Source organism: Ranitomeya variabilis, chromosome 3, assembly GCF_051348905.1.
Source record: "Ranitomeya variabilis isolate aRanVar5 chromosome 3, aRanVar5.hap1, whole genome shotgun sequence".
NCBI classification, from domain to species: domain Eukaryota; kingdom Metazoa; phylum Chordata; class Amphibia; order Anura; family Dendrobatidae; genus Ranitomeya; species Ranitomeya variabilis.
Genome location: NC_135234.1, coordinates 289,554,095 through 289,698,273, shown reverse-complemented (window position 1 = coordinate 289,698,273; position 144,179 = coordinate 289,554,095).

Below are 144,179 nucleotides of genomic sequence, written 5' to 3'. Positions count from 1 at the left end.
TGCCACAGAAAACCTACTGTATAACAGTGTGCCTGATTTTTTCTTCATTCTCCCATAAAAAAAATGGGAGATTAAGATTGGCAAATCTGCATTAGTGCCAGTCCTGTGTGTGGCATCTGTCTTAGTTTTTCTGCAACAGAAAACCTACTGTATAACAGTGTGCCTGCTTTCTTCCTCATTCTCCCATAACAAAAAGCAAGTAGGAGATTAAGATTGGCAAATCTGCATTAGTGCCAGTCCTGTGTGTGGCATCTGTCTTAGTTTTTCTGCCACAGAAAACCTACTTTATAACAGTGTGCCTGATTTCTTCCTCATTCTCCCGTAAAAAAAGCATGTGGGAGATTAAGATTGGCAAATCTGCATTAGTGCCAGTCCTGTGTGTGGCATCTGTCTTTCTTTTTATGCCACAGAAAACCTACTGTATAACAGTGTGCCTGATTTCTTCCTCATTCTCCCATAAAAAAAGCATGTGGGAGATTAAGATTGGCAAATCTGCATTAGTGCCAGTCCTGTGTGTGGCATCTGTCTTTCTTTTTCTGCCACAGAAAACCTACTGTATAACAATGTGCCTGATTTCTTCCTCATTCTCCCATAAAAAAAACAAGTGGGAGATTAAGATTGGCAAATCTGCATTCATGCCAGTCCTGTGTGTGGCATCTGTCTTAGTTTTTCTGCCACAGAAAACCTACTGTATAACAGTGTGCCTGATTTCTTCCTCATTCTACCATAAAAAAAATTGGGAGATTAAGATTGGCAAATCTGCATTAGTGCCAGTCCTGTGTGTGGCATCTGTCTTAGTTTTTCTCCCACAGAAAACCTACTGTATAACAGTGTGCCTGATTTCTTCCTCATTCTACCATAAAAAAAAAAACAAGTGGGAGATTAAGATTGGCAAATCTGCATTAGTGCCAGTCCTGTGTGTGGCATCTGTCTTTCTTTTTCTGCCACATAAAACCTACTGTATAACAGTGTGCCTGCTTTCTTCCTAATTCTCCCATAAAAAAAAAATTTGGGAGATTAAGATTGGCAAATCTGCATTAGTTTCAGTCCTGTTTTTGGCATCTGTCTTTCTTATTCTGCCACAGAAAACCTACTGTATAACAGTGTGCCTGATTTTTTCTTCATTCTCCCATAAAAAAAATGGGAGATTAAGATTGGCAAATCTGCATTAGTGCCAGTCCTGTGTGTGGCATCTGTCTTAGTTTTTCTGCCACAGAAAACCTACTGTATAACAGTGTGCCTGATTTTTTCCTCATTCTCCCATTAAAAAAAAAAATTGGGAGATTAAGATTGGCAAATCTGCATTAGTGCCAGTCCTGTGTGTGGCATCTGTCTTAGTTTTTCTGCCACAGAAAACCTACTTTATAACAGTGTGCCTGATTTCTTCCTCATTCTCCCGTAAAAAAAGCATGTGGGAGATTAAGATTGGCAAATCTGCATTAGTGCCAGTCCTGTGTGTGGAATGTCTTTCTTTTTATGCCACAGAAAACCTACTGTATAACAGTGTGCCTGATTTCTTCCTCATTCTCCCATAAAAAAAGCATGTGGGAGATTAAGATTGGCAAATCTGCATTAGTGCCAGTCCTGTGTGTGGCATCTGTCTTTCTTTTTCTGCCACAGAAAACCTACTGTATAACAATGTGCCTGATTTTTTACTCATTCTCCCATAAAAAAAAAAAATTGGGAGATTAAGATTGGCAAATCTGCATTAGTGCCAGTCCTGTGTGTGGCATCTGTCTTAGTTTTTCTGCCACAGAAAACCTACTGTATAACAGTGTGCCTGATTTCTTCCTCATTCTCCCATAAAAAAAACAAGTGGGAGATTAACATTGGCAAATCTGCATTAGTGCCAGTCCTGTGTGTGGCATCTGTCTTTCCTTTTATGCCACAGAAAACCTACTGTATAACAGTGTGCCTGATTTTTTCCTCATTCTCCCGTAAAAAAAAATTAAATTGGGAGATTAAGATTGGCAAATCTGCATTAGTGTCAGTCCTGTGTGTGGCATCTGTCTTTCTTTTTCTGCCACAGAAAACCTACTGTAAAACAGTGTGCCTGCTTTCTTCCTAATTCTCCCATAAAAAAAAATAAATTGGGAGATTAAGATTGGCAAATCTGCATTAGTGTCAGTTCTGTGTGTGGCATCTGTCTTTCTTTTTCTGCCACAGAAAACCTACTGTATAACAGTGTGCCTGATTTCTTCCTCATTCTACTACAAAAAAAATAAAAATTGGGAGATTAAGGTTGGCAAATCTGCATTACTGCCAGTCCTGTGTGTGGCATCTGTCTTAGTTTTTCTGCCACAGAAAACCTACTGTATAACAGTTTGCCTGATTTCTTCCTCATTCTCCCATAAAAAAAAGCAAGTGGAAGATTAAGATTGGCAAATCTGCATTAGTGCCAGTCCTGTGTGTGGCATCTGTCTTTCTTTTTATGCCACAGAAAACCTACTGTATAACAGTGTGCCTGATTTCTTCCTCATTCTCCCATAAAGAAAAGCAAGTGTGAGATTAAGATTGGCAAATCTGCATTAGTGCCAGTCCTGTGTGTGGCATCTGTCTTTCTTTTTATGCCACAGAAAACCTACTGTATAACAGTGTGCCTGATTTTTTCTTCATTCTCCCATAAAAAAAATGGGAGATTAAGATTGGCAAATCTGCATTAGTGCCAGTCCTGTGTGTGGCATCTGTCTTAGTTTTTCTGCCACAGAAAACCTACTGTATAACAGTGTGCCTGCTTTCTTCCTCATTCTCCCATAAAAAAAAGCAAGTAGGAGATTAAGATTGGCAAATCTGCATTAGTGCCAGTCCTGTGTGTGGCATCTGTCTTTCTTTTTCTGCCACAGAAAACCTACTGTATAACAGTGTGCCTGATTTTTTCCTCATTCTCCCATTAAAAAAAAAAATTGGGAGATTAAGATTGGCAAATCTGCATTAGTGCCAGTCCTGTGTGTGGCATCTGTCTTAGTTTTTCTGCCACAGAAAACCTACTTTATAACAGTGTGCCTGATTTCTTCCTCATTCTCCCGTAAAAAAAGCATGTGGGAGATTAAGATTGGCAAATCTGCATTAGTGCCAGTCCTGTGTGTGGCATCTGTCTTTCTTTTTATGCCACAGAAAACCTACTGTATAACAGTGTGCCTGATTTCTTCCTCATTCTCCCATAAAAAAAGCATGTGGGAGATTAAGATTGGCAAATCTGCATTAGTGCCAGTCCTGTGTGTGGCATCTGTCTTTCTTTTTCTGCCACAGAAAACCTACTGTATAACAGTGTGCCTGATTTATTCCTCATTCTCCCATTAAAAAAAAAAATTGGGAGATTAAGATTGGCAAATCTGCATTAGTGCCAGTCCTGTGTGTGGCATCTGTCTTAGTTTTTCTGCCACAGAAAACCTACTTTATAACAGTGTGCCTGATTTCTTCCTCATTCTCCCGTAAAAAAAGCATGTGGGAGATTAAGATTGGCAAATCTGCATTAGTGCCAGTCCTGTGTGTGGCATCTGTCTTTCTTTTTATGCCACAGAAAACCTACTGTGTAACAGTGTGCCTGATTTCTTCCTCATTCTCCCATAAAAAAAGCATGTGGGAGATTAAGATTGGCAAATCTGCATTAGTGCCAGTCCTGTGTGTGGCATCTGTCTTTCTTTTTCTGCCACAGAAAACCTACTGTATAACAATGTGCCTGATTTTTTACTCATTCTCGCATAAAAAAAAAAATTGGGAGATTAAGATTGGCAAATCTGCATTAGTGCCAGTCCTGTGTGTGGCATCTGTCTTAGTTTTTCTGCCACAGAAAACCTACTGTATAACAGTGTGCCTGATTTTTTCTTCATTCTCCCATAAAAAAAATGGGAGATTAAGATTGGCAAATCTGCATTAGTGCCAGTCCTGTGTGTGGCATCTGTCTTAGTTTTTCTGCCACAGAAAACCTACTGTATAACAGTGTGCCTGCTTTCTTCCTCATTCTCCCATAAAAAAAAGCAAGTAGGAGATTAAGATTGGCAAATCTGCATTAGTGCCAGTCCTGTGTGTGGCATCTGTCTTTCTTTTTCTGCCACAGAAAACCTACTGTATAACAGTGTGCCTGATTTTTTCCTCATTCTCCCATTAAAAAAAAAAATTGGGAGATTAAGATTGGCAAATCTGCATTAGTGCCAGTCCTGTGTGTGGCATCTGTCTTTCTTTTTCTGCCACAGAAAACCTACTGTATAACAATGTGCCTGATTTTTTACTCATTCTCCCATAAAAAAAACAATTGGGAGATTAAGATTGGCAAATCTGCATTAGTGCCAGTCCTGTGTGTGGCATCTGTCTTAGTTTTTCTGCCACAGAAAACCTACTGTATAACAGTGTGCCTGATTTCTTCCTCATTCTCCCATAAAAAAAACAAGTGGGAGATTAAGATTGGCAAATCTGCATTAGTGCCAGTCCTGTGTGTGGCATCTGTCTTTCTTTTTATGCCACAGAAAACCTACTTTATAACAGTGTGCCTGATTTCTTCCTCATTCTCCCGTAAAAAAAGCATGTGGGAGATTAAGATTGGCAAATCTGCATTAGTGCCAGTCCTGTGTGTGGCATCTGTCTTTCTTTTTATGCCACAGAAAACCTACTGTATAACAGTGTGCCTGATTTCTTCCTCATTCTCCCATAAAAAAAGCATGTGGGAGATTAAGATTGGCAAATCTGCATTAGTGCCAGTCCTGTGTGTGGCATCTGTCTTTCTTTTTCTGCCACAGAAAACCTACTGTATAACAATGTGCCTGATTTTTTACTCATTCTCCCATAAAAAAAAAAAATTGGGAGATTAAGATTGGCAAATCTGCATTAGTGCCAGTCCTGTGTGTGGCATCTGTCTTAGTTTTTCTGCCACAGAAAACCTACTGTATAACAGTGTGCCTGATTTCTTCCTCATTCTCCCATAAAAAAACAAGTGGGAGATTAAGATTGGCAAATCTGAATTAGTGCCAGTCCTGTGTGTGGCATCTGTCTTTCCTTTTATGCCACAGAAAACCTACTGTATAACAGTGTGCCTGATTTTTTCCTCATTCTCCCGTAAAAAAAAATTAAATTGGGAGATTAAGATTGGCAAATCTGCATTAGTGTCAGTCCTCTGTGTGGCATCTGTCTTTCTTTTTCTGCCACAGAAAACCTACTGTAAAACAGTGTGCCTGCTTTCTTCCTAATTCTCCCATAAAAAAAATAAATTGGGAGATTAAGATTGGCAAATCTGCATTAGTGTCAGTTCTGTGTGTGGCATCTGTCTTTCTTTTTCTGCCACAGAAAACCTACTGTATAACAGTTTGCCTGATTTCTTCCTCATTCTCCCATAAAAAAAAGCAAGTGGAAGATTAAGATTGGCAAATCTGCATTAGTGCCAGTCCTGTGTGTGGCATCTGTCTTTCTTTTTATGCCACAGAAAACCTACTGTATAACAGTGTGCCTGATTTCTTCCTCATTCTCCCATAAAAAAAAGCAAGTGTGAGATTAAGATTGGCAAATCTGCATTAGTGCCAGTCCTGTGTGTGGCATCTGTCTTTCTTTTTATGCCACAGAAAACCTACTGTATAACAGTGTGCCTGCTTTCTTCCTAATTCTTCCATAAAATAAAAAAATTGGGAGATTAAGATTGGCAAATCTGCATTAGTGCCAGTCCTGTGTGTGGCATATGTCTTTCTTTTTCTGCCACAGAAAACCTACTGTATAACAGTGTGCGTGATTTTTTACTCATTCTCCCATAAAAAAAAAATGGGAGATTAAGATTGGCAAATCTGCATTAGTACCAGTCCTGTGTGTGGCATCTGTCTTAGTTTTTCTGCCACAGAAAACCTACTGTATAACAGTGTGCCTGATTTCTTCCTCATTCTCCCATAAAAAAAACAAGTGGGAGATTAAGATTGGCAAATCTGCATTAGTGCCAGTCCTGTGTGTGGCATCTGTCTTTCTTTTTATGCCACAGAAAACCTACTGTATAACAGTGTGCCTGATTTTTTCTTCATTCTCACATAAAAAAATGGGAGATTAAGATTGGCAAATCTGCATTAGTGCCAGTCCTGTGTGTGGCATCTGTCTTAGTTTTTCTGCCACAGAAAACCTACTGTATAACAGTGTGCCTGCTTTCTTCCTCATTCTCCCATAAGAAAAAGCAAGTAGGAGATTAAGATTGGCAAATCTGCATTAGTGCCAGTCCTGTGTGTGGCATCTGTCTTAGTTTTTCTGCCACAGAAAACCTACTTTATAACAGTGTGCCTGATTTCTTCCTCATTCTCCCGTAAAAAAAGCATGTGGGAGATTAAGATTGGCAAATCTGCATTAGTGCCAGTCCTGTGTGTGGCATCTGTCTTTCTTTTTATGCCACAGAAAACCTACTGTATAACAGTGTGCCTGATTTCTTCCTCATTCTCCCATAAAAAAAGCATGTGGGAGATTAAGATTGGCAAATCTGCATTAGTGCCAGTCCTGTGTGTGGCATCTGTCTTTCTTTTTCTGCCACAGAAAACCTACTGTATAACAATGTGCCTGATTTTTTACTCATTCTCCCATAAAAAAAAAATTGGGAGATTAAGATTGGCAAATCTGCATTAGTGCCAGTCCTGTGTGTGGCATCTGTCTTAGTTTTTCTGCCACAGAAAACCTACTGTATAACAGTGTGCCTGATTTCTTCCTCATTCTCCCATAAAAAAAACAAGTGGGAGATTAAGATTGACAAATCTGCATTAGTGCCAGTCCTGTGTGTGGCATCTGTCTTTCCTTTTATGCCACAGAAAACCTACTGTATAACAGTGTGCCTGATTTTTTCCTCATTCTCCCGTAAAAAAAAATTAAATTGGGAGATTAAGATTGGCAAATCTGCATTAGTGTCAGTCCTCTGTGTGGCATCTGTCTTTCTTTTTCTGCCACAGAAAACCTACTGTAAAACAGTGTGCCTGCTTTCTTCCTAATTCTCCCATAAAAAAAAATAAATTGGGAGATTAAGATTGGCAAATCTGTATTAGTGTCAGTTCTGTGTGTGGCATCTGTCTTTCTTTTTCTGCCACAGAAAACCTACTGTATAACAGTGTGCCTGATTTCTTCCTCATTCTACTACAAAAAAAATAAAATTTGGGAGATTAAGGTTGGCAAATCTGCATTACTGCCAGTCCTGTGTGTGGCATCTGTCTTAGTTTTTCTGCCACAGAAAACCTACTGTATAACAGTTTGCCTGATTTCTTCCTCATTCTCCCATAAAAAAAAGCAAGTGGAAGATTAAGATTGGCAAATCTGCATTAGTGCCAGTCCTGTGTGTGGCATCTGTCTTTCTTTTTATGCCACAGAAAACCTACTGTATAACAGTGTGCCTGATTTCTTCCTCATTCTCCCATAAAAAAAAGCAAGTGTGAGATTAAGATTGGCAAATCTGCATTAGTGCCAGTCCTGTGTGTGGCATCTGTCTTTCTTTTTATGCCACAGAAAACCTACTGTATAACAGTGTGCCTGCTTTCTTCCTAATTCTTCCATAAAATAAAAAAATTGGGAGATTAAGATTGGCAAATCTGCATTAGTGCCAGTCCTGTGTGTGGCATATGTCTTTCTTTTTCTGCCACAGAAAACCTACTGTATAACAGTGTGCGTGATTTTTTACTCATTCTCCCATAAAAAAAAAATGGGAGATTAAGATTGGCAAATCTGCATTAGTACCAGTCCTGTGTGAGGCATCTGTCTTAGTTTTTCTGCCACAGAAAACCTACTGTATAACAGTGTGCCTGATTTCTTCCTCATTCTCCCATAAAAAAAACAAGTGGGAGATTAAGATTGGCAAATCTGCATTCATGCCAGTCCTGTGTGTGGCATCTGTCTTAGTTTTTCTGCCACAGAAAACCTACTGTATAACAGTGTGCCTGATTTCTTCCTCATTCTCCCATAAAAAAAACAAGTGGGAGATTAAGATTGGCAAATCTGCATTTGTGCCAGTCCTGTGTGTGGCATCTGTCTTAGTTTTTCTGCCACAGAAAACCTACTGTATAACAGTGTGCCTGATTTCTTCCTCATTCTACCATAAAAAAAAATTGGGAGATTAAGATTGGCAAATCTGCATTAGTGCCAGTCCTGTGTGTGGCATCTGTCTTAGTTTTTCTCCCACAGAAAACCTACTGTATAACAGTGTGCCTGATTTCTTCCTCATTCTACCATAAAAAAAAAAAAACGTGGGAGATTAAGATTGGCAAATCTGCATTAGTGCCAGTCCTGTGTGTGGCATCTGTCTTTCTTTTTCTGCCACAGAAAACCTACTGTATAACAGTGTGCCTGATTTCTTCCTCATTCTCCCATAAAAAAAAGCAAGTGGGAGATTAAGATTGGCAAATCTGCATTAGTGCCAGTCCTGTGTGTGGCATCTCTCTTTCTTTTTCTGCCACAGAAAACCTACTGTATAACAGTGTGCCTGATTTCTTCCTCATTCTCCCATAAAAAAAACAAGTGGGAGATTAAGATTGGCAAATCTGCATTTGTGCCAGTCCTGTGTGTGGCATCTGTCTTAGTTTTTCTGCCACAGAAAACCTACTGTATAACAGTGTGCCTGATTTCTTCCTCATTCTACCATAAAAAAAAATTGGGAGATTAAGATTGGCAAATCTGCATTAGTGCCAGTCCTGTGTGTGGCATCTGTCTTTCTTTTTCTGCCACAGAAAACCTACTGTATAACAGTGTGCCTGATTTCTTCCTCATTCTCCCATAAAAAAAAGCAAGTGGGAGATTAAGATTGGCAAATCTGCATTAGTGCCAGTCCTGTGTGTGGCATCTCTCTTTCTTTTTCTGCCACAGAAAACCTACTGTATAACAGTGTGCCTGATTTTTTCCTCATTCTCCCATTAAAAAAAAAAAAAATTGGGAGATTAAGATTGGCAAATCTGCATTAGTGCCAGTCCTGTGTGTGGCATCTGTCTTAGTTTTTCTGCCACAGAAAACCTACTGTATAACAGTGTGCCTGATTTCTTCCTCATTCTCCCATAAAAAAAAAAAACAAGTGGGAGATTAAGATTGGCAAATCTGCATTAGTGCCAGTCCTGTGTGTGGCATCTGTCTTTCTTTTTATGCCACAGAAAACCTACTGTATAACAGTGTGCCTGATTTCTTCCTCATTCTCCCATAAAAAAAGCATGTGGGAGATTAAGATTGGCAAATCTGCATTAGTGCCAGTCCTGTGTGTGGCATCTGTCTTTCTTTTTCTGCCACAGAAAACCTACTGTATAAAAGTGTGCCTGATTTTTTCCTCATTCTCCCATTAAAAAAAATAAAAATTGGGAGATTAAGATTGGCAAATCTGAATTAGTGCCAGTCCTGTGTGTGGCATCTGTCTTTCTTTTTCTGCCACAGTAAACCTACTGTATAACAGTGTGCCTGCTTTCTTCCTAATTCTCCCATAAAATAAAAAAAATGGGAGATTAAGATTGGCAAATCTGCATTAGTGCCAGTCCTGTGTGTGGCATCTGTCTTTCTTTTTCTGCCACATAAAACCTACTGTATAACAGTGTGCCTGATTTTTTCCTCATTCTCCCATTAAAAAAAAAAAATTGGGAGATTAAGATTGGCAAATCTGCATTAGTGCCAGTCCTGTGTGTGGCATCTGTCTTAGTTTTTCTGCCACAGAAAACCTACTGTATAACAGTGTGCCTGATTTCTTCCTCATTCTCCCGTAAAAAAAAAACAAGTGGGAGATTAAGATTGGCAAATCTGCATTAGTGCCAGTCTTGTGTGTGGCATCTGTCTTTCTTTTTATGCCACAGAAAACCTACTGTATAACAGTGTGCCTGATTTCTTCCTCATTCTCCCATAAAAAAAGCATGTGGGAGATTAAGATTGGCAAATCTGCATTAGTGCCAGTCCTGTGTGTGGCATCTGTCTTTCTTTTTCTGCCACAGAAAACCTACTGTATAACAGTGTGCCTGATTTTTTCCTCATTCTCCCATTAAAAAAAAATAAATTGGGAGATTAAGATTGGCAAATCTGCATTAGTGCCAGTCCTGTGTGTGGCATCTGTCTTAGTTTTTCTGCCACAGAAAACCTACTGTATAACAGTGTGCCTGATTTCTTCCTCATTCTCCCATAAAAAAAACAAGTGTGAGATTAAGATTGGCAAATCTGCATTAGTGCCAGTCCTGTGTATGGCATCTGTCTTTCTTTTTATGCCACAGAAAACCTACTGTATAACAGTGTGCCTGATTTCTTCCTCATTCTCCCATAAAAAAACAAGTGGGACATTAAGATTGGCAAATCTGCATTCGTGCCAGTCCTGTGTGTGGCATCTGTCTTAGTTTTTCTGCCACAGAAAACCTACTGTATAACAGTGTGCCTGATTTCTTCCTCATTCTACCATAAAAAAAATTGGGAGATTAAGATTGGCAAATCTGCATTAGTGCCAGTCCTGTGTGTGGCATCTGTCTTAGTTTTTCTCCCACAGAAAACCTACTGTATAACAGTGTGCCTGATTTCTTCCTCATTCTACCATAAAAAAAAACAAGTGGGAGATTAAGATTGGCAAATCTGCATTAGTGCCAGTCCTGTGTGTGGCATCTGTCTTTCTTTTTCTGCCACATAAAACCTACTGTATAACAGTGTGCCTGCTTTCTTCCTAATTCTCCCATAAAAAAAAAATTTGGGAGATTAAGATTGGCAAATCTGCATTAGTTTCAGTCCTGTTTTTGGCATCTGTCTTTCTTTTTCTGCCACAGAAAACCTACTGTATAACAGTGTGCCTGATTTTTTCTTCATTCTCCCATAAAAAAAATGGGAGATTAAGATTGGCAAATCTGCATTAGTGTCAGTTCTGTGTGTGGCATCTGTCTTTCTTTTTCTGCCACAGAAAACCTACTGTATAACAGTGTGCCTGATTTCTTCCTCATTCTACTACAAAAAAAATAAAAATTGGGAGATTAAGGTTGGCAAATCTGCATTACTGCCAGTCCTGTGTGTGGCATCTGTCTTAGTTTTTCTGCCACAGAAAACCTACTGTATAACAGTTTGCCTGATTTCTTCCTCATTCTCCCATAAAAAAAAGCAAGTGGAAGATTAAGATTGGCAAATCTGCATTAGTGCCAGTCCTGTGTGTGGCATCTGTCTTTCTTTTTATGCCACAGAAAACCTACTGTATAACAGTGTGCCTGATTTCTTCCTCATTCTCCCATAAAAAAAAGCAAGTGGAAGATTAAGATTGGCAAATCTGCATTAGTGCCAGTCCTGTGTGTGGCATCTGTCTTTCTTTTTATGCCACAGAAAACCTACTGTATAACAGTGTGCCTGCTTTCTTCCTAATTCTTCCATAAAATAAAAAAATTGGGAGATTAAGATTGGCAAATCTGCATTAGTGCCAGTCCTGTGTGTGGCATATGTCTTTCTTTTTCTGCCACAGAAAACCTACTGTATAACAGTGTGCGTGATTTTTTACTCATTCTCCCATAAAAAAAAAAAATGGGAGATTAAGATTGGCAAATCTGCATTAGTACCAGTCCTGTGTGTGGCATCTGTCTTAGTTTTTCTGCCACAGAAAACCTACTGTATAACAGTGTGCCTGATTTCTTCCTCATTCTACCATAAAAAAAAAACAAGTGGGAGATTAAGATTGGCAAATCTGCATTAGTGCCAGTCCTGTGTGTGGCATCTGTCTTAGTTTTTCTCCCACAGAAAACCTACTGTATAACAGTGTGCCTGATTTCTTCCTCATTCTACCATAAAAAAAAAACAAGTGGGAGATTAAGATTGGCAAATCTGCATTAGTGCCAGTCCTGTGTGTGGCATCTGTCTTTCTTTTTCTGCCACATAAAACCTACTGTATAACAGTGTGCCTGATTTCTTCCTCATTCTCCCATAAAAAAACAAGTGTGAGATTAAGATTGGCAAATCTGCATTAGTGCCAGTCCTGTGTGTGGCATCTGTCTTTCTTTTTATGCCACAGAAAACCTACTGTATAACAGTGTGCCTGATTTCTTCCTCATTCTCCCATAAAAAAAAGCAAGTGTGAGATTAAGATTGGCAAATCTGCATTAGTGCCAGTCCTGTGTGTGGCATCTGTCTTTCTTTGTCTGCCACAGAAAACCTACTGAATAACAGTGTGCCTGCTTTCTTCTTAATTCTTCCATAAAATAAAAAAATTGGGAGATTAAGATTGGCAAATCTGCATTAGTGCCAGTCCTGTGTGTGGCATATGTCTTTCTTTTTCTGCCACAGAAAACCTACTGTATAACAGTGTGCGTGATTTTTTACTCATTCTCCCATAAAAAAAAAAAAATTGGAGATTAAGATTGGCAAATCTGCATTAGTACCAGTCCTGTGTGTGGCATCTGTCTTAGTTTTTCTGCCACAGAAAACCTACTGTATAACAATGTGCCTGATTTTTTACTCATTCTCCCATAAAAAAAAAAATTGGGAGATTAAGATTGGCAAATCTGCATTAGTGCCAGTCCTGTGTGTGGCATCTGTCTTAGTTTTTCTGCCACAGAAAACCTACTGTATAACAGTGTGCCTGATTTCTTCCTCATTCTCCCATAAAAAAAACAAGTGGGAGATTAAGATTGGCAAATCTGCATTAGTGCCAGTCCTGTGTGTGGCATCTGTCTTTCTTTTTCTGCCACAGAAAACCTACTGTAAAACAGTGTGCCTGCTTTCTTCCTAATTCTCCCATAAAAAAAATAAATTGGGAGATTAAGATTGGCAAATCTGCATTACTGCCAGTCCTGTGTGTGGCATCTGTCTTGGTTTTTCTGCCACAGAAAACCTACTGTATAACAGTTTGCCTGATTTCTTCCTCATTCTCCCATAAAAAAAAGCAAGTGGAAGATTAAGATTGGCAAATCTGCATTAGTGCCAGTCCTGTGTGTGGCATCTGTCTTTCTTTTTATGCCACAGAAAACCTACTGTATAACAGTGTGCCTGATTTCTTCCTCATTCTCCCATAAAAAAAGCAAGTGTGAGATTAAGATTGGCAAATCTGCATTAGTGCCAGTCCTGTGTGTGGCATCTGTCTTTCTTTTTATGCCACAGAAAACCTACTGTATAACAGTGTGCCTGATTTTTTCTTCATTCTCCCATAAAAAAAATGGGAGATTAAGATTGGCAAATCTGCATTAGTGCCAGTCCTGTGTGTGGCATCTGTCTTAGTTTTTCTGCCACAGAAAACCTACTGTATAACAGTGTGCCTGCTTTCTTCCTCATTCTCCCATAAAAAAAAGCAAGTAGGAGATTAAGATTGGCAAATCTGCATTAGTGCCAGTCCTGTGTGTGGCATCTGTCTTTCTTTTTCTGCCACAGAAAACCTACTGTATAACAGTGTGCCTGATTTTTTCCTCATTCTCCCATTAAAAAAAAAAATTGGGAGATTAAGATTGGCAAATCTGCATTAGTGCCAGTCCTGTGTGTGGCATCTGTCTTAGTTTTTCTGCCACAGAAAACCTACTTTATAACAGTGTGCCTGATTTCTTCCTCATTCTCCCGTAAAAAAAGCATGTGGGAGATTAAGATTGGCAAATCTGCATTAGTGCCAGTCCTGTGTGTGGCATCTGTCTTAGTTTTTCTGCCACAGAAAACCTACTGTATAACAGTGTGCCTGATTTCTTCCTCATTCTCCCATAAAAAAAACAAGTGGGAGATTAAGATTGGCAAATCTGCATTAGTGCCAGTCCTGTGTGTGGCATCTGTCTTTCTTTTTATGCCACAGAAAACCTACTGTATAACAGTGTGCCTGATTTTTTCTTCATTCTCCCATAAAAAAATGGGAGATTAAGATTGGCAAATCTGCATTAGTGCCAGTCCTGTGTGTGGCATCTGTCTTAGTTTTTCTGCCACAGAAAACCTACTGTATAACAGTGTGCCTGCTTTCTTCCTCATTCTCCCATAAAAAAAAGCAAGTAGGAGATTAAGATTGGCAAATCTGCATTAGTGTCAGTCCTCTGTGTGGCATCTGTCTTTCTTTTTCTGCCACAGAGAACCTACTGTATAACAGTGTGCCTGATTTCTTCCTCATTCTACTACAAAAAAAATAAAAATTGGGAGATTAAGGTTGGCAAATCTGCATTACTGCCAGTCCTGTGTGTGGCATCTGTCTTAGTTTTTCTGCCACAGAAAACCTACTGTATAACAGTTTGCCTGATTTCTTCCTCATTCTCCCATAAAAAAAAGCAAGTGGAAGATTAAGATTGGCAAATCTGCATTAGTGCCAGTCCTGTGTGTGGCATCTGTCTTTCTTTTTATGCCACAGAAAACCTACTGTATAACAGTGTGCCTGATTTCTTCCTCATTCTCCCATAAAAAAAAGCAAGTGTGAGATTAAGATTGGCAAATCTGCATTAGTGCCAGTCCTGTGTGTGGCATCTGTCTTTCTTTTTATGCCACAGAAAACCTACTGTATAACAGTGTGCCTGCTTTCTTCCTAATTCTTCCATAAAATAAAAAAATTGGGAGATTAAGATTGGCAAATCTGCATTAGTGCCAGTCCTGTGTGTGGCATATGTCTTTCTTTTTCTGCCACAGAAAACCTACTGTATAACAGTGTGCGTGATTTTTTACTCATTCTCCCATAAAAAAAAAAATGGGAGATTAAGATTGGCAAATCTGCATTAGTACCAGTCCTGTGTGTGGCATCTGTCTTAGTTTTTCTGCCACAGAAAACCTACTGTATAACAGTGTGCCTGATTTCTTCCTCATTCTCCCATAAAAAAAACAAGTGGGAGATTAAGATTGGCAAATCTGCATTCATGCCAGTCCTGTGTGTGGCATCTGTCTTAGTTTTTCTGCCACAGAAAACCTACTGAATAACAGTGTGCCTGATTTCTTCCTCATTCTACCATAAAAAAAAAATTGGGAGATTAAGATTGGCAAATCTGCATTAGTGCCAGTCCTGTGTGTGGCATCTGTCTTAGTTTTTCTCCCACAGAAAACCTACTGTATAACAGTGTGCCTGATTTCTTCCTCATTCTACCATAAAAAAAAAACAAGTGGGAGATTAAGATTGGCAAATCTGCATTTTTGCCAGTCCTGTGTGTGGCATCTGTCTTTCTTTTTCTGCCACATAAAACCTACTGTATAACAGTGTGCCTGATTTCTTCCTCATTCTCCCATAAAAAAAACAAGTGTGAGATTAAGATTGGCAAATCTGCATTAGTGCCAGTCCTGTGTGTGGCATCTGTCTTTCTTTTTATGCCACAGAAAACCTACTGTATAACAGTGTGCCTGATTTCTTCCTCATTCTCCCATAAAAAAAAGCAAGTGTGAGATTAAGATTGGCAAATCTGCATTAGTGCCAGTCCTGTGTGTGGCATCTGTCTTTCTTTTTATGCCACAGAAAACCTACTGTATAACAGTGTGCCTGATTTCTTCCTCATTCTCCCATAAAAAAAAGCAAGTGTGAGATTAAGATTGGCAAATCTGCATTAGTGCCAGTCCTGTGTGTGGCATCTGTCTTTCTTTGTCTGCCACAGAAAACCTACTGAATAACAGTGTGCCTGCTTTCTTCCTAATTCTTCCATAAAATAAAAAAATTGGGAGATTAAGATTGGCAAATCTGCATTAGTGCCAGTCCTGTGTGTGGCATATGTCTTTCTTTTTCTGCCACAGAAAACCTACTGTATAACAGTGTGCGTGATTTTTTACTCATTCTCCCATAAAAAAAAAAAATTGGAGATTAAGATTGGCAAATCTGCATTAGTACCAGTCCTGTGTGTGGCATCTGTCTTAGTTTTTCTGCCACAGAAAACCTACTGTATAACAATGTGCCTGATTTTTTACTCATTCTCCCATAAAAAAAAAATTGGGAGATTAAGATTGGCAAATCTGCATTAGTGCCAGTCCTGTGTGTGGCATCTGTCTTAGTTTTTCTGCCACAGAAAACCTACTGTATAACAGTGTGCCTGATTTCTTCCTCATTCTCCCATAAAAAAAACAAGTGGGAGATTAAGATTGGCAAATCTGCATTAGTGCCAGTCCTGTGTGTGGCATCTGTCTTTCTTTTTCTGCCACAGAAAACCTACTGTAAAACAGTGTGCCTGCTTTCTTCCTAATTCTCCCATAAAAAAAATAAATTGGGAGATTAAGATTGGCAAATCTGCATTACTGCCAGTCCTGTGTGTGGCATCTGTCTTGGTTTTTCTGCCACAGAAAACCTACTGTATAACAGTTTGCCTGATTTCTTCCTCATTCTCCCATAAAAAAAAGCAAGTGGAAGATTAAGATTGGCAAATCTGCATTAGTGCCAGTCCTGTGTGTGGCATCTGTCTTTCTTTTTATGCCACAGAAAACCTACTGTATAACAGTGTGCCTGATTTCTTCCTCATTCTCCCATAACAAAAAGCAAGTAGGAGATTAAGATTGGCAAATCTGCATTAGTGCCAGTCCTGTGTGTGGCATCTGTCTTTCTTTTTATGCCACAGAAAACCTACTGTATAACAGTGTGCCTGATTTTTTCTTCATTCTCCCATAAAAAAAATGGGAGATTAAGATTGGCAAATCTGCATTCGTGCCAGTCCTGTGTGTGGCATCTGTCTTAGTTTTTCTGCCACAGAAAACCTACTGTATAACAGTGTGCCTGATTTCTTCCTCATTCTCCCATAAAAAAAACAAGTGTGAGATTAAGATTGGCAAATCTGCATTAGTGCCAGTCCTGTGTATGGCATCTGTCTTTCTTTTTATGCCACAGAAAACCTACTGTATAACAGTGTGCCTGATTTCTTCCTCATTCTCCCATAAAAAAACAAGTGGGAGATTAAGATTGGCAAATCTGCATTCGTGCCAGTCCTGTGTGTGGCATCTGTCTTAGTTTTTCTGCCACAGAAAACCTACTGTATAACAGTGTGCCTGATTTCTTCCTCATTCTACCATAAAAAAAATTGGGAGATTAAGATTGGCAAATCTGCATTAGTGCCAGTCCTGTGTGTGGCATCTGTCTTAGTTTTTCTCCCACAGAAAACCTACTGTATAACAGTGTGCCTGATTTCTTCCTCATTCTACCATAAAAAAAAACAAGTGGGAGATTAAGATTGGCAAATCTGCATTAGTGCCAGTCCTGTGTGTGGCATCTGTCTTTCTTTTTCTGCCACATAAAACCTACTGTATAACAGTGTGCCTGCTTTCTTCCTAATTCTCCCATAAAAAAAAAAATTTGGGAGATTAAGATTGGCAAATCTGCATTAGTTTCAGTCCTGTTTTTGGCATCTGTCTTTCTTTTTCTGCCACAGAAAACCTACTGTATAACAGTGTGCCTGATTTTTTCTTCATTCTCCCATAAAAAAAATGGGAGATTAAGATTGGCAAATCTGCATTAGTGTCAGTTCTGTGTGTGGCATCTGTCTTTCTTTTTCTGCCACAGAAAACCTACTGTATAACAGTGTGCCTGATTTCTTCCTCATTCTACTACAAAAAAAATAAAAATTGGGAGATTAAGGTTGGCAAATCTGCATTACTGCCAGTCCTGTGTGTGGCATCTGTCTTAGTTTTTCTGCCACAGAAAACCTACTGTATAACAGTTTGCCTGATTTCTTCCTCATTCTCCCATAAAAAAAAGCAAGTGGAAGATTAAGATTGGCAAATCTGCATTAGTGCCAGTCCTGTGTGTGGCATCTGTCTTTCTTTTTATGCCACAGAAAACCTACTGTATAACAGTGTGCCTGATTTCTTCCTCATTCTCCCATAAAAAAAAGCAAGTGGAAGATTAAGATTGGCAAATCTGCATTAGTGCCAGTCCTGTGTGTGGCATCTGTCTTAGTTTTTCTGCCACAGAAAACCTACTGTATAACAGTGTGCCTGCTTTCTTCCTCATTCTCCCATAAAAAAAAGCAAGTAGGAGATTAAGATTGGCAAATCTGCATTAGTGCCAGTCCTGTGTGTGGCATCTGTCTTTCTTTTTCTGCCACAGAAAACCTACTGTATAACAGTGTGCCTGATTTTTTCCTCATTCTCCCATTAAAAAAAAAAATTGGGAGATTAAGATTGGCAAATCTGCATTAGTGCCAGTCCTGTGTGTGGCATCTGTCTTAGTTTTTCTGCCACAGAAAACCTACTTTATAACAGTGTGCCTGATTTCTTCCTCATTCTCCCGTAAAAAAAGCATGTGGGAGATTAAGATTGGCAAATCTGCATTAGTGCCAGTCCTGTGTGTGGCATCTGTCTTAGTTTTTCTGCCACAGAAAACCTACTGTATAACAGTGTGCCTGATTTCTTCCTCATTCTCCCATAAAAAAAACAAGTGGGAGATTAAGATTGGCAAATCTGCATTAGTGCCAGTCCTGTGTGTGGCATCTGTCTTTCTTTTTATGCCACAGAAAACCTACTGTATAACAGTGTGCCTGATTTTTTCTTCATTCTCCCATAAAAAAATGGGAGATTAAGATTGGCAAATCTGCATTAGTGCCAGTCCTGTGTGTGGCATCTGTCTTAGTTTTTCTGCCACAGAAAACCTACTGTATAACAGTGTGCCTGCTTTCTTCCTCATTCTCCCATAAAAAAAAGCAAGTAGGAGATTAAGATTGGCAAATCTGCATTAGTGTCAGTCCTCTGTGTGGCATCTGTCTTTCTTTTTCTGCCACAGAGAACCTACTGTATAACAGTGTGCCTGATTTCTTCCTCATTCTACTACAAAAAAAATAAAAATTGGGAGATTAAGGTTGGCAAATCTGCATTACTGCCAGTCCTGTGTGTGGCATCTGTCTTAGTTTTTCTGCCACAGAAAACCTACTGTATAACAGTTTGCCTGATTTCTTCCTCATTCTCCCATAAAAAAAAGCAAGTGGAAGATTAAGATTGGCAAATCTGCATTAGTGCCAGTCCTGTGTGTGGCATCTGTCTTTCTTTTTATGCCACAGAAAACCTACTGTATAACAGTGTGCCTGATTTCTTCCTCATTCTCCCATAAAAAAAAGCAAGTGTGAGATTAAGATTGGCAAATCTGCATTAGTGCCAGTCCTGTGTGTGGCATCTGTCTTTCTTTTTATGCCACAGAAAACCTACTGTATAACAGTGTGCCTGCTTTCTTCCTAATTCTTCCATAAAATAAAAAAATTGGGAGATTAAGATTGGCAAATCTGCATTAGTGCCAGTCCTGTGTGTGGCATATGTCTTTCTTTTTCTGCCACAGAAAACCTACTGTATAACAGTGTGCGTGATTTTTTACTCATTCTCCCATAAAAAAAAAAATGGGAGATTAAGATTGGCAAATCTGCATTAGTACCAGTCCTGTGTGTGGCATCTGTCTTAGTTTTTCTGCCACAGAAAACCTACTGTATAACAGTGTGCCTGATTTCTTCCTCATTCTCCCATAAAAAAAACAAGTGGGAGATTAAGATTGGCAAATCTGCATTCATGCCAGTCCTGTGTGTGGCATCTGTCTTAGTTTTTCTGCCACAGAAAACCTACTGAATAACAGTGTGCCTGATTTCTTCCTCATTCTACCATAAAAAAAAAATTGGGAGATTAAGATTGGCAAATCTGCATTAGTGCCAGTCCTGTGTGTGGCATCTGTCTTAGTTTTTCTCCCACAGAAAACCTACTGTATAACAGTGTGCCTGATTTCTTCCTCATTCTACCATAAAAAAAAAACAAGTGGGAGATTAAGATTGGCAAATCTGCATTTTTGCCAGTCCTGTGTGTGGCATCTGTCTTTCTTTTTCTGCCACATAAAACCTACTGTATAACAGTGTGCCTGATTTCTTCCTCATTCTCCCATAAAAAAAACAAGTGTGAGATTAAGATTGGCAAATCTGCATTAGTGCCAGTCCTGTGTGTGGCATCTGTCTTTCTTTTTATGCCACAGAAAACCTACTGTATAACAGTGTGCCTGATTTCTTCCTCATTCTCCCATAAAAAAAAGCAAGTGTGAGATTAAGATTGGCAAATCTGCATTAGTGCCAGTCCTGTGTGTGGCATCTGTCTTTCTTTTTATGCCACAGAAAACCTACTGTATAACAGTGTGCCTGATTTCTTCCTCATTCTCCCATAAAAAAAAGCAAGTGTGAGATTAAGATTGGCAAATCTGCATTAGTGCCAGTCCTGTGTGTGGCATCTGTCTTTCTTTGTCTGCCACAGAAAACCTACTGAATAACAGTGTGCCTGCTTTCTTCCTAATTCTTCCATAAAATAAAAAAATTGGGAGATTAAGATTGGCAAATTTGCATTAGTGCCAGTCCTGTGTGTGGCATATGTCTTTCTTTTTCTGCCACAGAAAACCTACTGTATAACAGTGTGCGTGATTTTTTACTCATTCTCCCATAAAAAAAAAAAATTGGAGATTAAGATTGGCAAATCTGCATTAGTACCAGTCCTGTGTGTGGCATCTGTCTTAGTTTTTCTGCCACAGAAAACCTACTGTATAACAATGTGCCTGATTTTTTACTCATTCTCCCATAAAAAAAAAATTGGGAGATTAAGATTGGCAAATCTGCATTAGTGCCAGTCCTGTGTGTGGCATCTGTCTTAGTTTTTCTGCCACAGAAAACCTACTGTATAACAGTGTGCCTGATTTCTTCCTCATTCTCCCATAAAAAAAACAAGTGGGAGATTAAGATTGGCAAATCTGCATTAGTGCCAGTCCTGTGTGTGGCATCTGTCTTTCTTTTTCTGCCACAGAAAACCTACTGTAAAACAGTGTGCCTGCTTTCTTCCTAATTCTCCCATAAAAAAAATAAATTGGGAGATTAAGATTGGCAAATCTGCATTACTGCCAGTCCTGTGTGTGGCATCTGTCTTGGTTTTTCTGCCACAGAAAACCTACTGTATAACAGTTTGCCTGATTTCTTCCTCATTCTCCCATAAAAAAAAGCAAGTGGAAGATTAAGATTGGCAAATCTGCATTAGTGCCAGTCCTGTGTGTGGCATCTGTCTTTCTTTTTATGCCACAGAAAACCTACTGTATAACAGTGTGCCTGATTTCTTCCTCATTCTCCCATAAAAAAAGCAAGTGTGAGATTAAGATTGGCAAATCTGCATTAGTGCCAGTCCTGTGTGTGGCATCTGTCTTTCTTTTTATGCCACAGAAAACCTACTGTATAACAGTGTGCCTGATTTTTTCTTCATTCTCCCATAAAAAAAATTGGAGATTAAGATTGGCAAATCTGCATTCGTGCCAGTCCTGTGTGTGGCATCTGTCTTAGTTTTTCTGCCACAGAAAACCTACTGTATAACAGTGTGCCTGATTTCTTCCTCATTCTCCCATAAAAAAAACAAGTGTGAGATTAAGATTGGCAAATCTGCATTAGTGCCAGTCCTGTGTATGGCATCTGTCTTTCTTTTTATGCCACAGAAAACCTACTGTATAACAGTGTGCCTGATTTCTTCCTCATTCTCCCATAAAAAAACAAGTGGGAGATTAAGATTGGCAAATCTGCATTCGTGCCAGTCCTGTGTGTGGCATCTGTCTTAGTTTTTCTGCCACAGAAAACCTACTGTATAACAGTGTGCCTGATTTCTTCCTCATTCTACCATAAAAAAAATTGGGAGATTAAGATTGGCAAATCTGCATTAGTGCCAGTCCTGTGTGTGGCATCTGTCTTAGTTTTTCTCCCACAGAAAACCTACTGTATAACAGTGTGCCTGATTTCTTCCTCATTCTACCATAAAAAAAAACAAGTGGGAGATTAAGATTGGCAAATCTGCATTCGTGCCAGTCCTGTGTGTGGCATCTGTCTTAGTTTTTCTGCCACAGAAAACCTACTGTATAACAGTGTGCCTGATTTCTTCCTCATTCTACCATAAAAAAAAACAAGTGGGAGATTAAGATTGGCAAATCTGCATTAGTTTCAGTCCTGTTTTTGGCATCTGTCTTTCTTTTTCTGCCACAGAAAACCTACTGTATAACAGTGTGCCTGATTTTTTCTTCATTCTCCCATAAAAAAAATGGGAGATTAAGATTGGCAAATCTGCATTAGTGTCAGTTCTGTGTGTGGCATCTGTCTTTCTTTTTCTGCCACAGAAAACCTACTGTATAACAGTGTGCCTGATTTCTTCCTCATTCTACTACAAAAAAAATAAAAATTGGGAGATTAAGGTTGGCAAATCTGCATTACTGCCAGTCCTGTGTGTGGCATCTGTCTTAGTTTTTCTGCCACAGAAAACCTACTGTATAACAGTTTGCCTGATTTCTTCCTCATTCTCCCATAAAAAAAAGCAAGTGGAAGATTAAGATTGGCAAATCTGCATTAGTGCCAGTCCTGTGTGTGGCATCTGTCTTTCTTTTTATGCCACAGAAAACCTACTGTATAACAGTGTGCCTGATTTCTTCCTCATTCTCCCATAAAAAAAAGCAAGTGGAAGATTAAGATTGGCAAATCTGCATTAGTGCCAGTCCTGTGTGTGGCATCTGTCTTTCTTTTTATGCCACAGAAAACCTACTGTATAACAGTGTGCCTGCTTTCTTCCTAATTCTTCCATAAAATAAAAAAATTGGGAGATTAAGATTGGCAAATCTGCATTAGTGCCAGTCCTGTGTGTGGCATATGTCTTTCTTTTTCTGCCACAGAAAACCTACTGTATAACAGTGTGCGTGATTTTTTACTCATTCTCCCATAAAAAAAAAAAATGGGAGATTAAGATTGGCAAATCTGCATTAGTACCAGTCCTGTGTGTGGCATCTGTCTTAGTTTTTCTGCCACAGAAAACCTACTGTATAACAGTGTGCCTGATTTCTTCCTCATTCTCCCATAAAAAAACAAGTGGGAGATTAAGATTGGCAAATCTGCATTCATGCCAGTCCTGTGTGTGGCATCTGTCTTAGTTTTTCTGCCACAGAAAACCTACTGTATAACAGTGTGCCTGATTTCTTCCTCATTCTACCATAAAAAAAAAACAAGTGGGAGATTAAGATTGGCAAATCTGCATTAGTGCCAGTCCTGTGTGTGGCATCTGTCTTAGTTTTTCTCCCACAGAAAACCTACTGTATAACAGTGTGCCTGATTTCTTCCTCATTCTACCATAAAAAAAAAACAAGTGGGAGATTAAGATTGGCAAATCTGCATTAGTGCCAGTCCTGTGTGTGGCATCTGTCTTTCTTTTTCTGCCACATAAAACCTACTGTATAACAGTGTGCCTGATTTCTTCCTCATTCTCCCATAAAAAAAACAAGTGTGAGATTAAGATTGGCAAATCTGCATTAGTGCCAGTCCTGTGTGTGGCATCTGTCTTTCTTTTTATGCCACAGAAAACCTACTGTATAACAGTGTGCCTGATTTCTTCCTCATTCTCCCATAAAAAAAAGCAAGTGTGAGATTAAGATTGGCAAATCTGCATTAGTGCCAGTCCTGTGTGTGGCATCTGTCTTTCTTTGTCTGCTACAGAAAACCTACTGAATAACAGTGTGCCTGCTTTCTTCCTAATTCTTCCATAAAATAAAAAAATTGGGAGATTAAGATTGGCAAATCTGCATTAGCGCCAGTCCTGTGTGTGGCATATGTCTTTCTTTTTCTGCCACAGAAAACCTACTGTATAACAGTGTGCGTGATTTTTTACTCATTCTCCCATAAAAAAAAAAATGGGAGATTAAGATTGGCAAATCTGCATTAGTACCAGTCCTGTGTGTGGCATCTGTCTTAGTTTTTCTGCCACAGAAAACCTACTGTATAACAGTGTGCCTGATTTCTTCCTCATTCTCCCATAAAAAAAACAAGTGTGAGATTAAGATTGGCAAATCTGCATTAGTGCCAGTCCTGTGTATGGCATCTGTCTTTCTTTTTATGCCACAGAAAACCTACTGTATAACAGTGTGCCTGATTTCTTCCTCATTCTCCCATAAAAAAACAAGTGGGAGATTAAGATTGGCAAATCTGCATTCGTGCCAGTCCTGTGTGTGGCATCTGTCTTAGTTTTTCTGCCACAGAAAACCTACTGTATAACAGTGTGCCTGATTTCTTCCTCATTCTACCATAAAAAAAATTGGGAGATTAAGATTGGCAAATCTGCATTAGTGCCAGTCCTGTGTGTGGCATCTGTCTTAGTTTTTCTCCCACAGAAAACCTACTGTATAACAGTGTGCCTGATTTCTTCCTCATTCTACCATAAAAAAAAACAAGTTGGAGATTAAGATTGGCAAATCTGCATTAGTGCCAGTCCTGTGTGTGGCATCTGTCTTTCTTTTTCTGCCACATAAAACCTACTGTATAACAGTGTGCCTGCTTTCTTCCTAATTCTCCCATAAAAAAAAAATTTGGGAGATTAAGATTGGCAAATCTGCATTAGTTTCAGTCCTGTTTTTGGCATCTGTCTTTCTTTTTCTGCCACAGAAAACCTACTGTATAACAGTGTGCCTGATTTTTTCTTCATTCTCCCATAAAAAAAATGGGAGATTAAGATTGGCAAATCTGCATTAGTGTCAGTTCTGTGTGTGGCATCTGTCTTTCTTTTTCTGCCACAGAAAACCTACTGTATAACAGTGTGCCTGATTTCTTCCTCATTCTACTACAAAAAAAATAAAAATTGGGAGATTAAGGTTGGCAAATCTGCATTACTGCCAGTCCTGTGTGTGGCATCTGTCTTAGTTTTTCTGCCACAGAAAACCTACTGTATAACAGTTTGCCTGATTTCTTCCTCATTCTCCCATAAAAAAAAGCAAGTGGAAGATTAAGATTGGCAAATCTGCATTAGTGCCAGTCCTGTGTGTGGCATCTGTCTTTCTTTTTATGCCACAGAAAACCTACTGTATAACAGTGTGCCTGATTTCTTCCTCATTCTCCCATAAAAAAAAGCAAGTGGAAGATTAAGATTGGCAAATCTGCATTAGTGCCAGTCCTGTGTGTGGCATCTGTCTTTCTTTTTATGCCACAGAAAACCTACTGTATAACAGTGTGCCTGCTTTCTTCCTAATTCTTCCATAAAATAAAAAAATTGGGAGATTAAGATTGGCAAATCTGCATTAGTGCCAGTCCTGTGTGTGGCATATGTCTTTCTTTTTCTGCCACAGAAAACCTACTGTATAACAGTGTGCGTGATTTTTTACTCATTCTCCCATAAAAAAAAAAAATGGGAGATTAAGATTGGCAAATCTGCATTAGTACCAGTCCTGTGTGTGGCATCTGTCTTAGTTTTTCTGCCACAGAAAACCTACTGTATAACAGTGTGCCTGATTTCTTCCTCATTCTCCCATAAAAAAACAAGTGGGAGATTAAGATTGGCAAATCTGCATTCATGCCAGTCCTGTGTGTGGCATCTGTCTTAGTTTTTCTGCCACAGAAAACCTACTGTATAACAGTGTGCCTGATTTCTTCCTCATTCTACCATAAAAAAAAAACAAGTGGGAGATTAAGATTGGCAAATCTGCATTAGTGCCAGTCCTGTGTGTGGCATCTGTCTTAGTTTTTCTCCCACAGAAAACCTACTGTATAACAGTGTGCCTGATTTCTTCCTCATTCTACCATAAAAAAAAAACAAGTGGGAGATTAAGATTGGCAAATCTGCATTAGTGCCAGTCCTGTGTGTGGCATCTGTCTTTCTTTTTATGCCACAGAAAACCTACTGTATAACAGTGTGCCTGATTTCTTCCTCATTCTCCCATAAAAAAAAGCAAGTGTGAGATTAAGATTGGCAAATCTGCATTAGTGCCAGTCCTGTGTGTGGCATCTGTCTTTCTTTGTCTGCCACAGAAAACCTACTGAATAACAGTGTGCCTGCTTTCTTCCTAATTCTTCCATAAAATAAAAAAATTGGGAGATTAAGATTGGCAAATCTGCATTAGTGCCAGTCCTGTGTGTGGCATATGTCTTTCTTTTTCTGCCACAGAAAACCTACTGTATAACAGTGTGCGTGATTTTTTACTCATTCTCCCATAAAAAAAAAAATTGGAGATTAAGATTGGCAAATCTGCATTAGTACCAGTCCTGTGTGTGGCATCTGTCTTAGTTTTTCTGCCACAGAAAACCTACTGTATAACAATGTGCCTGATTTTTTACTCATTCTCCCATAAAAAAAAAATTGGGAGATTAAGATTGGCAAATCTGCATTAGTGCCAGTCCTGTGTGTGGCATCTGTCTTAGTTTTTCTGCCACAGAAAACCTACTGTATAACAGTGTGCCTGATTTCTTCCTCATTCTCCCATAAAAAAAACAAGTGGGAGATTAAGATTGGCAAATCTGCATTAGTGCCAGTCCTGTGTGTGGCATCTGTCTTTCTTTTTCTGCCACAGAAAACCTACTGTAAAACAGTGTGCCTGCTTTCTTCCTAATTCTCCCATAAAAAAAATAAATTGGGAGATTAAGATTGGCAAATCTGCATTACTGCCAGTCCTGTGTGTGGCATCTGTCTTGGTTTTTCTGCCACAGAAAACCTACTGTATAACAGTTTGCCTGATTTCTTCCTCATTCTCCCATAAAAAAAAGCAAGTGGAAGATTAAGATTGGCAAATCTGCATTAATGCCAGTCCTGTGTGTGGCATCTGTCTTTCTTTTTATGCCACAGAAAACCTACTGTATAACAGTGTGCCTGATTTCTTCCTCATTCTCCCATAAAAAAAGCAAGTGTGAGATTAAGATTGGCAAATCTGCATTAGTGCCAGTCCTGTGTGTGGCATCTGTCTTTCTTTTTATGCCACAGAAAACCTACTGTATAACAGTGTGCCTGATTTTTTCTTCATTCTCCCATAAAAAAAATGGGAGATTAAGATTGGCAAATCTGCATTAGTGCCAGTCCTGTGTGTGGCATCTGTCTTAGTTTTTCTGCCACAGAAAACCTACTGTATAACAGTGTGCCTGCTTTCTTCCTCATTCTCCCATAAAAAAAAGCAAGTAGGAGATTAAGATTGGCAAATCTGCATTAGTGCCAGTCCTGTGTGTGGCATCTGTCTTTCTTTTTCTGCCACAGAAAACCTACTGTATAACAGTGTGCCTGATTTTTTCCTCATTCTCCCATTAAAAAAAAAAATTGGGAGATTAAGATTGGCAAATCTGCATTAGTGCCAGTCCTGTGTGTGGCATCTGTCTTAGTTTTTCTGCCACAGAAAACCTACTTTATAACAGTGTGCCTGATTTCTTCCTCATTCTCCCGTAAAAAAAGCATGTGGGAGATTAAGATTGGCAAATCTGCATTAGTGCCAGTCCTGTGTGTGGCATCTGTCTTTCTTTTTATGCCACAGAAAACCTACTGTATAACAGTGTGCCTGATTTCTTCCTCATTCTCCCATAAAAAAAGCATGTGGGAGATTAAGATTGGCAAATCTGCATTAGTGCCAGTCCTGTGTGTGGCATCTGTCTTTCTTTTTCTGCCACAGAAAACCTACTGTATAACAATGTGCCTGATTTTTTACTCATTCTCCCATAAAAAAAAAAATTGGGAGATTAAGATTGGCAAATCTGCATTAGTGCCAGTCCTGTGTGTGGCATCTGTCTTAGTTTTTCTGCCACAGAAAACCTACTGTATAACAGTGTGCCTGATTTCTTCCTCATTCTCCCATAAAAAAAACAAGTGGGAGATTAAGATTGGCAAATCTGCATTAGTGCCAGTCCTGTGTGTGGCATCTGTCTTTCTTTTTATGCCACAGAAAACCTACTGTATAACAGTGTGCCTGATTTTTTCTTCATTCTCCCATAAAAAAATGGGAGATTAAGATTGGCAAATCTGCATTAGTGCCAGTCCTGTGTGTGGCATCTGTCTTAGTTTTTCTGCCACAGAAAACCTACTGTATAACAGTGTGCCTGCTTTCTTCCTCATTCTCCCATAAAAAAAGCAAGTAGGAGATTAAGATTGGCAAATCTGCATTAGTGTCAGTCCTCTGTGTGGCATCTGTCTTTCTTTTTCTGCCACAGAAAACCTACTGTATAACAGTGTGCCTGATTTCTTCCTCATTCTACTACAAAAAAAATAAAAATTGGGAGATTAAGGTTGGCAAATCTGCATTACTGCCAGTCCTGTGTGTGGCATCTGTCTTAGTTTTTCTGCCACAGAAAACCTACTGTATAACAGTTTGCCTGATTTCTTCCTCATTCTCCCATAAAAAAAAGCAAGTGGAAGATTAAGATTGGCAAATCTGCATTAGTGCCAGTCCTGTGTGTGGCATCTGTCTTTCTTTTTATGCCACAGAAAACCTACTGTATAACAGTGTGCCTGATTTCTTCCTCATTCTCCCATAAAAAAAAGCAAGTGTGAGATTAAGATTGGCAAATCTGCATTAGTGCCAGTCCTGTGTGTGGCATCTGTCTTTCTTTTTATGCCACAGAAAACCTACTGTATAACAGTGTGCCTGCTTTCTTCCTAATTCTTCCATAAAATAAAAAAATTGGGAGATTAAGATTGGCAAATCTGCATTAGTGCCAGTCCTGTGTGTGGCATATGTCTTTCTTTTTCTGCCACAGAAAACCTACTGTATAACAGTGTGCGTGATTTTTTACTCATTCTCCCATAAAAAAAAAAATGGGAGATTAAGATTGGCAAATCTGCATTAGTACCAGTCCTGTGTGTGGCATCTGTCTTAGTTTTTCTGCCACAGAAAACCTACTGTATAACAGTGTGCCTGATTTCTTCCTCATTCTCCCATAAAAAAAACAAGTGGGAGATTAAGATTGGCAAATCTGCATTCATGCCAGTCCTGTGTGTGGCATCTGTCTTAGTTTTTCTGCCACAGAAAACCTACTGAATAACAGTGTGCCTGATTTCTTCCTCATTCTACCATAAAAAAAAAATTGGGAGATTAAGATTGGCAAATCTGCATTAGTGCCAGTCCTGTGTGTGGCATCTGTCTTAGTTTTTCTCCCACAGAAAACCTACTGTATAACAGTGTGCCTGATTTCTTCCTCATTCTACCATAAAAAAAAAACAAGTGGGAGATTAAGATTGGCAAATCTGCATTTTTGCCAGTCCTGTGTGTGGCATCTGTCTTTCTTTTTCTGCCACATAAAACCTACTGTATAACAGTGTGCCTGATTTCTTCCTCATTCTCCCATAAAAAAAACAAGTGTGAGATTAAGATTGGCAAATCTGCATTAGTGCCAGTCCTGTGTGTGGCATCTGTCTTTCTTTTTATGCCACAGAAAATCTACTGTATAACAGTGTGCCTGATTTCTTCCTCATTCTCCCATAAAAAAAAGCAAGTGTGAGATTAAGATTGGCAAATCTGCATTAGTGCCAGTCCTGTGTGTGGCATCTGTCTTTCTTTGTCTGCCACAGAAAACCTACTGAATAACAGTGTGCTTGCTTTCTTCCTAATTCTTCCATAAAATAAAAAAATTGGGAGATTAAGATTGGCAAATCTGCATTAGTGCCAGTCCTGTGTGTGGCATATGTCTTTCTTTTTCTGCCACAGAAAACCTACTGTATAACAGTGTGCGTGATTTTTTACTCATTCTCCCATAAAAAAAAAAAATTGGAGATTAAGATTGGCAAATCTGCATTAGTACCAGTCCTGTGTGTGGCATCTGTCTTAGTTTTTCTGCCACAGAAAACCTACTGTATAACAATGTGCCTGATTTTTTACTCATTCTCCCATAAAAAAAAAAATTGGGAGATTAAGATTGGCAAATCTGCATTAGTGCCAGTCCTGTGTGTGGCATCTGTCTTAGTTTTTCTGCCACAGAAAACCTACTGTATAACAGTGTGCCTGATTTCTTCCTCATTCTCCCATAAAAAAAACAAGTGGGAGATTAAGATTGGCAAATCTGCATTAGTGCCAGTCCTGTGTGTGGCATCTGTCTTTCTTTTTCTGCCACAGAAAACCTACTGTAAAACAGTGTGCCTGCTTTCTTCCTAATTCTCCCATAAAAAAAATAAATTGGGAGATTAAGATTGGCAAATCTGCATTACTGCCAGTCCTGTGTGTGGCATCTGTCTTGGTTTTTCTGCCACAGAAAACCTACTGTATAACAGTTTGCCTGATTTCTTCCTCATTCTCCCATAAAAAAAAGCAAGTGGAAGATTAAGATTGGCAAATCTGCATTAGTGCCAGTCCTGTGTGTGGCATCTGTCTTTCTTTTTATGCCACAGAAAACCTACTGTATAACAGTGTGCCTGATTTCTTCCTCATTCTCCCATAAAAAAAGCAAGTGTGAGATTAAGATTGGCAAATCTGCATTAGTGCCAGTCCTGTGTGTGGCATCTGTCTTTCTTTTTATGCCACAGAAAACCTACTGTATAACAGTGTGCCTGATTTTTTCTTCATTCTCCCATAAAAAAAATGGGAGATTAAGATTGGCAAATCTGCATTAGTGCCAGTCCTGTGTGTGGCATCTGTCTTAGTTTTTCTGCCACAGAAAACCTACTGTATAACAGTGTGCCTGCTTTCTTCCTCATTCTCCCATAAAAAAAAGCAAGTAGGAGATTAAGATTGGCAAATCTGCATTAGTGCCAGTCCTGTGTGTGGCATCTGTCTTTCTTTTTCTGCCACAGAAAACCTACTGTATAACAGTGTGCCTGATTTTTTCCTCATTCTCCCATTAAAAAAAAAAATTGGGAGATTAAGATTGGCAAATCTGCATTAGTGCCAGTCCTGTGTGTGGCATCTGTCTTAGTTTTTCTGCCACAGAAAACCTACTTTATAACAGTGTGCCTGATTTCTTCCTCATTCTCCCGTAAAAAAAGCATGTGGGAGATTAAGATTGGCAAATCTGCATTAGTGCCAGTCCTGTGTGTGGCATCTGTCTTTCTTTTTATGCCACAGAAAACCTACTGTATAACAGTGTGCCTGATTTCTTCCTCATTCTCCCATAAAAAAAGCATGTGGGAGATTAAGATTGGCAAATCTGCATTAGTGCCAGTCCTGTGTGTGGCATCTGTCTTTCTTTTTCTGCCACAGAAAACCTACTGTATAACAATGTGCCTGATTTTTTACTCATTCTCCCATAAAAAAAAAAATTGGGAGATTAAGATTGGCAAATCTGCATTAGTGCCAGTCCTGTGTGTGGCATCTGTCTTAGTTTTTCTGCCACAGAAAACCTACTGTATAACAGTGTGCCTGATTTCTTCCTCATTCTCCCATAAAAAAAACAAGTGGGAGATTAAGATTGGCAAATCTGCATTAGTGCCAGTCCTGTGTGTGGCATCTGTCTTTCTTTTTATGCCACAGAAAACCTACTGTATAACAGTGTGCCTGATTTTTTCTTCATTCTCCCATAAAAAAATGGGAGATTAAGATTGGCAAATCTGCATTAGTGCCAGTCCTGTGTGTGGCATCTGTCTTAGTTTTTCTGCCACAGAAAACCTACTGTATAACAGTGTGCCTGCTTTCTTCCTCATTCTCCCATAAAAAAAAGCAAGTAGGAGATTAAGATTGGCAAATCTGCATTAGTGTCAGTCCTCTGTGTGGCATCTGTCTTTCTTTTTCTGCCACAGAAAACCTACTGTATAACAGTGTGCCTGATTTCTTCCTCATTCTACTACAAAAAAAATAAAAATTGGGAGATTAAGGTTGGCAAATCTGCATTACTGCCAGTCCTGTGTGTGGCATCTGTCTTAGTTTTTCTGCCACAGAAAACCTACTGAATAACAGTTTGCCTGATTTCTTCCTCATTCTCCCATAAAAAAAAGCAAGTGGAAGATTAAGATTGGCAAATCTGCATTAGTGCCAGTCCTGTGTGTGGCATCTGTCTTTCTTTTTATGCCACAGAAAACCTACTGTATAACAGTGTGCCTGATTTCTTCCTCATTCTCCCATAAAAAAAAGCAAGTGTGAGATTAAGATTGTCAAATCTGCATTAGTGCCAGTCCTGTGTGTGGCATCTGTCTTTCTTTTTATGCCACAGAAAACCTACTGTATAACAGTGTGCCTGCTTTCTTCCTAATTCTTCCATAAAATAAAAAAATTGGGAGATTAAGATTGGCAAATCTGCATTAGTGCCAGTCCTGTGTGTGGCATATGTCTTTCTTTTTCTGCCACAGAAAACCTACTGTATAACAGTGTGCGTGATTTTTTACTCATTCTCCCATAAAAAAAAAAAATGGGAGATTAAGATTGGCAAATCTGCATTAGTACCAGTCCTGTGTGTGGCATCTGTCTTAGTTTTTCTGCCACAGAAAACCTACTGTATAACAGTGTGCCTGATTTCTTCCTCATTCTCCCATAAAAAAAACAAGTGGGAGATTAAGATTGGCAAATCTGCATTCATGCCAGTCCTGTGTGTGGCATCTGTCTTAGTTTTTCTGCCACAGAAAACCTACTGAATAACAGTGTGCCTGATTTCTTCCTCATTCTACCATAAAAAAAAATTGGGAGATTAAGATTGGCAAATCTGCATTCATGCCAGTCCTGTGTGTGGCATCTGTCTTAGTTTTTCTGCCACAGAAAACCTACTGTATAACAGTGTGCCTGATTTCTTCCTCATTCTACCATAAAAAAAAAACAAGTGGGAGATTAAGATTGGCAAATCTGCATTTTTGCCAGTCCTGTGTGTGGCATCTGTCTTTCTTTTTCTGCCACATAAAACCTACTGTATAACAGTGTGCCTGATTTCTTCCTCATTCTCCCATAAAAAAAAGCAAGTGTGAGATTAAGATTGGCAAATCTGCATTAGTGCCAGTCCTGTGTGTGGCATCTGTCTTTCTTTTTATGCCACAGAAAACCTACTGTATAACAGTGTGCCTGATTTCTTCCTCATTCTCCCATAAAAAAAACAAGTGGGAGATTAAGATTGGCAAATCTGCATTCATGCCAGTCCTGTGTGTGGCATCTGTCTTAGTTTTTCTGCCACAGAAAACCTACTGAATAACAGTGTGCCTGATTTCTTCCTCATTCTACCATAAAAAAAAATTGGGAGATTAAGATTGGCAAATCTGCATTCATGCCAGTCCTGTGTGTGGCATCTGTCTTAGTTTTTCTGCCACAGAAAACCTACTGTATAACAGTGTGCCTGATTTCTTCCTCATTCTACCATAAAAAAAAAACAAGTGGGAGATTAAGATTGGCAAATCTGCATTTTTGCCAGTCCTGTGTGTGGCATCTGTCTTTCTTTTTCTGCCACATAAAACCTACTGTATAACAGTGTGCCTGATTTCTTCCTCATTCTCCCATAAAAAAAAGCAAGTGTGAGATTAAGATTGGCAAATCTGCATTAGTGCCAGTCCTGTGTGTGGCATCTGTCTTTCTTTTTCTGCCACAGAAAACCTACTGTATAACAGTGTGCCTGTTTTCTTCCTAATTCTTCCATAAAATAAAAAAATTGGGAGATTAAGATTGGCAAATCTGCATTAGTGCCAGTCCTGTGTGTGGCATATGTCTTTCTTTTTCTGCCACAGAAAACCTACTGTATAACAGTGTGCGTGATTTTTTACTCATTCTCCCATAAAAAAAAATAAAATGGGAGATTAAGATTGGCAAATCTGCATTAGTACCAGTCCTGTGTGTGGCATCTGTCTTAGTTTTTCTGCCACAGAAAACCTACTGTATAACAGTGTGCCTGATTTCTTCCTAATTCTCCCATAAAAAAAACAAGTGGGAGATTAAGATTGGCAAATCTGCATTTGTGCCAGTCCTGTGTGTGGCATCTGTCTTAGTTTTTCTGCCACAGAAAACCTACTGTATAACAGTGTGCCTGATTTCTTCCTCATTCTACCATAAAAAAAAATTGGGAGATTAAGATTGGCAAATCTGCATTAGTGCCAGTCCTGTGTGTGGCATCTGTCTTAGTTTTTCTCCCACAGAAAACCTACTGTATAACAGTGTGCCTGATTTCTTCCTCATTCTACCATAAAAAAAAAAACAAGTGGGAGATTAAGATTGGCAAATCTGCATTAGTGCCAGTCCTGTGTGTGGTATCTGTCTTTCTTTTTATGCCACAGAAAACCTACTGTATAACAGTGTGCCTGATTTCTTCCTCATTCTCCCATAAAAAAAGCATGTGGGAGATTAAGATTGGCAAATCTGCATTAGTGCCAGTCCTGTGTGTGGCATCTGTCTTTCTTTTTCTGCCACAGAAAACCTACTGTATAACAATGTGCCTGATTTTTTACTCATTCTCCCATAAAAAAAAAAATTGGGAGATTAAGATTGGCAAATCTGCATTAGTGCCAGTCCTGTGTGTGGCATCTGTCTTAGTTTTTCTGCCACAGAAAACCTACTGTATAACAGTGTGCCTGATTTCTTCCTCATTCTCCCATAAAAAAAACAAGTGGGAGATTAAGATTGGCAAATCTGCATTAGTGCCAGTCCTGTGTGTGGCATCTGTCTTTCTTTTTATGCCACAGAAAACCTACTGTATAACAGTGTGCCTGATTTTTTCTTCATTCTCCCATAAAAAAATGGGAGATTAAGATTGGCAAATCTGCATTAGTGCCAGTCCTGTGTGTGGCATCTGTCTTAGTTTTTCTGCCACAGAAAACCTACTGTATAACAGTGTGCCTGCTTTCTTCCTCATTCTCCCATAAAAAAAAGCAAGTAGGAGATTAAGATTGGCAAATCTGCATTAGTGTCAGTCCTCTGTGTGGCATCTGTCTTTCTTTTTCTGCCACAGAAAACCTACTGTATAACAGTGTGCCTGATTTCTTCCTCATTCTACTACAAAAAAAATAAAAATTGGGAGATTAAGGTTGGCAAATCTGCATTACTGCCAGTCCTGTGTGTGGCATCTGTCTTAGTTTTTCTGCCACAGAAAACCTACTGAATAACAGTTTGCCTGATTTCTTCCTCATTCTCCCATAAAAAAAAGCAAGTGGAAGATTAAGATTGGCAAATCTGCATTAGTGCCAGTCCTGTGTGTGGCATCTGTCTTTCTTTTTATGCCACAGAAAACCTACTGTATAACAGTGTGCCTGATTTCTTCCTCATTCTCCCATAAAAAAAAGCAAGTGTGAGATTAAGATTGGCAAATCTGCATTAGTGCCAGTCCTGTGTGTGGCATCTGTCTTTCTTTTTATGCCACAGAAAACCTACTGTATAACAGTGTGCCTGCTTTCTTCCTAATTCTTCCATAAAATAAAAAAATTGGGAGATTAAGATTGGCAAATCTGCATTAGTGCCAGTCCTGTGTGTGGCATATGTCTTTCTTTTTCTGCCACAGAAAACCTACTGTATAACAGTGTGCGTGATTTTTTACTCATTCTCCCATAAAAAAAAAAATGGGAGATTAAGATTGGCAAATCTGCATTAGTACCAGTCCTGTGTGTGGCATCTGTCTTAGTTTTTCTGCCACAGAAAACCTACTGTATAACAGTGTGCCTGATTTCTTCCTCATTCTCCCATAAAAAAAACAAGTGGGAGATTAAGATTGGCAAATCTGCATTCATGCCAGTCCTGTGTGTGGCATCTGTCTTAGTTTTTCTGCCACAGAAAACCTACTGAATAACAGTGTGCCTGATTTCTTCCTCATTCTACCATAAAAAAAAATTGGGAGATTAAGATTGGCAAATCTGCATTAGTGCCAGTCCTGTGTGTGGCATCTGTCTTAGTTTTTCTCCCACAGAAAACCTACTGTATAACAGTGTGCCTGATTTCTTCCTCATTCTACCATAAAAAAAAAACAAGTGGGAGATTAAGATTGGCAAATCTGCATTTTTGCCAGTCCTGTGTGCGGCATCTGTCTTTCTTTTTCTGCCACATAAAACCTACTGTATAACAGTGTGCCTGATTTCTTCCTCATTCTCCCATAAAAAAAACAAGTGTGAGATTAAGATTGGCAAATCTGCATTAGTGCCAGTCCTGTGTGTGGCATCTGTCTTTCTTTTTATGCCACAGAAAACCTACTGTATAACAGTGTGCCTGATTTCTTCCTCATTCTCCCATAAAAAAAAGCAAGTGTGAGATTAAGATTGGCAAATCTGCATTAGTGCCAGTCCTGTGTGTGGCATCTGTCTTTCTTTTTCTGCCACAGAAAACCTACTGTATAACAGTGTGCCTGATTTCTTCCTAATTCTTCCATAAAATAAAAAAATTGGGAGATTAAGATTGGCAAATCTGCATTAGTGCCAGTCCTGTGTGTGGCATATGTCTTTCTTTTTCTGCCACAGAAAACCTACTGTATAACAGTGTGCGTGATTTTTTACTCATTCTCCCATAAAAAAAAAAAAATGGGAGATTAAGATTGGCAAATCTGCATTAGTACCAGTCCTGTGTGTGGCATCTGTCTTAGTTTTTCTGCCACAGAAAACCTACTGTATAACAGTGTGCCTGATTTCTTCCTAATTCTCCCATAAAAAAAACAAGTGGGAGATTAAGATTGGCAAATCTGCATTTGTGCCAGTCCTGTGTGTGGCATCTGTCTTAGTTTTTCTGCCACAGAAAACCTACTGTATAACAGTGTGCCTGATTTCTTCCTCATTCTACCATAAAAAAAAATTGGGAGATTAAGATTGGCAAATCTGCATTAGTGCCAGTCCTGTGTGTGGCATCTGTCTTAGTTTTTCTCCCACAGAAAACCTACTGTATAACAGTGTGCCTGATTTCTTCCTCATTCTACCATAAAAAAAAAAAAACAAGTGGGAGATTAAGATTGGCAAATCTGCATTAGTGCCAGTCCTGTGTGTGGTATCTGTCTTTCTTTTTCTGCCACAGAAAACCTACTGTATAACAGTGTGCCTGATTTCTTCCTCATTCTCCCATAAAAAAAACAAGTGGGAGATTAAGATTGGCAAATCTGCATTTGTGCCAGTCCTGTGTGTGGCATCTGTCTTAGTTTTTCTGCCACAGAAAACCTACTGTATAACAGTGTGCCTGATTTCTTCCTCATTCTACCATAAAAAAAAATTGGGAGATTAAGATTGGCAAATCTGCATTAGTGCCAGTCCTGTGTGTGGCATCTGTCTTAGTTTTTCTCCCACAGAAAACCTACTGTATAACAGTGTGCCTGATTTCTTCCTCATTCTACCATAAAAAAAAACAAGTGTGAGATTAAGATTGGCAAATCTGCATTAGTGCCAGTCCTGTGTGTGGCATCTGTCTTTCTTTTTCTGCCACAGAAAACCTACTGTATAACAGTGTGCCTGATTTCTTCCTCATTCTCCCATAAAAAAAAGCAAGTGGGAGATTAAGATTGGCAAATCTGCATTAGTGCCAGTCCTGTGTGTGGCATCTCTCTTTCTTTTTCTGCCACAGAAAACCTACTGTATAACAGTGTGCCTGATTTTTTCCTCATTCTCCCATTAAAAAAAAAAAAAAATTGGGAGATTAAGATTGGCAAATCTGCATTAGTGCCAGTCCTGTGTGTGGCATCTGTCTTTCTTTTTCTGCCACAGAAAACCTACTGTATAAAAGTGTGCCTGATTTTTTCCTTATTCTCCCATTAAAAAAAAAAAAAATTGGGAGATTAAGATTGGCAAATCTGAATTAGTGCCAGTCCTGTGTGTGGCATCTGTCTTTCTTTTTCTGCCACAGTAAACCTACTGTATAACAGTGTGCCTGCTTTCTTCCTAATTCTCCCATAAAATAAAAAAAAATGGGAGATTAAGATTGGCAAATCTGCATTAGTGCCAGTCCTGTGTGTGGCATCTGTCTTTCTTTTTCTGCCACAGAAAACCTACTGTATAACAGTGTGCCTGATTTCTTCCTCATTCTCCCATAAAAAAAAGCAAGTGTGAGATTAAGATTGGCAAATCTGCATTAGTGCCAGTCCTGTGTGTGGCATCTGTCTTTCTTTTTATGCCACAGAAAACCTACTGTATAACAGTGTGCCTGCTTTCTTCCTAATTCTTCCATAAAATAAAAAAATTGGGAGATTAAGATTGGCAAATCTGCATTAGTGCCAGTCCTGTGTGTGGCATATGTCTTTCTTTTTCTGCCACAGAAAACCTACTGTATAACAGTGTGCGTGATTTTTTACTCATTCTCCCATAAAAAAAAAAATGGGAGATTAAGATTGGCAAATCTGCATTAGTACCAGTCCTGTGTGTGGCATCTGTCTTAGTTTTTCTGCCACAGAAAACCTACTGTATAACAGTGTGCCTGATTTCTTCCTCATTCTCCCATAAAAAAAACAAGTGGGAGATTAAGATTGGCAAATCTGCATTCATGCCAGTCCTGTGTGTGGCATCTGTCTTAGTTTTTCTGCCACAGAAAACCTACTGAATAACAGTGTGCCTGATTTCTTCCTCATTCTACCATAAAAAAAAAATTGGGAGATTAAGATTGGCAAATCTGCATTAGTGCCAGTCCTGTGTGTGGCATCTGTCTTAGTTTTTCTCCCACAGAAAACCTACTGTATAACAGTGTGCCTGATTTCTTCCTCATTCTACCATAAAAAAAAAACAAGTGGGAGATTAAGATTGGCAAATCTGCATTTTTGCCAGTCCTGTGTATGGCATCTGTCTTTCTTTTTCTGCCACATAAAACCTACTGTATAACAGTGTGCCTGATTTCTTCCTCATTCTCCCATAAAAAAAACAAGTGTGAGATTAAGATTGGCAAATCTGCATTAGTGCCAGTCCTGTGTGTGGCATCTGTCTTTCTTTTTATGCCACAGAAAATCTACTGTATAACAGTGTGCCTGATTTCTTCCTCATTCTCCCATAAAAAAAAGCAAGTGTGAGATTAAGATTGGCAAATCTGCATTAGTGCCAGTCCTGTGTGTGGCATCTGTCTTTCTTTTTATGCCACAGAAAACCTACTGTATAACAGTGTGCCTGATTTCTTCCTCATTCTCCCATAAAAAAAAGCAAGTGTGAGATTAAGATTGGCAAATCTGCATTAGTGCCAGTCCTGTGTGTGGCATCTGTCTTTCTTTGTCTGCCACAGAAAACCTACTGAATAACAGTGTGCCTGCTTTCTTCCTAATTCTTCCATAAAATAAAAAAATTGGGAGATTAAGATTGGCAAATCTGCATTAGTGCCAGTCCTGTGTGTGGCATCTGTCTTGGTTTTTCTGCCACAGAAAACCTACTGTATAACAGTTTGCCTGATTTCTTCCTCATTCTCCCATAAAAAAAAGCAAGTGGAAGATTAAGATTGGCAAATCTGCATTAGTGCCAGTCCTGTGTGTGGCATCTGTCTTTCTTTTTATGCCACAGAAAACCTACTGTATAACAGTGTGCCTGATTTCTTCCTCATTCTCCCATAAAAAAAGCAAGTGTGAGATTAAGATTGGCAAATCTGCATTAGTGCCAGTCCTGTGTGTGGCATCTGTCTTTCTTTTTATGCCACAGAAAACCTACTGTATAACAGTGTGCCTGATTTTTTCTTCATTCTCCCATAAAAAAAATGGGAGATTAAGATTGGCAAATCTGCATTAGTGCCAGTCCTGTGTGTGGCATCTGTCTTAGTTTTTCTGCCACAGAAAACCTACTGTATAACAGTGTGCCTGCTTTCTTCCTCATTCTCCCATAAAAAAAAGCAAGTAGGAGATTAAGATTGGCAAATCTGCATTAGTGCCAGTCCTGTGTGTGGCATCTGTCTTTCTTTTTCTGCCACAGAAAACCTACTGTATAACAGTGTGCCTGATTTTTTCCTCATTCTCCCATTAAAAAAAAAAATTGGGAGATTAAGATTGGCAAATCTGCATTAGTGCCAGTCCTGTGTGTGGCATCTGTCTTAGTTTTTCTGCCACAGAAAACCTACTTTATAACAGTGTGCCTGATTTCTTCCTCATTCTCCCGTAAAAAAAGCATGTGGGAGATTAAGATTGGCAAATCTGCATTAGTGCCAGTCCTGTGTGTGGCATCTGTCTTTCTTTTTATGCCACAGAAAACCTACTGTATAACAGTGTGCCTGATTTCTTCCTCATTCTCCCATAAAAAAAGCATGTGGGAGATTAAGATTGGCAAATCTGCATTAGTGCCAGTCCTGTGTGTGGCATCTGTCTTTCTTTTTCTGCCACAGAAAACCTACTGTATAACAATGTGCCTGATTTTTTACTCATTCTCCCATAAAAAAAAAAATTGGGAGATTAAGATTGGCAAATCTGCATTAGTGCCAGTCCTGTGTGTGGCATCTGTCTTAGTTTTTCTGCCACAGAAAACCTACTGTATAACAGTGTGCCTGATTTCTTCCTCATTCTCCCATAAAAAAAACAAGTGGGAGATTAAGATTGGCAAATCTGCATTAGTGCCAGTCCTGTGTGTGGCATCTGTCTTTCTTTTTATGCCACAGAAAACCTACTGTATAACAGTGTGCCTGATTTTTTCTTCATTCTCCCATAAAAAAATGGGAGATTAAGATTGGCAAATCTGCATTAGTGCCAGTCCTGTGTGTGGCATCTGTCTTAGTTTTTCTGCCACAGAAAACCTACTGTATAACAGTGTGCCTGCTTTCTTCCTCATTCTCCCATAAAAAAAAGCAAGTAGGAGATTAAGATTGGCAAATCTGCATTAGTGTCAGTCCTCTGTGTGGCATCTGTCTTTCTTTTTCTGCCACAGAAAACCTACTGTATAACAGTGTGCCTGATTTCTTCCTCATTCTACTACAAAAAAAATAAAAATTGGGAGATTAAGGTTGGCAAATCTGCATTACTGCCAGTCCTGTGTGTGGCATCTGTCTTAGTTTTTCTGCCACAGAAAACCTACTGAATAACAGTTTGCCTGATTTCTTCCTCATTCTCCCATAAAAAAAAGCAAGTGGAAGATTAAGATTGGCAAATCTGCATTAGTGCCAGTCCTGTGTGTGGCATCTGTCTTTCTTTTTATGCCACAGAAAACCTACTGTATAACAGTGTGCCTGATTTCTTCCTCATTCTCCCATAAAAAAAAGCAAGTGTGAGATTAAGATTGGCAAATCTGCATTAGTGCCAGTCCTGTGTGTGGCATCTGTCTTTCTTTTTATGCCACAGAAAACCTACTGTATAACAGTGTGCCTGCTTTCTTCCTAATTCTTCCATAAAATAAAAAAATTGGGAGATTAAGATTGGCAAATCTGCATTAGTGCCAGTCCTGTGTGTGGCATATGTCTTTCTTTTTCTGCCACAGAAAACCTACTGTATAACAGTGTGCGTGATTTTTTACTCATTCTCCCATAAAAAAAACAAATGGGAGATTAAGATTGGCAAATCTGCATTAGTACCAGTCCTGTGTGTGGCATCTGTCTTAGTTTTTCTGCCACAGAAAACCTACTGTATAACAGTGTGCCTGATTTCTTCCTCATTCTCCCATAAAAAAAACAAGTGGGAGATTAAGATTGGCAAATCTGCATTCATGCCAGTCCTGTGTGTGGCATCTGTCTTAGTTTTTCTGCCACAGAAAACCTACTGAATAACAGTGTGCCTGATTTCTTCCTCATTCTACCATAAAAAAAAATTGGGAGATTAAGATTGGCAAATCTGCATTAGTGCCAGTCCTGTGTGTGGCATCTGTCTTAGTTTTTCTCCCACAGAAAACCTACTGTATAACAGTGTGCCTGATTTCTTCCTCATTCTACCATAAAAAAAAAACAAGTGGGAGATTAAGATTGGCAAATCTGCATTTTTGCCAGTCCTGTGTGTGGCATCTGTCTTTCTTTTTCTGCCACATAAAACCTACTGTATAACAGTGTGCCTGATTTCTTCCTCATTCTCCCATAAAAAAAACAAGTGTGAGATTAAGATTGGCAAATCTGCATTAGTGCCAGTCCTGTGTGTGGCATCTGTCTTTCTTTTTATGCCACAGAAAACCTACTGTATAACAGTGTGCCTGATTTCTTCCTCATTCTCCCATAAAAAAAAGCAAGTGTGAGATTAAGATTGGCAAATCTGCATTAGTGCCAGTCCTGTGTGTGGCATCTGTCTTTCTTTTTCTGCCACAGAAAACCTACTGTATAACAGTGTGCCTGATTTCTTCCTAATTCTTCCATAAAATAAAAAAATTGGGAGATTAAGATTGGCAAATCTGCATTAGTGCCAGTCCTGTGTGTGGCATATGTCTTTCTTTTTCTGCCACAGAAAACCTACTGTATAACAGTGTGCGTGATTTTTTACTCATTCTCCCATAAAAAAAAAAAAATGGGAGATTAAGATTGGCAAATCTGCATTAGTACCAGTCCTGTGTGTGGCATCTGTCTTAGTTTTTCTGCCACAGAAAACCTACTGTATAACAGTGTGCCTGATTTCTTCCTAATTCTCCCATAAAAAAAACAAGTGGGAGATTAAGATTGGCAAATCTGCATTTGTGCCAGTCCTGTGTGTGGCATCTGTCTTAGTTTTTCTGCCACAGAAAACCTACTGTATAACAGTGTGCCTGATTTCTTCCTCATTCTACCATAAAAAAAAATTGGGAGATTAAGATTGGCAAATCTGCATTAGTGCCAGTCCTGTGTGTGGCATCTGTCTTAGTTTTTCTCCCACAGAAAACCTACTGTATAACAGTGTGCCTGATTTCTTCCTCATTCTACCATAAAAAAAAAAACAAGTGGGAGATTAAGATTGGCAAATCTGCATTAGTGCCAGTCCTGTGTGTGGTATCTGTCTTTCTTTTTATGCCACAGAAAACCTACTGTATAACAGTGTGCCTGATTTCTTCCTCATTCTCCCATAAAAAAAGCATGTGGGAGATTAAGATTGGCAAATCTGCATTAGTGCCAGTCCTGTGTGTGGCATCTGTCTTTCTTTTTCTGCCACAGAAAACCTACTGTATAACAATGTGCCTGATTTTTTACTCATTCTCCCATAAAAAAAAAAATTGGGAGATTAAGATTGGCAAATCTGCATTAGTGCCAGTCCTGTGTGTGGCATCTGTCTTAGTTTTTCTGCCACAGAAAACCTACTGTATAACAGTGTGCCTGATTTCTTCCTCATTCTCCCATAAAAAAAACAAGTGGGAGATTAAGATTGGCAAATCTGCATTAGTGCCAGTCCTGTGTGTGGCATCTGTCTTTCTTTTTATGCCACAGAAAACCTACTGTATAACAGTGTGCCTGATTTTTTCTTCATTCTCCCATAAAAAAATGGGAGATTAAGATTGGCAAATCTGCATTAGTGCCAGTCCTGTGTGTGGCATCTGTCTTAGTTTTTCTGCCACAGAAAACCTACTGTATAACAGTGTGCCTGCTTTCTTCCTCATTCTCCCATAAAAAAAAGCAAGTAGGAGATTAAGATTGGCAAATCTGCATTAGTGTCAGTCCTCTGTGTGGCATCTGTCTTTCTTTTTCTGCCACAGAAAACCTACTGTATAACAGTGTGCCTGATTTCTTCCTCATTCTACTACAAAAAAAATAAAAATTGGGAGATTAAGGTTGGCAAATCTGCATTACTGCCAGTCCTGTGTGTGGCATCTGTCTTAGTTTTTCTGCCACAGAAAACCTACTGAATAACAGTTTGCCTGATTTCTTCCTCATTCTCCCATAAAAAAAAGCAAGTGGAAGATTAAGATTGGCAAATCTGCATTAGTGCCAGTCCTGTGTGTGGCATCTGTCTTTCTTTTTATGCCACAGAAAACCTACTGTATAACAGTGTGCCTGATTTCTTCCTCATTCTCCCATAAAAAAAAGCAAGTGTGAGATTAAGATTGGCAAATCTGCATTAGTGCCAGTCCTGTGTGTGGCATCTGTCTTTCTTTTTATGCCACAGAAAACCTACTGTATAACAGTGTGCCTGCTTTCTTCCTAATTCTTCCATAAAATAAAAAAATTGGGAGATTAAGATTGGCAAATCTGCATTAGTGCCAGTCCTGTGTGTGGCATATGTCTTTCTTTTTCTGCCACAGAAAACCTACTGTATAACAGTGTGCGTGATTTTTTACTCATTCTCCCATAAAAAAAAAAATGGGAGATTAAGATTGGCAAATCTGCATTAGTACCAGTCCTGTGTGTGGCATCTGTCTTAGTTTTTCTGCCACAGAAAACCTACTGTATAACAGTGTGCCTGATTTCTTCCTCATTCTCCCATAAAAAAAACAAGTGGGAGATTAAGATTGGCAAATCTGCATTCATGCCAGTCCTGTGTGTGGCATCTGTCTTAGTTTTTCTGCCACAGAAAACCTACTGAATAACAGTGTGCCTGATTTCTTCCTCATTCTACCATAAAAAAAAATTGGGAGATTAAGATTGGCAAATCTGCATTAGTGCCAGTCCTGTGTGTGGCATCTGTCTTAGTTTTTCTCCCACAGAAAACCTACTGTATAACAGTGTGCCTGATTTCTTCCTCATTCTACCATAAAAAAAAAACAAGTGGGAGATTAAGATTGGCAAATCTGCATTTTTGCCAGTCCTGTGTGCGGCATCTGTCTTTCTTTTTCTGCCACATAAAACCTACTGTATAACAGTGTGCCTGATTTCTTCCTCATTCTCCCATAAAAAAAACAAGTGTGAGATTAAGATTGGCAAATCTGCATTAGTGCCAGTCCTGTGTGTGGCATCTGTCTTTCTTTTTATGCCACAGAAAACCTACTGTATAACAGTGTGCCTGATTTCTTCCTCATTCTCCCATAAAAAAAAGCAAGTGTGAGATTAAGATTGGCAAATCTGCATTAGTGCCAGTCCTGTGTGTGGCATCTGTCTTTCTTTTTCTGCCACAGAAAACCTACTGTATAACAGTGTGCCTGATTTCTTCCTAATTCTTCCATAAAATAAAAAAATTGGGAGATTAAGATTGGCAAATCTGCATTAGTGCCAGTCCTGTGTGTGGCATATGTCTTTCTTTTTCTGCCACAGAAAACCTACTGTATAACAGTGTGCGTGATTTTTTACTCATTCTCCCATAAAAAAAAAAAAATGGGAGATTAAGATTGGCAAATCTGCATTAGTACCAGTCCTGTGTGTGGCATCTGTCTTAGTTTTTCTGCCACAGAAAACCTACTGTATAACAGTGTGCCTGATTTCTTCCTAATTCTCCCATAAAAAAAACAAGTGGGAGATTAAGATTGGCAAATCTGCATTTGTGCCAGTCCTGTGTGTGGCATCTGTCTTAGTTTTTCTGCCACAGAAAACCTACTGTATAACAGTGTGCCTGATTTCTTCCTCATTCTACCATAAAAAAAAATTGGGAGATTAAGATTGGCAAATCTGCATTAGTGCCAGTCCTGTGTGTGGCATCTGTCTTAGTTTTTCTCCCACAGAAAACCTACTGTATAACAGTGTGCCTGATTTCTTCCTCATTCTACCATAAAAAAAAAAAACAAGTGGGAGATTAAGATTGGCAAATCTGCATTAGTGCCAGTCCTGTGTGTGGTATCTGTCTTTCTTTTTCTGCCACAGAAAACCTACTGTATAACAGTGTGCCTGATTTCTTCCTCATTCTCCCATAAAAAAAACAAGTGGGAGATTAAGATTGGCAAATCTGCATTTGTGCCAGTCCTGTGTGTGGCATCTGTCTTAGTTTTTCTGCCACAGAAAACCTACTGTATAACAGTGTGCCTGATTTCTTCCTCATTCTACCATAAAAAAAAATTGGGAGATTAAGATTGGCAAATCTGCATTAGTGCCAGTCCTGTGTGTGGCATCTGTCTTAGTTTTTCTCCCACAGAAAACCTACTGTATAACAGTGTGCCTGATTTCTTCCTCATTCTACCATAAAAAAAAACAAGTGTGAGATTAAGATTGGCAAATCTGCATTAGTGCCAGTCCTGTGTGTGGCATCTGTCTTTCTTTTTCTGCCACAGAAAACCTACTGTATAACAGTGTGCCTGATTTCTTCCTCATTCTCCCATAAAAAAAAGCAAGTGGGAGATTAAGATTGGCAAATCTGCATTAGTGCCAGTCCTGTGTGTGGCATCTCTCTTTCTTTTTCTGCCACAGAAAACCTACTGTATAACAGTGTGCCTGATTTTTTCCTCATTCTCCCATTAAAAAAAAAAAAAAATTGGGAGATTAAGATTGGCAAATCTGCATTAGTGCCAGTCCTGTGTGTGGCATCTGTCTTTCTTTTTCTGCCACAGAAAACCTACTGTATAAAAGTGTGCCTGATTTTTTCCTTATTCTCCCATTAAAAAAAAAAAAAATTGGGAGATTAAGATTGGCAAATCTGAATTAGTGCCAGTCCTGTGTGTGGCATCTGTCTTTCTTTTTCTGCCACAGTAAACCTACTGTATAACAGTGTGCCTGCTTTCTTCCTAATTCTCCCATAAAATAAAAAAAAATGGGAGATTAAGATTGGCAAATCTGCATTAGTGCCAGTCCTGTGTGTGGCATCTGTCTTTCTTTTTCTGCCACAGAAAACCTACTGTATAACAGTGTGCCTGATTTCTTCCTCATTCTCCCATAAAAAAAAGCAAGTGTGAGATTAAGATTGGCAAATCTGCATTAGTGCCAGTCCTGTGTGTGGCATCTGTCTTTCTTTTTATGCCACAGAAAACCTACTGTATAACAGTGTGCCTGCTTTCTTCCTAATTCTTCCATAAAATAAAAAAATTGGGAGATTAAGATTGGCAAATCTGCATTAGTGCCAGTCCTGTGTGTGGCATATGTCTTTCTTTTTCTGCCACAGAAAACCTACTGTATAACAGTGTGCGTGATTTTTTACTCATTCTCCCATAAAAAAAAAAATGGGAGATTAAGATTGGCAAATCTGCATTAGTACCAGTCCTGTGTGTGGCATCTGTCTTAGTTTTTCTGCCACAGAAAACCTACTGTATAACAGTGTGCCTGATTTCTTCCTCATTCTCCCATAAAAAAAACAAGTGGGAGATTAAGATTGGCAAATCTGCATTCATGCCAGTCCTGTGTGTGGCATCTGTCTTAGTTTTTCTGCCACAGAAAACCTACTGAATAACAGTGTGCCTGATTTCTTCCTCATTCTACCATAAAAAAAAAATTGGGAGATTAAGATTGGCAAATCTGCATTAGTGCCAGTCCTGTGTGTGGCATCTGTCTTAGTTTTTCTCCCACAGAAAACCTACTGTATAACAGTGTGCCTGATTTCTTCCTCATTCTACCATAAAAAAAAAACAAGTGGGAGATTAAGATTGGCAAATCTGCATTTTTGCCAGTCCTGTGTATGGCATCTGTCTTTCTTTTTCTGCCACATAAAACCTACTGTATAACAGTGTGCCTGATTTCTTCCTCATTCTCCCATAAAAAAAACAAGTGTGAGATTAAGATTGGCAAATCTGCATTAGTGCCAGTCCTGTGTGTGGCATCTGTCTTTCTTTTTATGCCACAGAAAATCTACTGTATAACAGTGTGCCTGATTTCTTCCTCATTCTCCCATAAAAAAAAGCAAGTGTGAGATTAAGATTGGCAAATCTGCATTAGTGCCAGTCCTGTGTGTGGCATCTGTCTTTCTTTTTATGCCACAGAAAACCTACTGTATAACAGTGTGCCTGATTTCTTCCTCATTCTCCCATAAAAAAAAGCAAGTGTGAGATTAAGATTGGCAAATCTGCATTAGTGCCAGTCCTGTGTGTGGCATCTGTCTTTCTTTGTCTGCCACAGAAAACCTACTGAATAACAGTGTGCCTGCTTTCTTCCTAATTCTTCCATAAAATAAAAAAATTGGGAGATTAAGATTGGCAAATCTGCATTAGTGCCAGTCCTGTGTGTGGCATATGTCTTTCTTTTTCTGCCACAGAAAACCTACTGTATAACAGTGTGCGTGATTTTTTACTCATTCTCCCATAAAAAAAAAAAATTGGAGATTAAGATTGGCAAATCTGCATTAGTACCAGTCCTGTGTGTGGCATCTGTCTTAGTTTTTCTGCCACAGAAAACCTACTGTATAACAATGTGCCTGATTTTTTACTCATTCTCCCATAAAAAAAAAAATTGGGAGATTAAGATTGGCAAATCTGCATTAGTGCCAGTCCTGTGTGTGGCATCTGTCTTAGTTTTTCTGCCACAGAAAACCTACTGTATAACAGTGTGCCTGATTTCTTCCTCATTCTCCCATAAAAAAAACAAGTGGGAGATTAAGATTGGCAAATCTGCATTAGTGCCAGTCCTGTGTGTGGCATCTGTCTTTCTTTTTCTGCCACAGAAAACCTACTGTAAAACAGTGTGCCTGCTTTCTTCCTAATTCTCCCATAAAAAAAATAAATTGGGAGATTAAGATTGGCAAATCTGCATTACTGCCAGTCCTGTGTGTGGCATCTGTCTTGGTTTTTCTGCCACAGAAAACCTACTGTATAACAGTTTGCCTGATTTTTTCCTCATTCTCCCATTAAAAAAAAAAATTGGGAGATTAAGATTGGCAAATCTGCATTAGTGCCAGTCCTGTGTGTGGCATCTGTCTTAGTTTTTCTGCCACAGAAAACCTACTTTATAACAGTGTGCCTGATTTCTTCCTCATTCTCCCGTAAAAAAAGCATGTGGGAGATTAAGATTGGCAAATCTGCATTAGTGCCAGTCCTGTGTGTGGCATCTGTCTTTCTTTTTATGCCACAGAAAACCTACTGTATAACAGTGTGCCTGATTTCTTCCTCATTCTCCCATAAAAAAAGCATGTGGGAGATTAAGATTGGCAAATCTGCATTAGTGCCAGTCCTGTGTGTGGCATCTGTCTTTCTTTTTCTGCCACAGAAAACCTACTGTATAACAATGTGCCTGATTTTTTACTCATTCTCCCATAAAAAAAAAAATTGGGAGATTAAGATTGGCAAATCTGCATTAGTGCCAGTCCTGTGTGTGGCATCTGTCTTAGTTTTTCTGCCACAGATATCCTACTGTATAACAGTGTGCCTGATTTCTTCCTCATTCTCCCATAAAAAAAACAAGTGGGAGATTAAGATTGGCAAATCTGCATTAGTGCCAGTCCTGTGTGTGGCATCTGTCTTTCTTTTTATGCCACAGAAAACCTACTGTATAACAGTGTGCCTGATTTTTTCTTCATTCTCCCATAAAAAAATGGGAGATTAAGATTGGCAAATCTGCATTAGTGCCAGTCCTGTGTGTGGCATCTGTCTTAGTTTTTCTGCCACAGAAAACCTACTGTATAACAGTGTGCCTGCTTTCTTCCTCATTCTCCCATAAAAAAAAGCAAGTAGGAGATTAAGATTGGCAAATCTGCATTAGTGTCAGTCCTCTGTGTGGCATCTGTCTTTCTTTTTCTGCCACAGAAAACCTACTGTATAACAGTGTGCCTGATTTCTTCCTCATTCTACTACAAAAAAAATAAAAATTGGGAGATTAAGGTTGGCAAATCTGCATTACTGCCAGTCCTGTGTGTGGCATCTGTCTTAGTTTTTCTGCCACAGAAAACCTACTGAATAACAGTTTGCCTGATTTCTTCCTCATTCTCCCATAAAAAAAAGCAAGTGGAAGATTAAGATTGGCAAATCTGCATTAGTGCCAGTCCTGTGTGTGGCATCTGTCTTTCTTTTTATGCCACAGAAAACCTACTGTATAACAGTGTGCCTGATTTCTTCCTCATTCTCCCATAAAAAAAAGCAAGTGTGAGATTAAGATTGGCAAATCTGCATTAGTGCCAGTCCTGTGTGTGGCATCTGTCTTTCTTTTTATGCCACAGAAAACCTACTGTATAACAGTGTGCCTGCTTTCTTCCTAATTCTTCCATAAAATAAAAAAATTGGGAGATTAAGATTGGCAAATCTGCATTAGTGCCAGTCCTGTGTGTGGCATATGTCTTTCTTTTTCTGCCACAGAAAACCTACTGTATAACAGTGTGCGTGATTTTTTACTCATTCTCCCATAAAAAAAACAAATGGGAGATTAAGATTGGCAAATCTGCATTAGTACCAGTCCTGTGTGTGGCATCTGTCTTAGTTTTTCTGCCACAGAAAACCTACTGTATAACAGTGTGCCTGATTTCTTCCTCATTCTCCCATAAAAAAAACAAGTGGGAGATTAAGATTGGCAAATCTGCATTCATGCCAGTCCTGTGTGTGGCATCTGTCTTAGTTTTTCTGCCACAGAAAACCTACTGAATAACAGTGTGCCTGATTTCTTCCTCATTCTACCATAAAAAAAAATTGGGAGATTAAGATTGGCAAATCTGCATTAGTGCCAGTCCTGTGTGTGGCATCTGTCTTAGTTTTTCTCCCACAGAAAACCTACTGTATAACAGTGTGCCTGATTTCTTCCTCATTCTACCATAAAAAAAAAACAAGTGGGAGATTAAGATTGGCAAATCTGCATTTTTGCCAGTCCTGTGTGTGGCATCTGTCTTTCTTTTTCTGCCACATAAAACCTACTGTATAACAGTGTGCCTGATTTCTTCCTCATTCTCCCATAAAAAAAACAAGTGTGAGATTAAGATTGGCAAATCTGCATTAGTGCCAGTCCTGTGTGTGGCATCTGTCTTTCTTTTTATGCCACAGAAAACCTACTGTATAACAGTGTGCCTGATTTCTTCCTCATTCTCCCATAAAAAAAAGCAAGTGTGAGATTAAGATTGGCAAATCTGCATTAGTGCCAGTCCTGTGTGTGGCATCTGTCTTTCTTTTTCTGCCACAGAAAACCTACTGTATAACAGTGTGCCTGATTTCTTCCTAATTCTTCCATAAAATAAAAAAATTGGGAGATTAAGATTGGCAAATCTGCATTAGTGCCAGTCCTGTGTGTGGCATATGTCTTTCTTTTTCTGCCACAGAAAACCTACTGTATAACAGTGTGCGTGATTTTTTACTCATTCTCCCATAAAAAAAAAAAAATGGGAGATTAAGATTGGCAAATCTGCATTAGTACCAGTCCTGTGTGTGGCATCTGTCTTAGTTTTTCTGCCACAGAAAACCTACTGTATAACAGTGTGCCTGATTTCTTCCTAATTCTCCCATAAAAAAAACAAGTGGGAGATTAAGATTGGCAAATCTGCATTTGTGCCAGTCCTGTGTGTGGCATCTGTCTTAGTTTTTCTGCCACAGAAAACCTACTGTATAACAGTGTGCCTGATTTCTTCCTCATTCTACCATAAAAAAAAATTGGGAGATTAAGATTGGCAAATCTGCATTAGTGCCAGTCCTGTGTGTGGCATCTGTCTTAGTTTTTCTCCCACAGAAAACCTACTGTATAACAGTGTGCCTGATTTCTTCCTCATTCTACCATAAAATAAAAAACAAGTGGGAGATTAAGATTGGCAAATCTGCATTAGTGCCAGTCCTGTGTGTGGTATCTGTCTTTCTTTTTCTGCCACAGAAAACCTACTGTATAACAGTGTGCCTGATTTCTTCCTCATTCTCCCATAAAAAAAAGCAAGTGGGAGATTAAGATTGGCAAATCTGCATTAGTGCCAGTCCTGTGTGTGGCATCTCTCTTTCTTTTTCTGCCACAGAAAACCTACTGTATAACAGTGTGCCTGATTTCTTCCTCATTCTCCCATAAAAAAAACAAGTGGGAGATTAAGATTGGCAAATCTGCATTTGTGCCAGTCCTGTGTGTGGCATCTGTCTTAGTTTTTCTGCCACAGAAAACCTACTGTATAACAGTGTGCCTGATTTCTTCCTCATTCTACCATAAAAAAAAATTGGGAGATTAAGATTGGCAAATCTGCATTAGTGCCAGTCCTGTGTGTGGCATCTGTCTTAGTTTTTCTCCCACAGAAAACCTACTGTATAACAGTGTGCCTGATTTCTTCCTCATTCTACCATAAAAAAAAACAAGTGTGAGATTAAGATTGGCAAATCTGCATTAGTGCCAGTCCTGTGTGTGGCATCTGTCTTTCTTTTTCTGCCACAGAAAACCTACTGTATAACAGTGTGCCTGATTTCTTCCTCATTCTCCCATAAAAAAAAGCAAGTGGGAGATTAAGATTGGCAAATCTGCATTAGTGCCAGTCCTGTGTGTGGCATCTCTCTTTCTTTTTCTGCCACAGAAAACCTACTGTATAACAGTGTGCCTGATTTTTTCCTCATTCTCCCATTAAAAAAAAAAAAAATTGGGAGATTAAGATTGGCAAATCTGCATTAGTGCCAGTCCTGTGTGTGGCATCTGTCTTTCTTTTTCTGCCACAGAAAACCTACTGTATAAAAGTGTGCCTGATTTTTTCCTTATTCTCCCATTAAAAAAAATAAAAATTGGGAGATTAAGATTGGCAAATCTGAATTAGTGCCAGTCCTGTGTGTGGCATCTGTCTTTCTTTTTCTGCCACAGTAAACCTACTGTATAACAGTGTGCCTGCTTTCTTCCTAATTCTCCCATAAAATAAAAAAAAATGGGAGATTAAGATTGGCAAATCTGCATTAGTGCCAGTCCTGTGTGTGGCATCTGTCTTTCTTTTTCTGCCACAGAAAACCTACTGTATAACAGTGTGCCTGATTTCTTCCTCATTCTCCCATAAAAAAAAAACAAGTGGGTGATTAAGATTGGCAAATCTGCATTAGTGCCAGTCCTGTGTGTGGCATCTGTCTTTCTTTTTCTGCCACATAAAACCTACTGTATAACAGTGTGCCTGATTTTTTCCTCATTCTCCCATTAAAAAAAAAAAAAATTGGGAGATTAAGATTGGCAAATCTGCATTAGTGCCAGTCCTGTGTGTGGCATCTGTCTTTCTTTTTATGCCACAGAAAACCTACTGTATAACAGTGTGCCTGATTTCTTCCTCATTCTCCCATAAAAAAAGCATGTGGGAGATTAAGATTGGCAAATCTGCATTAGTGCCAGTCCTGTGTGTGGCATCTGTCTTTCTTTTTCTGCCACAGTAAACCTACTGTATAACAGTGTGCCTGCTTTCTTCCTAATTCTCCCATAAAATAAAAAAAATGGGAGATTAAGATTGGCAAATCTGCATTAGTGCCAGTCCTGTGTGTGGCATCTGTCTTTCTTTTTCTGCCACATAAAACCTACTGTATAACAGTGTGCCTGATTTTTTCCTCATTCTCCCATTAAAAAAAAAAAAATTGGGAGATTAAGATTGGCAAATCTGCATTAGTGCCAGTCCTGTGTGTGGCATCTGTCTTAGTTTTTCTGCCACAGAAAACCTACTGTATAACAGTGTGCCTGATTTCTTCCTCATTCTCCCGTAAAAAAAAAACAAGTGGGAGATTAAGATTGGCAAATCTGCATTAGTGCCAGTCTTGTGTGTGGCATCTGTCTTTCTTTTTATGCCACAGAAAACCTACTGTATAACAGTGTGCCTGATTTCTTCCTCATTCTCCCATAAAAAAAGCATGTGGGAGATTAAGATTGGCAAATCTGCATTAGTGCCAGTCCTGTGTGTGGCATCTGTCTTTCTTTTTCTGCCACAGAAAACCTACTGTATAACAGTGTGCCTGATTTTTTCCTCATTCTCCCATTAAAAAAAAATAAATTGGGAGATTAAGATTGGCAAATCTGCATTAGTGCCAGTCCTGTGTGTGGCATCTGTCTTAGTTTTTCTGCCACAGAAAACCTACTGTATAACAGTGTGCCTGATTTCTTCCTCATTCTCCCATAAAAAAAACAAGTGTGAGATTAAGATTGGCAAATCTGCATTAGTGCCAGTCCTGTGTGTGGCATCTGTCTTTCTTTTTATGCCACAGAAAACCTACTGTATAACAGTGTGCCTGATTTCTTCCTCATTCTCCCATAAAAAAACAAGTGGGAGATTAAGATTGGCAAATCTGCATTCGTGCCAGTCCTGTGTGTGGCATCTGTCTTAGTTTTTCTGCCACAGAAAACCTACTGTATAACAGTGTGCCTGATTTCTTCCTCATTCTACCATAAAAAAAATTGGGAGATTAAGATTGGCAAATCTGCATTAGTGCCAGTCCTGTGTGTGGCATCTGTCTTAGTTTTTCTCCCACAGAAAACCTACTGTATAACAGTGTGCCTGATTTCTTCCTCATTCTACCATAAAAAAAAACAAGTGGGAGATTAAGATTGGCAAATCTGCATTAGTGCCAGTCCTGTGTGTGGCATCTGTCTTTCTTTTTCTGCCACATAAAACCTACTGTATAACAGTGTGCCTGCTTTCTTCCTAATTCTCCCATAAAAAAAAAATTTGGGAGATTAAGATTGGCAAATCTGCATTAGTTTCAGTCCTGTTTTTGGCATCTGTCTTTCTTTTTCTGCCACAGAAAACCTACTGTATAACAGTGTGCCTGATTTTTTCTTCATTCTCCCATAAAAAAAATGGGAGATTAAGATTGGCAAATCTGCATTAGTGTCAGTTCTGTGTGTGGCATCTGTCTTTCTTTTTCTGCCACAGAAAACCTACTGTATAACAGTGTGCCTGATTTCTTCCTCATTCTACTACAAAAAAAATAAAAATTGGGAGATTAAGGTTGGCAAATCTGCATTACTTCCAGTCCTGTGTGTGGCATCTGTCTTAGTTTTTCTGCCACAGAAAACCTACTGTATAACAGTTTGCCTGATTTCTTCCTCATTCTCCCATAAAAAAAAGCAAGTGGAAGATTAAGATTGGCAAATCTGCATTAGTTCCAGTCCTGTGTGTGGCATCTGTCTTTCTTTTTATGCCACAGAAAACCTACTGTATAACAGTGTGCCTGATTTCTTCCTCATTCTCCCATAAAAAAAAGCAAGTGGAAGATTAAGATTGGCAAATCTGCATTAGTGCCAGTCCTGTGTGTGGCATCTGTCTTTCTTTTTATGCCACAGAAAACCTACTGTATAACAGTGTGCCTGCTTTCTTCCTAATTCTTCCATAAAATAAAAAAATTGGGAGATTAAGATTGGCAAATCTGCATTAGTGCCAGTCCTGTGTGTGGCATATGTCTTTCTTTTTCTGCCACAGAAAACCTACTGTATAACAGTGTGCGTGATTTTTTACTCATTCTCCCATAAAAAAAAAAAATGGGAGATTAAGATTGGCAAATCTGCATTAGTACCAGTCCTGTGTGTGGCATCTGTCTTAGTTTTTCTGCCACAGAAAACCTACTGTATAACAGTGTGCCTGATTTCTTCCTCATTCTCCCATAAAAAAACAAGTGGGAGATTAAGATTGGCAAATCTGCATTCATGCCAGTCCTGTGTGTGGCATCTGTCTTAGTTTTTCTGCCACAGAAAACCTACTGTATAACAGTGTGCCTGATTTCTTCCTCATTCTACCATAAAAAAAAAATTGGGAGATTAAGATTGGCAAATCTGCATTAGTGCCAGTCCTGTGTGTGGCATCTGTCTTAGTTTTTCTCCCACAGAAAACCTACTGTATAACAGTGTGCCTGATTTCTTCCTCATTCTACCATAAAAAAAAACAAGTGGGAGATTAAGATTGGCAAATCTGCATTAGTGCCAGTCCTGTGTGTGGCATCTGTCTTTCTTTTTCTGCCACATAAAACCTACTGTATAACAGTGTGCCTGATTTCTTCCTCATTCTCCCATAAAAAAAACAAGTGTGAGATTAAGATTGGCAAATCTGCATTAGTGCCAGTCCTGTGTGTGGCATCTGTCTTTCTTTTTATGCCACAGAAAACCTACTGTATAACAGTGTGCCTGATTTCTTCCTCATTCTCCCATAAAAAAAAGCAAGTGTGAGATTAAGATTGGCAAATCTGCATTAGTGCCAGTCCTGTGTGTGGCATCTGTCTTTCTTTGTCTGCCACAGAAAACCTACTGAATAACAGTGTGCCTGCTTTCTTCCTAATTCTTCCATAAAATAAAAAAATTGGGAGATTAAGATTGGCAAATCTGCATTAGTGCCAGTCCTGTGTGTGGCATATGTCTTTCTTTTTCTGCCACAGAAAACCTACTGTATAACAGTGTGCGTGATTTTTTACTCATTCTCCCATAAAAAAAAAAATTGGAGATTAAGATTGGCAAATCTGCATTAGTACCAGTCCTGTGTGTGGCATCTGTCTTAGTTTTTCTGCCACAGAAAACCTACTGTATAACAATGTGCCTGATTTTTTACTCATTCTCCCATAAAAAAAAAAATTGGGAGATTAAGATTGGCAAATCTGCATTAGTGCCAGTCCTGTGTGGCATCTGTCTTAGTTTTTCTGCCACAGAAAACCTACTGTATAACAGTGTGCCTGATTTCTTCCTCATTCTCCCATAAAAAAAACAAGTGGGAGATTAAGATTGGCAAATCTGCATTAGTGCCAGTCCTGTGTGTGGCATCTGTCTTTCTTTTTCTGCCACAGAAAACCTACTGTAAAACAGTGTGCCTGCTTTCTTCCTAATTCTCCCATAAAAAAAATAAATTGGGAGATTAAGATTGGCAAATCTGCATTACTGCCAGTCCTGTGTGTGGCATCTGTCTTGGTTTTTCTGCCACAGAAAACCTACTGTATAACAGTTTGCCTGATTTCTTCCTCATTCTCCCATAAAAAAAAGCAAGTGGAAGATTAAGATTGGCAAATCTGCATTAGTGCCAGTCCTGTGTGTGGCATCTGTCTTTCTTTTTATGCCACAGAAAACCTACTGTATAACAGTGTGCCTGATTTCTTCCTCATTCTCCCATAAAAAAAGCAAGTGTGAGATTAAGATTGGCAAATCTGCATTAGTGCCAGTCCTGTGTGTGGCATCTGTCTTTCTTTTTATGCCACAGAAAACCTACTGTATAACAGTGTGCCTGATTTTTTCTTCATTCTCCCATAAAAAAAATGGGAGATTAAGATTGGCAAATCTGCATTAGTGCCAGTCCTGTGTGTGGCATCTGTCTTAGTTTTTCTGCCACAGAAAACCTACTGTATAACAGTGTGCCTGCTTTCTTCCTCATTCTCCCATAAAAAAAAGCAAGTAGGAGATTAAGATTGGCAAATCTGCATTAGTGCCAGTCCTGTGTGTGGCATCTGTCTTTCTTTTTCTGCCACAGAAAACCTACTGTATAACAGTGTGCCTGATTTTTTCCTCATTCTCCCATTAAAAAAAAAAATTGGGAGATTAAGATTGGCAAATCTGCATTAGTGCCAGTCCTGTGTGTGGCATCTGTCTTAGTTTTTCTGCCACAGAAAACCTACTTTATAACAGTGTGCCTGATTTCTTCCTCATTCTCCCGTAAAAAAAGCATGTGGGAGATTAAGATTGGCAAATCTGCATTAGTGTTAGTCCTGTGTGTGGCATCTGTCTTTCTTTTTATGCCACAGAAAACCTACTGTATAACAGTGTGCCTGATTTCTTCCTCATTCTCCCATAAAAAAAGCATGTGGGAGATTAAGATTGGCAAATCTGCATTAGTGCCAGTCCTGTGTGTGGCATCTGTCTTTCTTTTTCTGCCACAGAACACCTACTGTATAACAATGTGCCTGATTTTTTACTCATTCTCCCATAAAAAAAAAAAATTGGGAGATTAAGATTGGCAAATCTGCATTAGTGCCAGTCCTGTGTGTGGCATCTGTCTTAGTTTTTCTGCCACAGAAAACCTACTGTATAACAGTGTGCCTGATTTCTTCCTCATTCTCCCATAAAAAAAACAAGTGGGAGATTAAGATTGGCAAATCTGCATTAGTGCCAGTCCTGTGTGTGGCATCTGTCTTTCTTTTTATGCCACAGAAAACCTACTGTATAACAGTGTGCCTGATTTTTTCTTCATTCTCCCATAAAAAAATGGGAGATTAAGATTGGCAAATCTGCATTAGTGCCAGTCCTGTGTGTGGCATCTGTCTTAGTTTTTCTGCCACAGAAAACCTACTGTATAACAGTGTGCCTGCTTTCTTCCTCATTCTCCCATAAAAAAAAGCAAGTAGGAGATTAAGATTGGCAAATCTGCATTAGTGTCAGTCCTCTGTGTGGCATCTGTCTTTCTTTTTCTGCCACAGAAAACCTACTGTATAACAGTGTGCCTGATTTCTTCCTCATTCTACTACAAAAAAAATAAAAATTGGGAGATTAAGGTTGGCAAATCTGCATTACTGCCAGTCCTGTGTGTGGCATCTGTCTTAGTTTTTCTGCCACAGAAAACCTACTGTATAACAGTTTGCCTGATTTCTTCCTCATTCTCCCATAAAAAAAAGCAAGTGGAAGATTAAGATTGGCAAATCTGCATTAGTGCCAGTCCTGTGTGTGGCATCTGTCTTTCTTTTTATGCCACAGAAAACCTACTGTATAACAGTGTGCCTGATTTCTTCCTCATTCTCCCATAAAAAAAAGCAAGTGTGAGATTAAGATTGGCAAATCTGCATTAGTGCCTGTCCTGTGTGTGGCATCTGTCTTTCTTTTTATGCCACAGAAAACCTACTGTATAACAGTGTGCCTGCTTTCTTCCTAATTCTTCCATAAAATAAAAAAATTGGGAGATTAAGATTGGCAAATCTGCATTAGTGCCAGTCCTGTGTGTGGCATATGTCTTTCTTTTTCTGCCACAGAAAACCTACTGTATAACAGTGTGCGTGATTTTTTACTCATTCTCCCATAAAAAAAAAAATGGGAGATTAAGATTGGCAAATCTGCATTAGTACCAGTCCTGTGTGTGGCATCTGTCTTAGTTTTTCTGCCACAGAAAACCTACTGTATAACAGTGTGCCTGATTTCTTCCTCATTCTCCCATAAAAAAAACAAGTGGGAGATTAAGATTGGCAAATCTGCATTCATGCCAGTCCTGTGTGTGGCATCTGTCTTAGTTTTTCTGCCACAGAAAACCTACTGAATAACAGTGTGCCTGATTTCTTCCTCATTCTACCATAAAAAAAAAAATTGGGAGATTAAGATTGGCAAATCTGCATTAGTGCCAGTCCTGTGTGTGGCATCTGTCTTAGTTTTTCTCCCACAGAAAACCTACTGTATAACAGTGTGCCTGATTTCTTCCTCATTCTACCATAAAAAAAAAAACAAGTGGGAGATTAAGATTGGCAAATCTGCATTAGTACCAGTCCTGTGTGTGGCATCTGTCTTAGTTTTTCTGCCACAGAAAACCTACTGTATAACAGTGTGCCTGATTTCTTCCTAATTCTCCCATAAAAAAACAAGTGGGAGATTAAGATTGGCAAATCTGCATTTGTGCCAGTCCTGTGTGTGGCATCTGTCTTAGTTTTTCTGCCACAGAAAACCTACTGTATAACAGTGTGCCTGATTTCTTCCTCATTCTACCATAAAAAAAAATTGGGAGATTAAGATTGGCAAATCTGCATTAGTGCCAGTCCTGTGTGTGGCATCTGTCTTAGTTTTTCTCCCACAGAAAACCTACTGTATAACAGTGTGCCTGATTTCTTCCTCATTCTACCATAAAAAAAAAAACAAGTGGGAGATTAAGATTGGCAAATCTGCATTAGTGCCAGTCCTGTGTGTGGTATCTGTCTTTCTTTTTCTGCCACAGAAAACCTACTGTATAACAGTGTGCCTGATTTCTTCCTCATTCTCCCATAAAAAAAAGCAAGTGGGAGATTAAGATTGGCAAATCTGCATTAGTGCCAGTCCTGTGTGTGGCATCTCTCTTTCTTTTTCTGCCACAGAAAACCTACTGTATAACAGTGTGCCTGATTTCTTCCTCATTCTCCCATAAAAAAAACAAGTGGGAGATTAAGATTGGCAAATCTGCATTTGTGCCAGTCCTGTGTGTGGCATCTGTCTTAGTTTTTCTGCCACAGAAATCCTACTGTATAACAGTGTGCCTGATTTCTTCCTCATTCTACCATAAAAAAAAATTGGGAGATTAAGATTGGCAAATCTGCATTAGTGCCAGTCCTGTGTGTGGCATCTGTCTTAGTTTTTCTCCCACAGAAAACCTACTGTATAACAGTGTGCCTGATTTCTTCCTCATTCTACCATAAAAAAAAACAAGTGTGAGATTAAGATTGGCAAATCTGCATTAGTGCCAGTCCTGTGTGTGGCATCTGTCTTTCTTTTTCTGCCACAGAAAACCTACTGTATAACAGTGTGCCTGATTTCTTCCTCATTCTCCCATAAAAAAAAGCAAGTGGGAGATTAAGATTGGCAAATCTGCATTAGTGCCAGTCCTGTGTGTGGCATCTCTCTTTCTTTTTCTGCCACAGAAAACCTACTGTATAACAGTGTGCCTGATTTTTTCCTCATTCTCCCATTAAACAAAAAAAAAAATTGGGAGATTAAGATTGGCAAATCTGCATTAGTGCCAGTCCTGTGTGTGGCATCTGTCTTAGTTTTTCTGCCACAGAAAACCTACTGTATAACAGTGTGCCTGATTTCTTCCTCATTCTCCCATAAAAAAAAAACAAGTGGGAGATTAAGATTGGCAAATCTGCATTAGTGCCAGTCCTGTGTGTGGCATCTGTCTTTCTTTTTATGCCACAGAAAACCTACTGTATAACAGTGTGCCTGATTTCTTCCTCATTCTCCCATAAAAAAAGCATGTGGGAGATTAAGATTGGCAAATCTGCATTAGTGCCAGTCCTGTGTGTGGCATCTGTCTTTCTTTTTCTGCCACAGAAAACCTACTGTATAAAAGTGCCTGATTTTTTCCTCATTCTCCCATTAAAAAAAATAAAAATTGGGAGATTAAGATTGGCAAATCTGAATTAGTGCCAGTCCTGTGTGTGGCATCTGTCTTTCTTTTTCTGCCACAGTAAACCTACTGTATAACAGTGTGCCTGCTTTCTTCCTAATTCTCCCATAAAATAAAAAAAAATGGGAGATTAAGATTGGCAAATCTGCATTAGTGCCAGTCCTGTGTGTGGCATCTGTCTTTCTTTTTCTGCCACAGAAAACCTACTGTATAACAGTGTGCCTGATTTCTTCCTCATTCTCCCATAAAAAAAAAACAAGTGGGAGATTAAGATTGGCAAATCTGCATTAGTGCCAGTCCTGTGTGTGGCATCTGTCTTTTTTTTTCTGCCACATAAAACCTACTGTATAACAGTGTGCCTGATTTTTTCCTCATTCTCCCATTAAAAAAAAAAAATTGGGAGATTAAGATTGGCAAATCTGCATTAGTGCCAGTCCTGTGTGTGGCATCTGTCTTAGTTTTTCTGCCACAGAAAACCTACTGTATAACAGTGTGCCTGATTTCTTCCTCATTCTCCCGTAAAAAAAAAACAAGTGGGAGATTAAGATTGGCAAATCTGCATTAGTGCCAGTCTTGTGTGTGGCATCTGTCTTTCTTTTTATGCCACAGAAAACCTACTGTATAACAGTGTGCCTGATTTCTTCCTCATTCTCCCATAAAAAAAGCATGTGGGAGATTAAGATTGGCAAATCTGCATTAGTGCCAGTCCTGTGTGTGGCATCTGTCTTTCTTTTTCTGCCACAGAAAACCTACTGTATAACAGTGTGCCTGATTTTTTCCTCATTCTCCCATTAAAAAAAAATAAATTGGGAGATTAAGATTGGCAAATCTGCATTAGTGCCAGTCCTGTGTGTGGCATCTGTCTTAGTTTTTCTGCCACAGAAAACCTACTGTATAACAGTGTGCCTGATTTCTTCCTCATTCTCCCATAAAAAAAACAAGTGTGAGATTAAGATTGGCAAATCTGCATTAGTGCCAGTCCTGTGTGTGGCATCTGCCTTTCTTTTTATGCCACAGAAAACCTACTGTATAACAGTGTGCCTGATTTCTTCCTCATTCTCCCATAAAAAAACAAGTGGGAGATTAAGATTGGCAAATCTGCATTCGTGCCAGTCCTGTGTGTGGCATCTGTCTTAGTTTTTCTGCCACAGAAAACCTACTGTATAACAGTGTGCCTGATTTTTTCTTCATTCTCCCATAAAAAAAATGGGAGATTAAGATTGGCAAATCTGCATTAGTGCCAGTCCTGTGTGTGGCATCTGTCTTCGTTTTTCTGCCACAGAAAACCTACTGTATAACAGTGTGCCTGCTTTCTTCCTCATTCTCCCATAAAAAAAAGCAAGTAGGAGATTAAGATTGGCAAATCTGCATTAGTGCCAGTCCTGTGTGTGGCATCTGTCTTTCTTTTTCTGCCACAGAAAACCTACTGTATAACAGTGTGCCTGATTTTTTCCTCATTCTCCCATTAAAAAAAAAAATTGGGAGATTAAGATTGGCAAATCTGCATTAGTGCCAGTCCTGTGTGTGGCATCTGTCTTAGTTTTTCTGCCACAGAAAACCTACTTTATAACAGTGTGCCTGATTTCTTCCTCATTCTCCCGTAAAAAAAGCATGTGGGAGATTAAGATTGGCAAATCTGCATTAGTGCCAGTCCTGTGTGTGGCATCTGTCTTTCTTTTTATGCCACAGAAAACCTACTGTATAACAGTGTGCCTGATTTCTTCCTCATTCTCCCATAAAAAAAGCATGTGGGAGATTAAGATTGGCAAATCTGCATTAGTGCCAGTCCTGTGTGTGGCATCTGTCTTTCTTTTTCTGCCACAGAAAACCTACTGTATAACAATGTGCCTGATTTTTTACTCATTCTCCCATAAAAAAAAAAAATTGGGAGATTAAGATTGGCAAATCTGCATTAGTGCCAGTCCTGTGTGTGGCATCTGTCTTAGTTTTTCTGCCACAGAAAACCTACTGTATAACAGTGTGTCTGATTTCTTCCTCATTCTCCCATAAAAAAAACAAGTGGGAGATTAAGATTGGCAAATCTGCATTTGTGCCAGTCCTGTGTGTGGCATTTGTCTTTCCTTTTATGCCACAGAAAACCTACTGTATAACAGTGTGCCTGATTTTTTCCTCATTCTCCCGTAAAAAAAAATTAAATTGGGAGATTAAGATTGGCAAATCTGCATTAGTGTCAGTCCTGTGTGTGGCATCTGTCTTTCTTTTTCTGCCACAGAAAACCTACTGTAAAACAGTGTGCCTGCTTTCTTCCTAATTCTCCCATAAAAAAAATTAAATTGGGAGATTAAGATTGGCAAATCTGCATTAGTGTCAGTTCTGTGTGTGGCATCTGTCTTTCTTTTTCTGCCACAGAAAACCTACTGTATAACAGTGTGCCTGATTTCTTCCTCATTCTACTACAAAAAAAATAAAAATTGGAAGATTAAGGTTGGCAAATCTGCATTACTGCCAGTCCTGTGTGTGGCATCTGTCTTAGTTTTTCTGCCACAGAAAACCTACTGTATAACAGTTTGCCTGATTTCTTCCTCATTCTCCCATAAAAAAAAGCAAGTGGAAGATTAAGATTGGCAAATCTGCATTAGTGCCAGTCCTGTGTGTGGCATCTGTCTTTCTTTTTTATGCCACAGAAAACCTACTGTATAACAGTGTGCCTGATTTCTTCCTCATTCTCCCATAAAAAAAAGCAAGTGTGAGATTAAGATTGGCAAATCTGCATTAGTGCCAGTCCTGTGTGTGGCATCTGTCTTTCTTTTTATGCCACAGAAAACCTACTGTATAACAGTGTGCCTGATTTTTTCTTCATTCTCCCATAAAAAAAATGGGAGATTAAGATTGGCAAATCTGCATTAGTGCCAGTCCTGTGTGTGGCATCTGTCTTAGTTTTTCTGCCACAGAAAACCTACTGTATAACAGTGTGCCTGATTTCTTCCTCATTCTCCCATAAAAAAAGCAAGTAGGAGATTAAGATTGGCAAATCTGCATTAGTGCCAGTCCTGTGTGTGGCATCTGTCTTTCTTTTTCTGCCACAGAAAACCTACTGTATAACAGTGTGCCTGATTTTTTCCTCATTCTCCCATTAAAAAAAAAAATTGGGAGATTAAGATTGGCAAATCTGCATTAGTGCCAGTCCTGTGTGTGGCATCTGTCTTAGTTTTTCTGCCACAGAAAACCTACTTTATAACAGTGTGCCTGATTTCTTCCTCATTCTCCCGTAAAAAAAGCATGTAGGAGATTAAGATTGCCAAATCTGCATTAGTGCCAGTCCTGTGTGTGGCATCTGTCTTTCTTTTTATGCCACAGAAAACCTACTGTATAACAGTGTGCCTGATTTCTTCCTCATTCTCCCATAAAAAAAGCATGTGGGAGATTAAGATTGGCAAATCTGCATTAGTGCCAGTCCTGTGTGTGGCATCTGTCTTTCTTTTTCTGCCACAGAAAACCTACTGTATAACAATGTGCCTGATTTTTTACTCATTCTCCCATAAAAAAAAAAATTGGGAGATTAAGATTGGCAAATCTGCATTAGTGCCAGTCCTGTGTGTGGCATCTGTCTTAGTTTTTCTGCCACAGAAAACCTACTGTATAACAGTGTGCCTGATTTCTTCCTCATTCTCCCATAAAAAAAACAAGTGGGAGATTAAGATTGGCAAATCTGCATTAGTGCCAGTCCTGTGTGTGGCATCTGTCTTTCTTTTTATGCCACAGAAAACCTACTGTATAACAGTGTGCCTGATTTTTTCTTCATTCTCCCATTAAAAAATGGGAGATTAAGATTGGCAAATCTGCATTAGTGCCAGTCCTGTGTGTGGCATCTGTCTTAGTTTTTCTGCCACAGAAAACCTACTGTATAACAGTGTGCCTGCTTTCTTCCTCATTCTCCCATAAAAAAAAGCAAGTAGGAGATTAAGATTGGCAAATCTGCATTAGTGCCAGTCCTGTGTGTGGCATCTGTCTTTCTTTTTCTGCCACAGAAAACCTACTTTATAACAGTGTGCCTGATTTCTTCCTCATTCTCCCGTAAAGAAAGCATGTGGGAGATTAAGATTGGCAAATCTGCATTAGTGCCAGTCCTGTGTGTGGCATCTGTCTTTCTTTTTATGCCACAGAAAACCTACTGTATAACAGTGTGCCTGATTTCTTCCTCATTCTACCATAAAAAAAATTGGGAGATTAAGATTGGCAAATCTGCATTAGTGCCAGTCCTGTGTGTGGCATCTGTCTTAGTTTTTCTGCCACAGAAAACCTACTGTATAACAGTGTGCCTGATTTCTTCCTCATTCTCCCATAAAAAAAACAAGTGGGAGATTAAGATTGGCAAATCTGCATTAGTGCCAGTCCTGTGTGTGGCATCTGTCTTTCTTTTTATGCCACAGAAAACCTACTGTATAACAGTGTGCCTGATTTTTTCTTCATTCTCCCATAAAAAAATGGGAGATTAAGATTGGCAAATCTGCATTAGTGCCAGTCCTGTGTGTGGCATCTGTCTTAGTTTTTCTGCCACAGAAAACCTACTGTATAACAGTGTGCCTGCTTTCTTCCTCATTCTCCCATAAAAAAAAGCAAGTAGGAGATTAAGATTGGCAAATCTGCATTAGTGCCAGTCCTGTGTGTGGCATCTGTCTTTCTTTTTCTGCCACAGAAAACCTACTTTATAACAGTGTGCCTGATTTCTTCCTCATTCTCCCGTAAAAAAAGCATGTGGGAGATTAAGATTGGCAAATCTGCATTAGTGCCAGTCCTGTGTGTGGCATCTGTCTTAGTTTTTCTGCCACAGAAAACCTACTGTATAACAGTGTGCCTGATTTCTTCCTCATTCTCCCATAAAAAAAACAAGTGGGAGATTAAGATTGGCAAATCTGCATTAGTGCCAGTCCTGTGTGTGGCATCTGTCTTTCTTTTTATGCCACAGAAAACCTACTGTATAACAGTGTGCCTGATTTCTTCCTCATTCTCCCATAAAAAAAGCATGTGGGAGATTAAGATTGGCAAATCTGCATTAGTGCCAGTCCTGTGTGTGGCATCTGTCTTTCTTTTTCTGCCACAGAAAACCTACTGTATAAAAGTGTGCCTGATTTTTTCCTCATTCTCCCATTAAAAAAAATAAAAATTGGGAGATTAAGATTGGCAAATCTGAATTAGTGCCAGTCCTGTGTGTGGCATCTGTCTTTCTTTTTCTGCCACAGTAAACCTACTGTATAACAGTGTGCCTGCTTTCTTCCTAATTCTCCCATAAAATAAAAAAAATGGGAGATTAAGATTGGCAAATCTGCATTAGTGCCAGTCCTGTGTGTGGCATCTGTCTTTCTTTTTCTGCCACATAAAACCTACTGTATAACAGTGTGCCTGATTTTTTCCTCATTCTCCCATTAAAAAAAAAAAAATTGGGAGATTAAGATTGGCAAATCTGCATTAGTGCCAGTCCTGTGTGTGGCATCTGTCTTAGTTTTTCTGCCACAGAAAACCTACTGTATAACAGTGTGCCTGATTTCTTCCTCATTCTCCCGTAAAAAAAAAACAAGTGGGAGATTAAGATTGGCAAATCTGCATTAGTGCCAGTCTTGTGTGTGGCATCTGTCTTTCTTTTTATGCCACAGAAAACCTACTGTATAACAGTGTGCCTGATTTCTTCCTCATTCTCCCATAAAAAAAGCATGTGGGAGATTAAGATTGGCAAATCTGCATTAGTGCCAGTCCTGTGTGTGGCATCTGTCTTTCTTTTTCTGCCACAGAAAACCTACTGTATAACAGTGTGCCTGATTTTTTCCTCATTCTCCCATTAAAAAAAAATAAATTGGGAGATTAAGATTGGCAAATCTGCATTAGTGCCAGTCCTGTGTGTGGCATCTGTCTTAGTTTTTCTGCCACAGAAAACCTACTGTATAACAGTGTGCCTGATTTCTTCCTCATTCTCCCATAAAAAAAACAAGTGTGAGATTAAGATTGGCAAATCTGCATTAGTGCCAGTCCTGTGTGTGGCATCTGTCTTTCTTTTTATGCCACAGAAAACCTACTGTATAACAGTGTGCCTGATTTCTTCCTCATTCTCCCATAAAAAAACAAGTGGGAGATTAAGATTGGCAAATCTGCATTCGTGCCAGTCCTGTGTGTGGCATCTGTCTTAGTTTTTCTGCCACAGAAAACCTACTGTATAACAGTGTGCCTGATTTCTTCCTCATTCTACCATAAAAAAAATTGGGAGATTAAGATTGGCAAATCTGCATTAGTGCCAGTCCTGTGTGTGGCATCTGTCTTAGTTTTTCTCCCACAGAAAACCTACTGTATAACAGTGTGCCTGATTTCTTCCTCATTCTACCATAAAAAAAAACAAGTGGGAGATTAAGATTGGCAAATCTGCATTAGTGCCAGTCCTGTGTGTGGCATCTGTCTTTCTTTTTCTGCCACATAAAACCTACTGTATAACAGTGTGCCTGCTTTCTTCCTAATTCTCCCATAAAAAAAAAATTTGGGAGATTAAGATTGGCAAATCTGCATTAGTTTCAGTCCTGTTTTTGGCATCTGTCTTTCTTTTTCTGCCACAGAAAACCTACTGTATAACAGTGTGCCTGATTTTTTCTTCATTCTCCCATAAAAAAAATGGGAGATTAAGATTGGCAAATCTGCATTAGTGTCAGTTCTGTGTGTGGCATCTGTCTTTCTTTTTCTGCCACAGAAAACCTACTGTATAACAGTGTGCCTGATTTCTTCCTCATTCTACTACAAAAAAAATAAAAATTGGGAGATTAAGGTTGGCAAATCTGCATTACTTCCAGTCCTGTGTGTGGCATCTGTCTTAGTTTTTCTGCCACAGAAAACCTACTGTATAACAGTTTGCCTGATTTCTTCCTCATTCTCCCATAAAAAAAAGCAAGTGGAAGATTAAGATTGGCAAATCTGCATTAGTTCCAGTCCTGTGTGTGGCATCTGTCTTTCTTTTTATGCCACAGAAAACCTACTGTATAACAGTGTGCCTGATTTCTTCCTCATTCTCCCATAAAAAAAAGCAAGTGGAAGATTAAGATTGGCAAATCTGCATTAGTGCCAGTCCTGTGTGTGGCATCTGTCTTTCTTTTTATGCCACAGAAAACCTACTGTATAACAGTGTGCCTGCTTTCTTCCTAATTCTTCCATAAAATAAAAAAATTGGGAGATTAAGATTGGCAAATCTGCATTAGTGCCAGTCCTGTGTGTGGCATATGTCTTTCTTTTTCTGCCACAGAAAACCTACTGTATAACAGTGTGCGTGATTTTTTACTCATTCTCCCATAAAAAAAAAAAATGGGAGATTAAGATTGGCAAATCTGCATTAGTACCAGTCCTGTGTGTGGCATCTGTCTTAGTTTTTCTGCCACAGAAAACCTACTGTATAACAGTGTGCCTGATTTCTTCCTCATTCTCCCATAAAAAAACAAGTGGGAGATTAAGATTGGCAAATCTGCATTCATGCCAGTCCTGTGTGTGGCATCTGTCTTAGTTTTTCTGCCACAGAAAACCTACTGTATAACAGTGTGCCTGATTTCTTCCTCATTCTACCATAAAAAAAAAATTGGGAGATTAAGATTGGCAAATCTGCATTAGTGCCAGTCCTGTGTGTGGCATCTGTCTTAGTTTTTCTCCCACAGAAAACCTACTGTATAACAGTGTGCCTGATTTCTTCCTCATTCTACCATAAAAAAAAACAAGTGGGAGATTAAGATTGGCAAATCTGCATTAGTGCCAGTCCTGTGTGTGGCATCTGTCTTTCTTTTTCTGCCACATAAAACCTACTGTATAACAGTGTGCCTGATTTCTTCCTCATTCTCCCATAAAAAAAACAAGTGTGAGATTAAGATTGGCAAATCTGCATTAGTGCCAGTCCTGTGTGTGGCATCTGTCTTTCTTTTTATGCCACAGAAAACCTACTGTATAACAGTGTGCCTGATTTCTTCCTCATTCTCCCATAAAAAAAAGCAAGTGTGAGATTAAGATTGGCAAATCTGCATTAGTGCCAGTCCTGTGTGTGGCATCTGTCTTTCTTTGTCTGCCACAGAAAACCTACTGAATAACAGTGTGCCTGCTTTCTTCCTAATTCTTCCATAAAATAAAAAAATTGGGAGATTAAGATTGGCAAATCTGCATTAGTGCCAGTCCTGTGTGTGGCATATGTCTTTCTTTTTCTGCCACAGAAAACCTACTGTATAACAGTGTGCGTGATTTTTTACTCATTCTCCCATAAAAAAAAAAATTGGAGATTAAGATTGGCAAATCTGCATTAGTACCAGTCCTGTGTGTGGCATCTGTCTTAGTTTTTCTGCCACAGAAAACCTACTGTATAACAATGTGCCTGATTTTTTACTCATTCTCCCATAAAAAAAAGCAAGTAGGAGATTAAGATTGGCAAATCTGCATTAGTGCCAGTCCTGTGTGTGGCATCTGTCTTTCTTTTTCTGCCACAGAAAACCTACTGTATAACAGTGTGCCTGATTTTTTCCTCATTCTCCCATTAAAAAAAAAAATTGGGAGATTAAGATTGGCAAATCTGCATTAGTGCCAGTCCTGTGTGTGGCATCTGTCTTAGTTTTTCTGCCACAGAAAACCTACTTTATAACAGTGTGCCTGATTTCTTCCTCATTCTCCCGTAAAAAAAGCATGTGGGAGATTAAGATTGGCAAATCTGCATTAGTGTTAGTCCTGTGTGTGGCATCTGTCTTTCTTTTTATGCCACAGAAAACCTACTGTATAACAGTGTGCCTGATTTCTTCCTCATTCTCCCATAAAAAAAGCATGTGGGAGATTAAGATTGGCAAATCTGCATTAGTGCCAGTCCTGTGTGTGGCATCTGTCTTTCTTTTTCTGCCACAGAACACCTACTGTATAACAATGTGCCTGATTTTTTACTCATTCTCCCATAAAAAAAAAAAATTGGGAGATTAAGATTGGCAAATCTGCATTAGTGCCAGTCCTGTGTGTGGCATCTGTCTTAGTTTTTCTGCCACAGAAAACCTACTGTATAACAGTGTGCCTGATTTCTTCCTCATTCTCCCATAAAAAAAACAAGTGGGAGATTAAGATTGGCAAATCTGCATTAGTGCCAGTCCTGTGTGTGGCATCTGTCTTTCTTTTTATGCCACAGAAAACCTACTGTATAACAGTGTGCCTGATTTTTTCTTCATTCTCCCATAAAAAAATGGGAGATTAAGATTGGCAAATCTGCATTAGTGCCAGTCCTGTGTGTGGCATCTGTCTTAGTTTTTCTGCCACAGAAAACCTACTGTATAACAGTGTGCCTGCTTTCTTCCTCATTCTCCCATAAAAAAAAGCAAGTAGGAGATTAAGATTGGCAAATCTGCATTAGTGTCAGTCCTCTGTGTGGCATCTGTCTTTCTTTTTCTGCCACAGAAAACCTACTGTATAACAGTGTGCCTGATTTCTTCCTCATTCTACTACAAAAAAAATAAAAATTGGGAGATTAAGGTTGGCAAATCTGCATTACTGCCAGTCCTGTGTGTGGCATCTGTCTTAGTTTTTCTGCCACAGAAAACCTACTGTATAACAGTTTGCCTGATTTCTTCCTCATTCTCCCATAAAAAAAAGCAAGTGGAAGATTAAGATTGGCAAATCTGCATTAGTGCCAGTCCTGTGTGTGGCATCTGTCTTTCTTTTTATGCCACAGAAAACCTACTGTATAACAGTGTGCCTGATTTCTTCCTCATTCTCCCATAAAAAAAAGCAAGTGTGAGATTAAGATTGGCAAATCTGCATTAGTGCCTGTCCTGTGTGTGGCATCTGTCTTTCTTTTTATGCCACAGAAAACCTACTGTATAACAGTGTGCCTGCTTTCTTCCTAATTCTTCCATAAAATAAAAAAATTGGGAGATTAAGATTGGCAAATCTGCATTAGTGCCAGTCCTGTGTGTGGCATATGTCTTTCTTTTTCTGCCACAGAAAACCTACTGTATAACAGTGTGCGTGATTTTTTACTCATTCTCCCATAAAAAAAAAAATGGGAGATTAAGATTGGCAAATCTGCATTAGTACCAGTCCTGTGTGTGGCATCTGTCTTAGTTTTTCTGCCACAGAAAACCTACTGTATAACAGTGTGCCTGATTTCTTCCTCATTCTCCCATAAAAAAAACAAGTGGGAGATTAAGATTGGCAAATCTGCATTCATGCCAGTCCTGTGTGTGGCATCTGTCTTAGTTTTTCTGCCACAGAAAACCTACTGAATAACAGTGTGCCTGATTTCTTCCTCATTCTACCATAAAAAAAAAAATTGGGAGATTAAGATTGGCAAATCTGCATTAGTGCCAGTCCTGTGTGTGGCATCTGTCTTAGTTTTTCTCCCACAGAAAACCTACTGTATAACAGTGTGCCTGATTTCTTCCTCATTCTACCATAAAAAAAAAAACAAGTGGGAGATTAAGATTGGCAAATCTGCATTAGTACCAGTCCTGTGTGTGGCATCTGTCTTAGTTTTTCTGCCACAGAAAACCTACTGTATAACAGTGTGCCTGATTTCTTCCTAATTCTCCCATAAAAAAAACAAGTGGGAGATTAAGATTGGCAAATCTGCATTTGTGCCAGTCCTGTGTGTGGCATCTGTCTTAGTTTTTCTGCCACAGAAAACCTACTGTATAACAGTGTGCCTGATTTCTTCCTCATTCTACCATAAAAAAAAATTGGGAGATTAAGATTGGCAAATCTGCATTAGTGCCAGTCCTGTGTGTGGCATCTGTCTTAGTTTTTCTCCCACAGAAAACCTACTGTATAACAGTGTGCCTGATTTCTTCCTCATTCTACCATAAAAAAAAAAACAAGTGGGAGATTAAGATTGGCAAATCTGCATTAGTGCCAGTCCTGTGTGTGGTATCTGTCTTTCTTTTTCTGCCACAGAAAACCTACTGTATAACAGTGTGCCTGATTTCTTCCTCATTCTCCCATAAAAAAAAGCAAGTGGGAGATTAAGATTGGCAAATCTGCATTAGTGCCAGTCCTGTGTGTGGCATCTCTCTTTCTTTTTCTGCCACAGAAAACCTACTGTATAACAGTGTGCCTGATTTCTTCCTCATTCTCCCATAAAAAAAACAAGTGGGAGATTAAGATTGGCAAATCTGCATTTGTGCCAGTCCTGTGTGTGGCATCTGTCTTAGTTTTTCTGCCACAGAAATCCTACTGTATAACAGTGTGCCTGATTTCTTCCTCATTCTACCATAAAAAAAAATTGGGAGATTAAGATTGGCAAATCTGCATTAGTGCCAGTCCTGTGTGTGGCATCTGTCTTAGTTTTTCTCCCACAGAAAACCTACTGTATAACAGTGTGCCTGATTTCTTCCTCATTCTACCATAAAAAAAAACAAGTGTGAGATTAAGATTGGCAAATCTGCATTAGTGCCAGTCCTGTGTGTGGCATCTGTCTTTCTTTTTCTGCCACAGAAAACCTACTGTATAACAGTGTGCCTGATTTCTTCCTCATTCTCCCATAAAAAAAAGCAAGTGGGAGATTAAGATTGGCAAATCTGCATTAGTGCCAGTCCTGTGTGTGGCATCTCTCTTTCTTTTTCTGCCACAGAAAACCTACTGTATAACAGTGTGCCTGATTTTTTCCTCATTCTCCCATTAAACAAAAAAAAAATTGGGAGATTAAGATTGGCAAATCTGCATTAGTGCCAGTCCTGTGTGTGGCATCTGTCTTAGTTTTTCTGCCACAGAAAACCTACTGTATAACAGTGTGCCTGATTTCTTCCTCATTCTCCCATAAAAAAAAAACAAGTGGGAGATTAAGATTGGCAAATCTGCATTAGTGCCAGTCCTGTGTGTGGCATCTGTCTTTCTTTTTATGCCACAGAAAACCTACTGTATAACAGTGTGCCTGATTTCTTCCTCATTCTCCCATAAAAAAAGCATGTGGGAGATTAAGATTGGCAAATCTGCATTAGTGCCAGTCCTGTGTGTGGCATCTGTCTTTCTTTTTCTGCCACAGAAAACCTACTGTATAAAAGTGCCTGATTTTTTCCTCATTCTCCCATTAAAAAAAATAAAAATTGGGAGATTAAGATTGGCAAATCTGAATTAGTGCCAGTCCTGTGTGTGGCATCTGTCTTTCTTTTTCTGCCACAGTAAACCTACTGTATAACAGTGTGCCTGCTTTCTTCCTAATTCTCCCATAAAATAAAAAAAAATGGGAGATTAAGATTGGCAAATCTGCATTAGTGCCAGTCCTGTGTGTGGCATCTGTCTTTCTTTTTCTGCCACAGAAAACCTACTGTATAACAGTGTGCCTGATTTCTTCCTCATTCTCCCATAAAAAAAAAACAAGTGGGAGATTAAGATTGGCAAATCTGCATTAGTGCCAGTCCTGTGTGTGGCATCTGTCTTTTTTTTTCTGCCACATAAAACCTACTGTATAACAGTGTGCCTGATTTTTTCCTCATTCTCCCATTAAAAAAAAAAAATTGGGAGATTAAGATTGGCAAATCTGCATTAGTGCCAGTCCTGTGTGTGGCATCTGTCTTAGTTTTTCTGCCACAGAAAACCTACTGTATAACAGTGTGCCTGATTTCTTCCTCATTCTCCCGTAAAAAAAAAACAAGTGGGAGATTAAGATTGGCAAATCTGCATTAGTGCCAGTCTTGTGTGTGGCATCTGTCTTTCTTTTTATGCCACAGAAAACCTACTGTATAACAGTGTGCCTGATTTCTTCCTCATTCTCCCATAAAAAAAGCATGTGGGAGATTAAGATTGGCAAATCTGCATTAGTGCCAGTCCTGTGTGTGGCATCTGTCTTTCTTTTTCTGCCACAGAAAACCTACTGTATAACAGTGTGCCTGATTTTTTCCTCATTCTCCCATTAAAAAAAAATAAATTGGGAGATTAAGATTGGCAAATCTGCATTAGTGCCAGTCCTGTGTGTGGCATCTGTCTTAGTTTTTCTGCCACAGAAAACCTACTGTATAACAGTGTGCCTGATTTCTTCCTCATTCTCCCATAAAAAAAACAAGTGTGAGATTAAGATTGGCAAATCTGCATTAGTGCCAGTCCTGTGTGTGGCATCTGCCTTTCTTTTTATGCCACAGAAAACCTACTGTATAACAGTGTGCCTGATTTCTTCCTCATTCTCCCATAAAAAAACAAGTGGGAGATTAAGATTGGCAAATCTGCATTCGTGCCAGTCCTGTGTGTGGCATCTGTCTTAGTTTTTCTGCCACAGAAAACCTACTGTATAACAGTGTGCCTGATTTTTTCTTCATTCTCCCATAAAAAAAATGGGAGATTAAGATTGGCAAATCTGCATTAGTGCCAGTCCTGTGTGTGGCATCTGTCTTCGTTTTTCTGCCACAGAAAACCTACTGTATAACAGTGTGCCTGCTTTCTTCCTCATTCTCCCATAAAAAAAAGCAAGTAGGAGATTAAGATTGGCAAATCTGCATTAGTGCCAGTCCTGTGTGTGGCATCTGTCTTTCTTTTTCTGCCACAGAAAACCTACTGTATAACAGTGTGCCTGATTTTTTCCTCATTCTCCCATTAAAAAAAAAAATTGGGAGATTAAGATTGGCAAATCTGCATTAGTGCCAGTCCTGTGTGTGGCATCTGTCTTAGTTTTTCTGCCACAGAAAACCTACTTTATAACAGTGTGCCTGATTTCTTCCTCATTCTCCCGTAAAAAAAGCATGTGGGAGATTAAGATTGGCAAATCTGCATTAGTGCCAGTCCTGTGTGTGGCATCTGTCTTTCTTTTTATGCCACAGAAAACCTACTGTATAACAGTGTGCCTGATTTCTTCCTCATTCTCCCATAAAAAAAGCATGTGGGAGATTAAGATTGGCAAATCTGCATTAGTGCCAGTCCTGTGTGTGGCATCTGTCTTTCTTTTTCTGCCACAGAAAACCTACTGTATAACAATGTGCCTGATTTTTTACTCATTCTCCCATAAAAAAAAAAAATTGGGAGATTAAGATTGGCAAATCTGCATTAGTGCCAGTCCTGTGTGTGGCATCTGTCTTAGTTTTTCTGCCACAGAAAACCTACTGTATAACAGTGTGTCTGATTTCTTCCTCATTCTCCCATAAAAAAAACAAGTGGGAGATTAAGATTGGCAAATCTGCATTTGTGCCAGTCCTGTGTGTGGCATTTGTCTTTCCTTTTATGCCACAGAAAACCTACTGTATAACAGTGTGCCTGATTTTTTCCTCATTCTCCCGTAAAAAAAAATTAAATTGGGAGATTAAGATTGGCAAATCTGCATTAGTGTCAGTCCTGTGTGTGGCATCTGTCTTTCTTTTTCTGCCACAGAAAACCTACTGTAAAACAGTGTGCCTGCTTTCTTCCTAATTCTCCCATAAAAAAAATTAAATTGGGAGATTAAGATTGGCAAATCTGCATTAGTGTCAGTTCTGTGTGTGGCATCTGTCTTTCTTTTTCTGCCACAGAAAACCTACTGTATAACAGTGTGCCTGATTTCTTCCTCATTCTACTACAAAAAAAATAAAAATTGGAAGATTAAGGTTGGCAAATCTGCATTACTGCCAGTCCTGTGTGTGGCATCTGTCTTAGTTTTTCTGCCACAGAAAACCTACTGTATAACAGTTTGCCTGATTTCTTCCTCATTCTCCCATAAAAAAAAGCAAGTGGAAGATTAAGATTGGCAAATCTGCATTAGTGCCAGTCCTGTGTGTGGCATCTGTCTTTCTTTTTTATGCCACAGAAAACCTACTGTATAACAGTGTGCCTGATTTCTTCCTCATTCTCCCATAAAAAAAAGCAAGTGTGAGATTAAGATTGGCAAATCTGCATTAGTGCCAGTCCTGTGTGTGGCATCTGTCTTTCTTTTTATGCCACAGAAAACCTACTGTATAACAGTGTGCCTGATTTTTTCTTCATTCTCCCATAAAAAAAATGGGAGATTAAGATTGGCAAATCTGCATTAGTGCCAGTCCTGTGTGTGGCATCTGTCTTAGTTTTTCTGCCACAGAAAACCTACTGTATAACAGTGTGCCTGATTTCTTCCTCATTCTCCCATAAAAAAAGCAAGTAGGAGATTAAGATTGGCAAATCTGCATTAGTGCCAGTCCTGTGTGTGGCATCTGTCTTTCTTTTTCTGCCACAGAAAACCTACTGTATAACAGTGTGCCTGATTTTTTCCTCATTCTCCCATTAAAAAAAAAAATTGGGAGATTAAGATTGGCAAATCTGCATTAGTGCCAGTCCTGTGTGTGGCATCTGTCTTAGTTTTTCTGCCACAGAAAACCTACTTTATAACAGTGTGCCTGATTTCTTCCTCATTCTCCCGTAAAAAAAGCATGTAGGAGATTAAGATTGCCAAATCTGCATTAGTGCCAGTCCTGTGTGTGGCATCTGTCTTTCTTTTTATGCCACAGAAAACCTACTGTATAACAGTGTGCCTGATTTCTTCCTCATTCTCCCATAAAAAAAGCATGTGGGAGATTAAGATTGGCAAATCTGCATTAGTGCCAGTCCTGTGTGTGGCATCTGTCTTTCTTTTTCTGCCACAGAAAACCTACTGTATAACAATGTGCCTGATTTTTTACTCATTCTCCCATAAAAAAAAAAATTGGGAGATTAAGATTGGCAAATCTGCATTAGTGCCAGTCCTGTGTGTGGCATCTGTCTTAGTTTTTCTGCCACAGAAAACCTACTGTATAACAGTGTGCCTGATTTCTTCCTCATTCTCCCATAAAAAAAACAAGTGGGAGATTAAGATTGGCAAATCTGCATTAGTGCCAGTCCTGTGTGTGGCATCTGTCTTTCTTTTTATGCCACAGAAAACCTACTGTATAACAGTGTGCCTGATTTTTTCTTCATTCTCCCATTAAAAAATGGGAGATTAAGATTGGCAAATCTGCATTAGTGCCAGTCCTGTGTGTGGCATCTGTCTTAGTTTTTCTGCCACAGAAAACCTACTGTATAACAGTGTGCCTGCTTTCTTCCTCATTCTCCCATAAAAAAAAGCAAGTAGGAGATTAAGATTGGCAAATCTGCATTAGTGCCAGTCCTGTGTGTGGCATCTGTCTTTCTTTTTCTGCCACAGAAAACCTACTTTATAACAGTGTGCCTGATTTCTTCCTCATTCTCCCGTAAAGAAAGCATGTGGGAGATTAAGATTGGCAAATCTGCATTAGTGCCAGTCCTGTGTGTGGCATCTGTCTTTCTTTTTATGCCACAGAAAACCTACTGTATAACAGTGTGCCTGATTTCTTCCTCATTCTACCATAAAAAAAATTGGGAGATTAAGATTGGCAAATCTGCATTAGTGCCAGTCCTGTGTGTGGCATCTGTCTTAGTTTTTCTGCCACAGAAAACCTACTGTATAACAGTGTGCCTGATTTCTTCCTCATTCTCCCATAAAAAAAACAAGTGGGAGATTAAGATTGGCAAATCTGCATTAGTGCCAGTCCTGTGTGTGGCATCTGTCTTTCTTTTTATGCCACAGAAAACCTACTGTATAACAGTGTGCCTGATTTTTTCTTCATTCTCCCATAAAAAAATGGGAGATTAAGATTGGCAAATCTGCATTAGTGCCAGTCCTGTGTGTGGCATCTGTCTTAGTTTTTCTGCCACAGAAAACCTACTGTATAACAGTGTGCCTGCTTTCTTCCTCATTCTCCCATAAAAAAAAGCAAGTAGGAGATTAAGATTGGCAAATCTGCATTAGTGCCAGTCCTGTGTGTGGCATCTGTCTTTCTTTTTCTGCCACAGAAAACCTACTTTATAACAGTGTGCCTGATTTCTTCCTCATTCTCCCGTAAAAAAAGCATGTGGGAGATTAAGATTGGCAAATCTGCATTAGTGCCAGTCCTGTGTGTGGCATCTGTCTTAGTTTTTCTGCCACAGAAAACCTACTGTATAACAGTGTGCCTGATTTCTTCCTCATTCTCCCATAAAAAAAACAAGTGGGAGATTAAGATTGGCAAATCTGCATTAGTGCCAGTCCTGTGTGTGGCATCTGTCTTTCCTTTTATGCCACAGAAAACCTACTGTATAACAGTGTGCCTGATTTTTTCCTCATTCTCCCGTAAAAAAAATTAAATTGGGAGATTAAGATTGGCAAAGCTGCATTAGTGTCAGTCCTGTGTGTGGCATCTGTCTTTCTTTTTCTGCCACAGAAAACCTACTGTAAAACAGTGTGCCTGCTTTCTTCCTAATTCTCCCATAAAAAAAAATAAATTGGGAGATTAAGATTGGCAAATCTGCATTAGTGTCAGTTATGTGTGTGGCATCTGTCTTTCTTTTTCTTCCACAGAAAACCTACTGTATAACAGTGTGCCTGATTTCTTCCTCATTCTACTACAAAAAAAATAAAAATTGGGAGATTAAGGTTGGCAAATCTGCATTACTGCCAGTCCTGTGTGTGGCATCTGTCTTAGTTTTTCTGCCACAGAAAACCTACTGTATAACAGTTTGCCTGATTTCTTCCTCATTCTCCCATAAAAAAAAGCAAGTGGAAGATTAAGATTGGCAAATCTGCATTAGTGCCAGTCCTGTGTGTGGCATCTGTCTTTCTTTTTATGCCACAGAAAACCTACTGTATAACAGTGTGCCTGATTTCTTCCTCATTCTCCCATAAAAAAAAGCAAGTGGAAGATTAAGATTGGCAAATCTGCATTAGTGCCAGTCCTGTGTGTGGCATCTGTCTTTCTTTTTATGCCACAGAAAACCTACTGTATAACAGTGTGCCTGCTTTCTTCCTAATTCTTCCATAAAAAAAAAAAATTGGGAGATTAAGATTGGCAAATCTGCATTAGTACCAGTCCTGTGTGTGGCATCTGTCTTAGTTTTTCTGCCACAGAAAACCTACTGTATAACAGTGTGCCTGATTTCTTCCTCATTCTCCCATAAAAAAACAAGTGGGAGATTAAGATTGGCAAATCTGCATTCATGCCAGTCCTGTGTGTGGCATCTGTCTTAGTTTTTCTGCCACAGAAAACCTACTGTATAACAGTGTGCCTGATTTCTTCCTCATTCTACCATAAAAAAAAAATTGGGAGATTAAGATTGGCAAATCTGCATTAGTGCCAGTCCTGTGTGTGGCATCTGTCTTAGTTTTTCTCCCACAGAAAACCTACTGTATAACAGTGTGCCTGATTTCTTCCTCATTCTCCCATAAAAAAAAGCAAGTGTGAGATTAAGATTGGCAAATCTGCATTAGTGCCAGTCCTGTGTGTGGCATCTGTCTTTCTTTGTCTGCCACAGAAAACCTACTGAATAACAGTGTGCCTGCTTTCTTCCTAATTCTTCCATAAAATAAAAAAATTGGGAGATTAAGATTGGCAAATCTGCATTAGTGCCAGTCCTCTGTGTGGCATATGTCTTTCTTTTTCTGCCACAGAAAGCCTACTGTATAACAGTGTGCGTGATTTTTTACTCATTCTCCCATAAAAAAAAAAAAATTGGAGATTAAGATTGGCAAATCTGCATTAGTACCAGTCCTGTGTGTGGCATCTGTCTTAGTTTTTCTGCCACAGAAAACCTACTGTATAACAGTGTGCCTGATTTCTTCCTCATTCTACCATAAAAAAAAATTGGGAGATTAAGATTGGCAAATCTGCATTAGTACCAGTCCTGTGTGTGGCATCTGTCTTAGTTTTTCTGCCACAGAAAACCTACTGTATAACAGTGTGCCTGATTTCTTCCTCATTCTACCATAAAAAAACAAGTGGGAGATTAAGATTGGCAAATCTGCATTTGTGCCAGTCCTGTGTGTGGCATCTGTCTTAGTTTTTCTGCCACAGAAAACCTACTGTATAACAGTGTGCCTGATTTCTTCCTCATTCTACCATAAAAAAAAATTGGGAGATTAAGATTGGCAAATCTGCATTAGTGCCAGTCCTGTGTGTGGCATCTGTCTTAGTTTTTCTCCCACAGAAAACCTACTGTATAACAGTGTGCCTGATTTCTTCCTCATTCTACCATAAAAAAAAACAAGTGTGAGATTAAGATTGGCAAATCTGCATTAGTGCCAGTCCTGTGTGTGGCATCTGTCTTTCTTTTTCTGCCACAGAAAACCTACTGTATAACAGTGTGCCTGATTTCTTCCTCATTCTCCCATAAAAAAAAGCAAGTGGGAGATTAAGATTGGCAAATCTGCATTAGTGCCAGTCCTGTGTGTGGCATCTCTCTTTCTTTTTCTGCCACAGAAAACCTACTGTATAACAGTGTGCCTGATTTTTTCCTCATTCTCCCATTAAAAAAAAAAAAAAATTGGGAGATTAAGATTGGCAAATCTGCATTAGTGCCAGTCCTGTGTGTGGCATCTGTCTTTCTTTTTCTGCCACAGAAAACCTACTGTATAAAAGTGTGCCTGATTTTTTCCTTATTCTCCCATTAAAAAAAATAAAAATTGGGAGATTAAGATTGGCAAATCTGAATTAGTGCCAGTCCTGTGTGTGGCATCTGTCTTTCTTTTTCTGCCACAGTAAACCTACTGTATAACAGTGTGCCTGCTTTCTTCCTAATTCTCCCATAAAATAAAAAAAAATGGGAGATTAAGATTGGCAAATCTGCATTAGTGCCAGTCCTGTGTGTGGCATCTGTCTTTCTTTTTCTGCCACAGAAAACCTACTGTATAACAGTGTGCCTGATTTCTTCCTCATTCTCCCATAAAAAAAAAACAAGTGGGTGATTAAGATTGGCAAATCTGCATTAGTGCCAGTCCTGTGTGTGGCATCTGTCTTTCTTTTTCTGCCACATAAAACCTACTGTATAACAGTGTGCCTGATTTTTTCCTCATTCTCCCATTAAAAAAAAAAAAAATTGGGAGATTAAGATTGGCAAATCTGCATTAGTGCCAGTCCTGTGTGTGGCATCTGTCTTAGTTTTTCTGCCACAGAAAACCTACTCTATAACAGTGTGCCTGATTTCTTCCTCATTCTCCCATAAAAAAAAAAAACAAGTGGGAGATTAAGATTGGCAAATCTGCATTAGTGCCAGTCCTGTGTGTGGCATCTGTCTTTCTTTTTATGCCACAGAAAACCTACTGTATAACAGTGTGCCTGATTTTTTCCTCATTCTCCCATTAAAAAAATAAAAAAAATGGGAGATTAAGATTGGCAAATCTGCATTAGTGCCAGTCCTGTGTGTGGCATCTGTCTTTCTTTTTCTGCCACATAAAACCTACTGTATAACAGTGTGCCTGATTTTTTCCTCATTCTCCCATTAAAAAAAAAAAAATTGGGAGATTAAGATTGGCAAATCTGCATTAGTGCCAGTCCTGTGTGTGGCATCTGTCTTAGTTTTTCTGCCACAGAAAACCTACTGTATAACAGTGTGCCTGATTTCTTCCTCATTCTCCCGTAAAAAAAAAACAAGTGGGAGATTAAGATTGGCAAATCTGCATTAGTGCCAGTCTTGTGTGTGGCATCTGTCTTTCTTTTTATGCCACAGAAAACCTACTGTATAACAGTGTGCCTGATTTCTTCCTCATTCTCCCATAAAAAAAGCATGTGGGAGATTAAGATTGGCAAATCTGCATTAGTGCCAGTCCTGTGTGTGGCATCTGTCTTTCTTTTTCTGCCACAGAAAACCTACTGTATAACAGTGTGCCTGATTTTTTCCTCATTCTCCCATTAAAAAAAAATAAATTGGGAGATTAAGATTGGCAAATCTGCATTAGTGCCAGTCCTGTGTGTGGCATCTGTCTTAGTTTTTCTGCCACAGAAAACCTACTGTATAACAGTGTGCCTGATTTCTTCCTCATTCTCCCATAAAAAAAACAAGTGTGAGATTAAGATTGGCAAATCTGCATTAGTGCCAGTCCTGTGTGTGGCATCTGTCTTTCTTTTTATGCCACAGAAAACCTACTGTATAACAGTGTGCCTGATTTCTTCCTCATTCTCCCATAAAAAAACAAGTGGGAGATTAAGATTGGCAAATCTGCATTCGTGCCAGTCCTGTGTGTGGCATCTGTCTTAGTTTTTCTGCCACAGAAAACCTACTGTATAACAGTGTGCCTGATTTCTTCCTCATTCTACCATAAAAAAAATTGGGAGATTAAGATTGGCAAATCTGCATTAGTGCCAGTCCTGTGTGTGGCATCTGTCTTAGTTTTTCTCCCACAGAAAACCTACTGTATAACAGTGTGCCTGATTTCTTCCTCATTCTACCATAAAAAAAAACAAGTGGGAGATTAAGATTGGCAAATCTGCATTAGTGCCAGTCCTGTGTGTGGCATCTGTCTTTCTTTTTCTGCCACATAAAACCTACTGTATAACAGTGTGCCTGCTTTCTTCCTAATTCTCCCATAAAAAAAAAATTTGGGAGATTAAGATTGGCAAATCTGCATTAGTTTCAGTCCTGTTTTTGGCATCTGTCTTTCTTTTTCTGCCACAGAAAACCTACTGTATAACAGTGTGCCTGATTTTTTCTTCATTCTCCCATAAAAAAAATGGGAGATTAAGATTGGCAAATCTGCATTAGTGTCAGTTCTGTGTGTGGCATCTGTCTTTCTTTTTCTGCCACAGAAAACCTACTGTATAACAGTGTGCCTGATTTCTTCCTCATTCTACTACAAAAAAAATAAAAATTGGGAGATTAAGGTTGGCAAATCTGCATTACTGCCAGTCCTGTGTGTGGCATCTGTCTTAGTTTTTCTGCCACAGAAAACCTACTGTATAACAGTTTGCCTGATTTCTTCCTCATTCTCCCATAAAAAAAAACAAGTGGAAGATTAAGATTGGCAAATCTGCATTAGTTCCAGTCCTGTGTGTGGCATCTGTCTTTCTTTTTATGCCACAGAAAACCTACTGTATAACAGTGTGCCTGATTTCTTCCTCATTCTCCCATAAAAAAAAGCAAGTGGAAGATTAAGATTGGCAAATCTGCATTAGTGCCAGTCCTGTGTGTGGCATCTGTCTTTCTTTTTATGCCACAGAAAACCTACTGTATAACAGTGTGCCTGCTTTCTTCCTAATTCTTCCATAAAATAAAAAAATTGGGAGATTAAGATTGGCAAATCTGCATTAGTGCCAGTCCTGTGTGTGGCATATGTCTTTCTTTTTCTGCCACAGAAAACCTACTGTATAACAGTGTGCGTGATTTTTTACTCATTCTCCCATAAAAAAAAAAAATGGGAGATTAAGATTGGCAAATCTGCATTAGTACCAGTCCTGTGTGTGGCATCTGTCTTAGTTTTTCTGCCACAGAAAACCTACTGTATAACAGTGTGCCTGATTTCTTCCTCATTCTCCCATAAAAAAACAAGTGGGAGATTAAGATTGGCAAATCTGCATTCATGCCAGTCCTGTGTGTGGCATCTGTCTTAGTTTTTCTGCCACAGAAAACCTACTGTATAACAGTGTGCCTGATTTCTTCCTCATTCTACCATAAAAAAAAAATTGGGAGATTAAGATTGGCAAATCTGCATTAGTGCCAGTCCTGTGTGTGGCATCTGTCTTAGTTTTTCTCCCACAGAAAACCTACTGTATAACAGTGTGCCTGATTTCTTCCTCATTCTACCATAAAAAAAAACAAGTGGGAGATTAAGATTGGCAAATCTGCATTAGTGCCAGTCCTGTGTGTGGCATCTGTCTTTCTTTTTCTGCCACATAAAACCTACTGTATAACAGTGTGCCTGATTTCTTCCTCATTCTCCCATAAAAAAAACAAGTGTGAGATTAAGATTGGCAAATCTGCATTAGTGCCAGTCCTGTGTGTGGCATCTGTCTTTCTTTTTATGCCACAGAAAACCTACTGTATAACAGTGTGCCTGATTTCTTCCTCATTCTCCCATAAAAAAAAGCAAGTGTGAGATTAAGATTGGCAAATCTGCATTAGTGCCAGTCCTGTGTGTGGCATCTGTCTTAGTTTTTCTGCCACAGAAAACCTACTGTATAACAGTGTGCCTGCTTTCTTCCTCATTCTCCCATAAAAAAAAGCAAGTAGGAGATTAAGATTGGCAAATCTGCATTAGTGCCAGTCCTGTGTGTGGCATCTGTCTTTCTTTTTCTGCCACAGAAAACCTACTTTATAACAGTGTGCCTGATTTCTTCCTCATTCTCCCGTAAAAAAAGCATGTGGGAGATTAAGATTGGCAAATCTGCATTAGTGCCAGTCCTGTGTGTGGCATCTGTCTTAGTTTTTCTGCCACAGAAAACCTACTGTATAACAGTGTGCCTGATTTCTTCCTCATTCTCCCATAAAAAAAACAAGTGGGAGATTAAGATTGGCAAATCTGCATTAGTGCCAGTCCTGTGTGTGGCATCTGTCTTTCCTTTTATGCCACAGAAAACCTACTGTATAACAGTGTGCCTGATTTTTTCCTCATTCTCCCGTAAAAAAAATTAAATTGGGAGATTAAGATTGGCAAAGCTGCATTAGTGTCAGTCCTGTGTGTGGCATCTGTCTTTCTTTTTCTGCCACAGAAAACCTACTGTAAAACAGTGTGCCTGCTTTCTTCCTAATTCTCCCATAAAAAAAAATAAATTGGGAGATTAAGATTGGCAAATCTGCATTAGTGTCAGTTATGTGTGTGGCATCTGTCTTTCTTTTTCTTCCACAGAAAACCTACTGTATAACAGTGTGCCTGATTTCTTCCTCATTCTACTACAAAAAAAATAAAAATTGGGAGATTAAGGTTGGCAAATCTGCATTACTGCCAGTCCTGTGTGTGGCATCTGTCTTAGTTTTTCTGCCACAGAAAACCTACTGTATAACAGTTTGCCTGATTTCTTCCTCATTCTCCCATAAAAAAAAGCAAGTGGAAGATTAAGATTGGCAAATCTGCATTAGTGCCAGTCCTGTGTGTGGCATCTGTCTTTCTTTTTATGCCACAGAAAACCTACTGTATAACAGTGTGCCTGATTTCTTCCTCATTCTCCCATAAAAAAAAGCAAGTGGAAGATTAAGATTGGCAAATCTGCATTAGTGCCAGTCCTGTGTGTGGCATCTGTCTTTCTTTTTATGCCACAGAAAACCTACTGTATAACAGTGTGCCTGCTTTCTTCCTAATTCTTCCATAAAAAAAAAAAATTGGGAGATTAAGATTGGCAAATCTGCATTAGTACCAGTCCTGTGTGTGGCATCTGTCTTAGTTTTTCTGCCACAGAAAACCTACTGTATAACAGTGTGCCTGATTTCTTCCTCATTCTCCCATAAAAAAACAAGTGGGAGATTAAGATTGGCAAATCTGCATTCATGCCAGTCCTGTGTGTGGCATCTGTCTTAGTTTTTCTGCCACAGAAAACCTACTGTATAACAGTGTGCCTGATTTCTTCCTCATTCTACCATAAAAAAAAAATTGGGAGATTAAGATTGGCAAATCTGCATTAGTGCCAGTCCTGTGTGTGGCATCTGTCTTAGTTTTTCTCCCACAGAAAACCTACTGTATAACAGTGTGCCTGATTTCTTCCTCATTCTCCCATAAAAAAAAGCAAGTGTGAGATTAAGATTGGCAAATCTGCATTAGTGCCAGTCCTGTGTGTGGCATCTGTCTTTCTTTGTCTGCCACAGAAAACCTACTGAATAACAGTGTGCCTGCTTTCTTCCTAATTCTTCCATAAAATAAAAAAATTGGGAGATTAAGATTGGCAAATCTGCATTAGTGCCAGTCCTCTGTGTGGCATATGTCTTTCTTTTTCTGCCACAGAAAGCCTACTGTATAACAGTGTGCGTGATTTTTTACTCATTCTCCCATAAAAAAAAAAAAATTGGAGATTAAGATTGGCAAATCTGCATTAGTACCAGTCCTGTGTGTGGCATCTGTCTTAGTTTTTCTGCCACAGAAAACCTACTGTATAACAGTGTGCCTGATTTCTTCCTCATTCTACCATAAAAAAAAATTGGGAGATTAAGATTGGCAAATCTGCATTAGTACCAGTCCTGTGTGTGGCATCTGTCTTAGTTTTTCTGCCACAGAAAACCTACTGTATAACAGTGTGCCTGATTTCTTCCTCATTCTACCATAAAAAAACAAGTGGGAGATTAAGATTGGCAAATCTGCATTTGTGCCAGTCCTGTGTGTGGCATCTGTCTTAGTTTTTCTGCCACAGAAAACCTACTGTATAACAGTGTGCCTGATTTCTTCCTCATTCTACCATAAAAAAAAATTGGGAGATTAAGATTGGCAAATCTGCATTAGTGCCAGTCCTGTGTGTGGCATCTGTCTTAGTTTTTCTCCCACAGAAAACCTACTGTATAACAGTGTGCCTGATTTCTTCCTCATTCTACCATAAAAAAAAACAAGTGTGAGATTAAGATTGGCAAATCTGCATTAGTGCCAGTCCTGTGTGTGGCATCTGTCTTTCTTTTTCTGCCACAGAAAACCTACTGTATAACAGTGTGCCTGATTTCTTCCTCATTCTCCCATAAAAAAAAGCAAGTGGGAGATTAAGATTGGCAAATCTGCATTAGTGCCAGTCCTGTGTGTGGCATCTCTCTTTCTTTTTCTGCCACAGAAAACCTACTGTATAACAGTGTGCCTGATTTTTTCCTCATTCTCCCATTAAAAAAAAAAAAAAATTGGGAGATTAAGATTGGCAAATCTGCATTAGTGCCAGTCCTGTGTGTGGCATCTGTCTTTCTTTTTCTGCCACAGAAAACCTACTGTATAAAAGTGTGCCTGATTTTTTCCTTATTCTCCCATTAAAAAAAATAAAAATTGGGAGATTAAGATTGGCAAATCTGAATTAGTGCCAGTCCTGTGTGTGGCATCTGTCTTTCTTTTTCTGCCACAGTAAACCTACTGTATAACAGTGTGCCTGCTTTCTTCCTAATTCTCCCATAAAATAAAAAAAAATGGGAGATTAAGATTGGCAAATCTGCATTAGTGCCAGTCCTGTGTGTGGCATCTGTCTTTCTTTTTCTGCCACAGAAAACCTACTGTATAACAGTGTGCCTGATTTCTTCCTCATTCTCCCATAAAAAAAAAACAAGTGGGTGATTAAGATTGGCAAATCTGCATTAGTGCCAGTCCTGTGTGTGGCATCTGTCTTTCTTTTTCTGCCACATAAAACCTACTGTATAACAGTGTGCCTGATTTTTTCCTCATTCTCCCATTAAAAAAAAAAAAAATTGGGAGATTAAGATTGGCAAATCTGCATTAGTGCCAGTCCTGTGTGTGGCATCTGTCTTAGTTTTTCTGCCACAGAAAACCTACTCTATAACAGTGTGCCTGATTTCTTCCTCATTCTCCCATAAAAAAAAAAAACAAGTGGGAGATTAAGATTGGCAAATCTGCATTAGTGCCAGTCCTGTGTGTGGCATCTGTCTTTCTTTTTATGCCACAGAAAACCTACTGTATAACAGTGTGCCTGATTTTTTCCTCATTCTCCCATTAAAAAAATAAAAAAAATGGGAGATTAAGATTGGCAAATCTGCATTAGTGCCAGTCCTGTGTGTGGCATCTGTCTTTCTTTTTCTGCCACATAAAACCTACTGTATAACAGTGTGCCTGATTTTTTCCTCATTCTCCCATTAAAAAAAAAAAAATTGGGAGATTAAGATTGGCAAATCTGCATTAGTGCCAGTCCTGTGTGTGGCATCTGTCTTAGTTTTTCTGCCACAGAAAACCTACTGTATAACAGTGTGCCTGATTTCTTCCTCATTCTCCCGTAAAAAAAAAACAAGTGGGAGATTAAGATTGGCAAATCTGCATTAGTGCCAGTCTTGTGTGTGGCATCTGTCTTTCTTTTTATGCCACAGAAAACCTACTGTATAACAGTGTGCCTGATTTCTTCCTCATTCTCCCATAAAAAAAGCATGTGGGAGATTAAGATTGGCAAATCTGCATTAGTGCCAGTCCTGTGTGTGGCATCTGTCTTTCTTTTTCTGCCACAGAAAACCTACTGTATAACAGTGTGCCTGATTTTTTCCTCATTCTCCCATTAAAAAAAAATAAATTGGGAGATTAAGATTGGCAAATCTGCATTAGTGCCAGTCCTGTGTGTGGCATCTGTCTTAGTTTTTCTGCCACAGAAAACCTACTGTATAACAGTGTGCCTGATTTCTTCCTCATTCTCCCATAAAAAAAACAAGTGTGAGATTAAGATTGGCAAATCTGCATTAGTGCCAGTCCTGTGTGTGGCATCTGTCTTTCTTTTTATGCCACAGAAAACCTACTGTATAACAGTGTGCCTGATTTCTTCCTCATTCTCCCATAAAAAAACAAGTGGGAGATTAAGATTGGCAAATCTGCATTCGTGCCAGTCCTGTGTGTGGCATCTGTCTTAGTTTTTCTGCCACAGAAAACCTACTGTATAACAGTGTGCCTGATTTCTTCCTCATTCTACCATAAAAAAAATTGGGAGATTAAGATTGGCAAATCTGCATTAGTGCCAGTCCTGTGTGTGGCATCTGTCTTAGTTTTTCTCCCACAGAAAACCTACTGTATAACAGTGTGCCTGATTTCTTCCTCATTCTACCATAAAAAAAAACAAGTGGGAGATTAAGATTGGCAAATCTGCATTAGTGCCAGTCCTGTGTGTGGCATCTGTCTTTCTTTTTCTGCCACATAAAACCTACTGTATAACAGTGTGCCTGCTTTCTTCCTAATTCTCCCATAAAAAAAAAATTTGGGAGATTAAGATTGGCAAATCTGCATTAGTTTCAGTCCTGTTTTTGGCATCTGTCTTTCTTTTTCTGCCACAGAAAACCTACTGTATAACAGTGTGCCTGATTTTTTCTTCATTCTCCCATAAAAAAAATGGGAGATTAAGATTGGCAAATCTGCATTAGTGTCAGTTCTGTGTGTGGCATCTGTCTTTCTTTTTCTGCCACAGAAAACCTACTGTATAACAGTGTGCCTGATTTCTTCCTCATTCTACTACAAAAAAAATAAAAATTGGGAGATTAAGGTTGGCAAATCTGCATTACTGCCAGTCCTGTGTGTGGCATCTGTCTTAGTTTTTCTGCCACAGAAAACCTACTGTATAACAGTTTGCCTGATTTCTTCCTCATTCTCCCATAAAAAAAAACAAGTGGAAGATTAAGATTGGCAAATCTGCATTAGTTCCAGTCCTGTGTGTGGCATCTGTCTTTCTTTTTATGCCACAGAAAACCTACTGTATAACAGTGTGCCTGATTTCTTCCTCATTCTCCCATAAAAAAAAGCAAGTGGAAGATTAAGATTGGCAAATCTGCATTAGTGCCAGTCCTGTGTGTGGCATCTGTCTTTCTTTTTATGCCACAGAAAACCTACTGTATAACAGTGTGCCTGCTTTCTTCCTAATTCTTCCATAAAATAAAAAAATTGGGAGATTAAGATTGGCAAATCTGCATTAGTGCCAGTCCTGTGTGTGGCATATGTCTTTCTTTTTCTGCCACAGAAAACCTACTGTATAACAGTGTGCGTGATTTTTTACTCATTCTCCCATAAAAAAAAAAAATGGGAGATTAAGATTGGCAAATCTGCATTAGTACCAGTCCTGTGTGTGGCATCTGTCTTAGTTTTTCTGCCACAGAAAACCTACTGTATAACAGTGTGCCTGATTTCTTCCTCATTCTCCCATAAAAAAACAAGTGGGAGATTAAGATTGGCAAATCTGCATTCATGCCAGTCCTGTGTGTGGCATCTGTCTTAGTTTTTCTGCCACAGAAAACCTACTGTATAACAGTGTGCCTGATTTCTTCCTCATTCTACCATAAAAAAAAAATTGGGAGATTAAGATTGGCAAATCTGCATTAGTGCCAGTCCTGTGTGTGGCATCTGTCTTAGTTTTTCTCCCACAGAAAACCTACTGTATAACAGTGTGCCTGATTTCTTCCTCATTCTACCATAAAAAAAAACAAGTGGGAGATTAAGATTGGCAAATCTGCATTAGTGCCAGTCCTGTGTGTGGCATCTGTCTTTCTTTTTCTGCCACATAAAACCTACTGTATAACAGTGTGCCTGATTTCTTCCTCATTCTCCCATAAAAAAAACAAGTGTGAGATTAAGATTGGCAAATCTGCATTAGTGCCAGTCCTGTGTGTGGCATCTGTCTTTCTTTTTATGCCACAGAAAACCTACTGTATAACAGTGTGCCTGATTTCTTCCTCATTCTCCCATAAAAAAAAGCAAGTGTGAGATTAAGATTGGCAAATCTGCATTAGTGCCAGTCCTGTGTGTGGCATCTGTCTTTCTTTGTCTGCCACAGAAAACCTACTGAATAACAGTGTGCCTGCTTTCTTCCTAATTCTTCCATAAAATAAAAAAATTGGGAGATTAAGATTGGCAAATCTGCATTAGTGCCAGTCCTGTGTGTGGCATATGTCTTTCTTTTTCTGCCACAGAAAACCTACTGTATAACAGTGTGCGTGATTTTTTACTCATTCTCCCATAAAAAAAAAAATTGGAGATTAAGATTGGCAAATCTGCATTAGTACCAGTCCTGTGTGTGGCATCTGTCTTAGTTTTTCTGCCACAGAAAACCTACTGTATAACAATGTGCCTGATTTTTTACTCATTCTCCCATAAAAAAAAAAATTGGGAGATTAAGATTGGCAAATCTGCATTAGTGCCAGTCCTGTGTGGCATCTGTCTTAGTTTTTCTGCCACAGAAAACCTACTGTATAACAGTGTGCCTGATTTCTTCCTCATTCTCCCATAAAAAAAACAAGTGGGAGATTAAGATTGGCAAATCTGCATTAGTGCCAGTCCTGTGTGTGGCATCTGTCTTTCTTTTTCTGCCACAGAAAACCTACTGTAAAACAGTGTGCCTGCTTTCTTCCTAATTCTCCCATAAAAAAAATAAATTGGGAGATTAAGATTGGCAAATCTGCATTACTGCCAGTCCTGTGTGTGGCATCTGTCTTGGTTTTTCTGCCACAGAAAACCTACTGTATAACAGTTTGCCTGATTTCTTCCTCATTCTCCCATAAAAAAAAGCAAGTGGAAGATTAAGATTGGCAAATCTGCATTAGTGCCAGTCCTGTGTGTGGCATCTGTCTTTCTTTTTATGCCACAGAAAACCTACTGTATAACAGTGTGCCTGATTTCTTCCTCATTCTCCCATAAAAAAAGCAAGTGTGAGATTAAGATTGGCAAATCTGCATTAGTGCCAGTCCTGTGTGTGGCATCTGTCTTTCTTTTTATGCCACAGAAAACCTACTGTATAACAGTGTGCCTGATTTTTTCTTCATTCTCCCATAAAAAAAATGGGAGATTAAGATTGGCAAATCTGCATTAGTGCCAGTCCTGTGTGTGGCATCTGTCTTAGTTTTTCTGCCACAGAAAACCTACTGTATAACAGTGTGCCTGCTTTCTTCCTCATTCTCCCATAAAAAAAAGCAAGTAGGAGATTAAGATTGGCAAATCTGCATTAGTGCCAGTCCTGTGTGTGGCATCTGTCTTTCTTTTTCTGCCACAGAAAACCTACTGTATAACAGTGTGCCTGATTTTTTCCTCATTCTCCCATTAAAAAAAAAAATTGGGAGATTAAGATTGGCAAATCTGCATTAGTGCCAGTCCTGTGTGTGGCATCTGTCTTAGTTTTTCTGCCACAGAAAACCTACTTTATAACAGTGTGCCTGATTTCTTCCTCATTCTCCCGTAAAAAAAGCATGTGGGAGATTAAGATTGGCAAATCTGCATTAGTGCCAGTCCTGTGTGTGGCATCTGTCTTAGTTTTTCTGCCACAGAAAACCTACTGTATAACAGTGTGCCTGATTTCTTCCTCATTCTCCCATAAAAAAAACAAGTGGGAGATTAAGATTGGCAAATCTGCATTAGTGCCAGTCCTGTGTGTGGCATCTGTCTTTCTTTTTATGCCACAGAAAACCTACTGTATAACAGTGTGCCTGATTTTTTCTTCATTCTCCCATAAAAAAATGGGAGATTAAGATTGGCAAATCTGCATTAGTGCCAGTCCTGTGTGTGGCATCTGTCTTATTTTTTCTGCCACAGAAAACCTACTGTATAACAGTGTGCCTGCTTTCTTCCTCATTCTCCCATAAAAAAAAGCAAGTAGGAGATTAAGATTGGCAAATCTGCATTAGTGTCAGTCCTCTGTGTGGCATCTGTCTTTCTTTTTCTGCCACAGAAAACCTACTGTATAACAGTGTGCCTGATTTCTTCCTCATTCTACCATAAAAAAATAAAAATTGGGAGATTAAGGTTGGCAAATCTGCATTAGTGCCAGTCCTGTGTGTGGCATCTGTCTTAGTTTTTCTGCCACAGAAAACCTACTGTATAACAGTGTGCCTGATTTCTTCCTCATTCTCCAATAACAAAAAAATGGGATATTAAGATTGGCAAATCTGCATTAGTGCCAGTCCTGTGTGTGGCATCTGTCTTTCTTTTTCTGCCACAGAAAACCTACTGTATAACAGTGTGCCTGATTTTTTTCTCATTCTCCCATAAAAAAAAAATGGGATATTAAGATTGGCAAATCTGCATTAGTGCCAGTCCTGTGTATGGCATCTGTCTTTCTTTTTCTGCCACAGAAAACCTACTGTATAACAGTGTGCCTGATTTCTTCCTCATTCTCCCATAAAAAAAGCAAGTGGGAGATTAAGATTGGCAAATCTGCATTAGTGCCAGTCCTGTATAAGGCATCTGTCTTTCTTTTTCTGCCACAGAAAACCTACTGTATAACAGTGTGCCTGATTTTTTCCTCATTCTCCCATTAAAAAAAAAATAAATTGGGAGATTAAGATTGGCAAATCTGCATTAGTGCCAGTCCTGTGTGTGGCATCTGTCTTTCTTTTTCTGCCACAGAAAACCTACTGTATAACAGTGTGCCTGATTTTTTCCTCATTCTCACATAAAAAAAACAAGTGGGAGCTTAAGATTGGCAAATCTGCATTAGTGCCAGTCTTATGTGTGGCATCTGTCTTTCTTTTTATGCCACAGAAAACCTACTGTATAACAGTGTGCCTGATTTCTTCCTCATTCTACCATAAAAAAATAAAAATTGGGAGAATAAGATTGGCAAATCTGCATTAGTGCCAGTCCTGTGTGTGGCATCTGTCTTAGTTTTTCTGCCACAGAAAACCTACTGTATAACAGTGTGCCTGATTTCTTCCTCATTCTCCCATAAAAAAAGCAAGTGGGAGATTAAGATTGGCAAATATGCATTAGTGCCAGTCCTGTGTGTGGCATCTGTCTTTCTTTTTCTGCCACAGAAAACCTACTGTATAACAGTGTGCCTGATTTTTTTCTCATTCTCCCATAAAAAAAATGGGATATTAAGATTGGCAAATCTGCATTAGTGCCAGTCCTGTGTGTGGCATCTGTCTTAGTTTTTCTGCCACAGAAAACCTACTGTATAACTGCGTGCCTGATTTCTTCCTCATTCTCCCATAAAAAAAAGCAAGTGGGAGATTAAGATTGGCAAATCTGCATTAGTGCCAGTCCTGTGTGTGGCATCTGTCTTTCTTTTTCTGCCACAGAAAACCTACTGTATAACAGTGTGCCTGATTTTTTTCTCATTCTCCCATAAAAAAAATGGGATATTAAGATTGGCAAATCTGCATTAGTGCCAGTCCTGTGTGTGGCATCTGTCTTAGTTTTTCTGCCACAGAAAACCTACTGTATAACAGTGTGCCTGATTTCTTCCTCATTCTCCCATAAAAAAAGCAAGTGGGAGATTAAGATTGGCAAATCTGCATTAGTGCCAGTCCTGTATAAGGCATCTGTCTTTCTTTTTCTGCCACAGAAAACCTACTGTATAACAGTGTGCCTGATTTTTTCCTCATTCTCCCATTAAAAAAAAAATAAATTGGGAGATTAAGATTGGCAAATCTGCATTAGTGCCAGTCCTGTGTGTGGCATCTGTCTTTCTTTTTCTGCCACAGAAAACCTACTGTATAACAGTGTGCCTGATTTTTTCCTCATTCTCCCATAAAAAAAACAAGTGGGAGCTTAAGATTGGCAAATCTGCATTAGTGCCAGTCTTATGTGTGGCATCTGTCTTTCTTTTTATGCCACAGAAAACCTACTGTATAACAGTGTGCCTGATTTCTTCCTCATTCTACCATAAAAAAATAAAAATTGGGAGAATAAGATTGGCAAATCTGCATTAGTGCCAGTCCTGTGTGTGGCATCTGTCTTAGTTTTTCTGCCACAGAAAACCTACTGTATAACAGTGTGCCTGATTTCTTCCTCATTCTCCCATAAAAAAAGCAAGTGGGAGATTAAGATTGGCAAATCTGCATTAGTGCCAGTCCTGTGTGTGGCATCTGTCTTTCTTTTTCTGCCACAGAAAACCTACTGTATAACAGTGTGCCTGATTTTTTTCTCATTCTCCCATAAAAAAATGGGATATTAAGATTGGCAAATCTGCATTAGTGCCAGTCCTGTGTGTGGCATCTGACTTAGTTTTTCTGCCACAGAAAACCTACTGTATAACAGCGTGCCTGATTTCTTCCTCATTCTCCCATTAAAAAAAGCAAGTGGGAGATTAAGATTGGCAAATCTGCATTAGTGCCAGTCCTGTGTGTGGCATCTGTCTTTCTTTTTCTGCCACAGAAAACCTACCGTATAACAGTGTGCCTGATTTTTTCTTCATTCTCCCATAAAAAAAATGGGAGATTAAGATTGGCAAATCTGCATTAGTGCCATTCCTGTGTGTGGCATCTGTCTTAGTTTTTCTGCCACAGAAAACCTACTGTATAACAGTGTGCCTGATTTCTTCCTCATTCTCCCATAAAAAAAGCAAGTGGGAGAATAAGATTGGCAAATCTGCATTAGTGCCAGTCCTGTATAAGGCATCTGTCTTTCTTTTTCTGCTACAGAAAACCTACTGTATAGCAGTGTGCCTGATTTCTTCCTCATTCTCCCATAAAAAAAGCAAGTGGGAGATTAAGATTGGCAAATCTGCATTAGTGCCAGTCCTGTGTGTGGCATCTGTCTTTCTTTTTCTGCCACAGAAAACCTACTGTATAACAGTGTGCCTGATTTTTTCCTCATTCTCCCATAAAAAAACAAGTGGGAGCTTCAGATTGGCAAATCTGCATTAGTGCCAGTCTTATGTGTGGCATCTGTCTTTCTTTTTATGCCACAGAAAACCTACTGTATAACAGTGTGCCTGATTTCTTCCTCATTCTACCATAAAAAAATAAAAATTGGGAGAATAAGATTGGCAAATCTGCATTAGTGCCAGTCCTGTGTGTGGCATCTGTCTTAGTTTTTCTGCCACAGAAAACCTACTGTATAACAGTGTGCCTGATTTCTTCCTCATTCTCCCATAAAAAAAGCAAGTGGGAGATTAAGATTGGCAAATCTGCATTAGTGCCAGTCCTGTGTGTGGCATCTGTCTTTCTTTTTCTGCCACAGAAAACCTACTGTATAACAGTGTGCCTGATTTTTTTCTCATTCTCCCATAAAAAAATGGGATATTAAGATTGGCAAATCTGCATTAGTGCCAGTCCTGTGTGTGGCATCTGTCTTAGTTTTTCTGCCACAGAAAACCTACTGTATAACAGCGTGCCTGATTTCATCCTCATTCTCCCATAAAAAAAAGCAAGTGGGAGATTAAGATTGGCAAATCTGCATTAGTGCCAGTCCTGTGTGTGGCATCTGTCTTAGTTTTTCTGCCACAGAAAACCTACTGTATAACAGTGTGCCTGATTTCTTCCTCATTCTCCCATAAAAAAGGAAGTGGGAGATAAAGATTGGCAAATCTGCATTAGTGCCAGTCCTGTATAAGGCATCTGTCTTTCTTTTTCTGCCACAGAAAACCTACTGTATAACAGTGTGCCTGATTTTTTACTCATTCTCCCATAAAAAAATAAATAAATTGGGAGATTAAGATTGGCAAATCTGCATTAGTGCCAGTCCTGTGTGTGGCATCTGTCTTTCTTTTTCTGCCACAGAAAACCTACTGTATAACAGTGTGCCTGATTTTTTCCTCATTCTTCCATAAATAAATAAAAATTGGGAGAATAAGATTGGCAAATCTGCATTAGTGCCAGTCTTATGTGTGGCATCTGTCTTTCTTTTTATGCCACAGAAAACCTACTGTATAACAGTGTGCCTGATTTCTTCCTCATTCTACCATAAAAAAATAAAAATTGGGAGAATAAGATTGGCAAATCTGCATTAGTGCCAGTCCTGTGTGTGGCATCTGTCTTAGTTTTTCTGCCACAGAAAACCTACTGTATAACAGTGTGCCTGATTTCTTCCTCATTCTCCCATAAAAAAAGCAAGTGGGAGATTAAGATTGGCAAATCTGCATTAGTGCCAGTCCTGTGTGTGGCATCTGTCTTTCTTTTTCTGCCACAGAAAACCTACTGTATAACAGTGTGCCTGATTTTTTTCTCATTCTCCCATAAAAAAATGGGATATTAAGATTGGCAAATCTGCATTAGTGCCAGTCCTGTGTGTGGCATCTGACTTAGTTTTTCTGCCACAGAAAACCTACTGTATAACAGCGTGCCTGATTTCTTCCTCATTCTCCCATTAAAAAAAGCAAGTGGGAGATTAAGATTGGCAAATCTGCATTAGTGCCAGTCCTGTGTGTGGCATCTGTCTTTCTTTTTCTGCCACAGAAAACCTACCGTATAACAGTGTGCCTGATTTTTTCTTCATTCTCCCATAAAAAAAATGGGAGATTAAGATTGGCAAATCTGCATTAGTGCCATTCCTGTGTGTGGCATCTGTCTTAGTTTTTCTGCCACAGAAAACCTACTGTATAACAGTGTGCCTGATTTCTTCCTCTTTCTCCCATAAAAAAAGCAAGTGGGAGAATAAGATTGGCAAATCTGCATTAGTGCCAGTCCTGTATAAGGCATATGTCTTTCTTTTTCTGCTACAGAAAACCTACTGTATAGCAGTGTGCCTGATTTCTTCCTCATTCTCCCATAAAAAAAGCAAGTGGGAGATTAAGATTGGCAAATCTGCATTAGTGCCAGTCCTGTGTGTGGCATCTGTCTTTCTTTTTCTGCCACAGAAAACCTACTGTATAACAGTGTGCCTGATTTTTTCCTCATTCTCCCATAAAAAAACAAGTGGGAGCTTAAGATTGGCAAATCTGCATTAGTGCCAGTCTTATGTGTGGCATCTGTCTTTCTTTTTATGCCACAGAAAACCTACTGTATAACAGTGTGCCTGATTTCTTCCTCATTCTACCATAAAAAAATAAAAATTGGGAGAATAAGATTGGCAAATCTGCATTAGTGCCAGTCCTGTGTGTGGCATCTGTCTTAGTTTTTCTGCCACAGAAAACCTACTGTATAACAGTGTGCCTGATTTCTTCCTCATTCTCCCATAAAAAAAGCAAGTGGGAGATTAAGATTGGCAAATCTGCATTAGTGCCAGTCCTGTGTGTGGCATCTGTCTTTCTTTTTCTGCCACAGAAAACCTACTGTATAACAGTGTGCCTGATTTTTTTCTCATTCTCCCATAAAAAAATGGGATATTAAGATTGGCAAATCTGCATTAGTGCCAGTCCTGTGTGTGGCATCTGTCTTAGTTTTTCTGCCACAGAAAACCTACTGTATAACAGCGTGCCTGATTTCATCCTCATTCTCCCATAAAAAAAAGCAAGTGGGAGATTAAGATTGGCAAATCTGCATTAGTGCCAGTCCTGTGTGTGGCATCTGTCTTAGTTTTTCTGCCACAGAAAACCTACTGTATAACAGTGTGCCTGATTTCTTCCTCATTCTCCCATAAAAAAGGAAGTGGGAGATAAAGATTGGCAAATCTGCATTAGTGCCAGTCCTGTATAAGGCATCTGTCTTTCTTTTTCTGCCACAGAAAACCTACTGTATAACAGTGTGCCTGATTTTTTACTCATTCTCCCATAAAAAAATAAATAAATTGGGAGATTAAGATTGGCAAATCTGCATTAGTGCCAGTCCTGTGTGTGGCATCTGTCTTTCTTTTTCTGCCACAGAAAACCTACTGTATAACAGTGTGCCTGATTTTTTCCTCATTCTTCCATAAATAAATAAAAATTGGGAGAATAAGATTGGCAAATCTGCATTAGTGCCAGTCTTATGTGTGGCATCTGTCTTTCTTTTTATGCCACAGAAAACCTACTGTATAACAGTGTGCCTGATTTCTTCCTCATTCTACCATAAAAAAATAAAAATTGGGAGAATAAGATTGGCAAATCTGCATTAGTGCCAGTCCTGTGTGTGGCATCTGTCTTAGTTTTTCTGCCACAGAAAACCTACTGTATAACAGTGTGCCTGATTTTTTTCTCATTCTCCCATAAAAAAATGGGATATTAAGATTGGCAAATCTGCATTAGTGCCATTCCTGTGTGTGGCATCTGTCTTAGTTTTTCTGCCACAGAAAACCTACTGTATAACAGTGTGCCTGATTTCTTCCTCATTCTCCCATAAAAAAAAGCAAGTGGGAGATTAAGATTGGCAAATCTGCATTAGTGCCAGTCCTGTGTGTGGCATCTGTCTTTCTTTTTCTGCCACAGAAAACCTACTGTATAACAGTGTGCCTGATTTTTTTCTCATTCTCCCATAAAAAAAATGGGATATTAAGATTGGCAAATCTGCATTAGTGCCAGTCCTGTGTGTGGCATCTGTCTTAGTTTTTCTGCCACAGAAAACCTACTGTATAACAGCGTGCCTGATTTCTTCCTCATTCTCCCATAAAAAAAAGCAAGTGGGAGATTAAGATTGGCAAATCTGCATTAGTGTCAGTCCTGTGTGTGGCATCTGTATTTCTTTTTCTGCCACAGAAAACCTACTGTATAACAGTGTGCCTGATTTTTTCTTCATTCTCCCATAAAAAAATGGGAGATTAAGATTGGCAAATCTGCATTAGTGCCAGTCCTGTGTGTGGCATCTGTCTTTCTTTTTCTGCCACAGAAAACCTACTGTATAACAGTGTTCCTGATTTCTTCCTCATTCTCCCATAAAAAAAGCAAGTGGGAGATTAAGATTGGCAAATCTGCATTAGTGCCAGTCCTGTGTGTGGCATCTGTCTTTCTTTTTCTGCCACAGAAAACCTACTGTATAACAGTGTGCCTGATTTTTTTCTCATTCTCCCATAAAAAAAATGGGATATTAAGATTGGCAAATCTGCATTAGTGCCAGTCCTGTGTGTGGCATCTGTCTTAGTTTTTCTGCCACAGAAAACCTACTGTATAACAGCGTGCCTGATTTCTTCCTCATTCTCCCATTAAAAAAAGCAAGTGGGAGATTAAGATTGGCAAATCTGCATTAGTGCCAGTCCTGTGTGTGGCATCTGTCTTTCTTTTTCTGCCACAGAAAACCTACTGTATAACAGTGTGCCTGATATTTTCTTCATTCTCCCATAAAAAAAATGGGAGATTAAGATTGGCAAATCTGCATTAGTGCCATTCCTGTGTGTGGCATCTGTCTTAGTTTTTCTGCCACAGAAAACCTACTGTATAACAGTGTGCCTGATTTCTTCCTCAATCTCCCATAAAAAAAGCAAGTGGGAGAATAAGATTGGCAAATCTGCATTAGTGCCAGTCCTGTATAAGGCATCTGTCTTTCTTTTTCTGCTACAGAAAACCTACTGTATAGCAGTGTGCCTGATTTCTTCCTCATTCTCCCATAAAAAAGCAAGTGGGAGATTAAGATTGGCAAATCTGCATTAGTGCCAGTCCTGTGTGTGGCATCTGTCTTTCTTTTTCTGCCACAGAAAACCTACTGTATAACAGTGTGCCTGATTTTTTCCTCATTCTCCCATAAAAAAAACAAGTGGGAGCTTAAGATTGGCAAATCTGCATTAGTGCCAGTCTTATGTGTGGCATCTGTCTTTCTTTTTATGCCACAGAAAACCTACTGTATAACAGTGTGCCTGATTTCTTCCTCATTCTACCATAAAAAAATAAAAATTGGGAGAATAAGATTGGCAAATCTGCATTAGTGCCAGTCCTGTGTGTGGCATCTGTCTTAGTTTTTCTGCCACAGAAAACCTACTGTATAACAGTGTGCCTGATTTCTTCCTCATTCTCCCATAAAAAAAGCAAGTGGGAGATTAAGATTGGCAAATCTGCATTAGTGCCAGTCCTGTGTGTGGCATCTGTCTTTCTTTTTCTGCCACAGAAAACCTACTGTATAACAGTGTGCCTGATTTTTTTCTCATTCTCCCATAAAAAAATGGGATATTAAGATTGGCAAATCTGCATTAGTGCCAGTCCTGTGTGTGGCATCTGACTTAGTTTTTCTGCCACAGAAAACCTACTGTATAACAGCGTGCCTGATTTCTTCCTCATTCTCCCATTAAAAAAAGCAAGTGGGAGATTAAGATTGGCAAATCTGCATTAGTGCCAGTCCTGTGTGTGGCATCTGTCTTTCTTTTTCTGCCACAGAAAACCTACCGTATAACAGTGTGCCTGATTTTTTCTTCATTCTCCCATAAAAAAAATGGGAGATTAAGATTGGCAAATCTGCATTAGTGCCATTCCTGTGTGTGGCATCTGTCTTAGTTTTTCTGCCACAGAAAACCTACTGTATAACAGTGTGCCTGATTTCTTCCTCATTCTCCCATAAAAAAAGCAAGTGGGAGAATAAGATTGGCAAATCTGCATTAGTGCCAGTCCTGTATAAGGCATCTGTCTTTCTTTTTCTGCTACAGAAAACCTACTGTATAGCAGTGTGCCTGATTTCTTCCTCATTCTCCCATAAAAAAAGCAAGTGGGAGATTAAGATTGGCAAATCTGCATTAGTGCCAGTCCTGTGTGTGGCATCTGTCTTTCTTTTTCTGCCACAGATAACCTACTGTATAACAGTGTGCCTGATTTTTTCCTCATTCTCCCATAAAAAAACAAGTGGGAGCTTAAGATTGGCAAATCTGCATTAGTGCCAGTCTTATGTGTGGCATCTGTCTTTCTTTTTATGCCACAGAAAACCTACTGTATAACAGTGTGCCTGATTTCTTCCTCATTCTACCATAAAAAAATAAAAATTGGGAGAATAAGATTGGCAAATCTGCATTAGTGCCAGTCCTGTGTGTGGCATCTGTCTTAGTTTTTCTGCCACAGAAAACCTACTGTATAACAGTGTGCCTGATTTCTTCCTCATTCTCCCATAAAAAAAGCAAGTGGGAGATTAAGATTGGCAAATCTGCATTAGTGCCAGTCCTGTGTGTGGCATCTGTCTTTCTTTTTCTGCCACAGAAAACCTACTGTATAACAGTGTGCCTGATTTTTTTCTCATTCTCCCATAAAAAAATGGGATATTAAGATTGGCAAATCTGCATTAGTGCCAGTCCTGTGTGTGGCATCTGTCTTAGTTTTTCTGCCACAGAAAACCTACTGTATAACAGCGTGCCTGATTTCATCCTCATTCTCCCATAAAAAAAAGCAAGTGGGAGATTAAGATTGGCAAATCTGCATTAGTGCCAGTCCTGTGTGTGGCATCTGTCTTAGTTTTTCTGCCACAGAAAACCTACTGTATAACAGTGTGCCTGATTTCTTCCTCATTCTCCCATAAAAAAGGAAGTGGGAGATAAAGATTGGCAAATCTGCATTAGTGCCAGTCCTATATAAGGCATCTGTCTTTCTTTTTCTGCCACAGAAAACCTACTGTATAACAGTGTGCCTGATTTTTTACTCATTCTCCCATAAAAAAATAAATAAATTGGGAGATTAAGATTGGCAAATCTGCATTAGTGCCAGTCCTGTGTGTGGCATCTGTCTTTCTTTTTCTGCCACAGAAAACCTACTGTATAACAGTGTGCCTGATTTTTTCCTCATTCTCCCATAAATAAATAAAAATTGGGAGAATAAGATTGGCAAATCTGCATTAGTGCCAGTCTTATGTGTGGCATCTGTCTTTCTTTTTATGCCACAGAAAACCTACTGTATAACAGTGTGCCTGATTTCTTCCTCATTCTACCATAAAAAAATAAAAATTGGGAGAATAAGATTGGCAAATCTGCATTAGTGCCAGTCCTGTGTGTGGCATCTGTCTTAGTTTTTCTGCCACAGAAAACCTACTGTATAACAGTGTGCCTGATTTTTTTCTCATTCTCCCATAAAAAAATGGGATATTAAGATTGGCAAATCTGCATTAGTGCCATTCCTGTGTGTGGCATCTGTCTTAGTTTTTCTGCCACAGAAAACCTACTGTATAACAGTGTGCCTGATTTCTTCCTCATTCTCCCATAAAAAAAAGCAAGTGGGAGATTAAGATTGGCAAATCTGCATTAGTGCCAGTCCTGTGTGTGGCATCTGTCTTTCTTTTTCTGCCACAGAAAACCTACTGTATAACAGTGTGCCTGATTTTTTTCTCATTCTCCCATAAAAAAATGGGATATTAAGATTGGCAAATCTGCATTAGTGCCAGTCCTGTGTGTGGCATCTGTCTTAGTTTTTCTGCCACAGAAAACCTACTGTATAACAGCGTGCCTGATTTCTTCCTCATTCTCCCATAAAAAAAAGCAAGTGGGAGATTAAGATTGGCAAATCTGCATTAGTGTCAGTCCTGTGTGTGGCATCTGTATTTCTTTTTCTGCCACAGAAAACCTACTGTATAACAGTGTGCCTGATTTTTTCTTCATTCTCCCATAAAAAAATGGGAGATTAAGATTGGCAAATCTGCATTAGTGCCAGTCCTGTGTGTGGCATCTGTCTTTCTTTTTCTGCCACAGAAAACCTACTGTATAACAGTGTTCCTGATTTCTTCCTCATTCTCCCATAAAAAAAGCAAGTGGGAGATTAAGATTGGCAAATCTGCATTAGTGCCAGTCCTGTGTGTGGCATCTGTCTTTCTTTTTCTGCCACAGAAAACCTACTGTATAACAGTGTGCCTGATTTTTTTCTCATTCTCCCATAAAAAAATGGGATATTAAGATTGGCAAATCTGCATTAGTGCCAGTCCTGTGTGTGGCATCTGTCTTAGTTTTTCTGCCACAGAAAACCTACTGTATAACAGCGTGCCTGATTTCTTCCTCATTCTCCCATTAAAAAAAGCAAGTGGGAGATTAAGATTGGCAAATCTGCATTAGTGCCAGTCCTGTGTGTGGCATCTGTCTTTCTTTTTCTGCCACAGAAAACCTACTGTATAACAGTGTGCCTGATTTTTTCTTCATTCTCCCATAAAAGCAAGTGGGAGATTAAGATTGGCAAATCTGCATTAGTGCCATTCCTGTGTGTGGCATCTGTCTTAGTTTTTCTGCCACAGAAAACCTACTGTATAACAGTGTGCCTGATTTCTTCCTCAATCTCCCATAAAAAAAGCAAGTGGGAGAATAAGATTGGCAAATCTGCATTAGTGCCAGTCCTGTATAAGGCATCTGTCTTTCTTTTTCTGCTACAGAAAACCTACTGTATAGCAGTGTGCCTGATTTCTTCCTCATTCTCCCATAAAAAAAGCAAGTGGGAGATTAAGATTGGCAAATCTGCATTAGTGCCAGTCCTGTGTGTGGCATCTGTCTTTCTTTTTCTGCCACAGAAAACCTACTGTATAACAGTGTGCCTGATTTCTTCCTCATTCTCCCATAAAAAAAGCAAGTGGGAGATTAAGATTGGCAAATCTGCATTAGTGCCAGTCCTGTGTGTGGCATCTGTCTTTCTTTTTCTGCCACAGAAAACCTACCGTATAACAGTGTGCCTGATTTTTTCTTCATTCTCCCATAAAAAAATGGGATATTAAGATTAGCAAATCTGCATTAGTGCCATTCCTGTGTGTGGCATCTGTCTTAGTTTTTCTGCCACAGAAAACCTACTGTATAACAGTGTGCCTGATTTCTTCCTCATTCTCCCATAAAAAAAGCAAGTGGGAGAATAAGATTGGCAAATCTGCATTAGTGCCAGTCCTGTATAAGGCATATGTCTTTCTTTTTCTGCTACAGAAAACCTACTGTATAGCAGTGTGCCTGATTTCTTCCTCATTCTCCCATAAAAAAAGCAAGTGGGAGATTAAGATTGGCAAATCTGCATTAGTGCCAGTCCTGTGTGTGGCATCTGTCTTTCTTTTTCTGCCACAGAAAACCTACTGTATAACAGTGTGCCTGATTTTTTCCTCATTCTCCCATAAAAAAACAAGTGGGAGCTTAAGATTGGCAAATCTGCATTAGTGCCAGTCTTATGTGTGGCATCTGTCTTTCTTTTTATGCCACAGAAAACCTACTGTATAACAGTGTGCCTGATTTCTTCCTCATTCTACCATAAAAAAATAAAAATTGGGAGAATAAGATTGGCAAATCTGCATTAGTGCCAGTCCTGTGTGTGGCATCTGTCTTAGTTTTTCTGCCACAGAAAACCTACTGTATAACAGTGTGCCTGATTTCTTCCTCATTCTCCCATAAAAAAAGCAAGTGGGAGATTAAGATTGGCAAATCTGCATTAGTGCCAGTCCTGTGTGTGGCATCTGTCTTTCTTTTTCTGCCACAGAAAACCTACTGTATAACAGTGTGCCTGATTTTTTTCTCATTCTCCCATAAAAAAATGGGATATTAAGATTGGCAAATCTGCATTAGTGCCAGTCCTGTGTGTGGCATCTGTCTTAGTTTTTCTGCCACAGAAAACCTACTGTATAACAGCGTGCCTGATTTCATCCTCATTCTCCCATAAAAAAAAGCAAGTGGGAGATTAAGATTGGCAAATCTGCATTAGTGCCAGTCCTGTGTGTGGCATCTGTCTTAGTTTTTCTGCCACAGAAAACCTACTGTATAACAGTGTGCCTGATTTCTTCCTCATTCTCCCATAAAAAAGGAAGTGGGAGATAAAGATTGGCAAATCTGCATTAGTGCCAGTCCTGTATAAGGCATCTGTCTTTCTTTTTCTGCCACAGAAAACCTACTGTATAACAGTGTGCCTGATTTTTTACTCATTCTCCCATAAAAAAATAAATAAATTGGGAGATTAAGATTGGCAAATCTGCATTAGTGCCAGTCCTGTGTGTGGCATCTGTCTTTCTTTTTCTGCCACAGAAAACCTACTGTATAACAGTGTGCCTGATTTTTTCCTCATTCTTCCATAAATAAATAAAAATTGGGAGAATAAGATTGGCAAATCTGCATTAGTGCCAGTCTTATGTGTGGCATCTGTCTTTCTTTTTATGCCACAGAAAACCTACTGTATAACAGTGTGCCTGATTTCTTCCTCATTCTACCATAAAAAAATAAAAATTGGGAGAATAAGATTGGCAAATCTGCATTAGTGCCAGTCCTGTGTGTGGCATCTGTCTTAGTTTTTCTGCCACAGAAAACCTACTGTATAACAGTGTGCCTGATTTTTTTCTCATTCTCCCATAAAAAAATGGGATATTAAGATTGGCAAATCTGCATTAGTGCCATTCCTGTGTGTGGCATCTGTCTTAGTTTTTCTGCCACAGAAAACCTACTGTATAACAGTGTGCCTGATTTCTTCCTCATTCTCCCATAAAAAAAAGCAAGTGGGAGATTAAGATTGGCAAATCTGCATTAGTGTCAGTCCTGTGTGTGGCATCTGTATTTCTTTTTCTGCCACAGAAAACCTACTGTATAACAGTGTGCCTGATTTTTTCTTCATTCTCCCATAAAAAAATGGGAGATTAAGATTGGCAAATCTGCATTAGTGCCAGTCCTGTGTGTGGCATCTGTCTTTCTTTTTCTGCCACAGAAAACCTACTGTATAACAGTGTTCCTGATTTCTTCCTCATTCTCCCATAAAAAAAGCAAGTGGGAGATTAAGATTGGCAAATCTGCATTAGTGCCAGTCCTGTGTGTGGCATCTGTCTTTCTTTTTCTGCCACAGAAAACCTACTGTATAACAGTGTGCCTGATTTTTTTCTCATTCTCCCATAAAAAAATGGGATATTAAGATTGGCAAATCTGCATTAGTGCCAGTCCTGTGTGTGGCATCTGTCTTAGTTTTTCTGCCACAGAAAACCTACTGTATAACAGCGTGCCTGATTTCTTCCTCATTCTCCCATTAAAAAAAGCAAGTGGGAGATTAAGATTGGCAAATCTGCATTAGTGCCAGTCCTGTGTGTGGCATCTGTCTTTCTTTTTCTGCCACAGAAAACCTACTGTATAACAGTGTGCCTGATATTTTCTTCATTCTCCCATAAAAAAAATGGGAGATTAAGATTGGCAAATCTGCATTAGTGCCATTCCTGTGTGTGGCATCTGTCTTAGTTTTTCTGCCACAGAAAACCTACTGTATAACAGTGTGCCTGATTTCTTCCTCAATCTCCCATAAAAAAAGCAAGTGGGAGAATAAGATTGGCAAATCTGCATTAGTGCCAGTCCTGTATAAGGCATCTGTCTTTCTTTTTCTGCTACAGAAAACCTACTGTATAGCAGTGTGCCTGATTTCTTCCTCATTCTCCCATAAAAAAAGCAAGTGGGAGATTAAGATTGGCAAATCTGCATTAGTGCCAGTCCTGTGTGTGGCATCTGTCTTTCTTTTTCTGCCACAGAAAACCTACTGTATAACAGTGTGCCTGATTTTTTCCTCATTCTCCCATAAAAAAAACAAGTGGGAGCTTAAGATTGGCAAATCTGCATTAGTGCCAGTCTTATGTGTGGCATCTGTCTTTCTTTTTATGCCACAGAAAACCTACTGTATAACAGTGTGCCTGATTTCTTCCTCATTCTACCATAAAAAAATAAAAATTGGGAGAATAAGATTGGCAAATCTGCATTAGTGCCAGTCCTGTGTGTGGCATCTGTCTTAGTTTTTCTGCCACAGAAAACCTACTGTATAACAGTGTGCCTGATTTCTTCCTCATTCTCCCATAAAAAAAGCAAGTGGGAGATTAAGATTGGCAAATCTGCATTAGTGCCAGTCCTGTGTGTGGCATCTGTCTTTCTTTTTCTGCCACAGAAAACCTACTGTATAACAGTGTGCCTGATTTTTTTCTCATTCTCCCATAAAAAAATGGGATATTAAGATTGGCAAATCTGCATTAGTGCCAGTCCTGTGTGTGGCATCTGACTTAGTTTTTCTGCCACAGAAAACCTACTGTATAACAGCGTGCCTGATTTCTTCCTCATTCTCCCATTAAAAAAAGCAAGTGGGAGATTAAGATTGGCAAATCTGCATTAGTGCCAGTCCTGTGTGTGGCATCTGTCTTTCTTTTTCTGCCACAGAAAACCTACCGTATAACAGTGTGCCTGATTTTTTCTTCATTCTCCCATAAAAAAAATGGGAGATTAAGATTGGCAAATCTGCATTAGTGCCATTCCTGTGTGTGGCATCTGTCTTAGTTTTTCTGCCACAGAAAACCTACTGTATAACAGTGTGCCTGATTTCTTCCTCATTCTCCCATAAAAAAAGCAAGTGGGAGAATAAGATTGGCAAATCTGCATTAGTGCCAGTCCTGTATAAGGCATCTGTCTTTCTTTTTCTGCTACAGAAAACCTACTGTATAGCAGTGTGCCTGATTTCTTCCTCATTCTCCCATAAAAAAAGCAAGTGGGAGATTAAGATTGGCAAATCTGCATTAGTGCCAGTCCTGTGTGTGGCATCTGTCTTTCTTTTTCTGCCACAGAAAACCTACTGTATAACAGTGTGCCTGATTTTTTCCTCATTCTCCCATAAAAAAACAAGTGGGAGCTTAAGATTGGCAAATCTGCATTAGTGCCAGTCTTATGTGTGGCATCTGTCTTTCTTTTTATGCCACAGAAAACCTACTGTATAACAGTGTGCCTGATTTCTTCCTCATTCTACCATAAAAAAATAAAAATTGGGAGAATAAGATTGGCAAATCTGCATTAGTGCCAGTCCTGTGTGTGGCATCTGTCTTAGTTTTTCTGCCACAGAAAACCTACTGTATAACAGTGTGCCTGATTTCTTCCTCATTCTCCCATAAAAAAAGCAAGTGGGAGATTAAGATTGGCAAATCTGCATTAGTGCCAGTCCTGTGTGTGGCATCTGTCTTTCTTTTTCTGCCACAGAAAACCTACTGTATAACAGTGTGCCTGATTTTTTTCTCATTCTCCCATAAAAAAATGGGATATTAAGATTGGCAAATCTGCATTAGTGCCAGTCCTGTGTGTGGCATCTGTCTTAGTTTTTCTGCCACAGAAAACCTACTGTATAACAGCGTGCCTGATTTCATCCTCATTCTCCCATAAAAAAAAGCAAGTGGGAGATTAAGATTGGCAAATCTGCATTAGTGCCAGTCCTGTGTGTGGCATCTGTCTTAGTTTTTCTGCCACAGAAAACCTACTGTATAACAGTGTGCCTGATTTCTTCCTCATTCTCCCATAAAAAAGGAAGTGGGAGATAAAGATTGGCAAATCTGCATTAGTGCCAGTCCTGTATAAGGCATCTGTCTTTCTTTTTCTGCCACAGAAAACCTACTGTATAACAGTGTGCCTGATTTTTTACTCATTCTCCCATAAAAAAATAAATAAATTGGGAGATTAAGATTGGCAAATCTGCATTAGTGCCAGTCCTGTGTGTGGCATCTGTCTTTCTTTTTCTGCCACAGAAAACCTACTGTATAACAGTGTGCCTGATTTTTTCCTCATTCTTCCATAAATAAATAAAAATTGGGAGAATAAGATTGGCAAATCTGCATTAGTGCCAGTCTTATGTGTGGCATCTGTCTTTCTTTTTATGCCACAGAAAACCTACTGTATAACAGTGTGCCTGATTTCTTCCTCATTCTACCATAAAAAAATAAAAATTGGGAGAATAAGATTGGCAAATCTGCATTAGTGCCAGTCCTGTGTGTGGCATCTGTCTTAGTTTTTCTGCCACAGAAAACCTACTGTATAACAGTGTGCCTGATTTTTTTCTCATTCTCCCATAAAAAAATGGGATATTAAGATTGGCAAATCTGCATTAGTGCCATTCCTGTGTGTGGCATCTGTCTTAGTTTTTCTGCCACAGAAAACCTACTGTATAACAGTGTGCCTGATTTCTTCCTCATTCTCCCATAAAAAAAAGCAAGTGGGAGATTAAGATTGGCAAATCTGCATTAGTGTCAGTCCTGTGTGTGGCATCTGTATTTCTTTTTCTGCCACAGAAAACCTACTGTATAACAGTGTGCCTGATTTTTTCTTCATTCTCCCATAAAAAAATGGGAGATTAAGATTGGCAAATCTGCATTAGTGCCAGTCCTGTGTGTGGCATCTGTCTTTCTTTTTCTGCCACAGAAAACCTACTGTATAACAGTGTTCCTGATTTCTTCCTCATTCTCCCATAAAAAAAGCAAGTGGGAGATTAAGATTGGCAAATCTGCATTAGTGCCAGTCCTGTGTGTGGCATCTGTCTTTCTTTTTCTGCCACAGAAAACCTACTGTATAACAGTGTGCCTGATTTTTTTCTCATTCTCCCATAAAAAAATGGGATATTAAGATTGGCAAATCTGCATTAGTGCCAGTCCTGTGTGTGGCATCTGTCTTAGTTTTTCTGCCACAGAAAACCTACTGTATAACAGCGTGCCTGATTTCTTCCTCATTCTCCCATTAAAAAAAGCAAGTGGGAGATTAAGATTGGCAAATCTGCATTAGTGCCAGTCCTGTGTGTGGCATCTGTCTTTCTTTTTCTGCCACAGAAAACCTACTGTATAACAGTGTGCCTGATATTTTCTTCATTCTCCCATAAAAAAAATGGGAGATTAAGATTGGCAAATCTGCATTAGTGCCATTCCTGTGTGTGGCATCTGTCTTAGTTTTTCTGCCACAGAAAACCTACTGTATAACAGTGTGCCTGATTTCTTCCTCAATCTCCCATAAAAAAAGCAAGTGGGAGAATAAGATTGGCAAATCTGCATTAGTGCCAGTCCTGTATAAGGCATCTGTCTTTCTTTTTCTGCTACAGAAAACCTACTGTATAGCAGTGTGCCTGATTTCTTCCTCATTCTCCCATAAAAAAAGCAAGTGGGAGATTAAGATTGGCAAATCTGCATTAGTGCCAGTCCTGTGTGTGGCATCTGTCTTTCTTTTTCTGCCACAGAAAACCTACTGTATAACAGTGTGCCTGATTTTTTCCTCATTCTCCCATAAAAAAAACAAGTGGGAGCTTAAGATTGGCAAATCTGCATTAGTGCCAGTCTTATGTGTGGCATCTGTCTTTCTTTTTATGCCACAGAAAACCTACTGTATAACAGTGTGCCTGATTTCTTCCTCATTCTACCATAAAAAAATAAAAATTGGGAGAATAAGATTGGCAAATCTGCATTAGTGCCAGTCCTGTGTGTGGCATCTGTCTTAGTTTTTCTGCCACAGAAAACCTACTGTATAACAGTGTGCCTGATTTCTTCCTCATTCTCCCATAAAAAAAGCAAGTGGGAGATTAAGATTGGCAAATCTGCATTAGTGCCAGTCCTGTGTGTGGCATCTGTCTTTCTTTTTCTGCCACAGAAAACCTACTGTATAACAGTGTGCCTGATTTTTTTCTCATTCTCCCATAAAAAAATGGGATATTAAGATTGGCAAATCTGCATTAGTGCCAGTCCTGTGTGTGGCATCTGACTTAGTTTTTCTGCCACAGAAAACCTACTGTATAACAGCGTGCCTGATTTCTTCCTCATTCTCCCATTAAAAAAAGCAAGTGGGAGATTAAGATTGGCAAATCTGCATTAGTGCCAGTCCTGTGTGTGGCATCTGTCTTTCTTTTTCTGCCACAGAAAACCTACCGTATAACAGTGTGCCTGATTTTTTCTTCATTCTCCCATAAAAAAAATGGGAGATTAAGATTGGCAAATCTGCATTAGTGCCATTCCTGTGTGTGGCATCTGTCTTAGTTTTTCTGCCACAGAAAACCTACTGTATAACAGTGTGCCTGATTTCTTCCTCATTCTCCCATAAAAAAAGCAAGTGGGAGAATAAGATTGGCAAATCTGCATTAGTGCCAGTCCTGTATAAGGCATCTGTCTTTCTTTTTCTGCTACAGAAAACCTACTGTATAGCAGTGTGCCTGATTTCTTCCTCATTCTCCCATAAAAAAAGCAAGTGGGAGATTAAGATTGGCAAATCTGCATTAGTGCCAGTCCTGTGTGTGGCATCTGTCTTTCTTTTTCTGCCACAGAAAACCTACTGTATAACAGTGTGCCTGATTTTTTCCTCATTCTCCCATAAAAAAACAAGTGGGAGCTTAAGATTGGCAAATCTGCATTAGTGCCAGTCTTATGTGTGGCATCTGTCTTTCTTTTTATGCCACAGAAAACCTACTGTATAACAGTGTGCCTGATTTCTTCCTCATTCTACCATAAAAAAATAAAAATTGGGAGAATAAGATTGGCAAATCTGCATTAGTGCCAGTCCTGTGTGTGGCATCTGTCTTAGTTTTTCTGCCACAGAAAACCTACTGTATAACAGTGTGCCTGATTTCTTCCTCATTCTCCCATAAAAAAAGCAAGTGGGAGATTAAGATTGGCAAATCTGCATTAGTGCCAGTCCTGTGTGTGGCATCTGTCTTTCTTTTTCTGCCACAGAAAACCTACTGTATAACAGTGTGCCTGATTTTTTTCTCATTCTCCCATAAAAAAATGGGATATTAAGATTGGCAAATCTGCATTAGTGCCAGTCCTGTGTGTGGCATCTGTCTTAGTTTTTCTGCCACAGAAAACCTACTGTATAACAGCGTGCCTGATTTCATCCTCATTCTCCCATAAAAAAAAGCAAGTGGGAGATTAAGATTGGCAAATCTGCATTAGTGCCAGTCCTGTGTGTGGCATCTGTCTTAGTTTTTCTGCCACAGAAAACCTACTGTATAACAGTGTGCCTGATTTCTTCCTCATTCTCCCATAAAAAAGGAAGTGGGAGATAAAGATTGGCAAATCTGCATTAGTGCCAGTCCTGTATAAGGCATCTGTCTTTCTTTTTCTGCCACAGAAAACCTACTGTATAACAGTGTGCCTGATTTTTTACTCATTCTCCCATAAAAAAATAAATAAATTGGGAGATTAAGATTGGCAAATCTGCATTAGTGCCAGTCCTGTGTGTGGCATCTGTCTTTCTTTTTCTGCCACAGAAAACCTACTGTATAACAGTGTGCCTGATTTTTTCCTCATTCTCCCATAAATAAATAAAAATTGGGAGAATAAGATTGGCAAATCTGCATTAGTGCCAGTCTTATGTGTGGCATCTGTCTTTCTTTTTATGCCACAGAAAACCTACTGTATAACAGTGTGCCTGATTTCTTCCTCATTCTACCATAAAAAAATAAAAATTGGGAGAATAAGATTGGCAAATCTGCATTAGTGCCAGTCCTGTGTGTGGCATCTGTCTTAGTTTTTCTGCCACAGAAAACCTACTGTATAACAGTGTGCCTGATTTTTTTCTCATTCTCCCATAAAAAAATGGGATATTAAGATTGGCAAATCTGCATTAGTGCCATTCCTGTGTGTGGCATCTGTCTTAGTTTTTCTGCCACAGAAAACCTACTGTATAACAGTGTGCCTGATTTCTTCCTCATTCTCCCATAAAAAAAAGCAAGTGGGAGATTAAGATTGGCAAATCTGCATTAGTGCCAGTCCTGTGTGTGGCATCTGTCTTTCTTTTTCTGCCACAGAAAACCTACTGTATAACAGTGTGCCTGATTTTTTTCTCATTCTCCCATAAAAAAATGGGATATTAAGATTGGCAAATCTGCATTAGTGCCAGTCCTGTGTGTGGCATCTGTCTTAGTTTTTCTGCCACAGAAAACCTACTGTATAACAGCGTGCCTGATTTCTTCCTCATTCTCCCATAAAAAAAAGCAAGTGGGAGATTAAGATTGGCAAATCTGCATTAGTGTCAGTCCTGTGTGTGGCATCTGTATTTCTTTTTCTGCCACAGAAAACCTACTGTATAACAGTGTGCCTGATTTTTTCTTCATTCTCCCATAAAAAAATGGGAGATTAAGATTGGCAAATCTGCATTAGTGCCAGTCCTGTGTGTGGCATCTGTCTTTCTTTTTCTGCCACAGAAAACCTACTGTATAACAGTGTTCCTGATTTCTTCCTCATTCTCCCATAAAAAAAGCAAGTGGGAGATTAAGATTGGCAAATCTGCATTAGTGCCAGTCCTGTGTGTGGCATCTGTCTTTCTTTTTCTGCCATAGAAAACCTACTGTATAACAGTGTGCCTGATTTTTTTCTCATTCTCCCATAAAAAAATGGGATATTAAGATTGGCAAATCTGCATTAGTGCCAGTCCTGTGTGTGGCATCTGTCTTAGTTTTTCTGCCACAGAAAACCTACTGTATAACAGCGTGCCTGATTTCTTCCTCATTCTCCCATTAAAAAAAGCAAGTGGGAGATTAAGATTGGCAAATCTGCATTAGTGCCAGTCCTGTGTGTGGCATCTGTCTTTCTTTTTCTGCCACAGAAAACCTACTGTATAACAGTGTGCCTGATTTTTTCTTCATTCTCCCATAAAAGCAAGTGGGAGATTAAGATTGGCAAATCTGCATTAGTGCCATTCCTGTGTGTGGCATCTGTCTTAGTTTTTCTGCCACAGAAAACCTACTGTATAACAGTGTGCCTGATTTTTTTCTCATTCTCCCATAAAAAAATGGGATATTAAGATTGGCAAATCTGCATTAGTGCCAGTCCTGTGTGTGGCATCTGTCTTAGTTTTTCTGCCACAGAAAACCTACTGTATAACAGCGTGCCTGATTTCTTCCTCATTCTCCCATAAAAAAAAGCAAGTGGGAGATTAAGATTGGCAAATCTGCATTAGTGTCAGTCCTGTGTGTGGCATCTGTATTTCTTTTTCTGCCACAGAAAACCTACTGTATAACAGTGTGCCTGATTTTTTCTTCATTCTCCCATAAAAAAGTGGGAGATTAAGATTGGCAAATCTGCATTAGTGCCAGTCCTGTGTGTGGCATCTGTCTTTCTTTTTCTGCCACAGAAAACCTACTGTATAACAGTGTTCCTGATTTCTTCCTCATTCTCCCATAAAAAAAGCAAGTGGGAGATTAAGATTGGCAAATCTGCATTAGTGCCAGTCCTGTGTGTGGCATCTGTCTTTCTTTTTCTGCCACAGAAAACCTACTGTATAACAGTGTGCCTGATTTTTTTCTCATTCTCCCATAAAAAAATGGGATATTAAGATTGGCAAATCTGCATTAGTGCCAGTCCTGTGTGTGGCATCTGTCTTAGTTTTTCTGCCACAGAAAACCTACTGTATAACAGCGTGCCTGATTTCTTCCTCATTCTCCCATTAAAAAAAGCAAGTGGGAGATTAAGATTGGCAAATCTGCATTAGTGCCAGTCCTGTGTGTGGCATCTGTCTTTCTTTTTCTGCCACAGAAAACCTACTGTATAACAGTGTGCCTGATTTTTTCTTCATTCTCCCATAAAAGCAAGTGGGAGATTAAGATTGGCAAATCTGCATTAGTGCCATTCCTGTGTGTGGCATCTGTCTTAGTTTTTCTGCCACAGAAAACCTACTGTATAACAGTGTGCCTGATTTTTTTCTCATTCTCCCATAAAAAAATGGGATATTAAGATTGGCAAATCTGCATTAGTGCCAGTCCTGTGTGTGGCATCTGTCTTAGTTTTTCTGCCACAGAAAACCTACTGTATAACAGCGTGCCTGATTTCTTCCTCATTCTCCCATAAAAAAAAGCAAGTGGGAGATTAAGATTGGCAAATCTGCATTAGTGTCAGTCCTGTGTGTGGCATCTGTATTTCTTTTTCTGCCACAGAAAACCTACTGTATAACAGTGTGCCTGATTTTTTCTTCATTCTCCCATAAAAAAGTGGGAGATTAAGATTGGCAAATCTGCATTAGTGCCAGTCCTGTGTGTGGCATCTGTCTTTCTTTTTCTGCCACAGAAAACCTACTGTATAACAGTGTTCCTGATTTCTTCCTCATTCTCCCATAAAAAAAGCAAGTGGGAGATTAAGATTGGCAAATCTGCATTAGTGCCAGTCCTGTGTGTGGCATCTGTCTTTCTTTTTCTGCCACAGAAAACCTACTGTATAACAGTGTGCCTGATTTTTTTCTCATTCTCCCATAAAAAAATGGGATATTAAGATTGGCAAATCTGCATTAGTGCCAGTCCTGTGTGTGGCATCTGTCTTAGTTTTTCTGCCACAGAAAACCTACTGTATAACAGCGTGCCTGATTTCTTCCTCATTCTCCCATTAAAAAAAGCAAGTGGGAGATTAAGATTGGCAAATCTGCATTAGTGCCAGTCCTGTGTGTGGCATCTGTCTTTCTTTTTCTGCCACAGAAAACCTACTGTATAACAGTGTGCCTGATTTTTTCTTCATTCTCCCATAAAAGCAAGTGGGAGATTAAGATTGGCAAATCTGCATTAGTGCCATTCCTGTGTGTGGCATCTGTCTTAGTTTTTCTGCCACAGAAAACCTACTGTATAACAGTGTGCCTGATTTCTTCCTCAATCTCCCATAAAAAAAGCAAGTGGGAGAATAAGATTGGCAAATCTGCATTAGTGCCAGTCCTGTATAAGGCATCTGTCTTTCTTTTTCTGCTACAGAAAACCTACTGTATAGCAGTGTGCCTGATTTCTTCCTCATTCTCCCATAAAAAAAGCAAGTGGGAGATTAAGATTGGCAAATCTGCATTAGTGCCAGTCCTGTGTGTGGCATCTGTCTTTCTTTTTCTGCCACAGAAAACCTACTGTATAACAGTGTGCCTGATTTCTTCCTCATTCTCCCATAAAAAAAGCAAGTGGGAGATTAAGATTGGCAAATCTGCATTAGTGCCAGTCCTGTGTGTGGCATCTGTCTTTCTTTTTCTGCCACAGAAAACCTACTGTATAACAGTGTGCCTGATTTTTTTCTCATTCTCCCATAAAAAAATGGGATATTAAGATTGGCAAATCTGCATTAGTGCCAGTCCTGTGTGTGGCATCTGACTTAGTTTTTCTGCCACAGAAAACCTACTGTATAACAGCGTGCCTGATTTCTTCCTCATTCTCCCATTAAAAAAAGCAAGTGGGAGATTAAGATTGGCAAATCTGCATTAGTGCCAGTCCTGTGTGTGGCATCTGTCTTTCTTTTTCTGCCACAGAAAACCTACCGTATAACAGTGTGCCTGATTTTTTCTTCATTCTCCCATAAAAAAAATGGGAGATTAAGATTGGCAAATCTGCATTAGTGCCATTCCTGTGTGTGGCATCTGTCTTAGTTTTTCTGCCACAGAAAACCTACTGTATAACAGTGTGCCTGATTTCTTCCTCATTCTCCCATAAAAAAAGCAAGTGGGAGAATAAGATTGGCAAATCTGCATTAGTGCCAGTCCTGTATAAGGCATATGTCTTTCTTTTTCTGCTACAGAAAACCTACTGTATAGCAGTGTGCCTGATTTCTTCCTCATTCTCCCATAAAAAAAGCAAGTGGGAGATTAAGATTGGCAAATCTGCATTAGTGCCAGTCCTGTGTGTGGCATCTGTCTTTCTTTTTCTGCCACAGAAAACCTACTGTATAACAGTGTGCCTGATTTTTTCCTCATTCTCCCATAAAAAAACAAGTGGGAGCTTAAGATTGGCAAATCTGCATTAGTGCCAGTCTTATGTGTGGCATCTGTCTTTCTTTTTATGCCACAGAAAACCTACTGTATAACAGTGTGCCTGATTTCTTCCTCATTCTACCATAAAAAAATAAAAATTGGGAGAATAAGATTGGCAAATCTGCATTAGTGCCAGTCCTGTGTGTGGCATCTGTCTTAGTTTTTCTGCCACAGAAAACCTACTGTATAACAGTGTGCCTGATTTCTTCCTCATTCTCCCATAAAAAAAGCAAGTGGGAGATTAAGATTGGCAAATCTGCATTAGTGCCAGTCCTGTGTGTGGCATCTGTCTTTCTTTTTCTGCCACAGAAAACCTACTGTATAACAGTGTGCCTGATTTTTTTCTCATTCTCCCATAAAAAAATGGGATATTAAGATTGGCAAATCTGCATTAGTGCCAGTCCTGTGTGTGGCATCTGTCTTAGTTTTTCTGCCACAGAAAACCTACTGTATAACAGCGTGCCTGATTTCATCCTCATTCTCCCATAAAAAAAAGCAAGTGGGAGATTAAGATTGGCAAATCTGCATTAGTGCCAGTCCTGTGTGTGGCATCTGTCTTAGTTTTTCTGCCACAGAAAACCTACTGTATAACAGTGTGCCTGATTTCTTCCTCATTCTCCCATAAAAAAGGAAGTGGGAGATAAAGATTGGCAAATCTGCATTAGTGCCAGTCCTGTATAAGGCATCTGTCTTTCTTTTTCTGCCACAGAAAACCTACTGTATAACAGTGTGCCTGATTTTTTACTCATTCTCCCATAAAAAAATAAATAAATTGGGAGATTAAGATTGGCAAATCTGCATTAGTGCCAGTCCTGTGTGTGGCATCTGTCTTTCTTTTTCTGCCACAGAAAACCTACTGTATAACAGTGTGCCTGATTTTTTCCTCATTCTTCCATAAATAAATAAAAATTGGGAGAATAAGATTGGCAAATCTGCATTAGTGCCAGTCTTATGTGTGGCATCTGTCTTTCTTTTTATGCCACAGAAAACCTACTGTATAACAGTGTGCCTGATTTCTTCCTCATTCTACCATAAAAAAATAAAAATTGGGAGAATAAGATTGGCAAATCTGCATTAGTGCCAGTCCTGTGTGTGGCATCTGTCTTAGTTTTTCTGCCACAGAAAACCTACTGTATAACAGTGTGCCTGATTTTTTTCTCATTCTCCCATAAAAAAATGGGATATTAAGATTGGCAAATCTGCATTAGTGCCATTCCTGTGTGTGGCATCTGTCTTAGTTTTTCTGCCACAGAAAACCTACTGTATAACAGTGTGCCTGATTTCTTCCTCATTCTCCCATAAAAAAAAGCAAGTGGGAGATTAAGATTGGCAAATCTGCATTAGTGTCAGTCCTGTGTGTGGCATCTGTATTTCTTTTTCTGCCACAGAAAACCTACTGTATAACAGTGTGCCTGATTTTTTCTTCATTCTCCCATAAAAAAATGGGAGATTAAGATTGGCAAATCTGCATTAGTGCCAGTCCTGTGTGTGGCATCTGTCTTTCTTTTTCTGCCACAGAAAACCTACTGTATAACAGTGTTCCTGATTTCTTCCTCATTCTCCCATAAAAAAAGCAAGTGGGAGATTAAGATTGGCAAATCTGCATTAGTGCCAGTCCTGTGTGTGGCATCTGTCTTTCTTTTTCTGCCACAGAAAACCTACTGTATAACAGTGTGCCTGATTTTTTTCTCATTCTCCCATAAAAAAATGGGATATTAAGATTGGCAAATCTGCATTAGTGCCAGTCCTGTGTGTGGCATCTGTCTTAGTTTTTCTGCCACAGAAAACCTACTGTATAACAGCGTGCCTGATTTCTTCCTCATTCTCCCATTAAAAAAAGCAAGTGGGAGATTAAGATTGGCAAATCTGCATTAGTGCCAGTCCTGTGTGTGGCATCTGTCTTTCTTTTTCTGCCACAGAAAACCTACTGTATAACAGTGTGCCTGATTTCTTCCTCAATCTCCCATAAAAAAAGCAAGTGGGAGAATAAGATTGGCAAATCTGCATTAGTGCCAGTCCTGTATAAGGCATCTGTCTTTCTTTTTCTGCTACAGAAAACCTACTGTATAGCAGTGTGCCTGATTTCTTCCTCATTCTCCCATAAAAAAAGCAAGTGGGAGATTAAGATTGGCAAATCTGCATTAGTGCCAGTCCTGTGTGTGGCATCTGTCTTTCTTTTTCTGCCACAGAAAACCTACTGTATAACAGTGTGCCTGATTTTTTCCTCATTCTCCCATAAAAAAAACAAGTGGGAGCTTAAGATTGGCAAATCTGCATTAGTGCCAGTCTTATGTGTGGCATCTGTCTTTCTTTTTATGCCACAGAAAACCTACTGTATAACAGTGTGCCTGATTTCTTCCTCATTCTACCATAAAAAAATAAAAATTGGGAGAATAAGATTGGCAAATCTGCATTAGTGCCAGTCCTGTGTGTGGCATCTGTCTTAGTTTTTCTGCCACAGAAAACCTACTGTATAACAGTGTGCCTGATTTCTTCCTCATTCTCCCATAAAAAAAGCAAGTGGGAGATTAAGATTGGCAAATCTGCATTAGTGCCAGTCCTGTGTGTGGCATCTGTCTTTCTTTTTCTGCCACAGAAAACCTACTGTATAACAGTGTGCCTGATTTTTTTCTCATTCTCCCATAAAAAAATGGGATATTAAGATTGGCAAATCTGCATTAGTGCCAGTCCTGTGTGTGGCATCTGACTTAGTTTTTCTGCCACAGAAAACCTACTGTATAACAGCGTGCCTGATTTCTTCCTCATTCTCCCATTAAAAAAAGCAAGTGGGAGATTAAGATTGGCAAATCTGCATTAGTGCCAGTCCTGTGTGTGGCATCTGTCTTTCTTTTTCTGCCACAGAAAACCTACCGTATAACAGTGTGCCTGATTTTTTCTTCATTCTCCCATAAAAAAAATGGGAGATTAAGATTGGCAAATCTGCATTAGTGCCATTCCTGTGTGTGGCATCTGTCTTAGTTTTTCTGCCACAGAAAACCTACTGTATAACAGTGTGCCTGATTTCTTCCTCATTCTCCCATAAAAAAAGCAAGTGGGAGAATAAGATTGGCAAATCTGCATTAGTGCCAGTCCTGTATAAGGCATCTGTCTTTCTTTTTCTGCTACAGAAAACCTACTGTATAGCAGTGTGCCTGATTTCTTCCTCATTCTCCCATAAAAAAAGCAAGTGGGAGATTAAGATTGGCAAATCTGCATTAGTGCCAGTCCTGTGTGTGGCATCTGTCTTTCTTTTTCTGCCACAGAAAACCTACTGTATAACAGTGTGCCTGATTTTTTCCTCATTCTCCCATAAAAAAACAAGTGGGAGCTTAAGATTGGCAAATCTGCATTAGTGCCAGTCTTATGTGTGGCATCTGTCTTTCTTTTTATGCCACAGAAAACCTACTGTATAGCAGTGTGCCTGATTTCTTCCTCATTCTCCCATAAAAAAAGCAAGTGGGAGATTAAGATTGGCAAATCTGCATTAGTGCCAGTCCTGTGTGTGGCATCTGTCTTTCTTTTTCTGCCACAGAAAACCTACTGTATAACAGTGTGCCTGATTTCTTCCTCATTCTACCATAAAAAAATAAAAATTGGGAGAATAAGATTGGCAAATCTGCATTAGTGCCAGTCCTGTGTGTGGCATCTGTCTTAGTTTTTCTGCCACAGAAAACCTACTGTATAACAGTGTGCCTGATTTCTTCCTCATTCTCCCATAAAAAAAGCAAGTGGGAGATTAAGATTGGCAAATCTGCATTAGTGCCAGTCCTGTGTGTGGCATCTGTCTTTCTTTTTCTGCCACAGAAAACCTACTGTATAACAGTGTGCCTGATTTTTTTCTCATTCTCCCATAAAAAAATGGGATATTAAGATTGGCAAATCTGCATTAGTGCCAGTCCTGTGTGTGGCATCTGTCTTAGTTTTTCTGCCACAGAAAACCTACTGTATAACAGCGTGCCTGATTTCATCCTCATTCTCCCATAAAAAAAGCAAGTGGGAGATTAAGATTGGCAAATCTGCATTAGTGCCAGTCCTGTGTGTGGCATCTGTCTTAGTTTTTCTGCCACAGAAAACCTACTGTATAACAGTGTGCCTGATTTCTTCCTCATTCTCCCATAAAAAAGGAAGTGGGAGATAAAGATTGGCAAATCTGCATTAGTGCCAGTCCTGTATAAGGCATCTGTCTTTCTTTTTCTGCCACAGAAAACCTACTGTATAACAGTGTGCCTGATTTTTTACTCATTCTCCCATAAAAAAATAAATAAATTGGGAGATTAAGATTGGCAAATCTGCATTAGTGCCAGTCCTGTGTGTGGCATCTGTCTTTCTTTTTCTGCCACAGAAAACCTACTGTATAACAGTGTGCCTGATTTTTTCCTCATTCTCCCATAAATAAATAAAAATTGGGAGAATAAGATTGGCAAATCTGCATTAGTGCCAGTCTTATGTGTGGCATCTGTCTTTCTTTTTATGCCACAGAAAACCTACTGTATAACAGTGTGCCTGATTTCTTCCTCATTCTACCATAAAAAAAATAAAAATTGGGAGAATAAGATTGGCAAATCTGCATTAGTGCCATGTCATGATCTCTGCAGGCAGAGATCATAGCAAGCCTATAGAGGGACAAGCTCTCGGAAGATGGAACTATACTGACCATGAACTAAGCCTGCCGCGCAACTAGAAATAGCCAGGTAGCATTTCCTATTTATCGCTAGATGCCCAGCTCTGGCCTAAGACCTAAATAGCTAGCAGAGGGAAATATAAGACCTGGCTCACCTCTAGAGAAATATTCCAAAGAAGACAGTAGCCCCCCACATATAATGACGGTGAGTTCAGATGAAACAACAAACGCAGCAGGAAAATAGTCTTAGCAAATTTGAGGTCCGCTTACTAGATAGCAGAAGACAGATAGTATACTTTCATGGTCAGCAGAAAAACACTAACAAAACACCATCCAGAGATTACCTTAAACTCTGGCATTAACTCATAACGCCAGAGTAGCAATCCCTGATCAACGAGAGCTTTCCAGACACAGTAACAAAACTTCAGCTGTGAACTGGAACAAATAGGCAAAACAAAACATGGACAAAAGTCCAACTTATCTAGTAGTTGTCTAGAAGCAGGAACAAGCACTGAGAGGCATCAGATAACATTGTTGACCGGCAAGAAACCACCAGAGAAATGAGCTTAAATAGCGACACCCACTACTGATGGAATCAGGTGAAACAGAAAAGAGGATGACAAGTCCAATTCCACAAGCGGCCACCGGGGGAGCCCAGAATCCAAATTCACAACAGTACCCCCCCCTCAAGGAGGGGGCACCGAACCCTCACCAGATCCACCAGGGCGACCAGGATGAGCCCTATGGAAGGCACGAACAAGATCAGAAGCATGAACATCAGATGCATTGACCCAAGAATTATCCTCCTGGCCGTAACCCTTCCAGTTGACCAGATACTGGAGTTTCCGTCTGGAAACACGAGAGTCCAAAATTTTCTCCACAACGTACTCCAACTCACCCTCAACCAACACCGGAGCAGGAGGCTCAACTGAAGGTACAACAGGTACCTCATACCTGCGCAATAACGACCGATGAAAAACGTTATGAATGGAAAAGGACGCAGGGAGGTCCAAACGGAAAGAAACAGGATTAAGAATCTCCAATATTCTATAAGGGCCGATGAACCGAAGTTTAAACTTAGGAGAAGAGACCCTCATAGGGACAAAACGAGAAGACAACCACACTAAATCTCCAACACAAAGCCGAGAACCAACACGACGATGACGGTTGGCAAAACGCTGAGTCTTCTCCTGGGACAACTTCAAATTGTCCATAACCTGCCCCCAGATGTGATGCAATCTCTCCACCACCGCATCCACTCCAGGACAATCCGAGGATTCCACCTGACCGGAGGAAAATCGAGGGTGAAACCCCGAATTACAGAAAAACGGGGACACCAAGGTGGAAGAACTGGCCCGATTATTGAGGGCGAACTCTGCCAATGGCAAAAAAGCAACCCAATCATCCTGGTCAGCAGAGACAAAACACCTCAGATATGTCTCAAGGGTCTGATTAGTCCGCTCGGTCTGGCCATTAGTCTGAGGGTGAAAAGCAGATGAAAAAGACAAATCTATGCCCATCCTAGCACAGAATGCCCGCCAAAATCTAGACACAAATTGGGTACCTCTGTCAGAAACAATATTCTCAGGAATACCGTGCAATCGGACAACATTCTGAAAAAACAGAGGAACCAACTCAGAAGAAGAAGGCAACTTGGGTAGAGGAACCAAATGGACCATTTTAGAGAAACGGTCACAGACCACCCAGATGACAGACATCTTCTGGGAAACAGGCAGATCTGAAATAAAATCCATCGAGATGTGTGTCCAAGGCCTCTTAGGAATAGGCAAGGGCAACAGCAGTCCGCTAGCCCGAGAACTACAAGACTTGGCCCGAGCACAAACGTCACATGACTGCACAAAGACTCGCACATCTCGTGACAGAGAAGGCCACCAGAAGGATCTTGCCACCAAATCCCTGGTACCAAAAATTCCGGGATGACCTGCCAATGCAGAAGAATGTACCTCAGAGATGACTCTGCTGGTCCAATCATCCGGAACAAACAGTCTATCAGGCGGACAACGATCCGGTCTATCCGCCTGAAACTCTTGCAAGGACCGCCGCAGATCAGGAGAAACGGCCGACAAAATTACTCCCTCCCTAAGGATACCTGTGGGTTCAGAATTACCAGGAGAGTCCGGGTCAAAACTCCTAGAAAGGGCATCTGCCTTAACATTCTTAGAACCCGGTAGGTATGACACCACAAAATTAAAGCGAGAAAAAAATAAAGACCAGCGCGCCTGTCTAGGATTCAGGCGTCTGGCAGTCTCAAGATAAATCAAATTCTTGTGGTCAGTCAATACCACCACCTGATGCCTAGCCCCCTCGAGCCAATGGCGCCACTCCTCAAACGCCCACTTCATGGCCAAAAGCTCCCGATTCCCAACATCATAATTCCGCTCTGCGGGCGAAAATTTGCGAGAAAAGAAGGCACAAGGCCTAATGACGGAGCAGTCGGAACCTTTCTGCGACAACACTGCCCCAGCTCCGATCTCCGAAGCGTCAACCTCAACCTGAAAAGGCAGATTCACATCAGGCTGACGCAACACAGGGGCAGAGGCAAAACGGCGCTTAAGCTCCTGAAAGGCCTCTACAGCATGAGGGGACCAATTAGCAACATCAGCGCCTTGTCTGGTCAAATCAGTCAGTGGTTTAACGACATCCGAAAAACCAGCAATAAATCGGCGGTAAAAGTTGGCAAAGCCCAAAAATCTCTGAAGACCCTTAAGAGAGGAGGGCTGAGTCCAGTCACAAATAGCTTGCACCTTGACGGGATCCATCTCAATGGAAGAGGGAGAAAAAATATACCCCAAAAAGGAAATTTTCTGAACCCCAAAAACGCACTTAGACCCCTTCACACATAAAGAATTAGACCGCAGAACCTGAAAAACTCTCCTGACCTGCTGGACATGAGAGTCCCAGTCATCAGAAAAAATCAGAATATCATCCAGATATATTATCATAAATTTATCCAGAAAATCGCGGAAAATATCATGCATAAAAGACTGGAAAACTGAAGGGGCATTAGAAAGACCAAAAGGCATGACCAAATACTCAAAGTGGCCCTCGGGCGTATTAAATGCGGTCTTCCACTCATCCCCCTGCCTGATCCGCACCAAATTATACGCCCCACGAAGATCAATTTTAGAGAACCACTTAGCACCCTCTATACGAGCAAACAAATCAGTAAGCAATGGCAATGGGTATTGATACTTAACAGTGATCTTATTCAGAAGCCGATAATCAATACATGGTCTCAAAGAGCCGTCTTTTTTTGAGACAAAGAAAAACCCAGCTCCCAAGGGAGAAGAAGATGGACGAATATGTCCCTTTTCCAAAGACTCCTTTATATATTCCCGCATGGCAGCATGTTCCGGCACAGACAAATTAAACAAACGACCCTTTGGATATTTACAACCCGGTATCAAATCTATGGCACAATCGCACTCACGGTGCGGAGGTAACGACCCAAGCTTGGGTTCGTCAAAGACGTCTTGATAATCAGAGAGGAACTCAGGGACTTCAGAGGGAATGGACGACGAAATAGAAACCAAAGGTACGTCCCCATGAATACCCTTACATCCCCAGCTCAACACAGACATTGCTCTCCAGTCCAAGACTGGGTTGTGAGACTGCAACCATGGCAATCCCAGTACCAAATCGTCATGTAAATTATACAGCACCAGGAAACGAATAATCTCCTGGTGATCCGGATTGATACGCATGGTTACTTGTGTCCAGTATTGTGGTTTATTATTAGCCAATGGGGTGGAGTCAATCCCCTTCAGAGGAATAAGAGTCTCCAAAGGCTCTAAATCAAAACCACAACGATTGGCAAAGGACCAATCCATAAGACTCAGAGCGGCGCCAGAGTCAACATAGGCGTCCGTGGCAATGGATGACAAAGAGCAAATCAGGGTTACAGACAAAATAAACTTAGACTGAATGGTGCCAATGGAAACAGACTTATCAAGCTTCTTTGTACGCCTAGAGCATGCCGATATAACATGAGTAGAATCCCCACAATAGAAACACAATCCATTCTTCCGTCTAAAATTCTGTCGCTCGCTCCTGGACAGAATTCTATCACACTGCATACTTTCTGGCGTCTTTTCCATAGACACCGCCAGATGGTGCACCGGTTTGCGCTCCCGCAGACGCCTATCAATCTGAATAGCCATTGTCATGGACTCATTCAGACCTGCAGGCAAAGGGAACCCCACCATAACATCCTTAACGGCATCAGAGAGACCTTCTCTGAAAGTTGCCGCCAAGGCGCACTCATTCCACTGAGTAAGCACAGACCATTTACGGAATTTTTGGCAGAAAACTTCAGCTTCGTCTTGCCCCTGAGATAGTGCCATCAAAGTTTTTTCTGCCTGAAGTTCCAAATGAGGTTCCTCATAAAGCAAGCCCAAGGCCAGAAAAAACGCATCCACATCGCGTAACGCAGGATCCCCTGCTGGCAATGAGAAGGCCCAATCTTGAGGGTCACCCCTGAGCAAGGAAATCACAATCCTAACCTGCTGAGCAGGGTCTCCAGCTGAACGAGACTTCAGGGACAAATAAAGCTTACAATTATTTCGGAAATTCTGGAAGCTAGCTCTATTCCCTGTGAAGAACTCCGGCAAAGGAATTCTCGGCTCAGATACCGGAGCATGTACCACAAAATCTTGTAAATTTTGTACTTTCGTGATGAGATTATTCAAACCCGCAGTTACACTCTGGAGATCCATTATTGTCAGGTGCACACAGAGCATACAGAGATTAGGAGGAGAGAGAGAAAAAAGACTGCAGCAAGGCAGACTGGAGGAAAAAAAAAAAAAAAATTCCAGCAGACTTCTTATAACACTCCTTTCTCAACCTGGGTCTTTAACACTTTATTGGCCGGTCAAACTGTCATGATCTCTGCAGGCAGAGATCATAGCAAGCCTATAGAGGGACAAGCTCTCGGAAGATGGAACTATACTGACCATGAACTAAGCCTGCCGCGCAACTAGAAATAGCCAGGTAGCATTTCCTATTTATCGCTAGATGCCCAGCTCTGGCCTAAGACCTAAATAGCTAGCAGAGGGAAATATAAGACCTGGCTCACCTCTAGAGAAATATTCCAAAGAAGACAGTAGCCCCCCACATATAATGACGGTGAGTTCAGATGAAACAACAAACGCAGCAGGAAAATAGTCTTAGCAAATTTGAGGTCCGCTTACTAGATAGCAGAAGACAGATAGTATACTTTCATGGTCAGCAGAAAAACACTAACAAAACACCATCCAGAGATTACCTTAAACTCTGGCATTAACTCATAACGCCAGAGTAGCAATCCCTGATCAACGAGAGCTTTCCAGACACAGTAACAAAACTTCAGCTGTGAACTGGAACAAATAGGCAAAACAAAACATGGACAAAAGTCCAACTTATCTAGTAGTTGTCTAGAAGCAGGAACAAGCACTGAGAGGCATCAGATAACATTGTTGACCGGCAAGAAACCACCAGAGAAATGAGCTTAAATAGCGACACCCACTACTGATGGAATCAGGTGAAACAGAAAAGAGGATGACAAGTCCAATTCCACAAGCGGCCACCGGGGGAGCCCAGAATCCAAATTCACAACAGTGCCAGTCCTGTGTGTGGCATCTGTCTTAGTTTTTCTGCCACAGAAAACCTACTGTATAACAGTGTGCCTGATTTTTTTCTCATTCTCCCATAAAAAAATGGGATATTAAGATTGGCAAATCTGCATTAGTGCCATTCCTGTGTGTGGCATCTGTCTTAGTTTTTCTGCCACAGAAAACCTACTGTATAACAGTGTGCCTGATTTCTTCCTCATTCTCCCATAAAAAAAAGCAAGTGGGAGATTAAGATTGGCAAATCTGCATTAGTGCCAGTCCTGTGTGTGGCATCTGTCTTTCTTTTTCTGCCACAGAAAACCTACTGTATAACAGTGTGCCTGATTTTTTTCTCATTCTCCCATAAAAAAATGGGATATTAAGATTGGCAAATCTGCATTAGTGCCAGTCCTGTGTGTGGCATCTGTCTTAGTTTTTCTGCCACAGAAAACCTACTGTATAACAGCGTGCCTGATTTCTTCCTCATTCTCCCATAAAAAAAAGCAAGTGGGAGATTAAGATTGGCAAATCTGCATTAGTGTCAGTCCTGTGTGTGGCATCTGTATTTCTTTTTCTGCCACAGAAAACCTACTGTATAACAGTGTGCCTGATTTTTTCTTCATTCTCCCATAAAAAAATGGGAGATTAAGATTGGCAAATCTGCATTAGTGCCAGTCCTGTGTGTGGCATCTGTCTTTCTTTTTCTGCCACAGAAAACCTACTGTATAACAGTGTTCCTGATTTCTTCCTCATTCTCCCATAAAAAAAGCAAGTGGGAGATTAAGATTGGCAAATCTGCATTAGTGCCAGTCCTGTGTGTGGCATCTGTCTTTCTTTTTCTGCCACAGAAAACCTACTGTATAACAGTGTGCCTGATTTTTTTCTCATTCTCCCATAAAAAAATGGGATATTAAGATTGGCAAATCTGCATTAGTGCCAGTCCTGTGTGTGGCATCTGTCTTAGTTTTTCTGCCACAGAAAACCTACTGTATAACAGCGTGCCTGATTTCTTCCTCATTCTCCCATTAAAAAAAGCAAGTGGGAGATTAAGATTGGCAAATCTGCATTAGTGCCAGTCCTGTGTGTGGCATCTGTCTTTCTTTTTCTGCCACAGAAAACCTACTGTATAACAGTGTGCCTGATTTTTTCTTCATTCTCCCATAAAAGCAAGTGGGAGATTAAGATTGGCAAATCTGCATTAGTGCCATTCCTGTGTGTGGCATCTGTCTTAGTTTTTCTGCCACAGAAAACCTACTGTATAACAGTGTGCCTGATTTCTTCCTCAATCTCCCATAAAAAAAGCAAGTGGGAGAATAAGATTGGCAAATCTGCATTAGTGCCAGTCCTGTATAAGGCATCTGTCTTTCTTTTTCTGCTACAGAAAACCTACTGTATAGCAGTGTGCCTGATTTCTTCCTCATTCTCCCATAAAAAAAGCAAGTGGGAGATTAAGATTGGCAAATCTGCATTAGTGCCAGTCCTGTGTGTGGCATCTGTCTTTCTTTTTCTGCCACAGAAAACCTACTGTATAACAGTGTGCCTGATTTTTTCCTCATTCTCCCATAAAAAAAACAAGTGGGAGCTTAAGATTGGCAAATCTGCATTAGTGCCAGTCTTATGTGTGGCATCTGTCTTTCTTTTTATGCCACAGAAAACCTACTGTATAACAGTGTGCCTGATTTCTTCCTCATTCTACCATAAAAAAATAAAAATTGGGAGAATAAGATTGGCAAATCTGCATTAGTGCCAGTCCTGTGTGTGGCATCTGTCTTAGTTTTTCTGCCACAGAAAACCTACTGTATAACAGTGTGCCTGATTTCTTCCTCATTCTCCCATAAAAAAAGCAAGTGGGAGATTACGATTGGCAAATCTGCATTAGTGCCAGTCCTGTGTGTGGCATCTGTCTTTCTTTTTCTGCCACAGAAAACCTACTGTATAACAGTGTGCCTGATTTTTTTCTCATTCTCCCATAAAAAAAATGGGATATTAAGATTGGCAAATCTGCATTAGTGCCAGTCCTGTGTGTGGCATCTGTCTTAGTTTTTCTGCCACAGAAAACCTACTGTATAACAGTGTGCCTGATTTCTTCCTCATTCTCCCATAAAAAAAGCAAGTGGGAGATTAAGATTGGAAAATTTGCATTAGTGCCAGTCCTGTATAAGGCATCTGTCTTTCTTTTTCTGCCACAGAAAACCTACTGTATAACAGTGTGCCTGATTTTTTCCTCATTCTCCCATTAAAAAAAAATAAATTGGGAGATTAAGATTGGCAAATCTGCATTAGTGCCAGTCCTGTGTGTGGCATCTGTCTTTCTTTTTCTGCCACAGAAAACCTACTGTATAACAGTGTGCCTGATTTTTTCCTCATTCTCCCATAAAAAAAACAAGTGGGAGCTTAAGATTGGCAAATCTGCATTAGTGCCAGTCTTATGTGTGGCATCTGTCTTTCTTTTTATGCCACAGAAAACCTACTGTATAACAGTGTGCCTGATTTCTTCCTCATTCTACCATAAAAAAATAAAAATTGGGAGAATAAGATTGGCAAATCTGCATTAGTGCCAGTTCTGTGTGTGGCATCTGTCTTAGTTTTTCTGCCACAGAAAACCTACTGTATAACAGTGTGCCTGATTTCTTCCTCATTCTCCCATAAAAAAAGCAAGTGGGAGATTAAGATTGGCAAATCTGCATTAGTGCCAGTCCTGTGTGTGGCATCTGTCTTTCTTTTTCTGCCACAGAAAACCTACTGTATAACAGTGTGCCTGATTTTTTTCTCATTCTCCCATTAAAAAAATGGGATATTAAGATTGGCAAATCTGCATTAGTGCCAGTCCTGTGTGTGGCATCTGTCTTAGTTTTTCTGCCACAGAAAACCTACTGTATAACAACATGCCTGATTTCTTCCTCATTCTCCCATAAAAAAAAGCAAGTGGGAGATTAAGATTGGCAAATCTGCATTAGTGCCAGTCCTGTGTGTGGCATCTGTCTTTCTTTTTCTGCCACAGAAAACCTACTGTATAACAGTGTGCCTGATTTTTTCTTCATTCTCCCATAAAAAAATGGGAGATTAAGATTGGCAAATCTGCATTAGTGCCATTCCTGTGTGTGGCATCTGTCTTAGTTTTTCTGCCACAGAAAACCTACTGTATAACAGTGTGCCTGATTTCTTCCTCATTCTCCCATAAAAAAAGCAAGTGGGAGATTAAGATTGGCAAATCTGCATTAGTGCCAGTCCTGTGTGTGGCATCTGTCTTTCTTTTTCTGCCACAGAAAACCTACTGTATAACAGTGTGCCTGATTTTTTTCTCATTCTCCCATAAAAAAAATGGGATATTAAGATTGGCAAATCTGCATTAGTGCCAGTCCTGTGTGTGGCATCTGTCTTTCTTTTTCTGCCACAGAAAACCTACTGTATAACAGTGTGCCTGATTTTTTCCTCATTCTCCCATAAAAAAAACAAGTGGGAGCTTAAGATTGGCAAATCTGCATTAGTGCCAGTCTTATGTGTGGCATCTGTCTTTCTTTTTATGCCACAGAAAACCTACTGTATAACAGTGTGCCTGATTTCTTCCTCATTCTACCATAAAAAAATAAAAATTGGGAGAATAAGATTGGCAAATCTGCATTAGTGCCAGTCCTGTGTGTGGCATCTGTCTTAGTTTTTCTGCCACAGAAAACCTACTGTATAACAGTGTGCCTGATTTCTTCCTCATTCTCCCATAAAAAAAAGCAAGTGGGAGATTAAGATTGGCAAATCTGCATTAGTGCCAGTCCTGTGTGTGGCATCTGTCTTAGTTTTTCTGCCACAGAAAACCTACTGTATAACAGTGTGCCTGATTTCTTCCTCATTCTCCAATAACAAAAAAATGGGATATTAAGATTGGCAAATCTGCATTAGTGCCAGTCCTGTGTGTGGCATCTGTCTTTCTTTTTCTGCCACAGAAAACCTACTGTATAACAGTGTGCCTGATTTTTTTCTCATTCTCCCATAAAAAAAAATATGGGATATTAAGATTGGCAAATCTGCATTAGTGCCAGTCCTGTGTATGGCATCTGTCTTTCTTTTTCTGCCACAGAAAACCTACTGTATAACAGTGTGCCTGATTTCTTCCTCATTCTCCCATAAAAAAAGCAAGTGGGAGATTAAGATTGGCAAATCTGCATTAGTGCCAGTCCTGTATAAGGCATCTGTCTTTCTTTTTCTGCCACAGAAAACCTACTGTATAACAGTGTGCCTGATTTTTTCCTCATTCTCCCATTAAAAAAAAAATAAATTGGGAGATTAAGATTGGCAAATCTGCATTAGTGCCAGTCCTGTGTGTGGCATCTGGCTTTCTTTTTCTGCCACAGAAAACCTACTGTATAACAGTGTGCCTGATTTTTTCCTCATTCTCCCATAAAAAAAACAAGTGGGAGCTTAAGATTGGCAAATCTGCATTAGTGCCAGTCTTATGTGTGGCATCTGTCTTTCTTTTTATGCCACAGAAAACCTACTGTATAACAGTGTGCCTGATTTCTTCCTCATTCTACCATAAAAAAATAAAAATTGGGAGAATAAGATTGGCAAATCTGCATTAGTGCCAGTCCTGTGTGTGGCATCTGTCTTAGTTTTTCTGCCACAGAAAACCTACTGTATAACAGTGTGCCTGATTTCTTCCTCATTCTCCCATAAAAAAAGCAAGTGGGAGATTAAGATTGGCAAATATGCATTAGTGCCAGTCCTGTGTGTGGCATCTGTCTTTCTTTTTCTGCCACAGAAAACCTACTGTATAACAGTGTGCCTGATTTTTTTCTCATTCTCCCATAAAAAAAATGGGATATTAAGATTGGCAAATCTGCATTAGTGCCAGTCCTGTGTGTGGCATCTGTCTTAGTTTTTCTGCCACAGAAAACCTACTGTATAACTGCGTGCCTGATTTCTTCCTCATTCTCCCATAAAAAAAAGCAAGTGGGAGATTAAGATTGGCAAATCTGCATTAGTGCCAGTCCTGTGTGTGGCATCTGTCTTTCTTTTTCTGCCACAGAAAACCTACTGTATAACAGTGTGCCTGATTTTTTTCTCATTCTCCCATAAAAAAAATGGGATATTAAGATTGGCAAATCTGCATTAGTGCCAGTCCTGTGTGTGGCATCTGTCTTAGTTTTTCTGCCACAGAAAACCTACTGTATAACAGTGTGCCTGATTTCTTCCTCATTCTCCCATAAAAAAAGCAAGTGGGAGATTAAGATTGGCAAATCTGCATTAGTGCCAGTCCTGTATAAGGCATCTGTCTTTCTTTTTCTGCCACAGAAAACCTACTGTATAACAGTGTGCCTGATTTTTTCCTCATTCTCCCATTAAAAAAAAAGTAAATTGGGAGATTAAGATTGGCAAATCTGCATTAGTGCCAGTCCTGTGTGTGGCATCTGTCTTTCTTTTTCTGCCACAGAAAACCTACTGTATAACAGTGTGCCTGATTTTTTCCTCATTCTCCCATAAAAAAAAACAAGTGGGAGCTTAAGATTGGCAAATCTGCATTAGTGCCAGTCTTATGTGTGGCATCTGTCTTTCTTTTTATGCCACAGAAAACCTACTGTATAACAGTGTGCCTGATTTCTTCCTCATTCTACCATAAAAAAATAAAAATTGGGAGAATAAGATTGGCAAATCTGCATTAGTGCCAGTCCTGTGTGTGGCATCTGTCTTAGTTTTTCTGCCACAGAAAACCTACTGTATAACAGTGTGCCTGATTTCTTCCTCATTCTCCCATAAAAAAAGCAAGTGGGAGATTAAGATTGGCAAATCTGCATTAGTGCCAGTCCTGTGTGTGGCATCTGTCTTTCTTTTTCTGCCACAGAAAACCTACTGTATAACAGTGTGCCTGATTTTTTTCTCATTCTCCCATAAAAAAATGGGATATTAAGATTGGCAAATCTGCATTAGTGCCAGTCCTGTGTGTGGCATCTGTCTTAGTTTTTCTGCCACAGAAAACCTACTGTATAACAGCGTGCCTGATTTCTTCCTCATTCTCCCATTAAAAAAAGCAAGTGGGAGATTAAGATTGGCAAATCTGCATTAGTGCCAGTCCTGTGTGTGGCATCTGTCTTTCTTTTTCTGCCACAGAAAACCTACCGTATAACAGTGTGCCTGATTTTTTCTTCATTCTCCCATAAAAAAAATGGGAGATTAAGATTGGCAAATCTGCATTAGTGCCATTCCTGTGTGTGGCATCTGTCTTAGTTTTTCTGCCACAGAAAACCTACTGTATAACAGTGTGCCTGATTTCTTCCTCATTCTCCCATAAAAAAAGCAAGTGGGAGAATAAGATTGGCAAATCTGCATTAGTGCCAGTCCTGTATAAGGCATCTGTCTTTCTTTTTCTGCTACAGAAAACCTACTGTATAGCAGTGTGCCTGATTTCTTCCTCATTCTCCCATAAAAAAAGCAAGTGGGAGATTAAGATTGGCAAATCTGCATTAGTGCCAGTCCTGTGTGTGGCATCTGTCTTTCTTTTTCTGCCACAGAAAACCTACTGTATAACAGTGTGCCTGATTTTTTCCTCATTCTCCCATAAAAAAACAAGTGGGAGCTTAAGATTGGCAAATCTGCATTAGTGCCAGTCTTATGTGTGGCATCTGTCTTTCTTTTTATGCCACAGAAAACCTACTGTATAACAGTGTGCCTGATTTCTTCCTCATTCTACCATAAAAAAATAAAAATTGGGAGAATAAGATTGGCAAATCTGCATTAGTGCCAGTCCTGTGTGTGGCATCTGTCTTAGTTTTTCTGCCACAGAAAACCTACTGTATAACAGTGTGCCTGATTTCTTCCTCATTCTCCCATAAAAAAAGCAAGTGGGAGATTAAGATTGGCAAATCTGCATTAGTGCCAGTCCTGTGTGTGGCATCTGTCTTTCTTTTTCTGCCACAGAAAACCTACTGTATAACAGTGTGCCTGATTTTTTTCTCATTCTCCCATAAAAAAATGGGATATTAAGATTGGCAAATCTGCATTAGTGCCAGTCCTGTGTGTGGCATCTGTCATAGTTTTTCTGCCACAGAAAACCTACTGTATAACAGCGTGCCTGATTTCTTCCTCATTCTCCCATAAAAAAAAGCAAGTGGGAGATTAAGATTGGCAAATCTGCATTAGTGCCAGTCCTGTGTGTGGCATCTGTCTTAGTTTTTCTGCCACAGAAAACCTACTGTATAACAGTGTGCCTGATTTCTTCCTCATTCTCCCATAAAAAAGGAAGTGGGAGATAAAGATTGGCAAATCTGCATTAGTGCCAGTCCTGTATAAGGCATCTGTCTTTCTTTTTCTGCCACAGAAAACCTACTGTATAACAGTGTGCCTGATTTTTTACTCATTCTCCCATAAAAAAATAAATAAATTGGGAGATTAAGATTGGCAAATCTGCATTAGTGCCAGTCCTGTGTGTGGCATCTGTCTTTCTTTTTCTGCCACAGAAAACCTACTGTATAACAGTGTGCCTGATTTTTTCCTCATTCTCCCATAAATAAATAAAAATTGGGAGAATAAGATTGGCAAATCTGCATTAGTGCCAGTCTTATGTGTGGCATCTGTCTTTCTTTTTATGCCACAGAAAACCTACTGTATAACAGTGTGCCTGATTTCTTCCTCATTCTACCATAAAAAAATAAAAATTGGGAGAATAAGATTGGCAAATCTGCATTAGTGCCAGTCCTGTGTGTGGCATCTGTCTTAGTTTTTCTGCCACAGAAAACCTACTGTATAACAGTGTGCCTGATTTCTTCCTCATTCTCCCATAAAAAAAGCAAGTGGGAGATTAAGATTGGCAAATCTGCATTAGTGCCAGTCCTGTGTGTGGCATCTGTCTTTCTTTTTCTGCCACAGAAAACCTACTGTATAACAGTGTGCCTGATTTTTTTCTCATTCTCCCATAAAAAAATGGGATATTAAGATTGGCAAATCTGCATTAGTGCCATTCCAGTGTGTGGCATCTGTCTTAGTTTTTCTGCCACAGAAAACCTACTGTATAACAGCGTGCCTGATTTCTTCCTCATTCTCCTGTCATGATCTCTGCAGGCAGAGATCATAGCAAGCCTATAGAGGGACAAGCTCTCGGAAGATGGAACTATACTGACCATGAACTAAGCCTGCCGCGCAACTAGAAATAGCCAGGTAGCATTTCCTATTAATCGCTAGATGCCCAGCTCTGGCCTAAGACCTAAATAGCTAGCAGAGGGAAATATAAGACCTGGCTCACCTCTAGAGAAATATTCCAAAGAAGACAGTAGCCCCCCACATATAATGACGGTGAGTTCAGATGAAACAACAAACGCAGCAGGAAAATAGTCTTAGCAAATTTGAGGTCCGCTTACTAGATAGCAGAAGACAGATAGTATACTTTCATGGTCAGCAGAAAAATACTAACAAAACACCATCCAGAGATTACCTTAAACTCTGGCATTAACTCATAACGCCAGAGTAGCAATCCCTGATCGACGAGAGCTTTCCAGACACAGTAACAAAACTTCAGCTGCGAACTGGAACAAATAGGCAAAACAAAACATGGACAAAAGTCCAACTTATCAGTAGTTGTCTAGAAGCAGGAACAAGCACTGAGAGGCATCAGATAACATTGTTGACCGGCAAGAAACCACCAGAGAAATGAGCTTAAATAGCGACACCCACTACTGATGGAATCAGGTGAAACAGGAAAGAGGATGACAAGTCCAATTCCACAAGCGGCCACCGGGGGAGCCCAGAATCCAAATTCACAACAGTACCCCCCCCTCAAGGAGGGGGCACCGAACCCTCACCAGATCCACCAGGGCGACCAGGATGAGCCCTATGGAAGGCACGAACAAGATCAGAAGCATGAACATCAGATGCATTGACCCAAGAATTATCCTCCTGGCCGTAACCCTTCCAGTTGACCAGATACTGGAGTTTCCGTCTGGAAACACGAGAGTCCAAAATTTTCTCCACAACGTACTCCAACTCACCCTCAACCAACACCGGAGCAGGAGGCTCAACAGAAGGTACAACAGGTACCTCATACCTGCGCAATAACGACCGATGAAAAACGTTATGAATGGAAAAGGACGCAGGGAGGTCCAAACGGAAAGAAACAGGATTAAGAATCTCCAATATTCTATAAGGGCCGATGAACCGAGGTTTAAACTTAAGAGAAGAGACCCTCATAGGGACAAAACGAGAAGACAGCCACACTAAATCTCCAACACAAAGCCGAGAACCAACACGACGATGACGGTTGGCAAAACGCTGAGTCTTCTCCTGTGACAACTTCAAATTGTCCATAACCTGCCCCCAGATGTGATGCAATCTCTCCACCACCGCATCCACTCCAGGACAATCCGAGGATTCCACCTGACCGGAGGAAAATCGAGGGTGAAACCCCGAATTACAGAAAAACGGGGACACCAAGGTGGAAGAACTGGCCCGATTATTGAGGGCGAACTCTGCCAATGGCAAAAAAGCAACCCAATCATCCTGGTCAGCAGAGACAAAACACCTCAGATATGTCTCAAGGGTCTGATTAGTCCGCTCGGTCTGGCCATTAGTCTGAGGGTGAAAAGCAGATGAAAAAGACAAATCTATGCCCATCCTAGCACAGAATGCCCGCCAAAATCTAGACACAAATTGGGTACCTCTGTCAGAAACAATATTCTCAGGAATACCGTGCAATCGGACAACATTCTGAAAAAACAGAGGAACCAACTCAGAAGAAGAAGGCAACTTGGGCAGAGGAACCAAATGGACCATTTTAGAGAAACGGTCACAGACCACCCAGATGACAGACATCTTCTGGGAAACAGGCAGATCTGAAATAAAATCCATCGAGATGTGTGTCCAAGGCCTCTTAGGAATAGGCAAGGGCAACAGCAGTCCGCTAGCCCGAGAACTACAAGACTTGGCCCGAGCACAAACGTCACATGACTGCACAAAGACTCGCACATCTCGTGACAGAGAAGGCCACCAGAAGGATCTTGCCACCAAATCCCTGGTACCAAAAATTCCGGGATGACCTGCCAATGCAGAAGAATGTACCTCAGAGATGACTCTGCTGGTCCAATCATCCGGAACAAACAGTCTATCAGGCGGACAACGATCCGGTCTATCCGCCTGAAACTCTTGCAAGGACCGCCGCAGATCAGGAGAAACGGCCGACAAAATTACTCCCTCCCTAAGGATACCTGTGGGTTCAGAATTACCAGGAGAGTCCGGGTCAAAACTCCTAGAAAGGGCATCTGCCTTAACATTCTTAGAACCCGGTAGGTATGACACCACAAAATTAAAGCGAGAAAAAAATAAAGACCAGCGCGCCTGTCTAGGATTCAGGCGTCTGGCAGTCTCAAGATAAATCAAATTTTTGTGGTCAGTCAATACCACCACCTGATGCCTAGCCCCCTCGAGCCAATGGCGCCACTCCTCAAACGCCCACTTCATGGCCAAAAGCTCCCGATTCCCAACATCATAATTCCGCTCTGCGGGCGAAAATTTGCGAGAAAAGAAGGCACAAGGCCTAATGACGGAGCAGTCGGAACCTTTCTGCGACAACACTGCCCCAGCTCCGATCTCCGAAGCGTCAACCTCAACCTGAAAAGGCAGATTCACATCAGGCTGACGCAACACAGGGGCAGAGGCAAAACGGCGCTTAAGCTCCTGAAAGGCCTCTACAGCATGAGGGGACCAATTAGCAACATCAGCGCCTTGTCTGGTCAAATCAGTCAGTGGTTTAACGACATCCGAAAAACCAGCAATAAATCGGCGGTAAAAGTTGGCAAAGCCCAAAAATCTCTGAAGACCCTTAAGAGAGGAGGGCTGAGTCCAGTCACAAATAGCTTGCACCTTGACGGGATCCATCTCAATGGAAGAGGGAGAAAAAATATACCCCAAAAAGGAAATTTTCTGGACCCCAAAAACGCACTTAGACCCCTTCACACATAAAGAATTAGACCGCAGAACCTGAAAAACTCTCCTGACCTGCTGGACATGAGAGTCCCAGTCATCAGAAAAAATCAGAATATCATCCAGATATATTATCATAAATTTATCCAGAAAATCGCGGAAAATATCATGCATAAAAGACTGGAAAACTGAAGGGGCATTAGAAAGACCAAAAGGCATGACCAAATACTCAAAGTGGCCCTCGGGCGTATTAAATGCGGTCTTCCACTCATCCCCCTGCCTGATCCGCACCAAATTATACGCCCCACGAAGATCAATTTTAGAGAACCACTTAGCACCCTCTATACGAGCAAACAAATCAGTAAGCAATGGCAATGGGTATTGATACTTAACAGTGATCTTATTCAGAAGCCGATAATCAATACATGGTCTCAAAGAGCCGTCTTTTTTTGAGACAAAGAAAAACCCAGCTCCCAAGGGAGAAGAAGATGGACGAATATGTCCCTTTTCCAAAGACTCCTTTATATATTCCCGCATAGCAGCATGTTCCGGCACAGACAAATTAAACAAACGACCCTTTGGATATTTACAACCCGGTATCAAATCTATGGCACAATCGCACTCACGGTGCGGAGGTAACGACCCAAGCTTGGGTTCGTCAAAGACGTCTTGATAATCAGAGAGGAACTCAGGGACTTCAGAGGGAATGGACGACGAAATAGAAACCAAAGGTACGTCCCCATGAATACCCTTACATCCCCAGCTCAACACAGACATAGCTCTCCAGTCCAAGACTGGGTTGTGAGACTGCAACCATGGCAATCCCAGAACCAAATCGTCATGTAAATTATACAGCACCAGGAAACGAATAATCTCCTGGTGATCAGGATTGATACGCATGGTTACTTGTGTCCAATATTGTGGTTTATTATTAGCCAATGGGGTGGAGTCAATCCCCTTCAGAGGAATAAGAGTCTCCAAAGGCTCTAAATCAAAACCACAACGATTGGCAAAGGACCAATCCATAAGACTCAGAGCGGCGCCAGAGTCAACATAGGCGTCCGTGGCAATGGATGACAAAGAGCAAATCAGGGTTACAGACAAAATAAACTTAGACTGAATGGTGCCAATGGAAACAGACTTATCAAGCTTCTTTGTACGCCTAGAGCATGCCGATATAACATGAGTAGAATCCCCACAATAGAAACACAATCCATTCTTCCGTCTAAAATTCTGTCGCTCGCTCCTGGACAGAATTCTATCACACTGCATACTTTCTGGCGTCTTTTCCATAGACACCGCCAGATGGTGCATCGGTTTGCGCTCCCGCAGACGCCTATCAATCTGAATAGCCATTGTCATGGACTCATTCAGACCTGCAGGCAAAGGGAACCCCACCATAACATCCTTAACGGCATCAGAGAGACCTTCTCTGAAAATTGCCGCCAAGGCGCACTCATTCCACTGAGTAAGCACAGACCATTTACGGAATTTTTGGCAGAAAACTTCAGCTTCGTCTTGCCCCTGAGATAGTGCCATCAAAGTTTTTTCTGCCTGAAGTTCCAAATGAGGTTCCTCATAAAGCAAGCCCAAGGCCAGAAAAAACGCATCCACATCGCGTAACGCAGGATCCCCTGCTGGCAATGAGAAGGCCCAATCTTGAGGGTCACCCCTGAGCAAGGAAATCACAATCCTAACCTGCTGAGCAGGGTCTCCAGCTGAACGAGACTTCAGGGACAAATAAAGCTTACAATTATTTCGGAAATTCTGGAAGCTAGCTCTATTCCCTGTGAAGAACTCCGGCAAAGGAATTCTCGGCTCAGATACCGGAGCATGTACTACAAAATCTTGTAAATTTTGTACTTTCGTGATGAGATTATTCAAACCCGCAGTTACACTCTGGAGATCCATTATTGTCAGGTGCACACAGAGCATACAGAGATTAGGAGGAGAGAGAGAAAAAAGACTGCAGCAAGGCAGACTGGAGGAAAAAAAAAAAAAAAAAAAAAATTCCAGCAGACTTCTTATAACTCTCCTTTCTCAACCTGGGTCTTTAACACTTTATTGGCCGGTCAAACTGTCATGATCTCTGCAGGCAGAGATCATAGCAAGCCTATAGAGGGACAAGCTCTCGGAAGATGGAACTATACTGACCATGAACTAAGCCTGCCGCGCAACTAGAAATAGCCAGGTAGCATTTCCTATTAATCGCTAGATGCCCAGCTCTGGCCTAAGACCTAAATAGCTAGCAGAGGGAAATATAAGACCTGGCTCACCTCTAGAGAAATATTCCAAAGAAGACAGTAGCCCCCCACATATAATGACGGTGAGTTCAGATGAAACAACAAACGCAGCAGGAAAATAGTCTTAGCAAATTTGAGGTCCGCTTACTAGATAGCAGAAGACAGATAGTATACTTTCATGGTCAGCAGAAAAATACTAACAAAACACCATCCAGAGATTACCTTAAACTCTGGCATTAACTCATAACGCCAGAGTAGCAATCCCTGATCGACGAGAGCTTTCCAGACACAGTAACAAAACTTCAGCTGCGAACTGGAACAAATAGGCAAAACAAAACATGGACAAAAGTCCAACTTATCAGTAGTTGTCTAGAAGCAGGAACAAGCACTGAGAGGCATCAGATAACATTGTTGACCGGCAAGAAACCACCAGAGAAATGAGCTTAAATAGCGACACCCACTACTGATGGAATCAGGTGAAACAGGAAAGAGGATGACAAGTCCAATTCCACAAGCGGCCACCGGGGGAGCCCAGAATCCAAATTCACAACATTCTCCCATAAAAAAAAGCAAGTGGGAGATTAAGATTGGCAAATCTGCATTAGTGCCAGTCCTGTGTGTGGCATCTGTCTTTCTTTTTCTGCCACAGAAAACCTACTGTATAACAGTGTTCCTGATTTCTTCCTCATTCTCCCATAAAAAAAAGCAAGTGGGAGATTAAGATTGGCAAATCTGCATTAGTGCCAGTCCTGTGTGTGGCATCTGTCTTTCTTTTTCTGCCACAGAAAACCTACTGTATAACAGTGTTCCTGATTTCTTCCTCATTCTCCCATAAAAAAAGCAAGTGGGAGATTAAGATTGGCAAATCTGCATTAGTGCCAGTCCTGTGTGTGGCATCTGTCTTTCTTTTTCTGCCACAGAAAACCTACTGTATAACAGTGTGCCTGATTTTTTTCTCATTCTCCCATAAAAAAATGGGATATTAAGATTGGCAAATCTGCATTAGTGCCAGTCCTGTGTGTGGCATCTGTCTTAGTTTTTCTGCCACAGAAAACCTACTGTATAACAGCGTGCCTGATTTCTTCCTCATTCTCCCATTAAAAAAAGCAAGTGGGAGATTAAGATTGGCAAATCTGCATTAGTGCCAGTCCTGTGTGTGGCATCTGTCTTTCTTTTTCTGCCACAGAAAACCTACTGTATAACAGTGTGCCTGATTTCTTCCTCATTCTCCCATAAAAAAGCAAGTGGGAGAATAAGATTGGCAAATCTGCATTAGTGCCAGTCCTGTATAAGGCATCTGTCTTTCTTTTTCTGCTACAGAAAACCTACTGTATAGCAGTGTGCCTGATTTCTTCCTCATTCTCCCATAAAAAAAGCAAGTGGGAGATTAAGATTGGCAAATCTGCATTAGTGCCAGTCCTGTGTGTGGCATCTGTCTTTCTTTTTCTGCCACAGAAAACCTACTGTATAACAGTGTGCCTGATTTTTTCCTCATTCTCCCATAAAAAAAACAAGTGGGAGCTTAAGATTGGCAAATCTGCATTAGTGCCAGTCTTATGTGTGGCATCTGTCTTTCTTTTTATGCCACAGAAAACCTACTGTATAACAGTGTGCCTGATTTCTTCCTCATTCTACCATAAAAAAATAAAAATTGGGAGAATAAGATTGGCAAATCTGCATTAGTGCCAGTCCTGTGTGTGGCATCTGTCTTAGTTTTTCTGCCACAGAAAACCTACTGTATAACAGTGTGCCTGATTTCTTCCTCATTCTCCCATAAAAAAAGCAAGTGGGAGATTACGATTGGCAAATCTGCATTAGTGCCAGTCCTGTGTGTGGCATCTGTCTTTCTTTTTCTGCCACAGAAAACCTACTGTATAACAGTGTGCCTGATTTTTTTCTCATTCTCCCATAAAAAAAATGGGATATTAAGATTGGCAAATCTGCATTAGTGCCAGTCCTGTGTGTGGCATCTGTCTTAGTTTTTCTGCCACAGAAAACCTACTGTATAACAGCGTGCCTGATTTCTTCCTCATTCTCCCATAAAAAAAAGCAAGTGGGAGATTAAGATTGGCAAATCTGCATTAGTGCCAGTCCTGTGTGTGGCATCTGTCTTAGTTTTTCTGCCACAGAAAACCTACTGTATAACAGCGTGCCTGATTTCTTCCTCATTCTCCCATAAAAAAAATGGGAGATTAAGATTGGCAAATCTGCATTAGTGCCATTCCTGTGTGTGGCATCTGTCTTAGTTTTTCTGCCACAGAAAACCTACTGTATAACAGTGTGCCTGATTTCTTCCTCATTCTCCCATAAAAAAGCAAGTGGGAGAATAAGATTGGCAAATCTGCATTAGTGCCAGTCCTGTATAAGGCATCTGTCTTTCTTTTTCTGCTACAGAAAACCTACTGTATAGCAGTGTGCCTGATTTCTTCCTCATTCTCCCATAAAAAAAGCAAGTGGGAGATTAAGATTGGCAAATCTGCATTAGTGCCAGTCCTGTGTGTGGCATCTGTCTTTCTTTTTCTGCCACAGAAAACCTACTGTATAACAGTGTGCCTGATTTTTTCCTCATTCTCCCATAAAAAAAACAAGTGGGAGCTTAAGATTGGCAAATCTGCATTAGTGCCAGTCTTATGTGTGGCATCTGTCTTTCTTTTTATGCCACAGAAAACCTACTGTATAACAGTGTGCCTGATTTCTTCCTCATTCTACCATAAAAAAATAAAAATTGGGAGAATAAGATTGGCAAATCTGCATTAGTGCCAGTCCTGTGTGTGGCATCTGTCTTAGTTTTTCTGCCACAGAAAACCTACTGTATAACAGTGTGCCTGATTTCTTCCTCATTCTCCCATAAAAAAAGCAAGTGGGAGATTACGATTGGCAAATCTGCATTAGTGCCAGTCCTGTGTGTGGCATCTGTCTTTCTTTTTCTGCCACAGAAAACCTACTGTATAACAGTGTGCCTGATTTTTTTCTCATTCTCCCATAAAAAAAATGGGATATTAAGATTGGCAAATCTGCATTAGTGCCAGTCCTGTGTGTGGCATCTGTCTTAGTTTTTCTGCCACAGAAAACCTACTGTATAACAGCGTGCCTGATTTCTTCCTCATTCTCCCATAAAAAAAAGCAAGTGGGAGATTAAGATTGGCAAATCTGCATTAGTGCCAGTCCTGTGTGTGGCATCTGTCTTAGTTTTTCTGCCACAGAAAACCTACTGTATAACAGCGTGCCTGATTTCTTCCTCATTCTCCCATAAAAAAAATGGGAGATTAAGATTGGCAAATCTGCATTAGTGCCATTCCTGTGTGTGGCATCTGTCTTAGTTTTTCTGCCACAGAAAACCTACTGTATAACAGTGTGCCTGATTTCTTCCTCATTCTCCCATAAAAAAGCAAGTGGGAGAATAAGATTGGCAAATCTGCATTAGTGCCAGTCCTGTATAAGGCATCTGTCTTTCTTTTTCTGCTACAGAAAACCTACTGTATAGCAGTGTGCCTGATTTCTTCCTCATTCTCCCATAAAAAAAGCAAGTGGGAGATTAAGATTGGCAAATCTGCATTAGTGCCAGTCCTGTGTGTGGCATCTGTCTTTCTTTTTCTGCCACAGAAAACCTACTGTATAACAGTGTGCCTGATTTTTTCCTCATTCTCCCATAAAAAAAACAAGTGGGAGCTTAAGATTGGCAAATCTGCATTAGTGCCAGTCTTATGTGTGGCATCTGTCTTTCTTTTTATGCCACAGAAAACCTACTGTATAACAGTGTGCCTGATTTCTTCCTCATTCTACCATAAAAAAATAAAAATTGGGAGAATAAGATTGGCAAATCTGCATTAGTGCCAGTCCTGTGTGTGGCATCTGTCTTAGTTTTTCTGCCACAGAAAACCTACTGTATAACAGTGTGCCTGATTTCTTCCTCATTCTCCCATAAGAAAAGCAAGTGGGAGATTACGATTGGCAAATCTGCATTAGTGCCAGTCCTGTGTGTGGCATCTGTCTTTCTTTTTCTGCCACAGAAAACCTACTGTATAACAGTGTGCCTGATTTTTTTCTCATTCTCCCATAAAAAAATGGGATATTAAGATTGGCAAATCTGCATTAGTGCCAGTCCTGTGTGTGGCATCTGTCTTAGTTTTTCTGCCACAGAAAACCTACTGTATAACAGCGTGCCTGATTTCTTCCTCATTCTCCCATAAAAAAAAGCAAGTGGGAGATTAAGATTGGCAAATCTGCATTAGTGCCAGTCCTGTGTGTGGCATCTGTCTTAGTTTTTCTGCCACAGAAAACCTACTGTATAACAGTGTGCCTGATTTCTTCCTCATTCTCCCATAAAAAAGGAAGTGGGAGATAAAGATTGGCAAATCTGCATTAGTGCCAGTCCTGTATAAGGCATCTGTCTTTCTTTTTCTGCCACAGAAAACCTACTGTATAACAGTGTGCCTGATTTTTTACTCATTCTCCCATTAAAAAAAAAAAAAATTGGGAGATTAAGATTGGCAAATCTGCATTAGTGCCAGTCCTGTGTGTGGCATCTGTCTTTCTTTTTATGCCACAGAAAACCTACTGTATAACAGTGTGCCTGATTTCTTCCTCATTCTACCATAAAAAAATAAAAATTGGGAGAATAAGATTGGCAAATCTGCATTAGTGCCAGTCCTGTGTGTGGCATCTGTCTTAGTTTTTCTGCCACAGAAAACCTACTGTATAACAGTGTGCCTGATTTCTTCCTCATTCTCCCATAAAAAAAGCAAGTGGGAGATTAAGATTGGCAAATCTGCATTAGTGCCAGTTCTGTGTGTGGCATCTGTCTTTCTTTTTCTGCCACAGAAAACCTACTGCATAACAGTGTGCCTGATTTTTTTCTCATTCTCCCATAAAAAAATGGGATATTAAGATTGGCAAATCTGCATTAGTGCCAGTCCTGTGTGTGGCATCTGTCTTAGTTTTTCTCCCACAGAAAACCTACTGTATAACAGCGTGCCTGATTTCTTCCTCATTCTCCCATAAAAAAAAGCAAGTGGGAGATTAAGATTGGCAAATCTGCATTAGTGTCAGTCCTGTGTGTGGCATCTGTATTTCTTTTTCTGCCACAGAAAACCTACTGTATAACAGTGTGCCTGATTTTTTCTTCATTCTCCCATAAAAAAATGGGAGATTAAGATTGGCAAATCTGCATTAGTGCCATTCCTGTGTGTGGCATCTGTCTTAGTTTTTCTGCCACAGAAAACCTACTGTATAACAGTGTGCCTGATTTCTTCCTCATTCTCCCATAAAAAAAGCAAGTGGGAGATTAAGATTGGCAAATCTGCATTAGTGCCAGTCCTGTGTGTGGCATCTGTCTTTCTTTTTCTGCCACAGAAAACCTACTGTATAACAGTGTGCCTGATTTTTTCCTCATTAACCATTAAAAAAAAAATAAATTGGGAGATTAAGATTGGCAAATCTGCATTAGTGCCAGTCTTATGTGTGGCATCTGTCTTTCTTTTTATGCCACAGAAAACCTACTGTATAACAGTGTGCCTGATTTCTTCCTCATTCTACCATAAAAAAATAAAAATTGGGAGAATAAGATTGGCAAATCTGCATTAGTGCCAGTCCTGTGTGTGGCATCTGTCTTAGTTTTTCTGCCTCAGAAAACCTACTGTATAACAGTGTGCCTGATTTTTTTCTCATTCTCCCATAAAAAAATGGGATATTAAG